The following is a 144,179-nucleotide window of genomic DNA, read 5'->3' as shown; positions in this document are numbered from 1 at the left end:
CCTTTGTTATACAGCAACTTCCCACTGGCTATCTATTTTACAGTTGTTACTGTATATATGTCTATGCTACTCTCTCACTTCATCCCAGCTTCCCCTTCGCCCCCCCCAACCCCATGACCTCCAGTCCATTCTCTGCATCTGCATCCTTATTCTTGTCCTGTCACTGGGTTCATCAAGAGCAGGAGTTTTTAAAGAGGGGAAGAGGTGGGCAGTCACCCCCTAAGGGAACAAAACTTGCTTCTTTGGGGATTGGAAAAATCTTAGTTATTACAAGGGTATGTGACCCTCCAAAGTGCCGCAGTACCTAAAGAGATATACAGTTCATCTGTGGTATTAAAATTCCACGGAGCAGGTGGGAAGGGTTGTGATTGGGGGAAAAATTGTCTCAAATAGCTCCTTAAGGGGGTCATAATGAAAAAAGGTTTGAAAACACACAAATTGTAAAGTATGCATATGTGAGGCCACAGGGGAAATGTTGACGATTTAGTGCATATCTGATGAAGTATTGTTAATTTTTTAGGTACGATACTGGTATTGCAGTTACATTTTTAGAGTCCTTATCTTTCAGAGACAACTACTGATGGAGTGGAAGATAAAATAGAGAGTAGGAGACAGAAAAAGACAGAGATGGAGAACCAGAGATAAACGGAAAGAGAGTTTCGTTGATGTTTCTCAGAGCAGTAGACGTCCTTGCTATTGTGTTTGAGGACCCATCCTTTCTTAGACCGTGTTGCTAACGAGTGGCTGATGGGTCAAACTCAGCCCATGGTTATGTTTTGTTTGACCCTCGAAGTGTTTTAAAACTATTTGAGCCAACATTTTCAAATGAGAGACTTCACTTCCTGTTTCCAGCTTCTTTTGAGAAATCAGAGTCTCTGCACTTGAACCTGTGACCTTAAGTAGAGTCTCTGTTCTTCTGGTCACAACGGCCACCCCGGGGTCCTACTGGAAACACCCACGCTCACACTCTGTTCATATATCCGCCTTTCCTGTTCCTGCCAGCCCTCCGTGTATGGAAATTATATTATTAACAACGGCCACTGACCCTATCCACCAACTGTGAGTCAGGCAGAGTTTGGCCACATGATCTCACTGGACCCTCCAGTCAACCAAGAGGTAGGTGCTGCAATCATCTCTATTTTACAGATGACAACACTGAGGCTCAGAGAGGTGCAGTGACTTACTTAAGGCCACACAGCTATTGGAATCTGCTCCTTTGATTCCAAAGCCTGTGTTTTCACCTGTCATACCAGCAGCTGCCTCCTTCATGTGACCACAACACACAGGCCCAATCTCCCAGACCCTTGGGCGGTCCTGCTCTGAGGGGGGAAGGTGGGAGCCACTCCAGCTCCCACAGGGACCTGGCCTCAGTCTTGTTGGTTCCCTGGCAGGGGCGCACCTACATATGTGACACCCCAAGCGGATCATTTTTTAGCATCCCTTCCTCTATATGAAAGGGATATTCAATTAAAATAATCTGAAATAAAATAATATTCTAAAGTGAAATTGACATATTTCATGTATCAATTAAAATTTGCACTATCAAACAAAAATATTACACCTCACAATTGGTACTTTGTTCCATTGTTTTAAATTTTTAAATACAAATACAAGTTCTAAGAAGCCACGTGGAATGACGGAACTGAAGAAACTCAGGTTTAGTTTCCTCATCTTTGCAGATACTGTGCTTTCACTTATTTCAAATCTCTTGTCCAAACATGGGAATATACAGCACCATTAACCTCTCCAAAGTGAACTTGAACAATCCCAAGTCGTTATGAACTTGCTCTCAAAACAAGAGCTTATAGCTGAGGCTGAGTGTATTATGGTCAACTGTACAATCAGGAGTTCTCAGAATTAATTTCCATGTAAAATGATATATTTTTAAAGAATATGTATTAATAAAAATCTGCTAATAGGAAGCCAATATATATTATTAAACTCTCAACAAGGACCAAAGAGAGTGTTTAGAACTTACATCAAAAATATGTTTTCAGGGACTTCCTAGGTGGCGCAGTGGGTAAGAATCCGCCTGCCAATGCAGGGGACACAGGTTCGATCCCTGCCCCAGGAAGGTACCACATGCCGTGAAGCAACTAAGCCTGTGCGCCGCAACTATTGAGCCTGCACTCTAGAGCCTGTGAGCCACAACTATTGAGCCCATGTGCTGCAACTACTGAAACCCACGTGCCTAGAGCACGTGCTCTGCAACAAGAGAGGCCACCGCAATGAGAAGCCTGCGCACCACAATGAAGAGTAGCCCCCACTCGCTGCAACTAGAGAAAGCCCGTGTACAGCAACGAAGACCCAACACAGCCAATAAAATAAATAAATAAATTAATTAATTAATTAAAAAATAAATAAAAAAATAAAAAGCTAAAAAAATATATGTTTTCAGGGAGGAAAATTTTATCCCTAACATTATTTAGAATTGCAGGCACATGGTGACAATAAGCAAACTGACCTTTTGTTCATTTTGTCATTGTTCAATTCTCAGACAATGTAACTCTTATTGGCTTCTTGGTCACCCCGTGTGCTCAGTCCCTCCAGGACATCCTTCCCTGAGTCCAGCAGGGACCCACTGTAGGCTGCCCACTGAAGCAACTGAATGGAGGAAAGTCCAAAATTTGTGGTCAAATTTGGTACCCTAGGCAAAAGCTCCTTATAAACCACGAGGCAGTGTGCAAAACCCATCAGTATTCTCAAGCATTCCAGAAGATTCTAGCATGCTTTGAAGGTGCTTAGCTGCTCTTTATTAAGTATTCACTAGGCACCTGTGAACTATTTTTTTTCAATGCCAACAGTTTGGTCTGATACAGACTCTCCAGGCTGCAACTGGCTGTCCTAAAATTCAATTCAATTCAATTCTGACACTGCCCGGAGACAGTGCAGACCCCTCAGGTTGAAGGCTCAGTCCCACAGACTGCCCCACTTAGGACAGCTGTCACAAGTCCCAGGTTGCCAGGTGTACTTCTGACCAACCCGCTCTAAATTCAGAGGATTCGCACAACCTCCTCCTCAGGTTTAATACTTTGCCAGAACGACTCACAGAATTCAGGAAGGTGCTTTACTTCCTGGTTCTAGTTCACTATAAAAAAGATATAACTCAGGAACAGTCAGATGGAGGAGGTACATATGACAAGGTGTGGGGGAGCGGAGGGGGCTTCCATGCCCTCTCATGGACGCATCACCCTCCCAGTACCTCAATGTGTTCACCAACTCAGAAGCCCACTAAAATCCATAGTTTAGGGGTTTTTAATGGAGGTTTCATTCCATAGGCATAAATCATTGGCCTTTAGTGAGTAACTCAATCTCCAGTCCCTCAGCCTTCCCCAGAGGTTAAGGGAGAGGCTGAAAGTTCAAACTCGCTACTGCTGCCTTGGTGTTTTAGCAACCAGCCCCCATCCTGAAGCTATTTAGGGGCCCCAAGCCACCAGTCATCTCATTAGTATATAAAACACATTCTTCTTTTTATTGAGGTAGAGTTGACTTACAACACTGTGTTAGTTTCATGGGACTTCCCCAGTGGCGCAGTGGTTAAGAATCTGCCTGCCAATGCAGGGGACACGGGTGCGATCCCTGGTCCGGGAAGATCCCACATACCAAGGAGCCCATGTGCCACAACTACTGAGCCTGCGCTCTAGAATCCAGAAGCACAGCAACGAAGACCCGACGTAACCTAAAAATAAATAAATAAATAACTCATTGTGTTAGTTTCAGATGTACAGTATAGTGATCAGTGTTTTGCTTTTTCTTTTTTTGCACATTATATTCCAGCATAGGTTATTACAAGATATTGGGTATAATTCCCTGTGCTATAGAGTAAATCCTTGTTGCTTATCTACTTTATGTATGTAGTGTGTATCTGTTAATCCCATATTCCTAATGTATCCCTCCTCTGCCTTCCTGTCCCCTTTGGTAACCCTAAGTTTGTTTTCTCTCTGAGGCTGTTTCTGTCTTTGTATATAGACTCACCTGTATTATCAAAAACATTCTTGTCATTCCCGAATACTCCAAGGGTTTTAAGAGCTCTGTGTCAGGAACCAGGGACAAAGAGAAAATATATCGTTGTCACAATCTGCCACTCAGTATATACTATTCCATTTAATGTCTTCCTTATCATAATTCTGGGAGGTCGATGCTGTCATCATCATTTAAGTGATTAAGAAAGTGAGGCTCAGAGAGATTAGTGGGCTTGCCCGCGGCATCACTGTCAAACCAGGATTCAAATCCAGGCCTTGGACATTCCCAGGTCTTCCAGATCCAAAGAAGGGATGGCTTTACTTGGCTTGGCACGGGGTAAAAAGGAGACAGGTCCTCTCCGGACATCACTCTGAAGCCAGGGACATGAGAATCCAGCCCCGTTGACAAACTGGGGCTGCTGACCGTGGGAAAGAAGTTACCAGGAAGCTGACTTGAGTGGCAAGGAGGGAAGATGGATGTGCTTCCCTGTTCTTGCCAGCGTTTTAGCAACTGAGTGAAAGAGGGATCCAAGGGACCTTGTGCTTTGGGCCAGGCAGTCAGACAGCTTACAGATCAAGTAAGAGCACCTTGCCAGCTGGCAAACGACCAGGGAGCTAGTCCAAGCGCTCAGCTCTGGAGGAGACGGAGCGGCAGGGGGACAGATCCGCATCTCTATTTTAGCTTTTGGAAACTAAAGCTGAAAGAGGCAAAATGACTTGGCCAAGGCCACGCAGCCCCCGCGTGCCAGAGTCAGGCACTGAACCCCAGTCCACATGAAGTGTCAGTGACGTGTCCACAGTGTGGGGCCACCCCAGGAGGGGCGTCAGGCTGCAGGCTCCGGATTTCTTCCTCGGAAGCCACAAACCCTTATCTCTCACAGCAAGAAGTTCCCGCATCAGTGAAGACTCAGCAGCCCTGCCTACGACTTTTTCTATTCTGGGTGCACGGTATGCAATTAGCATAAATCTGAATACATATCTCATTTTTAACAGGAAACAGAAATACGTGAGGAAAGAGATTACAAAGGTCATGGTAACTAGTGATCTTATGTGTCATCCTTCTTTAGGTTCTACCTCACTTTCTTCCTTCACTGTCGCCATGAAACAAACTCCGCTTTGTCCTCAAGGCCCAGCTGAAAGCTCACGTCTTCCGCAGAGCCTTTCTGGAGCCTCCAGGGCAGAGTTGATGGCGTTTCCCCTCACGCCTCCCTGGACTGCGTATCTCCTCTTCACACCCCATCACCCGGTATTCACCCCCTGGGGTTTGTCCTGCCTCAAGTCCATATGCCCCTGGGGAATGGTTTGGCCAAAAGGCTCTAGAAAGTTCTCTCACTGCTGCAGGTGCCTTGACACTCTGTCTGCAAAGCCCAGTTTCAAACAGAGGAACCCATAGCCCCAAAGCTGTCAGGCTGACTTCAGACATGCGTGCAGAGCTTCCTTCCGACTTTGCGGTGTGCTCTGAGAGTCTGCCCAGCCGGAGCTGTTCTCCCCACGGCAGTGAGGATAACCATTCTGTCTCAGCACTCGGTCGGTGGTCAGCCCAAGCAGCAACAGGTCCCCCGCAGAGTCTAAAATTATCCCCACTAGGCCTCAAATGTAAATTAGATGGCAGCCCCCTGGAGATCCCCGGGTCTCTGCACTCCTGGGCTCAGCCTGCTCTCAGATATTTAAATAAAAATCGCCATTTTATAGCTAAATTTCTCCTAGGCAGCCTTTGCTCTTATCTCCTACTTCCTCTGCGTTCTCACCCTCCACTGGATCTTTGCCTCCCGCCCCATCCCACGCTGGACGCAAGCCTGATTACTTCGCTCCCCCAAATTACCACGGACCCAAGGTTCTGTGCATAACAGATTTTCACTCAATGTTTAGGAGGATGGAGAGTGGATATTGCACACTACTCAGCGTAGGTAGCAGCTTAACTTGAATATTACCTTAAAATCCCACCAAGAGGAATCTCTCACTGGCCACACAGACCCTTCGATGCGAGATGCTTGTTTGTTGACATTTTCCAGGTCTTTCCCTCCCAGCACAGCCTGGCAGCTGCTCTCGGTTCCCCGTCTTTCCATTTTAAATCTCCTCTCAACTAGGAGACTTCAGCTCTCTGGTTCCTACCCTGTTAGAATCTCGGGGCACACTCACAGCCTGTCTAAGCCCCCTCCATGCCTGGTCACCATCCCTGAGCTGCAGGGAGAGTCTGCAAGGCATTGATTTAACCATTTCGCTTCCTGTGACCAAATTCTAGGTCAGAGAGTCATCCTTAGAAACAAAGGAAGTCCCAGGGCTTGTGTGTTGCTACTTTTCTTTCTGATTCATCTCACCCGTTCCATCTCTCTCCAGACCCAGGGAAGAATGTTGGAAGAGAGAAGAGATGAATGGATGGATGACAACACAGCACACAAACCAAGAGAAAGGCAGGAGGGAGCAAGGGGGTACTTTGGAGTTGGAGTTGGCCATGAATTTACCGATTATCACACACTCCTGGAGGGGCCAGTCATGTAGAAAAGCACCCATCTATCTCTTTGGTGTGGATTAGATCATCTGAACAGTCAGTTTGGTCAATTGTATTCGCTGCTGTCCTGCACCCTGTGAACAGAATATATACCCTTACCCCATGGACTTGGACTTGGCCATGTGACTTGCTCTGGCCAGTGGAACCTGAGTGGTGTTGACAGTGTGGCCATCCTGAGCAGAGAATTTAAGATGCGTTGCCTATTTGTGTTCTTGCCCTCATGCTTGCAATGCTGGCCGCGAGAAGAGCTCCCCCAGGAAGATCATAAATTGGAGGCACACAGGGCAGATTCGAATCCAAGCCCAGTTGAGCCACAGCAGACCCACAGACCAGGGAATGAAAAATAACCATTTATTGTTGCAAGCCACTGAGTGTTGGGGGAGGTTGTTATCCAGTACACACTGACTAATATGGCCATCTAGTCCAACCTCTGCCCAGTGCCTAGAGCCACTTGTCACCAGTTCTGCCAATTTGAAATCAAGCCTCAGCTTTGCACCTCCAGTGATGGGGAACTCACTACCTAACAAGGCTGCTTAATCCTATCTCTGGATAGTTAGATGCCAACAGACTGCTCCCCTGCCCCCCAAACACATACACTTGAGTTCATGCATTAGTCTTGGCTCCCTCTGTTTTTCCTTCCTGGCCTCACAAAGCACAGCCTGCCAGGGACTGAAGCAGTACGGTGTTGCAGCCCCGCTCCGTACCTCCCAGACCCCCAGCTGTTCTTCTACCGCATGCTCCCCCGTGCCTTCACCGCTCCACCTGCTTGCCGTACCTACTATCCTCCACAAATGCAGAGTCTGGAACTGACACGTGCAGCCCATCAGCGTGGCCAGAGGCTAGACCCTCGTCTCTGTTGGTCTAGACAACATACCTGCACGGGAAATGCCTGGTTACAAGCAGACTGTGGAGCTGGACAGAGCTGGGGGCAAATCCCAGACCTGCTGTGTCACCTTAGACACGGCACTTCATTCTTAGAACCTCAATTTTCTCATCTGTAAAATGAGGACAATAATTGACTCTACCTTATACAAGCAATAATATGCAGAGCACCCAACAGGTAGAAAGCACTCAACCTTAGCCGAACAATTACAAGAGTAATCGTTTACTCAGGATGCTTATTGAACTTACTGTGACCTACCTTTCCTGAGTAATGTTTTCCTTCAAAATGGGTTTTTTAAATTATATTAAAATCTCATACAATACCAGAAAGAACAAAGAGAAAATCTGATCACCCAGAGACAACACTGTTAAAATATTAGCTAATGCCAATTGCAGAGATGCTTAATTTTTCATGAAACAAATGCTACCCCTCACCTTCCTTACCCAGTCCTGAAGGAGGTAGCAGAGGCCAAAGAATGAAGCAGCCTTTGGGGGCCTGCAGGCTAGTCTTGGATTCCAGGTTTGTCACACGCTGGTGTGTCACCCTGGGTCAGTAACTTCACCTCTTGGAGTCCAATTGCATCTTTTGAATGTGAAAGGATTTTTTTTAAACTTTATGGAGATAAAATTCACATATCATACAATTCACCCTTAAGGTATACAATTCAATGTCTTTTAGGGTATTTACAGAGTTGGCCATCCAACACCACAATCAATTTTAGAACATCTTCATTACACGGAAAAGAAACCCTGCCCCCCACCCCCTTAGCCATTAAGCTCAATCCCCCTGGGTTGGTCCCCTGGCTACACTAATCTACTTTGTGTCTCTATAGATTTGCCTGTTCTGGAATTATGCTGTCTTTTATGACTGGCTCATTTCCTTAGCTTAATGTTTTCAAGATGCATCTATGTCATGTGAAGGACTTTTTTAATGGGCTTTTTCACATACCACCTTCACTTCCAGGAATCAGGGCTGGCCATATTAACCCTGTCAGCCCCCATGAATAGGAAAGGCCAGGTATCTTCTATCTTTTCACATTCAATCCTCACAACACACGCATGACAGGGCTTGGGACATTTTACTGATGGGAAAACGGAGGCTCCTTAAGAGCGAATGCAGGGAATTCCTAGAAAGGATGCTCCCTGCTTGCCTACTTTGTATTGCTCTGCCCACGTCTGGACCTCAGCAGGCAGCATCCACCAGAGTCCCCAGAAGACGCTCCAGCAGACTCATCTATATGGTTTCCCGGTCCCCAGAGTCTGGGCTCTGGATCTCTGGGTCAGGGTTCCAAACCACACTGAGATCATTTTATATTTTAATGTCTTTCATTGGCCTTAAAATAGCCCAGGACTGTAAAACTCTTAGAATAAAACAGGGAGGGACTTCCCTGTTGGCGCAGTGGTTAAGAATCCACCTGCAAATGCAGGGGACATGGGTTCAAGCCCTGGTCTGGGAAGATCCCACATGCCGCGGAGCAACTAAGCCTCGTGTACCACAACTACTGAGCCTGCACTCTAGAGCGCGCAAGCCGCGACTATTGAGCCCACGTGCTGCAACTACTGAAAAGCCTGTGCACATAGAGCCCTGTGCCCTGCAACAAGAGAAGCCACTGCAATGAGAAGCCCGAGTACCGCAACGAAGAGTAGCCACCACCCACCACTAGAGAAAGCCCGCATGTAGCAATGAAAACCCAACTTAGCCAATAAATAAATAAATAAATAAATTTACATTAAAAAAGAGAAAAAAACAGGGAAAATTCTTATGGCATTGGATTTGGAATGATTTCTCGGGTTATGACACCAAAGGCACAGACAAAAAAGTAAAAATAGATATATAGGACTATATCAAAATTTAAAACTTCTGCACATCAAAGGACACAATCCACAGAGTGAAAAGGCAACCCAACAGGAGAAAACAATTGCAAATCTTGTATTGGATAAGAGCTTAATACCAGAATATACAGAGAACGAATACAACTCAATGACATAAAAAACAAACAGCCCAATTAAAAAATGGGCAAAGGACTTGAACAGACATTCCCTTACAAAAGATAACATAGAATGAAATCTTGCCATTTGCTGCAACATGGAGGTACCTTGAGAATATTATGTTACATGAAATAAGTCAAAGACAAATACCGTATGATCTCTGTTCTATGTGGACTCTAAAAAACAAGACAGACAAACAAAAGAAAACAAAACTCATAGATACAGAAAACAGAATGATGGTTGCCCGGGGGGGAGGAGGATGAAAGGGTGGAGGAAATGAAGAGGGTCAAGAGATATAAACTTCCTCCAGTTATAAAATAAATAAGTCATGGGAATGTGATGTAAAAAAGGGGAAAAAAAGAATTCACAGCAAATGAAAGGTAAAAGAATATATTGAAAAAAAGAGGATATACAAATGGCCAAAAAACACATGAAAAAGTGTTCAACATTCACTAATCATTAGGGAAATGCAAATCAAAACCACAATGAGGTACCACTTCATACCCATTAGGATGGCTATGATCAAAAATAAATAAATAACAAGTATTAGCAAAGATGTGGAGAAACTGAAATTTTATGCACTGTTGGTGGGAGTGTCAAGTGGTACAGCTCCTGGGGAAAACAGTGTGGTGGTTCCTTAAAGCCTTAAAAATAGAATTACCAAAAAAAAAAAAAGAATTACCACATGATCTAGCAATTTCACTTCTGAGTATACAGCCCCAGGAACTGAAAGCAGGGTCTCAAAGAGATATTGGTACAGCCAAGTTCACAGCAACAATATTTACGATAGCCAAAAGGTGGAAGAAACCCAAATGTCCATTGATGGATAGATGGGTAAGCAAAATGTGGTGTATGGATACAATGGAATTCAGCCTTAGAAGGGAAAGACCTTCTGACACATGCTACAACATGGATGAACCTTGAACACATTATGCCAATGGAAATAAGCCAGTTACAAAAAGACAAATACGGCGTGATTCCACTTATATGAGGTAGAGTAGTCAAATTCCTGAAGCAAGAAAATAGAATGGTGGTTTCCAGGGGCTGGAGCAGGGAGAAATGGGGAGTTATTTTTAAATGGGGACAGAGTTTCAGTTTTTCACTACAAAAATTTCTGGGGATGGGTGGTGGTGATGGTGGCACAACAATATGAAGACACTTAATACCATTGAACTGTACACTTTAAAGTGGTTAAGATGTTAAATTTTATGTGATGTGTCTTTTAACCACAATTAAAAGTATAAGTATGTGAATGAACGAATGAAAACAGGCCAGAGTCTTCCATGTTTTTTTTAAAGGCCGCAGTGCTGCAAACTCCAAGAAGACCCAAATGTGTTCCCAAAGGGGGAGGGGTCCCTCCTGCCCCCTGGTGGAGCTGTAAGTTGCTTTTTAGGTCTGCTGTACCTAACAGCCTTTCGGCCCAGGCCTGGGAAAGCAACACAGGGCTAGGGACAAACAGGAAGAGTGTCCCCATGCCCCATCAGCACGCAAAGCACTCACACTCACTCAGCAGATTCATTTTGCAGAATGCTGCTATTTTACAGTTAAAGAAGAGGCTCAGGGAGGTTGAGTCACTTGCCCAAGGTCACACAGCTAGTAACCCAAAGTGCAAGGCCTCAAGCCCACACACCTTTTCCAAAGCCTGTACTCTTTCCTCAACCTCTCGGCAACCTGTGCCAGAATGTGAGTGGTGCTACCAGCTACTTCAAAAAATCTCTCAATGTCACTTCTCCTCCCAGGCCTTTAACATACTCTCATATAAAATGAAAGGTCCAAGGCTAAGATGTCTGTGAATGTCACTCATTCAGTCCTTCAGCAGGTATCAGTGAGAACACTCTCAGCTTCAGGAATTGCTCTGGCCCCAAGGATGCAGCAGGGACCCGATGGACAAGACCCCTGGCCTCACAGAGCTCACAGACAATAAACATGTAAACAAATAGGAGACTCCCAGAGTAAAAGTGCCCCAAAAGAGAAGGCCAAGGGTATCTGGGGAAGGCTGCTTTTAAGGGCACCCAGAGAAAGCAGGCCTCCCAGAAAAAGTGATATTCCAGCTGAGAATTAGAAGATGAAAAGGAGCCAGCCATTAAAGGAGCAGCAAAGAACACTCTGGGCAGAAATAACAGCAAAAGTGGTGAGAATAAACTTGGAAAACAGGAAAACAGCCAAAGGCCAGCATGGCTGGAGGTGGTGAGAGAGGGGCGGGCAGGTAGGAGTCTGGTTGGGAGGCAGGTAGGAGGCAGGTGCTGAGGGCAGGAAGCCAGGGAGCAGGATTTGGATTTTGTTTCAGCTGAGGAGGAGGAGAGCATCTTGGAGGAAGCGACAAGAAGGAAGTGCCCTGCCCCAAATGTGCTGTGTAAACTGTAGAGAGCTGTGCACCTGTGAGATGTGATGCCTTTGCTCTTCAGGGGCCCCCTTTTGTGTCAGGTGAAGAATTCATCTCCCAGGGGTTCTATTTTCTCCTTTCAGGTCTGTCTTGATACACTGGGCAAACAGACAGACTTAGGAGTTAAGTAAGCAATAATTTGCTCTTCTCATTTCCTTCCCTGTTTACCTTTCCCAGCTTGATAGGCTCTGGTCCTGGATTCTGGACCTTTCCCAGAAACTCCATATCTGAGCCTTCAACAGGCAGGCAAGAGTAACCTTCACCACTAGGAAAGTGGAGCCAGGAGTGAGCACCACCCTGGGTGGGCCCTGAAGGAAAAAAGGCTTAGAGGCAAGAGAGCCATGAGAAAGCTCCAGAAAAGGGGAAAATTAATGCTGGGTGGCACCTTGCAGAGAAGCTGGGGAAACTGAGGCCTGGAGAGAAAAAGTGACCGATCTAAGGTTGTCTAACAAACTGACCCTGTGTGAGGCTCTTTCATCACCACGCCCAGTAATCCGAGTGGTCCTGCTGTATGATCATAATAATAAAAACAGCAACAACTACAACATAGCTAACAATCATTAAGCTTTCACTCTGTGCCAGACACTGTCCTAAGGCATTTACATGTTTAACTTTTTGCTTCTCACAGCAAGCCTACGAGGTGGGAGCTACTAGAGCCCTGATTTCTAGAGGAGGACAGAGGCAAAGAGATTTAGCTACTGGATAGGCTTCACACTCACATCTGTTGCCTCCAGAACCCCACTCTTTTTTTTTGAATGGAAATATAGTTGATTTACAGTGTTGTGTTAGTTTCAGGTGTACAGCAAAGGGATTCATATATATATATGAATATATTCTTCTTCAGATTCTTTTCCTTTCTAGGTTGTTCTAAGATATTGAATGCAATTCCCTGTGCTATGCAATCGCTCCCTGTTGTTTATCCATTTTAGATATCCATTGTATCTGTTAATCCCAAACCCCCTTCTCTTTCCCTTTAACCGTAAGTTTGTTTTCTATGCCTGTGAGTCTACTTCTGTTTTGTAAGTAAGTTCATTTGCATCATTTTTTTTAGATTCCACATGAAAGTGATATCATATGATAATTGTCTTTCTTTGTCTGACTTACCTCACTTAGTATGATCATCTCTAGGTCCATCCATGTTGCTGCAAATGGCAAAATTTCATTTTTTTTTTTATGGCTAATATTCCACTACACACACACACACACACACACACACACACACATATATATCACATCTTCTTTATCCATTCATCTCTTGATAGATACTTTGGTTGCTTCCATATCTTGGCAGTTGTAATAGTGCTGCTATGAACACTGGGGTGCATGTATCTTTCAAATTAGAGATTTTGTCTTTTCTGGATATATGCCCAGGAGTGGGATTGCTGGATCACATGGTAACTCTATTTTTAGTTCTTTAAGGAACCTCCATACCATTCTCCAATGCATCAATTTACATTTCCACCAACACTGTAGGAGCAGGGTCCCACTACACTACCAAAGGGAGGCTCAGAGCAGGGGAATCCCTAACCCAGGGTCACTCCAGCTCACTCACACTCACACTGTCATCACTGCCAGACACTATCCCCCAAAGAACATGTCATGTGCATCTTTATATTGATGGCACCACCTGCACAGCAAAGGCTTGGCACAGAATACACTGGTCCAATTGGAACTAATTGCAGTAACAAGTGTTGCTTAAATTCTGCAGATTCATTTGGTACATGCAGGGGGAAGAGAAGGAAATTGCAGGAAGGAAGCTGATGGAACACTCCAGCTGGTGGCGGTAGTAGTAGAAAGCACATGGGCTTTCTGTGAAGTTACTGACTGCTCATTGGAAGTCTGTGGGATCTTTAGCAAGTCATTTAGACACACTTAGCCTCAGTTTCCTTATCTAGAAAAATTAGGATAAAATTCCCATCCTCACAAGGCATGGATTAACTCAACTTATGGACATAAAGCAGGAGTTGGCCAATTTTTTTCTGCAAAGGGCCAGGTAATAGATGTTCTCAGCTTTGTGGACCATACAGTTTCTATCACAGCTTCTCAACTGCTTTTGTAGCATATGAGTAGCCATAGGCAATGTGTATTTATAAAACCAGGCAGCAGGCTGATTGGCCCACAGGCCATGGTTTGTTGATACAAAGTGCCTAGCCAAGGTCAAGCACACACAGAGCTGTGTATGACTTTCATGGGCTCCAGGAATTTTGCCTTTGTGGGTCTCTTCCACCATAATAGAAATTTCTTTCTTTTTTCTTTTTTTTGAAAATTTTTTTCTTATGATTTTAAAATAAATTAAAGTATTTTTATAGGACACTAAAATCATTGTGGGCCCTAGGCATTGTGCCCGTGTGCCCAGTGGGTCAACACTTGGCAGACAGAAGGCACTCAATCAATGGGACTTCCCTTCCCATCCCCTTTTCTTTGCTGAGTGGGACTGTGTCTTTGTAGTCTTGAGGTGCAATAAGAAAATATCAGAGGATTTCCCTGGTGGCGCAGTGGTTAAGAATCCACCTGCCAATGTAGGGGACACGGGTTTGAGCCCTGGTCCAGGAAGATCCCACATGCTGCAGAGCAACTAAGCCCATGAGCCACAACTACTGACCCTGTGCTCTAGAGCCCACAAGCCACAACTATTGAGTCCATGCACTGCAACTACTGAAGCCCACACACCTAGAGCCCATGCTCCACAGCAAGAGAAGCCCCTGCACTAAGAAGCCTATGCACCACAATGAAGAGTAGCCCCCTCGCTCCACAACTAGAGAAAACCCATACGCAGCAATGAAGACCCAACGCAGCCAAAATAAACAAACAAATAAATAAATAAATATAATAATAAATAAATCTTTAAAAAAAAAAAAGAAAAAGAAAATATCAGAGACTGGGTGGCTAAACCACACAAATTTATTTTCTCATGGTTCTGGAGGCTGGACAGCCAAGATCAAGGAAACAGCATGGTCAGGTTCTGGTGAGGCCTTTCTTTCTGGCTGGCAGACTGCCACTACCTCACTGAGTGCTCACATGAACTTTTTGTGTGAAAGAGAAGGGGTGGGTTAGAGAGAGAGAAGAAACTCTCTGGTGTCTCTTCTTATAAGGAAACTAAGTTTATCAGGTCAGGGCCCCACCCTTATGACCTCATTTAACCTTAATTACTTCCTTAGAGGCCCCATCTGCAAATACAGCCACAGTGGGGGTTAAGGCTTCAACATATGAATTTGGTTGGAGGCAGGGCACAAACATTTAGTTGATTACAGCCTGGAATTAGACAAGGAGGCAGGACAGCTTCTACACAGGGGTACCTCTAAGCTCAGACTTTGCAGTGAGGCCAAGTGAGCATCAGATCCTGGTGGACCCGCCCTTGCATTTGTCAGAGAAATCATTTCACTTTTCCTGCCCCCAAGTTCATCTTCTATAAAATGGGGATAATTATAATTTCTATGTCATTAGGCTGTCATGGGACATGTGGCAAGTGTTCAGCAGAGACTCGTGCATGGTGAACACACAATCAGTGTTAGTTATTTCAAGCCAAGTGCTGACCCATCCATCAGGCACAGGGGCACAGCACATAGGGCCCACAATACTTCTCGTGTCCCACGAAAATAGTTTATTTTAAAATCATAAGACAAAAAATAAAATTTTTTTCATGTTAAAAAAAAGACATCTCCAAAGAAGACATACAGATGGCCAAGAGGCACGTGAAAAGCTGCGCAACATCACTAATTATTAGAGAAATGCAAATCAAAACTACAATGAGGGATCACCTCACACCACTTAGAATGGGTATCATCAGAACATCTACAAACAGTAAATGCTGGAGAGGGTGTGGAGAAAAGGGAACCCTCTTGCACTGTTGGTGGGAATGTAAATTGATACAGCCACTATGGAGAACAGTATGGAGGTTCCTTGAAAAACTAAAAACAGAACTACCATATGACCCAGCAATCTCACTACTGGGCATATACCCAGAGAACACCATCATTCAAAAAGACACATGCACTCCAATGTTCATGGCTGCACTATTTACAATAGCCAGGACATGAAAGCAACCTAAATGTCCATCAACAGATGAATGGATAAAGAAGATGTGGTACATATATACAATGGACTATTACTCAGCCGTAAAAAGGAACAAAATTGGGACATTTGTAGAGACATGGATGGACCTAGAGACTGTCATACAGAGTGAAGTAAATCAGAAAGAGGAAAACAAATATCGTATATTAACACATATGCGGAATCTAGAAAAATTGTACAGATCAACTGGTTTGTAAGGCAGAAACAGAGACACAGATGTAGAGAACAAACATATGGACACCAAGGGGGAAAAGTAGGGGTGGTATGAATTGGGAGATTGGGATTGCCGTATATACATTACTAACAAGAAAAAAATATCAATTTGTACACTTAAAAAAAAGGTATTTCTATGACCCACAAAATTCTATTAAGGTGGAAGAGACCTACAAAGGCACAAGTTCCTAGGGCGCATGAAAGTCATACACAGCTCTGTGTGTGCCTGGCCCTATCTAGGCACTTTTTATCAGAGGTCAGCAAACCATGGTCCATAGGCCAAACCAGCCTGTTGCCTGTTTTTGTAAATAAATATTCTCTTTGGCTACTTGTACACTACAAAAGCAGTTGAGAAGCTGTGACAGAGACTCCATGGCTCACAAAGCTAAAAAAGTTTATTACCTGGCCCTTTGCCAAAAAAATTGGCCAAATGCCATTTTATGTCCATCAGTTGAGCTAATCCATGCCCTGTTGTGGGGATGATGTTGTTGATGATGATGGTGAGGATCATTCTGATTAAAAAACAAACAAACAGAGAGTGATAGATGGCCCCGGTGGCTGGGGATTTTCAGCTGAGTATAAATCCTTTCCATCAACAATGCAAGGAAGACCCACCAAAAGAAGTGGATCCTAGCATTTCTGGGTGGGTACTCTGACACACTGAATCCCTTTTTCTGGGCTCCTTGCAGACAGCCTTCCTGTTCAAACTCTTCCTCCCGTTGAACCAATATTTGTGGCCCCATTTATGCCCTGACACCAATTCTCTGAGACCAGCTGGATGTCCTGGTGCTAGCATCATATCCCATAGGTCTAAGAGCTCCTGAACAAGACTGCCTCCACTTGAGATGCCAGCCACCAGTTTCTGGAGCCACCCACACTTCTGACTAGCTGACTATAAATTTCCAGGTTCCCATGGCTCCCACAGGCTTGATAATTCTTTAGAATGACTCACAGAACTCACTGAAAGTGCTATACTTATGAGTATAGTTTCATTTTAAAGGATAGAGAGCAGCACCAGCCAAGTGAAGAGCTACAGAGGATGAGGTCTGAAGAGAGGGACGCAGAGCCTCTTTGCCCTCTGTCTGTGGAATCCAGATACATCACCCTCCTGGCACATCAATGTGTTCACCAACCAGGAAGCTCCACATGCCATGATGTCAGAGTTTTTATTGGGGTTTCATCAGGTAGGCATGATTGAGTACATCACTGGCCACATAATTGAACTCAATCTCCAACTCACCGCTTCCTCCTAGAAGTCAGGCTGGCCCAAAGTTCCAACCTTCTAATCGCAGGGCTGGTCTTTCTGATGACGAGCCCCCATCCTGAAGCTATCTAGGGTCCCAGCACAGGTCTCCTCATTAGCACAGCAAAGACACTCCTACCATTCAGGAAATTCTGAAGGCTTTTAGAGCTCCATGCCAGGATGAAAACCAGATATATTCTTTATTATACCATACCTCCCTTGGGAAGCCCCCCTTCTCTCCCTCCCCAAAGCTTTGATTAAATTTCCAGGCTCTGAATTTATTGTTCTCAACCTGGGAGACATCTTGCCCCTGGAAACGACCTCTGCAGGGGCTGAGCTCATCTTTCACCCATATGTGGACTCCTTCTGCTCACCTTTAGGTACCCACAGACCCTCCCTAGATCTCCTTCTGAGCTGGATCCTGAGTTTCAGGCCTGAACCCCACTTCCTCAGCTGGGGCCCCTAACTTGCTTATATCATTTCTTGGATCTGCCCAGATTTCCCATCTCACCTGGCCACTGCCCAAGAACTCTTGCTCTGTTCTCGTAGCTCATCCCTACTTCAGACCCTAAGCTTGCCTAGCCTTCAAGAGAAGCCTAGAATTCTGGCCTGAAATGAGTCCTAAAAAGTCTTAAGGCCAGGAACTTCCCTGGTGGTGCAGTGGTTAAGAATCTGCCTGCCAATGCAGGGGACATGGGTTCGATCTCTGGTCTGGGAAGATCCCACATGCTGCAGAGCAAGTAAGCCCATGTACCACAACTACTGAGCCCATGTGCCACAATACTGAAGCTTGCATGCCTAGAGGCTGTGGTCTGCAACAAGACAAGACACTGTAATGAGAAGCCTGCACACCACAATGAAGAGTAGCCCCCTGCTTGCTGCAACTAGAGAAAGCCCATGGACAGCAACAAAGACCCAAGGCAGCCAAAAATAAATAAATTAATTAATTAATTAATTTAAAAAATTGCTAGCAGCACATTCCCAGCTTTGCCATTTCTTAGTTAGATGACCTTGAGCAAGTCACTTCAAGTCCAGAAGGTTATATTTGCTCATCTGGAAAAGAGAAAAATAATCTTCCATTAGTCAGGATTCAGCTAGGATTTGCTGCAGTAACAAATGAATCTTCACATAACAGAGGTTCTTTATCACTCACATCCTCACTCACAGTACTGCTCTGTCCTATAACTACATCATTTAGAGCATGTGGTCTCCAGGGCCAACAGGGCAGAGGGAAAAGAAGGGGTGGAGGAGGTACACTGGCTCTCAGTTTTCTTGGCCCAGAGTGATCCAAATCACTTGCACTCACAAGCTACTGGCTACGTGGCTCCCACATACCTGCATGGATTGCTGGAGGATGTCTATGTGCTATTTGACAAGTGCCAACAATCTCTCCACAAGCTCTTTGACTCACTGGAAGGTGAGGAAAATCAAGAAAGCTCATGTATGTGAAAACTCCAACCACGGAGCAGGTGATCGCTAATCAGTTTCCTGACTCCTCAAAGGGCTTCTGTTTGGCTTGCTGAGCCCTTTGGTCTTAATAAGAGAGGTGAGTCTCGTTTATGCTGTTTCACAGTGCAGCTTCCTTGCTTACTGGCTGCCAGGATAGGACAGGTCCTAGTGGTCTGGCTGTTGGGGCTATTCATTCTGGGCTGAGGTAAGCCCTGCAGAGAGGACCACGTCATTTCTCCCAACTCCCCGCCCCCAACCCAGGATAGGAGATCCTGATTTCCCAGCCCTCAAATCAACGACAGAGACAGAGCTTATCTCAAATGTCACCGACCTTTACCTTGGCAATCAAAGGTCAAAAACAGTCTGACAGCGCTGTCACTTCCTGTTTTCTGGCAAAGTTTAGTCCGGGTAGCTGTATCCAAGTTGGTTAGCGGAATGGAGCGCAAGACGCGGAGTCAAGAAAACGACAGCAAAAATAGCAGCAGACATTCATCACACACTTATCGTATGCCAGGCTTTCAGCCACGTGTTTTATGAGAATTGTTTCAGTGAACTCTCTCAGCATCCCTGTGAGGGAGATTCTATTCTTATCCCCATTTTACAAATGGAAAGATGGAGACCTGTCCCTGTATCACAATAGGTACGTGGCAGGGCCAAGATTTACACCCAGGTCTGCCGGATTCTATGGCGTAAGAGAGGGACCACCCAGCTCCATGCCTAGGATCAGACAGAGACTTTACTGCTGACCAGCAGTAAGCACATTTTCCAAACACAAACAATCCCCAACTCTTGGGGTGTGTGAGGATTAAATTAATTCATCTTTCAGTAAGCATTTACTAAGTGTATCCCATGTCCGAGAACCCGGCTAAGTTCTGGGGTTCAGGAGATCAATCAGACATGACATTCTTAAGGAGCTCATGGTCCAGGGTATCATTAATTCCCAAACAGTACCAAAGAGGCCATGGGAGAATGAGAGGGAGGAAGCTGGAAGTTGGAGACAGGGCCAAGAAAAGGTCAAGAAGGGGCTGAGCTCTGATAGATGGACTGGACTCAGGAAGCTAAACAAGGAAGGCATTGCAGGCAGAAAATGGTATGTGCAATGGCGTAGAGGCATGAAAGGAAATTGTCCGGGCTTAGCTTCCTGAGTCCTGTCCATCCATCAGGGCTCTGTATTGTTGGAACATCTTGATAAGCATCAAAGCTCCAGCTTTGACCGCTGCAAGAGGAGACAGGCTGAGTCCCTTGCACTCCACTGCTGATGACTCAGCTGGATTTCCCCAGGGCCTCATCCATCCCCTGAATGTTACTGTCTGTTCTAGGCGGGCTGCTCCCCCACTCTGTGCCTTTGTTTCCTTCTTGGCAAAACAGGGACAATAATCCAGCCTCCTCCCTCACAGGGGTATGATGGGAGCAAGAGAGGAACCATTTGCTCCTCATCCAGCAGGTCCTTTTTTTTTTTTTTTTTGGGGGCTGCATTGGGTCTTTGCTGCTGCCCATGGGCTTTCTCTAGTTGTAGCGAGTGGGGGCTTCTCACTTGTTATGGTGCGTGGGCTTTTCAGCGCGGTGGCTTCTCCTGTTGCAAAGCATAGGCTCTAGGCACGTGGGATTCAGTAGTTGCAGCATGCAGACTCAGTAGTTGTGGTGCACGGGTTTAGCTGCTCCTTGGCATGGGGGATCTTCCCGGACCAGGGATCGAACCCGTGACCCCTGCATTGGCAGGCGGATTCTTAACCACTGTGCCACCAGGGAAGTCCAACCAGCAGGTTCTTACTGAGCACCTCCTGGGGGCTCTCCATGTCAGACGGGAGGGGAACGATGGCGCAGCCAGCAGAACAAGAGAAGTAAGTCCCTCATATTTATCAAGAATGGCCTGGGACCTTGGCTCTGCTCTAATAATATTACATGGGTTTGCTTCATTTAATTTTCATAGCAACCCAACAAGGTGGGTCCACTCCTCACTCCCTTTTTCAGGCTAGGAAAATAAGGCAGAAAAAAGCTGCAAAATTTACCCATGGGACAGATCCATAAGGAGCAGAAAACTAGGATACGAACTTGGTCTGAGTCCAGCGCCCGTCCTCCTATCCACTAGCCCACGCTGCCCCACATGGAGCTCACAACCTAGGTGAGGTGTGAAAATACTCAGAAATCAAATGTAGAGTCACACACGGACAAGTTCTCTGGTATAAAGTTACGGGACAGGAGACAGAGACAGGAGGAGTCGGCAGAAGTGAGACCTGAAGGAGGCGGGTGCCTGGGGAAGGGGTTCTGGGCAGGGCAGCAGGGGCAAGGCTTTGATTTGGGGGGGAGGGGGAGTCTGCAGGGCTCAGCAAGGGGCTGCAGGCCTGGCAGGCCTTGTGGGGAGTTTGCACTTTCCACCAGGAGTGATGAGAGTCACTGGAGGGGTATAAGCTGATTGGGTTTTGAAAAGAATCCCCTGGACTTAAGAGACCACAAGAGGACATGGGAAGACCATTCATAGGACACTGCAGTGACCCCAGTGATGGAGGGGTGGACATGTGGTGGCCTTCGGGGAGGGGAGAAGGCAGCTTTGGGAGATTACAGCTGAGTAGACTGAACAGGAGTGGAGAGTTGAGAGAGGGTGAAGCTGGGAAGCATGAATCGTGGAGAAGCTACAGGTGCCAGAGAGCATCTAGACAGGCTGGTTCTCTAGGGAAACAAAGGCTTAGTGAGAGTCATTATGAAACACCCAACAAGAGAAGGCTCAGACAGACTCGGTCAGACCTGGAAACCCTGGCTCTGCCCCGACCAGTCATATGACCTATGGCAAATCACATCACCTTCCTAACCCTCATTTTCTGTCTCAAAAACAAAAATGTAAATACCCACCTCACAGAACTGTGGGAATAATAAAGGTGATAGCTCCTGCCACTTGGGTTTAAAATCACTGCATATCCTTAGCTACAATTTACTGAACATGGACTATGTGCCAGTTTCCATGTCGTATGTTAGATACATGATCTCGCTAATCCTCCTAACATCTCAGTGACATAGGCAGAGTTATTTCCTTCATTTCTCAGGAAGGAAACAGAGGCTCAGAGAGGTCAAGTGGTTTGCCCAAGGTCACAAAGAGGCTAAAAGAAGAGGTAGACTTTAAGCAGAGAAAGATCTTGTTTCAAAGCCTGTGCATTTCATCACTGCACTAGCCAGGAAGGGATGAGTTCAGGGACAAGAAACAGAAACTGCAGGCAAAGGTGCTTGTAATGTGGGGGTTTATTACTTTCACATATCAAGAAATCTGATCAAAAATGATTCCAAGGTAGAGGCAGTAGCTCAACCATGTCATCAAAGACCCACATGCTTCCCAACTTTCCAATCTATCCCTATCATTCTATCAGCAGTATCTTCCCTCATGCTTACAATATGACTGCCACAGCTCCAAGCATCACAAATGTATCCCATGAAGGAAGGAAGGGAGATGGCATAAAGAGAGTATCCTTTCTTATTATGCAGGAAAAAAACTTCCCCAGAAACTTCCAGTAGACTTTCCTGTATGTCTCATTGGCCAGAAATAGATCGCATAAACAACCCTAAACAAATCAGTGGCAAAAGAGAGCAGAGATGACATGATGTGGCAGTTTCCAAGGATATCTGCATATTTTTGTCACTCTTCTCATCAAGAGGTGGGCGTCCCCTTAAATTCTATAGGTCAAGCCAACTTTAGGAACTTGACCAATAGAATATAGCATAAATGACACCACATGGCTTCGGAGGCTAGATCATAAAAGGAGATTTTTCTACCCAGTTCACTAGTGCTGGAATCCTTAGCTGTCATACCCGTCCTACCTTGAGGCTGCCATATTGCGAGGAGGCCCAACTAGCTATCACAGAGATTCCACATGGAGAGGTCCTACGTGAAGAGAGTGAGATGCCTGGCCAGCCCCAAGTGCTCCAGCCCATCTGACTGCAACTGCCAGAACAAGCCGGACAAGGCTTTCCTAGATTCCTGAACCCACAGAAACCCTGTGAGTATAAGATGACTTGTTGTTTCAAGCTGCTAAGGTTTGGGGTAACTTGTTACGCAGCAGTAGATTACCAGATCACATGATCAGCTTAAATGAACCATGCTTCATCCTCTGGAGTTAGACGTGTCAGTTGCATAAAACTGGGGTGTCGTTAGCAAGGAAGAGGTGCAGTGACTGTGGGAGAGGGAATCCCCAATGTCTGTCGAGGTTTCTGAGATGGGCATTTGACAACCCAACTCTGAGAAAGCATAGTGATGCTAGGAGCTTTCTCATCAGCTGCACATAGCCTGATGCTCTGGTTCCTCGTGTGGTATGAGATTCACATTAGAGCTGGAAACATTAGTGCTTCTTGATACAGGTTCCTACGTTATTAACATGCTCTGCCCTGCTGTGGCAGCTGATTCAATCAGCTGGCCACTCTTGAGAACTTTCCCATGCCAAGCTGTCTCTGGGCCCTGAGACACAGAGATGAAAATATAGACCTTATTATGCCCTCTGAGGGCTCTCAGAGTCAAACAAGCCCAGAAATAACTTACAGATCAGAAAGCATGTGATGTTCCTGAGAGAGTGTAACTCAGATACAGAAGGAACGTGGAGCCAAGCAGTCTGTTCTGAATTTGAGGAGGTGGGAGATTGGGTGAGGAGGGGCTTTGCGGTAGTGGCAGCAGTGCAAAGCCTGGCAGCTCTCCTGCCCACCTATCCTCCTGTTCTCTCCCTCACCCACTGCTTTCCCACTACATGGCCATCTTTCTGCTCCTGGAACTCCTCAAGCTCATTCCTGCCCTGGGGCCTTTGCACTTGCTCTTCATGTTTGGGGAACGTGAAGTCCACACCTAAGGAATATAGAAATAAGGGAGAGAAGGGAGTGGACGCTTGAGTTGCCCTCCCAGTGGGCAACAGGCTTCCTGTCCACCCTAAAGTGCTTCAGTTCAGGCCTGTGGCCGGGGCTCCTACACAAGGTGGCAGATCTACCTGTGGCCCACAACCGCCATGTGGCTGGGCTGCCATGGGTCTCGCCCAGCACTGTGCGAGAGGTTTTACAGACCTCCACTTGCTCCATCCTCACAATCGCCCTGAGGTGGGTGTCAACATCCCATTGTACAGATGAGAAAATGGAGGCCCAGGGACATCGATTAAGAGTTTGCCCACTGTCACACGGCTTCCAAGGAGAGGCGGGCAAACTCCAGGGCCCACATTCTTCCTTCTGCAGGGCTTTTCCTCTGCAGAGGATCCTAGAACTACAGACCCCAGAGTCGCAAAGAGAAACCCCAGCAATCTCAGCTTGAATATTCACAATGACAGGAAACTCAGCCCATGACATCGCAGAAAGTCCCCACCTGGCAGGTTTGGGGAAGAGCAGAAGGGTGCCAGCCCAGGAAGGAGATCCTAGCAAAAGGCTGAAAGACCTTGGAGTGGCTCTAATGGGAGACAGAACAGATTTGATTTGAGCTTTGGAAACCTCTCCAGGGATGAGAGGAAAGGCTAAAGCGACGTGGGCCTGCAGGCCGGGAAGAGCACTGCAGACGTGCTGTTATCACAGACACGGGATATAGGGTGTCGCTGGGAGATGATGGGCCATTTGCTCATGAAGGACAGGACAGACAGGGACTAGACTTGGGGGGAGCATCTTCCGGCTGTACTGGGCCCCCTAAGACTGCATTTTGCATGTGTCCCAGAGGGAATGCCTTTGTGTGGCTGGTGCCCTGCTGCTGCAGATAAGATCAGCAGGTAAGGTCACAGGGAAGTCTGTTGCCTGTTAGTCTGGGGCCCTGGTAACCACGTCAATCATTAGCTGGTGATTAGAGGCCTCCAGAAGCTGTGCCCTTCTGCAGGACAACCTGGGCCCAGCGGTTTCCCACCAGGAGCCCAAACACCCCCCAACCTCCCCTGCAGGAATCTTGGCTCTGCTAGGCTCCCGACTGAGGGCTTCAACAACTTTCTCCCCACACACACTGGAGGAGGGCAGACTGTTCGAGCTTGATGTCACTGAATCAGAGGGGTTGCATCCTTACCCCTCAGGTAGCCTGATGCATCAACAGTGTCTGGCTTTGGCCTCCCTGGACCTGGGTTCAAATCCTGCTTTAAGCTTTAGTGGTTCCCTCTATCAGTCAGAGAAAGCGTCGTTGTGAGGGTATGAAGGTAAGAACGCAAGAGATGATCACCTTCCCACGTCATCCTTCTGTTGACTCTGACTGTCCAAAAGAAAGGTAGTAAGTGTTTTGAAAGAGGCAAAACCCCACCCTGGCTGTAAGTCCTTCTAATCTAAGGTTGCAGAGGGAGATTTCACAGGCAGAGCGATGCTTGTGTGTCCATGCGTAGGATGTGCGTGGGAATGGGAATCTGGATTCTGTATCCTTCAGCAAACCGTTGCTGAGTATCCATTCCATGTGCTGAGAGCTGGGCACATGAGATGAAAATTTATGACCCCTGCCCACAGAAGGGCGTCCATGTGAATATACAATTCCAGTCGACCCGATAATTGCTGCCACCGACGTGTGGACCATTTTCAGTGGAAGCCCTGGACAGGGAGTCCTGCCTGATGTTGCCTGTGGACAAAAGTTGAAAACTCATGTTTCCTTAATTCCAAGGAGTTTAAAGTTTAGAACAGAAGCAAACACATTAATAAAAATATCAATACAACCAGATGATGGCATTCAGAGCTGTGTGGGCCATTTTCAGTGGGAGCACTAGAGAAGGAGCAGCTAATCCTGCCCCAGGGAGATAAGCCAGACTCCCCAGAACACACAGGAACTGAAATTTGGGAGAGCACAGGGACTCTATGCCTTCTGGACATCCACAGCCTCCCTCCACACCTCCCTGGGTGTCCTGCCCCTGGGAACTCCTGAAGCCAGCGCCCCACCTCACTCAGCAAGTCATCTCTGCTCACACTTGGGATCTTCCCCACTTCTGCTCCTGGGGGACCAAGTACTAGGCCCTCCCACCATTCCCCATGGTGTCCCCTGGCATGAAGCCAGCCTCAGGCTTCCAGAAAGGTGGGGCCAAGTCCGGTTCTTTGCCCATGGAGCTTTTAAAAAATGTACTTTTTTGGCTTTCTCTCTGTCTGCTTCTCGAAGCTGCTAGCATGTTCTCCACCCCCTCCAGATTACACAAACACTCCAAAAATTGACTTGCCCTCCCCCTAAAAGTGAGTTCATAGCCTATATGGTTAAATCATTACACATCTTTCAGAGAGGAGAAAACAGAGCCTCAAAGCATTCAGATAAAAAATGGCAGAGATGGGAGTGAACTCCAAGTTTAGGGCTTCATCCAGCACAGCACAGTTGCCACGCCTCCCACCACAGATCAATCAGGGTCAGGTAGCTGTGAACTGGTCTCCACTGAAAGGCTGAAAGTAGTCACCATTTATTCAACAAATGGTTATGAAACTCCTACTGTGTACCAGTTCTGCACACTGGCAATTTGCTAATGAACAAGCCAGACAAACATGGACTTGGATTCCACTGAAAAGATGATAAGTAATAAATGAGCAAAACAATGAGTAAATAGAACCATTTCAGAGAGTGGCATACACTGTAAAGAAAATAGAACAGGGTAATGGGATAGAAGGTGCTGGGAGGGGAGAGGGAATGCTCATTTAGATAGAGTGGTCAGGGAGAGCCTGAATGATGAGAAGGGTCCAGTCATATGAAGTGATCAGGCCAAGAAGGCAGCAAGTGCAAAGGCCCTGAGGTAGAATGAGCACAGTGTGTTTATGGAACAGCCAGTGTGCCTGGAGCAGAGTGAGAAAGAGGCCAAGCGCTATGAGATGAAGTCAGAGAGGTAGGTGAAGTCCAGTCGTGTAGGGCTTTCTCATTGGGAAAGAGGCCGGGACTGACCACACCAGGAAAAAGTCAGCTGAGCACTTGTCACAGAACTTAGGCGGACTGTCCACTTGCTGGGGCAGGAGAACAGGCTGCAAGGCCTGATGTCCTAGCTAGCCACATAGTGACCTTCTGGGGTCTGCTTATTGGAGGTTGCCTGGCCTTCCAATGCATCCTTTTCTACTGTTATGCCTGGTACTACTTGCCAGCTTAAAGCCTCTCTCTTTTATTTTTCCACTATGCACATGAACACCAGCTTGAACTTAGAGGCCTTCCCTCACTCTTTGAGCTGTCCAAGAACTCTGAAGTCTTTCTTAGTCCATAGGTGGAGTGCAGTCCTGCTTCTAAACATCATGGAGAGAAGAGGGAGTGTTAAATCATCCACCAGTGCTGCTGCTTCTGTTTTGCCATAAGGTGTCACTGTTGAACACCAGTCTTTCACAGTCCTGTGGACACTTTTCTACTGTAGCAGCTCACCCTGGCTCATCTGAACCTCCATATTGATGCTGCAGAAGTGCCCCTGCTTGGCACCAAATTTCAGCTCCCTTGGGGAACATCCTACACTCAGCTCTTCTTTCTGAAGCACCATCCCCAGCCAGGGTAGTTGGGTCCACAGGGGCTTTCAGCCAGATGAACTCAGCTCCTCCCATAAACCCAGACTTTCCTTTCCTTACTGATAAATTCTCTGGAGATGACTAGCAGATACAGGTGAGGAGCATCCTAATGAAATTTCCTGATTTTAAACATCATAGACCAGGGCTTGGAAGTTCCAGTACCTTCCTTTTCAAAATACCCTGGTATAACTTGTTTTAGAAAAGAAATTTGTTTAAGCTCATTGTTGCAAATCTTCCCATTTTCATTCAGTAGAAGCCAGAATTTCTTATTTTTATGTGAAATTTCCAGACCTTAAAAATACCACAAAGTCCTGTCAACTACAAAAAAAAGCACTATTAATAAATCACTTATTTAATTTCTGTCATACAAACATATCATACTTACATACATATACGTGTATGTGTGTCCTTTTCTAAATTTAGAAATGTTTTTTCCTTTCATCAATGTGAAAGTAAAAAATGGCTCTGCTGTCAGCCAGACCCTGATGTTCCCATCTGAATATAAACGATATTCAATGCTCACAGAATACGAACTGAGTCCCAGTGGTGCGGGGCTCAGACTGGGCCATACTGCATCTGTGTTTTGAACACAGCAGAGAAAAAGCCATTCAGAGCCACAAAAATAACTGAACAGCCCCTCCTTTGAGTAATGTGAATGATTCCTGCTTTTTTACTGCCTCCTCCAAGATAAAGTGCTCTAAGACACCCAGGGACCAAACTGCCCTGGCTCCCTGACAATGTCCAATCCAGAACCTGCTGCCTTAATTCCACTTTAGAATCATCCAAGGCCAAAGTCTCTAAGAAACCTTCTCAACCCACCCCCGCCTTGTGGTTCCTCGGGGAGATACTCCCTTGCTGTTGTAAGACAAACAAACCTGCTTTTTCACTGTGTGCTCCTAATGGTCTTTGGATGGGGGCCTTTGATAACAGCCTACCTTCAGCAGCTTTCCATACCAGTCACTAGGGCTCTTAACACCCTCTTTAATGGCTGCATTGCAGCACACTTCTTGGATGGCAATATCTGTGTTACTTTTTTTCAATACTCCCCATTACATATTCCCTTTTCATGGTATCTCATCGCACACTGTAACTATTTTGCTTTACTGTATTTATTGGCTGTGTGGTAACTCTTTGCTTATTTTCTGTCTCCCCCACAGGACCCTAAGCTCTGTGAGGTCAGAGAACTCAGCCCACCCCCAACCAAAAGTCTGAGAAGAGCTCAGTGAATGGTGAACGGAATCAGATGAGGACTAGAAGACTGGTCATCACCAAAGGAAAGACAGCAAGAGAAACAGTGCAAGTTGCAATCTGGAATGCTGACCCTGAAAGAAAGTTGCAGTCTGTGCAGGAAGGGAGTGAGCCTTGCAGGCCTTGGCTGGCTGCCTGCAAGTGGAGACCTCTCGGGGTCTATGACCAGCCTTCACACAGGGGACCTCAGCAGTGCTTGATGTTCTGGGAACAGAATCAGTGCTCTACTAATAAGGACAGCAATGTGGTTGGGCTGGGGGGTGACTGGGCTGAGCTTTTCCTAGTCAGCAACTTTGAAAGACTAAAATAGATATTGTTCTGTTTTTTTAGATCAGGGAATTGCAAAATGTCAATGATCCCCACCATCCTTTCTTGCCCAGCTATGTTATTAAAAGTTCTGGAAATCCAGAGAAACTCCCTGACTCTGCTAGGAAATAGAACTTATGAGGAATGTAACTAGCAGGTTAGTAGGTACTGATCCCCATGTCGAGTTGAATCTGAGGACCCCCTGGGGAAGAAGTGTCCTCTGTGCTGGGTTTGGAAGGGAAGAGCCCATTCTTTGGAACTGGGATGGGGAAGAATTAGACAGGGGAGCTCATACTTCTGCTATGGGCAAGACATGAGCCAGAATTTGATTGTGGAAAAAGAGACTGTGAGCCCTAAATTAGAAGTTAGAAGACCAATTGTCGGCCCTTGAGACAGCTTCTGCTCCCCTCACCAGCCATCCTAGAAAACAGGAGAGTGGGACTGCGTGGTCACCAAGGGCTCCTTCTGCTCTCCGAATGGTCTGTGTTAAGTGCTCTGGGACAAGTCACATGTCCTTCCTGAGCCTGTTTTTCTGCCTGTAGGGAGAAGAGGGAAAGAGAAACAGAAGGGAATAAATGCTGATTAGAGTTGTGTCGCCTCTGGGCCAGATATCATGTTGGGCCCTGGGGATGTGGAGATCAAAGCCATTCTGTAGGTCCTCAGGAAGCCCGTCATCCGGAGAGGGGACAAGTGAATAGCTCATCTAGCTCATCGTAATGCTTTAGGGGCAATCAGAGGTGCTGATGGAAGGAGGCTTCATCAAGGTGTGACAGCCAACCTCAAAGAATGAGTAGGAGTTTCTCTCAGAGGAGAAAGGGAGAAGGACATGTGGGGGAGGAAGCAAAGGCAGGGAGGCGTGTTTTGTTTGGTGAGTACCTAGCAGGCAAGGACTCGTGTATGTGTGTTGGATATTTGCCTCAAAAGTCACACAGTCCTGTGCCTGCGGGGGTTGGGGAGGTGATGTACATGAGTGAGTTGGGCAGGTGTCTGAGACCAAAGGATGTGTGGGAACTTCAATGAAGGAAAGAACTCATGCCCTGAGAGACATTACTCAGTTCCCTCAAACGCCCCCTTGTAAGAATTAGCCTAATGTCTGACATTTTAGGAGAAGATAAAAAAAAAAAATCTGGGTTTTTATGTGAAGTCTTCTAATTTGTAAATATCATCTCCAATGTGCTAGACAGATGAAGCAAGCTGGACACGACTCTCAGCTCCCCAGTTTGCAACCTCTGGGCAAAGTAGTCTCTGAGTTCCCTCTCAGTACTTCTTTTCCAAAAAGGCACATGGCATAGTGATTGAGAGCATGGGCTGGGGAGCCAGTAAGATCTTAGTTCAAATCTTGGCACTGGCTCTTACCAGCTAATTCACACAGTTTATGAATGTCTGGAGTTGTGCAGTGCATGGCCTGAGCAGCTGTTTATGGTTGCCTTGTTTGTAACTATAAGCAAGGCCCTTCTCCTCACCAAGCCCCAATTTCCTCACTCGTAAATCAGGTATGACTACTTATGAGGGTAAAATGAACTTATATAGGTTAAGTTAGCTCAGTGTTGGGCAGTTAGTAAATACTTAAAATAGGACTTTGTTTTTCTTTTTATCCTAGTGTCTTTCTGAGGACTCCAGCTGAAACTACAGGCTCTCTGGGGAGAAGCATTCCTTGGTGCTGGGGAATTCTTGCTGAGCATTGGTAGGGGAGACCACTCTCTTTGGAGCTGGGCTGGAGTCGAATCAGGGGAGCTCATGCTTTTCCTGGCAAGATATGAGCCAGGATTGGAATGTAGGAAAGGAGATTTTTGAAAAACCCAGCCATCAGATTCAGGTTTTAAGAGAATTTTTTAAAGAATTTGTTGGGAGAATCAGTTCGGAGTGCATTTGGAAGTCTTATTTTTTTTTAAGCTTCCTGTGCAGTAAAGAAAAAGGAAACACCCCTCCACACCCTACTCCATCCCTTATTCCCCCAACCCCCTCACCCCCATCAAATGCCTAGCAACCATGAGGCCAGTGACTTGGACAATAAATAGAAATGGATTCATTGAAGGTTTGTTTATAAGAACCATTCTCAGGATCCCCCTGTGCTACCCAACCCCCACCCCCATCCCTGCCCAATTACCCCTCCTCTGTCTCTTCCTTCCATTACCTGTTTATCAGTTTGCCACTCTGGGCTGTGAGCATCTTAACGCCAGGGAACTGGTCCCCATGTCTTTGCCTCGCCAACATCCAGGACACGGTACACAATAGATACTCATTAGAGGTATAGAGGGAGCGAATGAAGGACTGAATAAATGTCTCGGCTCTCAAGGTGGCTGGAATGACAATGTTATTGGCTGAATTGTGTTCCCTCCCCCCAGAGATGCTGTTAACCTCCAGTACCTATGAATGGGACCTTGTTTGGAAATAGGATCTTTGCAGATGATTAAGATGAAGTCACTAGGATGGCACCTAATCCAATATGACTGTTGTCCCTATAAAAGGGGGAAATCTGGGCACAGAAACGCATACAGAGGGAAGCAGACACAGGGAAATCACCATCTACAAGCTAAGGAATGCCTGAGGCCACCAGAGGCAAGGAGAGTGGCGTGAACAGATTCTCCTTTGCAGGGCGCAGGAGGAACCAACCCTGCCAATGCCTTGATCTCCAGCTTCCGGCTCCAGGACTGTGAGAAATAAACATTTGTTATGTCAGCTGTCTTTGGTATTTTGTTATGGAAGCCCAGACCCAGCTGGTAAGTGATGGAGCTGGGACACTCATTTGGGAATCTGGCCACCCATCTGGCCTGGAGGTACAGGACAACTTCACAGCTGAGGGCTTGGGTTCAGGGCTCTCACTGGGACTAGGGAGCTGAAGTGCTGATTGAAACACACACAGGGGCCTGCAGGCCATCAGCTGATGCAGGAAACCTGATTGTTCTTCCCATTTGCTGCCAGCTTGATACCTTGCCGTCGGCTCACCCCTTTGTAAAGCTCTTGAGTGTAATCTTATCTTACTAGGGGTCCTGCCTTCACATCTGGGTCCATCCCAACCCTAGTGCGTTTCACGGTGCAGAGCCATTGGAAGGCAGCTCCCCTAGGGTCCCTGATGTGGGAGCTGGGGGACAGTACAGTGTTGTGTCTGGGCTGGGCTGCCTGGAACCAGGTCCCAGCTCTGCCTCTCAATAGCTGGGTGGCCCCAGGAAAGTCCCTAAAGTCTCTAAGCCTAGTTTCCCTGCGAGAAATGCTGACAATGACAGCACCTACCTCAGAGGACTGTACTGGAGATTAAATACGTGAGTACAAATGAAGTCCTTACCAAGAGCCTGGCACGTGGGCGGTGCTGTGTGTTCGCCATTACTCTCCTGGAGACTGATGTGTGGTCCCCAGCAGCGGCAGCCTACCTCTCCCTGGCTGTCCAGACCCTCTCTCCACCCCAAAGTCCCATGGTTTCAAAGAGCTCCCTTGCCCCCTAGCTTCTCCTTGTGCTCAGCCAATGGGCAGTGCTGCGAAGAGGGCAGGGGAGAGTGAGGTTGGGTCTGTATCCTCCACTTTTCCACTGAGGGGCCCCAAGGGCATGGTTGCTGCCTCCACCCAAGGATGCAGTTCCTTCTAAGCAGTTCTTTCCCCCCACCCCCCTCTCTGTATCCTGGTGCTGGAACCTTCTAGCTCTCTTGTCCCTTCAGCCCTGGAGGTAAAGGTGCTCAGCTGTAGACAGCTGAAGGTGCCGCACCATCTTTCGTGGCTTCCCTGCACCCTGCCTTCTCCTTTGGAAACAGCCCCTCTGCCTCATTCCTCAAATTACCCAATCAGGTGTACCATCTGTTTTCTGCCACGACACGTCCTAGTGCATGTGTCCTGTAGGAGCTATGTTAGGAAACTCACTTGGGGCCCAACAATAAAAGAATATAGTTCTTTACACATGGTGTTGGTAGGAAATAAGCTGTGTCATCAGAAGGACTTGATGCTGAATTTCAGACTGGATGGATGAAAAGGTAGGGGCAAGGGTGGACGTAGGGGTGGGTAGAGGAGGGGAGCGGGTGGTGCTGGTAGCTAAATTCTTCCAACACTGGTGAACTCACTGAGCTTGGGAAATGGTGCCCAGCTGGCAGGAGCTGCCAGTGGGAAGGGTTCGGGTGCAGGGAACAAGCCTCTGGCCTCCCTCCCCACACTCAGACCTACAGGGCCGTAGTTCCCCCTGGGCAGGGACTCTAGCACCAGTAAGCCAATACCTCATGCCCACTGCCTGCGCCCCACCCCCACCCCCACCCCCAGGAGTGGGAAGGAGCCAACTGGCTTCCTGATGGACTCAGGTCTCTGCAGGGCCAGGGGGCCTGAGAGGCCTGCAAGGGACCTGCAGCCTCCGTGGACCAACTGTAGGTAGGAGCAGCTCAGAGGTAGGTCCAGTTGCTCTGTCTGGAGGGTCAAGGGCCCCATGGAAAGACTGGGACAGACGTCTGGGCCAAGGAGGAGGAGGCTCAAAACTTCCTTGCTTGGCTATTATGATATTGTGATTTATAATAAGAAATATATATTTGGTCTTTGTCCCCATTTCTGATACACAGCCCTAAAACCCTTGGAATTTCTTAAGACTTAAAAGCAACAAAAGTGTCTTGATATTTATAACAAACCACTTGCAACCACATCTGAATTTATGTTAATGAGGTGACTTATGGAAAGCCCCTGAGGATGGGGGGTTGGTTGCCAGGGGAACCAACGTGATTAAAAGGTTAGAAATTTCAGTCCCGCCCACCTCCGGGAAGGGAAGCCAGATAGGAGGTTGAATCAATCGTTAACGGCCAAGATTTAATCAATCTTGCCTATGTAATGAGTCCTTCATAAAAACCCCAAATGACTGGATTTGTAGAGCTTCTGGGTTGGTGAATGCTTGGAGATCTGGGGAGAGTGGTGCCCTCCTGGAGGACATGCAAGCTCTGCACCCTTTCCCCATACATTGCCCTGTGCGTCTCTTCCATCTGCCTGTTTCTGAGTTATACCCTTTTGTAATTAACTGGAGATTTAGTAAGTAAAAGGTTTCTCTGAGTTCTGGGAGAATTAATCTAGGAAATTAATCAAATACAAGGAGAGGGTCACGGGAACTTTTAATTTATAGCCGGTCAGTCAGAAGCAGGAGTGACATCTTGGACTTGCAGTTGGGATCTGAAGTGGGGCAGGGGGACAGTCTTGTAGGACTGATGTGGGATCTGATACCACATCCAGGTAGACAGTGTCAGAATTGAGTTGAATCGTAGGACTCCCAGCTGGTGTCAGAGAAGTGCTTGGTGGTACTCCAACAAAGATGTATCAAAACAAACAAAAACAAACAAAAAACCCCACAAAAACAAAAAGCACACGTGGGAGCCATGAAAGTGAGTAGGAGTAGATAGGAAGGGGTGAGATTTTCCTCCCAAATCCCCTTGACATTTAATACTTTTGCTCTGCCCTCCTCTCCTATCCCCTGCCCTCTCTCTCACTCCCCAAAATCTTCCACATATACCCTCCTCATCCCTCCCAAGATTTCCTTTCCCCCAGGTCCAGTCTCCATCTGATCTTAGGCAGACCAGTGTCACTCTTCACAGCATCCCCTTCAAGAATCTGAAAGGTCATTACACTAAGTGCTTGACACATGTGTTTAGTAAACAGAAAGGTCTCCCGGCTACTAAAAAGACAGGGTAAGCAGAGGCATTAGAAATATTGTTTGTATACAGTAACAATAAAACACCGAGCATGATAGTGCATTATTTAGAGTTATAAAGTATTTGTCATTAAAATTACTAAGGAATCCTAATAGCAGATTTTTACTGCATATTTGCACATTACCTAGCAGCATCCTAAAAGCGTTACCTACAAGATCTTACTTAACCTTCACAGTGAGTCTGTGGAGCAGCCTGGAAACTGAGACTCAGGGTGGTGGGTGATTTCTCAAGGTCACACACTTATTAAGTGGATTCTCACTCAGGTCCACTGGACACCAGTACTCTGAACCACAGATGCCAGCAGGAGGGAATCCAACCCGAGATCCTAGGTGCTCATTCACTATAATAGACGAGAGACGGCTTCAAAAGAGCAAGAGAAATGGCAAAACCACCCAGGAAGAAACTTACAGGCAAGCAGGCAAGACCAACACAGCTTAGCAAAGCTCAACAAAGGAGGGCTGGGATGAGAGCGTGTAGATCATGTTCCTGAGGTTGTAAGGTTGATGCTCCTCAAATTATCCCATCAATTTGTTGTAATACTAATAAAAATCCCATTAGCGCTTGGGAGAAGGTCTTGGCAGATTAATTAAAATTAATTTGAAGAAAAACGTGCTCAAGAATGGCCAAGAAAATGTTCCAGAAATGAAAGAAGGAGGGGAGCTCGTACTACTCATTCATTCTTTCAGTGGCTGTTATTGAGCACCTATTCTACAGGTCTGAAGATATAGACACCGTCCCTGTCTTCAAGAAGCTTACAGTCTAGCGGATACTAGAATATGCTATAGAAGTAGGGGAATGTAAATAGTGTGGTTCTGGGGCAGAAGCAGACAGAAACAGTGAGGGCCCAGATATAGGCTCCTGGAAAGTGGGAGGCGGGGACTAAGCAAGTCATAATCCTGAAGATGTTCACTGAGTGCTCTGAGCATGCTGCCTCATCGCATCCCCCGCAGGCCTGTGGGTCAGGAGCCCTGATGATCCCCACTTGACACATCAGGAAACATAAGCTCAGAGACCTTAACCTCCTCGAGCTCACACAGCCCGTGAGTAGCAGAGTGGGGCCCAAGTCTGTCCTACTCCAGTGTCCCTGCTCGGAAACCCTGCACACAATGATGTGATAAGACATCAAGACACCTCAGATCAGTACGAAAGGGTGGCTTCATCAATCGATTGTGTTGGGTTAATTAATTGAGAGATGATTAACTTGATTTTAAAAACCAAGTTTGAAATGGACAGGATAGTTCCATATAAGGCAAAAACCATAAAAGCAATAGAGAAAATAAAGGGAAATGGATCAGATATTTAAATGTAGGACAAAAGCCATGAAAAGAAATAGAGAAAATAAAGAGGGAAAAGGGTTTATAATTTTGAGTTGAGAAAGGTGCTTTCCAGCATGACACGAAGGTCAGTAATGATAAAAGATCAACAGATAAAAATCACATTGTGATTTAAAACTTCTTTATAGTACAAGGCACAGAGATAACAAAATGAGAAGATATATTCACAACAGATGACAGAAAACACAATATTCAAGGAGCTCTTGGAAGTCCATAAGGAAAAGAAAAGCACCTGATAGAAAAATGGGCAAAGGACACACACAGGCAACACTGGAAGAAGAGAGAATCAAAGAGCACTGGGCATATCGCTTGCCCCACACATTTTCCCTTCCATATAATGCGATATCATTTGGGAATTAATAAGAATGAAGTCCAGGGGCTTCCTAGGTGGCGCAGTGGTTAAGAATCCGCCTACCAGAGCAGGGGACACGGGTTCGATCCCTGCTCCAGGAAGATCCCACATGCTGCGGAGCAACTAAGCCCGTGCGCGACAACTATTGAGCCCATGTGCTGCAACTACTGAAGCCCATGCACCTAGAGCCCGTGCTCTGCAACAAGAGAAGCCACTGGCAATGAGGAGCGGCACACCACAAGGAAGTGTAGCCCCCACTCACCGCAACTAAAGGAAGCCCGCGCACAGCAAAAAAGACCTAACACAGCCAATAAAATAGATTAAAAAAAAAAAAGAAAAAAAAAGAATGAAGTTCAATCTACATATACATGAAAAATGCAGGAAACAAACTGTGATATTTTAAACTGTATTTTAAAACTATATTAAAAACATTTTTTTTTTAATTCGTGGTGTGTGTCTGTGTGTGTGTTTGAGATTCAAATTGCCTGTGTTGGAATCCTGGCTCTGACATTATTAGCCGTATGGCCTTGGGCAAATTACTCAACCTCGGTTTCCTCATCTATAACACCAGGAATAACTGTATTGTCTTCAAAAGTTTGTCTTTTGACTATTAAAACCTGATATCTTAGAATAATACTAGGAACATATTAAACACTCAGTAGCTGGGAGCTATCATCATCTTCATTCACAGAGACAAAAAAACAAACAACACTGGAAGGATGCATATCAAATCATGAACGTCTATACGTGTGAGAGAAGGGATTGGGGTGGGGATGACACTATGACATTTGACTTTAGGCACATCTCTATTAATTAAAATTTTCATACCAAGTATGGTTTTTTTGGTTGTGTTTTTGTGGTTTTTTTTTTTTAAACTAAAAGAAAGCAATGAGGAAGCTTTCTCCTCTAAGTGGCGGAGCTTAGTAAGGAAGGTGAGGGAGTGGAGCCAATGGGTGGAGAGAAGCAGAGTGGAGAGAAACAGAGACCCCTCCTGGTCCCCAGAGGGCAAGCAGTGAAGGAAGTGGCGGCAGGGAGTGGGGATGGGTGAAATTCAGCTTCCCATAAGGCAAGGAGGTGATTTGTTTCTGGAGTTGCTCTGCGTTCTTACAAAAAACAGTCTCTTCCTTTTTAAATTTTTTTTTTTTATTTTTTATTCTTTATTTTTTAAACTTAAGGGAGTTCAAATAGCTTTTTGTTCCTGGTAACCAAAAAATCCTGACCAAAACATGTAAATGATAACATAAGAAAATGCACTCAACCTTACTGAGAAACAAAGAATTGCAAACTAGAACACAGAGATATCCATCACATTGAAAAATATTTAACAGATTGTTAAATGGTCAGTGTCAGAGAGAGGGGTGGGAAGAGTCAACATTCACGAATGGCTGCTGCAGAAAGTATGCATTTGGTCAACCTTTGAGAAAGCACTTACCCATGAATCTATTTGCTCTTAGATTTAGAGATTCCACCTTGAAGAATTTTCCAGAGAAAATCTTGGACCAGTTCAGGAAGATGCCAATTCAAGGATGATGACATGGTTTGTACTGGGGAGAAAACTAGAAACAACCTAGATGTTCACCAATAGGAGAATCATTAAATAAGTGGGACAGCATGTCAGACAGTGGCGCTGTGATCTCTGGCTCCTGGTATTCACACCGTTGTTTAATGCCCTCCCCTTGAGTGTGGCCAGGACCCATAACTTGCTTCTAACCAACAGAACACCTCAAAGTTGAGTGGGTATCACTCTGTGATCAGATCACAAAAGATCCTGACTTCCGTCCTGCTAGCAGATTCTCTGCCTCTCTGGCTTCGATGAGACAAGTTGCCATGTCGGGGAGGGCCATAGGACAAAGAACTGAGGATGGCTTCAGGCTAACATTCACTCAGGAACTCAGGCCGTCAACCCAAAAGGAAAGAAATCCTTTTAACAACTCGGTAAGTAAACTTGAAAGCAGATCCTTCCCCACTCAAGCCTTCAGAAGAGAACTGAAACCAGTTGACACCTTGGTTACAATCTACTAAGAGACCCCAAATAGAGGACCCAGCTAAGCTGCACCCAGACTCCTGACTCACAGAAACTGTGAGACAATAAATGTGTGTGTTGTTTTGAGCCACTAGGTTTGTGGTCATTAGTTTTGCAACAATAGATGACAGACAGAGAAACTATGTCACCTTTCAGAAGAGTTACATTAGGTCTATTTGCATAAATATGGGGAAATGTCCATGCTACTCTTATGTTTCAAAAGAGGTAGATGGCAGAATAGTATATGTGATATGATCCCATTTTTACAAATAAATGTCTAAAAATATGTGTATGAATTGTCTGGAATGAGAGATAGATCAGATTACTCATCAGCTTGTGTCTGGGGGAATAAGATTTCAGGAAACTTATTAAAGCCATATGGTTTGAATTTTTACAAGCTTTATTGCTTTGAGAATCAAAAATAATAATAATAATGAAAGTATTTCCATTTAGAAAAACTAATAATAATATACCAAAGAACTTTAAAAAATATATTTTGTCATGCGTGGCAGATGCTGCTTCATGGCCAACCCAGTACTTCCATTCCCAGCCCTCTTCTCCTTTGCGTGCCGTCCACACAGAGGCTGGAAGGGTGACACTGTCACTTTGCAAGTCTCCCTTGTAGCTCAGGATGGTCATGTGATAGGTCTGGGCAAACGAGAGGTGGACGTCCAAAAGGGGGACAGATGTCACTGGCTCCTTCCCCTCTCCCTTTCTTCCTGCCCCCAAGAAGCACCCCCTGCTAGAAAGAGGCCATTGGAAGACCATGTGACAGGTGCTCTGATAGTGAAGGGGCCTCAGGTGAAGGTGGCTTCCAGGAGGGGCATGGGATCCAGCCTGGGCACTTGAAGCTGAACTTGGCAGGGGAGCAGTGGAGAGGGGAAAGGAAGAATGCCCCAACAGAGGAAACTGAGTCACCATTTTCTCAAAAAGCAGCAAATTGATGATGGGATCATATTTTCTGCACATGTGTATATTTCCTCCTGGATGCAAGATGTATTCAGCTGTAAATCATAAAAACCCTGACTCACAGTGGGTGTTTCACTACTTCAAAGGGAGAAAGGTGGTAAGTTGGTGTTTCCAGGGCTGGTGCAGGAGCCCTTCAGGGTGTGGGTTCTGAGTCCATTTCTTCCCTAGCTCTTCCCTCACGGTCACAACGTTTCTCTCAGCTGCACGGTCCAAAGAAAGTAGCAGCAGAACAAGCAGGCAGGGCAGCAGGAGAAGGTGCGCCTTGGGTCCCTCTCTCCTTTTATAGGTGGGAAATGTCCCACCCCGCCCCCAAGGACCTCCCCTTTGTCTCATTGGCCAAACTGGGTCACATGATAGTCTCTATCTATAATGGGGGCTGGCAAAGCTAGTCTTTGACTTTCCAGCCTTTAAGCTGGGTAAAGCAAGGACAAAGGCCGGGGAAGGGGGTGGTGGTTGGAAATGACTGTGGTAAACAACAGCTCTCTGCTCTCTGCCCCTGCCTGGACCAGGGACAAGCTGCCCAAGACTGCTTGAGTTGGCCCCAGCCTCACCTCCAAATTCCTTTCCTCCCAGGACTCTGGTTAATGACCCAGCCAGGCTCCCAGAGGATTAGCCTAGCACAATTCCTGGACCAGGCTTTTCCTTTATTCCAGGAGTCCCCAGTTCCGGGCTGCCTGTGTCCACCAATACATCCCCCAGCTGCTCTGAATATTCTCTCCCATCTTTGCTTTAGGACACAGCTAATAGCTCCTATTCTGTGCATTAGTCAGGGTTCTCCAGAGAACAGAAGCAGTAGAATGTGGAGAAAGAGAGAACGAGGATTATTTTAAGGAGTTGGCTCTTGCCATTAAGGAGGCTGACAAGTACAAAATCCACAGGGTGGGCTGGCTGGCTAGAGACCCAGTATGAATGCATCATCTCCTACTTTGGATTTCCACAGAACAGTCTATTTTCTAGTGGAGTGGGCTGGGAGAGCAGACTAGTAAAAAGCAAGGGCTTTAGAGGTAGTCAAGTGAATCCCCCAGCAGGACCTCAGAGAAAACTCTGACTTTCTGAGCCTCAGTTTCCTCATCTGCAACCTAGGGGAAATAATAGTACTTACCTCACAGGGCTGTGGTGAGAATTATTTGAGATGATGTGTTATACTAAGAACACAGCACAGTATACAGAAGATGGTAGCTGCTCAACAAATTGTGTTCCTTCCTCTCTTGTGAGCCAGAACTGGGGCATCATGCAATCTTAAAGTCACCGGGAAAATAGCCAAATCCGGGCTCCTTGGAGTAGCCCCAATGGGGTGGGAAACTGCCGCACCTGGCTGGGGACTCCAGCCCAGAGAGCTTTCCAACGTCTCTCTCAATATCAGAGCACATGACAGTCAGGAAATGTTGTACCCCACACATTCGGATCACAGTCTCAGATGCCCTACCACAACCCAGAGCTACCTCAGAGCTCTGGACAGAGACAAGAAATAACTGATAACCAAAACCAGTGGGTTTCATTGGAATTTTCTGCAGACCACTTCAGTAAATGTTATCACTATACTGTGTCATTCGTTATCTTAATTGTCGCAGTCTTCTTTTTTTTCAATTTTAAGCTGTCAGACTCGGCAGAGATCACTCATGCAAAGAAAGCACTTTTTTTTTTTTCCTATTTGGGTCAAACAGTGGTTTGGGTTTCCTCAGAATGAGAAGGTTCTTTCAGCTTCCTTTGAAAGATGGTTCTTACATATTCAGAGCAAGGAGAAATTTGAAGCCATCAGATCCTAAAGCCCTCTTGCAAAATGGGGAGCATATCAGAAATAATGATGACTTCTTCTATGAGCACAGTACTTAGTTTCCAAAGGGCTTCAGATCTTTAGTACAGAACCAGAAACTGTCAGAGCTGGAAGGGGTTGCAAATGTCATCCCAATCTGTTGGGGGTCCAGACATGAATTGCCTCACTTTACAGTGTCTGAAGGGTGTCACTTCTCTATTAAAACCCTCCAGTGACTCCATTTCATTTAGGATGAAATTCACATGTCTCACCATGACCTTGCACCAATACCGTCTCCAACCATGGTCCCTCTCCCTCCTATACTCAGCCATGATGAACTTCCCCATGTTCCTTGCCGAGGCCAAGCTTGTCCCTACATTGGGACATTTGCACGTACTGCTCCTTCTACACAGGACACTGCTCTCCCTTAGCTTCATATTCCTGGCTCAGCTCAAATGTCACATGCTCAGAAAAACTTTCTCCAACTGTCTTAAACAAAGTGCCGCCCCCAGTCACGCTCAATTACATTACCCTGCTTTACTTTTCTTGTTGCAATTCTCTTTAGCTAAAATAATCTGGTTTGTTGATTGTCTTTTTATGCCTTCTAACACATCAGATTTTTGTCTATCTTGTACATCACTGTATCCCAGAGTTAATTCAGTGCCTGACACATAGTAGGTCCAGGGTCATATGTTGAAAGAATGAATGAATTTAATATTCATTTCTTTTTTCACATGAGCCTCATCCAAACCCTTCGAGGCAGACCTTACTGTTATGCTTATTTAATTGTGAGTTGACATGATTTAAATAAAGACATCTTCACAGATATCCAAGAAAAGTATAGGTAACCCTTCAGTAAAAGGTCATAAAATTAATGTCCATCCATGTTTACTAAATGATTAGCCTCCGTTTTGTAAACCACAAAAACCATAATTCTCAGACCATTATATTTAGAAGAACAAGAATGTCTCTGAATGCTTGTAATCTGTATTTTGATGTGTGAACTTAACACATGTTAATTAATAAAAACAATGGTTTTTAATGTGTTTTTTCTTTAAAAAAAAAAAAACAAAAACAAAAGCCTATTTCCTAACTGGGCTTAGAGATGTGAACTGATTCCCAAGGCCCCTGATCTAGTTATTCATTGCTTTGTAACAACCCACCCCAGAGCTTACTGGCATAAAACAAGAATGTGTCATTTCCTTCAGTTCTGTGGGTTGGCTGGGTGGGTCTTCTGCTGGGCTTGACTGAGTTCACCCCTATGGCTATAAGAGCTGGGGCATCAGGGCCTCTCCCTCCATGTGGTCCTTCAGATGTCTCCACAGCATGGTGGCCTCAGGGCATTAACCCAAGAGACTAAAAGCCAAAGCATCAAGGCCTCTTAAAGGCCTAGCCTCAGAAATGCCACACATCACTTCCTTTGGGTTTTATCCAGCAAAGGCAGGCCCAGACTAGGGGAAGGCACACGGACTCCACTCTCAATGGGACCTGCTGTCACACTGCAAAGGAGCCAGGGCCGTATTGTGGTCATCTTTGAAAATCTGTCACGGATCATAAGTGCTGGAACCAGCTTGACTGAAGCTCTGACTCAGCAAGGAAGACCAAGGGACCATGATAATCTATGACTCCAGAAATCTAAATGGCCTAAATCAAATTTATCTCTCACTCACATTATGTGTCCACGAGGGGCTGGCTGGGCTTCTGAGACTTTACGCTAGGACCCAAAGTAAGGGAGCAAACTCTCCCTGGTGTATCTCCTGAACAGAGCCAGTCTCATGAAAGACAGGAAAGTGAAATGACAAGGACCCACTGGCCGAGAGCCTCTGCAGAGAAGTGACACAAATCACGTCCACTAATACATCAGTGGCCAGTCAGGTCCCAGACAGTTCCTCCTCCCCCAGGAGCAACACTGAATATGAATGGATGATAATCTCATCTGCATGGAGCTCATTCGCCTTTTCAGATCCTTTAGGATCCTTTAGAAAAACCACCCTTCACAGAGCCAAAATCTGTCTCATTCTGTTTCTACTGTTGGTCCAAGGGCTGCTGTTTCATCTGCTCCTTCTGCCCACAGAGCAGAGAGACAAAGGTCATTCATTGGAGGCTTCTCTTCTCCAGGATACACATCCCAGCTCTTCCAGCCACCTAATGTGAAAAACTGCCACAGCCCCATTGCTCACAGGATCAAGTCCAAAGTCCTACCTGTGTCCTTATAAGCCCCCCCTGCGGTGGAATTCCTGCCAGCCGGCCAGCCTGCACTCCCTGAACGCCCCAGGCTCTCTGTTGCCTTGTGCAGTCTCCATGCTGTTTCCCCTGTGGCCCTTCTGCTGTCCCCCATCTTGTGAAATAGTGCTTTCCCTTTAAGATCTGCCTCGAACACCGCTCCTCTCTGAAGACAATGTTTGTTTCCTTTGGCAGAGGCAACCACCTTTTCCTTTTTCTAAACCTCTTCATTATAGCATCTATTTATTCACTCACTCAACCAACACTTTTTGATCATTTGTTACTGCTCCAGGCTCTGGGGAGACACAGGGAATAAAAAGAACAAGGTTCCTGCACCTTCACTCATTCCATCCTGGTGAGCTAAAGCAGGCAATAAGCACATAAACAAATGAATAAACAAAATAATTTCAGATAGTGATGTGTTTTCACTACAATAAAAAAGGGATAATAGGAAAAAGCTGGTGGCAAGGAGGTGACTGCCTTAGGTAGGATGATCAGGCTTCGTGACCTCTCTGACATTTGGGCAGCCGTGGGAAGATGTAGGGGAAGAGAATTCCTGGAAAAGGGGGCAGCCAGTGCAAACAGCCTGTGGTGTGGTCCAGCTTGGCCTGTTCTGGGCAAAAGGAGGAAGCTGCTGAAGCTGAGGCACCCAGAGGGAAGCAGAGAGTGGTGAGAGCCAAGTTCAGAGCCACATCATATGGATGGTGATAAGGAGCTTGGATGTTTTTCTAACTACAAGAAGTCTTGGAAAGGTTTCCATCAGGGGAGTAGAGAGGCGTGATCTGATTTATAGTTTTTTGAAACAACCTATGTTGCTTTGTGAATTGCTGGTGAGCGAGAGTCTGCAAGACCAGCTTGGAGCCTCTTGCTGTGATTTCAAGATGCTGGTGACTTGGATGCACAGCCTACAATAGCCTCCCCCAGAAGCTGTGACCTCAGAGGTCCAGGGGACTGTCACCTTCGTCTCTACAGCTCAGCACGCACATCGCACAGGGCAGGCCCACAGTGACAAATGACTTAGTGTGGTGTGTCAATCACCAGTAATACGTGCTGGAAACACACTCAGCAGAACCAATTCCCTTTCCCTCTCTTTTGTCAAGCTTCTGCAGAAACTCCCTTCCATGTATCAGACAGGGCAGCCCATCTGACCACCTGTCTCTCTTATGTTGGATTAGCAACCCAGGCCCGGCACAACCCTCGCCATCCTGCCCACCCAGGCTCCGCTTCACCGAGGTCTGCGTGGTTAGCACAGCAGCCTTGACATCCTGATATTTAAGAGAGAGTTTCTCCCATAGAGGCTCCATGTTTTCATCTAGAGGGTGGGTATTATTTTCCCTACCCCAAGAGCCCCTTTTCCCAAGACCCTCCTCCTTACCTCTTCTTCCTCTCCATCTATCCCTTCAAATAGAGCAAATCCACTCTGATGGTTTCCAAAGCTTCACTGATTTTTTTTTTTTAATTAATAACCCCTGAACTGATTTCTCTGTGGCTTAAGCCTCGGGCCCTCTGTCTTTTCAGACGAGATTCAGAATTATCCAGACTTTCCCCTTGAAGCTGGTTCTTTCTCCCTCTTCTAGCTTGATTCCAGGTGGCTAGGAGCTGGGCACCCAGGGGAAGAGATGCCACCTGATCTCACGGGTCTAAGCCCTCCCAGGGCAGCCCCTGAAGCTGTGGGCAGAAGCCAGCGCTGGGCCAGAGCTGGAAGTCCCCTTCCAGTCAGCACAGCTGGAAGCTGGTCTCAGGCCAGGCAGTGGGGGGAGTGGGCGGGCAGGAGGGAGGGGAAAAAAGCAAGAGAAAGAGGAAGCTGCATGACAGAGAGAAAGACGAAAGGGAAAGAGGCAGAGCCAGAGAGAGAGGGAAAGAAGGTGCAGGATAAAGGAAAAGAGAGAGTGTGGGAGAGTGTAGGAGAGAGTGTGGAGAGGGAGGAAAGCTAAGGAAGAGAGAATGTGAGTGTGTGTGCGCCGAGCACGGAGTGGGGGAAAGAGGGGAGAGAAAGAGACTTGCAGAGGGAAGGAAGGGAAGAAGCGGTTGGGAGCCCGGAGGAGCGAGTTGGGGGCGGAGACGAGGAAGTGGGTGCGAGGCGCAGGGCGCGGGCGGGGCGCACCTCCCGCTCCATCCCTGCCCGGAGCGCAGCCGGCGCGGGCGCAGGACGGAGGCGAGCCCGAGCGGAGCCACCTTGGCGGCAGCAGCTCCAGGTAACGCGGCTGCCGCCTCCCCGCGGGGCCTGGGCTCGGGGTGGGGTCCCCCGGCGGGCGCTGGTGGGGGGTGGGGGGCCGCCCCGGGCGGCTGCTCCCGGTTCCCCGCCGCCGTCTTGACCTGACCCCGTGTTTGAACCCCGGCCCTCCGCGCACGGACTGTGCCTGACCTTGGGCAAGTCTCTCTGCCCGCGAGCCTCAGTTTCCTTCTGCGACTCGCGGGGGTGGCGCCCTGGGGGCATGGCGAGCGCGGGATGCAGCCCTGGTCGGTCTGCGGCAGTGCTCTGGGCGCGGGATCGGATGGATGTACCCTCTGCCCCCGTGGGGGTGGATTTGGAAAATCCACTTTCGCCGAAATAGCCCCTATTTTGTCCCCGGTTCTGGGTGCTGGCGTTTTCTCAGGGCGATGTGTCTGTGGACGCCAGGAACGACTTTCTGCTTAAGGAAAGCCGGTGGAGGGCAGGGGGTGAGCGGCGAGGGGGCTCCTAGCTCCTCAGAGAGCCTTCGTCCTCCTAGGCTGCCGCTCCGATGCCCGGGAACGAGGACCTGGCAGCGCTCGGCCGGGCGGGAGCATCTGGAGCGCGAGCTTCCAGGATGAGACAGGCAAGTGGCCTCGGCTTGGAGGCTTGGAAACCAGTTCTGCCGCTTAAGTAGTGCAGCTGACCTTGAACACGGGAGCCTCAGTTTCCTCCCCCGTGAAAAGGACCACGCTAATGCCGCCTTTGAGATGGTTGTGAGGATAAGGAGGGGGGCAGGAACGCACCTGCGTGTTGTGGTGTTCCCCACTGGCAGCTGTCATACTACTAACCCGGGGGCCAGAGTCCTGGCGCTGGTTGCCTCCTGGGAACTCATCTGTATGTGCCAGGTCCCCTGGTTGCCTTTGCCAGGGATGGTTAGTGGTCCAGCTGGGCACAAAGCAGGGCCCGGGGAATGGAGGGAGGGGCGTCAGGGGTCCCACTCCCCAACACAGACATACATCCTGGTGGTTCTTTTAGACATGAAATCATTGAGATGACAGCTTATGTCTCTGGCTGAATCTCTCTGAGACTCAGTTTCCTTATTTGTAATAGAAAGTCATGGACAACTGGCTGAATCTCTCTGAGACTCAGTTTCCTTATTTGTAATAGAAAGTTATGGATTCCTCTCTATTGGCGAGGTTCCTGTTGCTGGAGGTTATGAAAGGCAATCCGTAAACTAGATTTATTGGCGTCTCTGGCTGGAGCTACGCGGAGATTGAATAGAATGAGAAAAGATCATTTCTGCTGCACCTGCCCCGTGCAGGCCTGGTACTCACAGCATTACATGTACGGTATTGGATGTAGTCATCACAATAGTGGTGGAAGCCAGTGTCATTAAACCCCAGTTTCCAGATAAGAAAACCAAGCCTCACAGGGTCTGTGCTTTCCACAGGGTCACGCTCGTGGGATGTGCCTGCACTGGGATTGGCCCCAGTTCTGCCTGACTGTAGAGTGCCTCCCATAGTACCAAACCACCCCCAACATATGACTGTGACTGGTGCTCCTGGCATCTGGTTAGTTGGTTTCTTGTTGGCTGGTTTCTTGTTAAACGTGCCATAGGAAGAGCTGCTACATAATCACTGAAGAAAGTGAGTCTGAAGGCTGGCAGTGGGGTGGGGATGCGTTTGCCAGGTGATTTCTCTTGGGGTCTAGAAGCAAGGAAGGTCACAACTCAACACCACATAGGAAGCAGACACCAGGCTGACTCACTCCAGCCCACCAACTTCTCTTCCCTTCTTCTATCACCTTGTCCTAGTTCGCCTCACCTCCATTAACCTCACCTGAGGCTTCTCTGAGCTGCAAGAACAACTTTCTTTCTGCATCCCTCCCTGATGACTAATGGAACTGACCCTCCCAGCTGATGCATCTGAAGAGAAAACAAGGCCAGCTGTGATCCATCTCCACTAAGTCCTCTGGAGAAGCAGAAACAGGATTACATCCCAATGCCAAGGATTTAGCTAGGCTTAGGGAGAAAGTCTCTGATGATGGGAAAATGGACACCCTGCTATGGGAAAATGGGTGTCCCGGCAAGCTGGAGAGGTTCCTTTGCCAAAAATGTTTTAAGAGAAGAGGAGGACATCCAAAGAAAAGGATGGAAATATGAACAGAGGCTCTTTGAATTGAAAAGATTCCAAAAGTAGGAGATCAATTAAGTAAATTACGGGACAGCCATGTGGCTACTAAAAATGGACAGTTCTTCAGTTCTTTTTTTTTTAATGATAAATTTTAGGTTATGTCTATTTTACCATATATATATATATATTTATATATACCACAATATATTAAAAAAAACTTGAATGGTCACCCATGTCAGACTAAAAGCCTAAATTCTTTTTTTTTAAATTATAGTTGATTTACAAGTGATTCAGTTATACACACATGTACACACACACACGTGTATATATATATATATATATTTTTAAATATTCTTTTCCATTATAGTTTATCATAGGCTATTAAATATAATTCTCTGTGCTCTACAGTAGGACCTTGTTGTTTATCCATTCTATATATAACAGCTTACCTCTACTAACCCCAACCTCCCACCCCATCTCTCCCCCAACCCCCACCCCCTTGGCAAACACCAGTCTGTTCTCTATGAAAAATGGACAGTTCTTAATGGATGGGGACATGCTTATGTGTATGTATATATATGGCATGGTCACAAATTGGTGGCAAGCACTTAGAAAAAAGACTGGAAGGAAATAAATCAAGTGATGTTAACAGTGTTTGCCAGTGGGAGATGTATTCTCTCTTTATATTGTTTTAACTCTCCAGATTTTATGCAGTGAGCATATACTATAATAATTAGTGGACATAGAACTGTCTGACTTCTAATGACAATATACCCCCCACACACACACACACTCCCACCTCCTCCTGGCCAGCACCCAGGACAGGGCTGGCACGTGGATGGTTGTCCAGAATAGGGACACCTCTGTGTTGAGTCCTGGCAGGAAGAAGGAATGCTAAATGTTTAATACCACTAATATCTGGCATTTGTTATGTTCTTACTGTGCGCTCGTGATAACCCTGTGAGGCAGGTACTATCAATACCCCATTTTACAGAGAAGAAACCAAGAGTCAAAGACCTTCAGCCACTTGCCCAGTGTCACGCAGGATTCAAGCCCAGGCCTTCTAAATTCAGAGTCTACACTCCTAGCCAGAGTCAGGAAGGGTCAACAGACTCCATTGGCTGACATTTTTGTACCTATCACAGAAACCCTGGGGGAAGCAATGCATCTCTGCACTTTACAGGTAAAGAAATGCCTCAGGGAATTCCCTGGTGGTCCGGTGGTTAGGATTCGGCACTTTTACTGTGGGGGCCCGGGTTTGGGGAACTAAGATCCTGCCAGCCATATGGCATGGCCAAAAAAAATTTTTTTTTCATTTAATTTCGTTTAAAAAAGAGAAAAGAAATGGCTCAGCAGTGACCTCCAAAGTGCCAGGCCTCGTGCTGGATTCTGGGGACCCAAAGGTACATAAGGTGCCCTCCCTACACAGGTGTGGGGGAGAGTGGTGTGTACACAGTGTCCTCAGGGCTTTCATGGGGGTGGGGTTGTTTAGGAAACTGAGGGACCTCAAAGGACAAAGGGTGAAGGCTCCCGAGACGAGATGATATTTGAAATCATTCTGGATGGATAAGCAGGAATCCACCAGGTGAGCAAGAGAGGTTAGAACAGTGGTTCCCAGCTGGACACGATTTGGTCCCTCAGGGACATTTGTCAATGCCTGGAGACATTTTTGACTGTCACAACGAGGGTGGGTGGTGGTATGCGGACATTCGCAGGGATGCTGCTAAACATCCTACAGTGCCCCTACAGCAAAGAATTAACCTGTCTACAAAGTGCATGATGCTGAGTAGAGAAACTCTGGCTTAGAAGAGAGGGACCTTCCTGAACAGGGAGCAGCCCCTGCAAAGCATCCACAGGTATTCCCTAAGTGCCTCCTTTGAGCCTGTGAGTGTCCTACTGGCCATTTGGCCTCCCTCCCTGCTGCCATTCTACCCCCACCACCAACCAGAGGCCTCTCTTTTTGAAACATAAAAGCTGTATAGAGATACAATTCACATGCCATAGAATTCACCCATTTAAAGTCTACAAGTCAGTTGCTTTGGGTATATTCACAGAGTTGTACAACCATTACCGCTATCTAATTCCAGAATCTCTATCTAATTTCATCACCCCCAAAAGAAACTTTGTAAACATTGGCTGTCACTCCCTATCCACTCCCCTCCCACCCAGCCACGGATCTACTTTCCATCTCTGTAGATGTGCCTGTTCTGGATGTTTCATACCAGCAGAATCATGCAGTGTACGGCCGTTGGTGTCTGGCTTATTTCACTTAGCAGCATGTCCTCAGGGTTCATCCATGTTGTAGTGTGTGTCAGTACTTCATTGCTTTTTTATGGCCCAAATAATATTCCATTGTATGGATATACCACATTTGGTTTATCCATTCATCAGTTGATGGGCATTTGGGTTGCTTCTGCTTTTTTGGCTTTTATGAATAAAATGTTGCTCTGAAGATTGGTGTACGGGTTTTGTCAGGACATCAATTTTCATTTCTTTGGGGTATATACCTAAAAGTAGAATAATTAGGTCATATGATAGCGCTGTGTTTAATCCTCTGAGGAACTGTCAGGGTGTTTTCCAAAGCAGTGATGCCATTTGACATTCCCACCAGCGGTGTCTGAGGTTTCCAGTTTCTCCACATCCTCACTGAAGCTTACGATCTGACTTTTGGATTCTAGCCATCCTATGGGTGTGAAGTGATAGCACTGTGGTTTTGATTTACATCCCCCTGCTGGCTAATGAATTTGAACATCTTCTCAGGTGCTTATTGGCCATTTGTGTGCTTGTTTTCAGCACTGTCTATTCAAGTCAGAGCCATCTTTTAAAACTTGGTCGCGTCCTTCCCTTACTTAGACCGAAACACAAATGCCACTGAGGTGTACAAGCCCTCCGTGACTGGGCCTTGACCCTGCCTTTGACTGCACCTCCCCTCACTCACTCTGCTCTGGCCACACTGGCCTCAAAGCAGCAAGCTGGTCCCCGTGCAAGTCCTTTGCATGGTTGGTCACGCGGGTGGTCGTTTCCTCTGCCCAGATCATCATTTGCATAGCAGCTCTGGGGTCAGCCTCAGGAAGGGCTTCAATGTTCCCTCAGTCTCAAGGGCCTCCCCCTACCCCCAGGCCCTTTCTAGCACATCTCAAGACTTCGTTTGATCGTTCTTTTTACTCTCTGATAAGATCCAGAGGAACTGGCCTCGTGTGACCCTGGGCAAGTGGCTGCCTGTCTCTGGGTCCCAGCTGCCCCATCTGAAAACCGGAGGAGGGCGAACTGGCTGCTCTCATAGGGCCTTTCCAACTCTGCCCTTCTTTGATGCCGGCTTCCCTGTGACAGTGCTGCCAGGAGGGCACCGGCTTGGCGCCGTGGCAGTGAGAGAAAGGTGGCTGGAGCCAAGTTGGTCACGGATGGGAACGGAGCAGGCGGCGTGGCTAATTATCGCCAGCCCTGTGGGGACAGTCTCTAAGAGCATGTGGTAGCCTTGACCGGGTGCCCAGCCTCCAGGAACAGCAGGAAGAATTGTCAACAGCTCCAACAAGGTCTACACCTTGGCCGTTTTCAGCTCTGGCATCACCCACGTTTCCCAGGAGAATAATCTTCTAACCTCCAAACTCTCTCTGAGCATTAAAGCTGTTCTGTCCCAGAAGCCCGCTCGTGCCTAGTCCTGGGCAGTGCGCCGAAAACACAGAGACGGATGGATGTGACACCTGCCGAAAGATCCAGGTGTAGTGGGAAAGGCAGACGTGTAACCAGCAGTGGAACAGATGCAGCCCTGAAGCCATGAGCAAATTGCCCTGGGGGAATCAGGGGAGGATTCTCAGAGCTGGGTGTGGGGGTGAATGGGAGTGCAGCAGGTAGACAGAGAGTGTCTGGGTATTAAAGGTGGAGAAAGGCATGCAGAGACACAGCTGCAAAACCTCCAGGTGTGCTCAGGGCATTCAGAGCAATTAGGTTTCGCCTGAGGCGCCAGGGACAGTGGAAGGAGGTAACAGAGGATTCGATTTGCCAGGGCCCTGATCATGAAAAGCCTGCATTGCCAGGCAGAGAAGTTTGGACTTTGCCCTGCAGGTTGCAGGAGCCACGCAGAGATTTTAGGCTGAGGACAGAGGCGATGAGGTTGCGCTTTTGAGAATGCCCTTTCTCCAGACAGGACAGAGGCAGGTGGGGCTGAGGAGAGAGCGGGAGACCAGGCACTGGTTGGGATGCCCTTGCTCTCGTCCAGGTGAACAGGGATGAAGGCTGGAACGCTGCAGCTGGAGAGAAGGCAACAGATTCAAAAGCTGTTTGGGTGGTAAAAGTACCTGAAGGAGATAGGAGAGTCTAAATGATGAGCGACACAGGAAGAGCTGATTCCAGCCTTCAGGGGTCCTGCCTATGACGGAGAAGGCACGGGAGCTGCGGGAGCTGGCATGTGAGCGTGGCCTTTTCCGGGTGGCTGAGAGACAGAGGAGAGAGGGCGCAGGAGAGGGCGACCCACACCCCGGGATCGGGATGTACAAAGGCATGGAGGTGTGAAAATGTCGAGAGTTTAAGGAAGGGTGAGGCTTTCTGGGTGACTGGAGCACAGAGGCCGTGATAGGAGGGAAGGGGAAACTGAGGCTGGGAAGGGCAGAAGGGGCAGAGACTCTGGCATTGGAAGGCTATTAGACCCCGGAGCAGGAGTCCTGCTCGCCGTCTGACCTGGCTGACCACTGACCTTCCCTTCCAGACGCAGAGCACTCACTACCCCCGACCCCGAGGAAGCCCATTGCTAGGGTTAGGTACCCCTCTCCTGGACTCCTTACCGCACTCCCAGGGCAGAGATGGGCAAATGTCAGCCTGATTTTCAAATAGGAAGAAGGCAGACTCCCTCCGAACAACTGACCAACGGATCTGGTCTAGGGCCAAATTCCCAAAGCCTTAATGAAAGGTGGGAGGTGGTTAGAAAAACACGCAAATCCTGGGGGCTGACCTTGCTCTCCGAGAACACCAGGAATGTACCAATATCCTAGGTGGCCGCTGGTGGAGGACTTGCGCGTGGAACTGTAAGATGTTTAAAAAAAACAAGAGCCAACATTTTAAAATGAGATTTCATTGAAAATTTGGATATTTTATTTTAAAGCTGGAATAATTCACTTAAAAGCCATATTTCCAGCTTTTCTTGAAGAATGTGGTGATTGGGTAGCACTGGGCCTGTGGTGACCACAGTGGCCACCCGTCTAGCCCAGACACGCATCCTCTCTCTGGGTCACCATGCCCGCGCCCCCACAGTCCCACAGAGGGTGCGGACAGTTCACGCACAGCCTCCTGGGTCAGGCGGCCCTCGGACCTAGGAGGTAGGACCAGCCTTCTAGCTTTCTCCGCCCTAGTGCCCTTCCCTTGCCCTGAATTCCCTAAATGGGTCCCAGAAGCATCAGTCTCAGGGACGGCACCAGGAGAAATAGAGGGTGGGGGGTGGGGGCGGGGGGTGGGTTCTGGGGCCGTGTTTGGCTTTCTGGAAGCCCTGGCAATCCATAGCCCCCGTCAGTCACAGTGCACCCTGCTGGGCTCCGTCGAGTCTGCAGTGGGACCCCAGCTGACTTGATTCACCCCAATTTATCCCCAGCACGGATTCCTTTGTTGAAGTAGCACCCTGTCCCCATTTAGGGAAATACCGCCTTTTTCCAAAGGTTTATTAGATAGGGCTTTCTCTTTTCACTTTTTGATTAAATAAAACCTTGATAAGGTTCAGAAGTACAATATACAAAGGCCCCCTCTACCCTGGCCCCGTCTACCCTGCCCAAAAGAGGGGGTCAATTTTCTTCTTTTGTTGGGATGTATCTTTTCAGCTATGCAAAAACATATACACTTCGTATATAAACACATGTCTATGTATATACGTATTCTCACCTTTGACATAAGGGGAACATATTATACACGCTTCTGCATCTTCTTGTTGTTTTTTAGTCCCTGTAAAAATTAATTCTCAGTGTAGGAGATTTTGAATAAGGAGATCTAGAAGAAAACAGTAGCAAGTAATTGTATCACCATCCAGAGAAAACTACTGTTGCCATCCAGCCTGCTCTTCTAGACATAAATTTTGTTTGTTGTGTTTCCCCCCTGCAGGTCCACAGGGTAGGAGTTCATAGTTACAGCCATCCTCTATATACAATCTGAATCCGGCTGTTTTATTACTTAAATATAAGCATTTCCCCTTCTTTCATAGTTTCCGAAGGGTGTTAACAACAGCTCTAGTAATTCCCTTACGGCATAATTTATTCAGCTGTTCTTCCAGCTTTGCACATATAAAAGTCATTTGCAGTATTCGCTTGTCGTAAATGATACAGTGAAACCTACAGTTCTGTATATATTCGGAATTGTGTTGAGTGAGCATCTTTGGAAAGCCAGGCATCTAGGGGAGAAGCCCAGTAGCCGTGAGCTGGCCCCCCAGGGCTGGCAGCTGTGGGGATGCTGGGAGAGCGCAGCTGATGGAGGGGACGTGGGTGGGGTCCTGGAAGGAGAAGGGACCAGGAGGCCAGAGGGCAGCTGGAGGACGGCAGGTTCTGGGCCCAGCCTTGTGCCGAGCGCTTGTGCGTCCGTAGAGCATTCACACCCGCTGAGCACTTAGTAAGCACCAGGGTCTCGAACGCGTTTGCCCAGTTACTCCTCGCAGCAGTCGGATGATGTGAGCATTACTGTTGTTTCCATTGTGCCGGGTGGGAGGTGGAAGAATCCCAGCCATTGCTCCCTGTGGCTGCAGAGAGAAGCAGTGGGGCCAGAAGGTGGCCCAGGCAACTGGTTCTGGAAGCGCCTCGCTCTTCATCCCCACAAGCCCCTCCATACCTTGTATGACTAGGGTTATTATCCCCATTTCCCGGAAAGAAAAGTTGAGGCTCAAGGCAAAGCTGCCCAGCTAACCTTGCCTCCCTGGCAAGTAGCAGAGCTGGGATTTGAACCCGCGACAGCTGCTGGGAAAGACCTGATTTTCATCAGGGGCCTGGAGGCTGAGATGTGGGTGGAGTGAGGGGGTGACTGGGAGGAGAAGCCTTCTGCCCCAAACACGGTCCCAGCCAGCCTTGCAGACTGTGCAGGGCTTCTGGGAGCTGCCCCTGTGCTCAGACTCTTCCAGATGAAGACCTGTTTACTTGGATGCCTTCTCTCTCAGGAAAGGAGGTCAAGAAGACCAGAGAATGGCTGTGGGGTGGGGGGGGGGGGGGGGGGGGAGGGATATTTACCAAGGAGACACCACTCAAGTGCCATCCACTTACCTTCACATTTCATCTTCCCAGCATCACGTGCTGTGGTTTTATGCCCATTTACAGATGGGAAACCTGAGCCTCCAACAGGTTCCTGGTTCCTTTCCACTACATGGTGTTAGCTTTCTGGGATGAGCAGAATAGTCTCTCAAATGTGAGGCAGGCAGCCCTGGCGGTCCTGGGGTGGACTTGGGTGGTCAGCCCATCCAATCACACAGTGAGCAGATTTGCTTTTCTCCTTCACAGCCTCCTCCTGAACAGTTCTCCTTCAGACTCTCCTCTTTCTGTCAAAGAAAGTATCAGTTAGGTGCTACTCTGTCTTTAACACCTTATAGCACAGCCTTTCTAACTAGGAGAGGGTTAGGCTAGCTTGTCAGGCAGCAGTAGCTACACGGAATTTTAAAACATCAGCTGTGTTTTCACTGCGTCTATTTTCAGGGTAACCTATTTGAGGGAAAGTGATCCGTGTGATTATTGTCATGATGAAACAATTCGTTTTGCAATTAATTCCATCACTTCAAAGAAAAATGTTAAGTACAAAATAGAACTGGTATTCTGTGGGTTTGGCAAGAATCACGGAGGAGTTGGTACATGAATGCGTGAGGTTTGGGAAACACAGGAGGCTTGGGACAGGGTACACCCGCTGTTGGCAATTGGAAACTGAGAGTGCTCTTCCCGCCTCTGACCGGCTGTGTGGCCTTGGCCCAGGCATTCGACCTCTCTGTGCCACCTTTGCAAAGTGGAGTGATAGTGACTGCCCTGGTGGCTTCACAGAGTTCTCCTGCAGGGCTCAAGATGAGGTAATGGGCCTGTGGAGGGGCCGTGGAAAGTGGGGGAGGGCAGAGAGGATTACATAAGATAACCAGTATGTGTAAATGTTCCTGGCAAGCGTTAGCTGTTTGCTGTGGATATCTTTAAGGTGACCCAGCCGGCTGCGGGACTTTCGCCTTGTAAGAGCAAGCTGTACCCTGCTGGAAGGGCAACGCCTTTCTGGAGTGAGGTTGGGAGAAAGAAGAACAGAGAGAAAGGAAGACACGATGTTGGCGGGGGCGGTTCTGGTGCCCAGCTCTGCTGCGGCCGCTGATGGTGATGGAGTGATGGTGGTGGTGGCGGTGATAATGGCAGTGATTACGGTGAGGCCAGTACTGGCAGTGACAATGGCCGTGATGTGTCCAGTTGGAGGGCCTGAGGGCTTTTGTATCCATAGAGAAGCGACACCTCAGGAGCTCTGTGGGGCTCCTGAGAAAGGGACTTAGATTTGTTCTCTGGGGTTTTGGAGCTTTTCAGGAGCCTACAAAAGTATCTGCAAACTCTCTCTCTCTCTCTCTCTCTCTCTCTCTCTCTCTCACACACACACACACACACACACACACACACACACCCCTACCAGATCTAAAATACAAAAAGGAAAAAAAGCCACAAAATTGCAAGTAATAATTTTTTAATTGGCACGCTACGACAGCTAGTCAGTGGCAGCTCATTATACTAAACAGCTAAATATAAACCCTATTTTCTATGGAATGTGTTCTATGGACGTTACAATGCATTTATTATGCAGTATGGGGTACGCCTGCAAAAGAAAGCGGGCTCTGTAATGTTTTTTAATGGCCCTGATTGATTGGCAAATAGTTTGTAAGAGAGTAAGCCTCCCATCATTGGAAGTATGCAAGGCAGTCAGGGATGACTGCCTCTCTGGGATGCTATAGAAGGGATTCCTGAACACCAGATGACCACTGAGTTTTGTTTCTACCCAGAGCCCTCCTATTTTATTATTTTGGGGGCTCATGGCTCCTTCCCTCCCACCCCCCACCCCAGACACGTACACACATCAAGTTGCTGGAAGAAACCTGTGAGGTATTCTGAGCCCATCTCCCCACTTTTCTACTGAGGAAACGGGGGGTACAAAACTTGTGGGAGGTAACACAGCAAGTCAGAGTCTCACCAGGGTCTCAAACTCGGGGTCCAAATTCCCAGCCCAGTGCCCTCTCTACTCTGCCCCTGCCCTCCACCCCGGGGAGTTTTGCCCCTGGCTGGTAGAAACTCGGGGCCCCCCTGAGATCCAGGGTATCACCTCCCCCAGAAGAACCAAGGTAGAATGTCCATTTGGCCCAGTCTAACTCCTGCCCTGAAAAGCTCCCCCCTGGTCTTTTCCCACACTTGCTAACCCACTGCTGGCTGTGGGCTTTGGTCAAGTTACAAAACACCACAAGCCTCAATTTCCTCATCTATAAAATGGAGATAAGTAATGGTGTCCATGTGAGAGAGTTGTTGCAGAGAGATTAAATGGGATAAAGTATGTAAAATACCTAGAACATTGCCTACCCTTTCCAAGCACCCCAGAAATGGGATATTATATTGTTATGACGGTTATTTCTGGTATGCGTCAGTCAACCCAATAAATATTAATGGAGCCCCATTAAGCGCCTGTCAGGGAACAAAAAAATTGATCCTGGCCTTCATGATGCCTACGTTTCACTTGGGAGACAGATATAGTGAAGGATTAGGGAAGCAAGAAAAAAGCCAAGAGAAAAAATGTGCTCTGCAGAAAGCCAAACGGCAGGGAAATGATGGGGGGTCAGGGGAGCTACTTTGAGGGGTCAAGGAGGACCCCCTCCACAGAACTGGTATTTGCACCAAGGTGCCAACGTCCACGCTGGAAGCAGATCACAGACAGAGCCCCGAGGAGGAGAGTGCGGCATGTCCAAGGCACTGGGGTAGGGTCAGTGTGGCCAGGTACCCACTGAGGCCTGAGGGTAAAGTAGGAGGTCAGAGATGTGGGGCACACCTCCCGTGGGGCCTTTAGAGCCAAGAGGTGTGTGTAAAGGGATGAGACAGAAGCAGGAGGGTGGTGCTGGAGATTGAAGGGAGTAGCAGGGATGCCCATTGGGAGCAGTCGCAAAAGTCCAGGCAAGAGATGGTACTGGCTTGGGCTAGGACCAGAATAGCAGCAACCAAGGAAAGTAGCCGCATCCAAGATGTAGGTATTTCAGAGGCAGGATCCACCGGGCTTGCTGATGGCTTAGATGCTGGGGATGAAGGAAAGACAGAAGTCCAGGGTGATGCTTAAATATGTAGCCTGAGCCCCTAGGCAGATGAAGGGGAGGCAGAGGCTAGAAAGGAGACTCAGGGATCCTCCCAATATACATGCACTTTGTGCCCACAATGTCCAGAATAGGCAAATCTATGGAGCCAGAAAGCAGGTTGCTGGTTGCCAGGGACCAGGGAGAGGGAGTGATTGTTTAATGGGTTAAAAACCGAACAGAGTTGGTGGTTACACATCATTGTAAATGGACTGAGTGCTACTGAATTGTACACTTTGACTTTCTGTTATATGCCTTTCATCTAAATTGAAAACAGAAATGAAGGCGAGATAAAGACTCTTAAACAAGCGATAGCCAAGGGGATTTGTTGTCGCCAGATGTGGCTTCAGGTTCCCACATCAGCCTCTGGCAGAGGCCAGGCAAATGGCCTGAGGTCTTTCACCGAAAAGGATACCACAGCAAGAACTGGTCGCACAAACAGTCAGTGAATGAACTGGGTTAGAGACATGTCTTGGTGACGGGTGGTTGGCTATGGACACTCAGAGACTATGGCCTAGTTCAAAGCGCTGCCTGCCTCTTTACCAACTGTGTGCCCTTGGACAGGTGACTTAACATCTCTGAACCTGAGTTTCACCATCTGTCAAATGGGAGTAATAATAATATCTGCCTCACCAAGATAGTATCTCTGGTCCAGGTCACCTTTCCCCTTGCTGTGATGCCAGCGGTGACATTCGTTGTAAGATGTCCACTTTGATGCAACCATCCCTTTCTGGGCCGGTAGACACACATCAAAGGGGTGGGTGGGGTCTTCTGCTGTGCCAACAGCTGCAGTTACAGAAACCTGCCTCAAATTCCAGACGATGTTTGGGTCCATTCACCTCTCAGCCTGTGCAGAAGGGCCTCCCGAGGGGGCTGCAGTGCTTGGGACAAGATGGGCTGGAGAACAGAGGTGAAAACAGTCCTGGGCTTCGGGCCCCTGGTGGCTCCGAAGAAATAAAAGCATGAGGCCAAAACTCAGACCATCAGTAGTCCAAGGCCTTTGTCTCTAATGAACAGCCTCAACCAGAAACCTTTTATTACCTTAAGAGGCTTTTACCGAAGGTCCAGCCCACTGTGGAGAAGCAGTTAGAAATCTGCAGCCACAAAGATCAAAGACACCCTGGGATCTGTTGCAAAGGAGGAAGTGTTTTCTGCTGCAAATGCCCGGGTACTCACGCCATCTCTTTGAAAAGCCCAAAGGATAGTTTCTTTCTCTATAGGAAAAGCGAAATAGTAGCAACTGAGAATAGGAATTCTGGAGTCATACAGACTGGAGTTCAAATCCTGACTTTTGTACTTGGTGATGTTGAGACTTTGGGCAACTTAACTTTTCTGAGCCTGGGTTTCTGCATTTGTAAACTAAGGAAAAGCTCTCTTGCCACAGGATGTTGCGGTGCAGCATGAGTGAGAAGATGTTCAGAGAGCAGAGAGCCCCAGGCCTGAAGGAAGCCTGCTCCTTATGCTAAGGAATCAGAGGTGCCTCCCTGACGGCTGGCTGGCGGGGATCCAGAGAGCTGGGGTCCCAGATCTGCTACCAGTTCCCTGGGCAATCTCGGGTCCGTTGGTTGAGGCTTCAGGGCTGCCTTTGCCTTCAAAATTCAATCCAACTCCTTGGCACTCCAGCCACAGCTATGTTTCCACCCCCTCCCCTGAGAATCAGCTGGAGAGGTTGCCAGAGGCCAGTTCATGCAGGGCCAGGGCTTGGCAGGCATTGTCACCTTTGTGCAGACAACAGGGGAAGCATTGGAGGGGCGTGGCCTGACCAGCCCGAGTCCAAATCCTATGCAGTGACGGAGGGGAGAGAGGTCCCTGTGGGCGCCGCGCTTGGCGCGGAGGACTCACTATTAAGGGGCTCCTGACTGAGCAGACCTGGTCCCACCAGGTTCCGCTCCTCAGCATCTCCTGAGCACACAGCTTCTTTTCTTTTGCTGCTGTTCCTTCTGCCCCGTGTGCCCTCCCTCGTCCCTCCTCCCAGCCAAACCGTATGGCCTGGCTGTTAGTTTGGCAATAGGTGACATCTACCCAAGGTAAAAAGATTCAAAATGTCCCAGAGGACGTATGGTGGAAGAAGTCTTCCCCACACCCTTGGCCCAGCCCCCACATCCCTCCCTGGAAGCAGTCTGTCTCTTTTCACATGTGCCCCTGTTGGGCCGGTCTGCGTGTCAATGCAGAAGCACGAGCGCGCGCACACATTCCCCCTTTCACGTGTCGCACTTCACATGTGTGGAATCCATCCCCCATCAGCCCGAAAGCCTGCGACAGTCCTTTTTGTTTTTAATTTTAATTTTTATTTATTTACTTATTGAAGTATAGTTGATGTACCTTAAGATGTAAGTTACAGGTATACAATATAGTAATTCACAATTTTTAAGGTTAAACTCCATTTATAGTTAGTATAAAATATTGGCTGTATTCCCTGTGTTGTACAATATATCCTTGTAGCTTATTTTATACATAACAGTTTGTACCTCTTAATTCCCTACCCCTACATCGCCCCCCCCCTTCCCTCTCCCTGCTGGTAACCACTAGTTTGTTCTGTATATCTGCGAGTCTGCTTCTTTTTGTGGAAAACAGTATGGAGGTTTCTCAAAAAACTAAAAATAGAACTACCGTATGACCCAGCAATTCCACTCTTGGGTATATAGCTGAAAAAAACGAAAATACTATATTTGAATAGATACACGCACCCCAGTGTTCATAGCAGCGTTATTTACAATAGCCAAGATATGGAAGCAACCTAAGTGTCCATCAACAGATGAATGGATAAAGGAGGTGTGGTACACGTGTACGATGGAATAGTACTCAGCTGTAACAAAGAATGAAATATTGCCATTTGCAACAACGTGGATGTTCTTAGAGGGTATTATGCTAAGTGAAATACGTCAGACAAAGAAAGACAAATACTATGTGATATCTCTTATATATGGTATCTAAAAAATACAACAAGCTAATGCAACTGTCCTTTTGATGACTGCATTACGTCCTGTCACGTCACTTTTACACCATTTCCAGGTCACATGATGAATTCCTAGAGGTCCAGTTGCTGGATCAGTAGTCTGTTTTTCACATCATGGTGTTTTCCAGGCCCGATAAAATGTTGCCTTCGGCACACACGTGCACTCATGCACACAGCTGTCACCTGCCACAACCCACTGCGTCAAACCACATTCCTCCAGTTCCCACAGACCCTTGCTGCCCCCACCATGACCCCTGCTACCCATCGCTAGGCTGTGTCTGAACTGCCAGGAGTTGGGACCCACCTCGTCCTTCGGGTTAGTCTCCCAGCCCCTGCTCCGCATCCTGCCTCAGGCTCCTGGGTGAAGGTAGGAAGGAGCCCCAAAGTGCCGCCAGCCTTTCTGAAGTAGAGCTGCAGCCACCATCCAGGCCTCAGTCACGTGCCTCAGCACCCCGTGTGCTGTGGCCACTGCGGGGCTTGTAAGCCTCGTCTTCCCTACTTAACGAAAGTCACCCTGCTGACATAACTCCTGCCTCTCGCGCCCCTTGGGGACTCCTGACAGGGGCAGAGCTCCTGAGGGGCTGATGCTGGGGCCATTCTCTGTTGCCCCAGGTACCCAGAACATTCGAAATGGCCCATGACAGGGGGAACATTCTGAGACATTTACAGCTTATCAAGATGAGGAAGCCTCCCAGGGACCCAGGGACACCAACATCTCATTACCTGGGGTGATAACTAGGAGCGGCCGGCAGGGCCCAGCCAGGGCTACCCCCGCTGCCACTCCCCCAACCTCTGATGTCCCAGCAGGACAGCTGGACGTGGAGCTACCTCCTGCCTTCCAGTCACGTCACCCTCCGCTCACACGCGCCCTCCACCCCCCGGGCGTCCCGTGGTTCTGCAGTTAAAATCCACCATCTCTCTGCCTCCAAGTTTTTGTAGGGGCTTCTCTCTCTCTCTCTGGAACCTGCCTGTTCCCTATTTCCACTGTTACTTTTTCCCTGTCTCTACAGATCTCGACTCAGATATGCCCCAGACCAGGGCAGGTCCCCCCACTACATATTTCTGCAGCTCCCTATACTCCCCTTTTATATAATTGTCGACATGCTGCAGTTAAATCAGCAGCTTTGCCATGAGTTCCTTCGCGTTTGCCCCCTGCCATGCTGTCCTAGAAGCTCCACGATGTGTCTGCTATGCTCACCGCTGTAGCCCAGCACCCAGCAGTGTCTGCCCCTGGAAAGCGCTCTGTAAATATGTGGAACATGCATGAATGCTATTTCCTGGCTGTGTGGCTTTAGATAATAATAAAAAATAACGTTTTTACTATTATGATGTAATAATCTTATACTATTATATATAATGTAACCTGCCCTGCGCCAGGCGCTACGTGTTTTATAGACCTTTACTCTCCGCATTTTCACATCCACCAAGTGAAGAAGGACATATTATTATCCCCATTTTACAAATGAGAAAACTAAGGCTCGGAGAGGTTACAGTCACGTGCCCCAGGTCACAAAGCTATTAAATGACACCACTGGGATTAAAACCCAGATCTGTCCAATGTCAAAGCCCTTGCCTTTCAGCCCTGGCGCTCCCTTCACTTCTCCAAGTGTCCGTTTTTGCTGAATCAGGATCAAACCACCTACTCCGCAGATGTGACCACTGGCTTCCCCGGAATGTGCCTAGCACACAGTGTTTGCCTGCTGAATGTCGTTTTCTTTTCCTGTTGTAAATGGTTGCCTGGAAAATCAGATTCATCCTCCAGGTGGAGTGGGAAACCCAAAGGAGCCTTAACTGATTCCCCCAAATTGCTGACTGCTCCCCAAGAGGCTGTGCCCTGAGGTTTAGGTACTTAAACCACAAAAGGGGAACTTCATTTCGCTTCCCAATGAAAAGGGAAAAGTGTTGGACTTGGTTTGATAAACTTTGACGGGAGGAGGCTCCAGCCCCCAAACTAGTTAATCTTCCAGATGGCCTCATCCCTCTGTTGGCAAACAGAACATACCACCAGTGGCATCTCTTCTGGGATTTTGTGGGTGACGAGCAGTGAGAGGGGAGTTGGGGCATCAGGCAGACCCGGCTGGCCTTTGGGCTGTACCTCTGCTGGTGGGGTGACCTTCAACCCTTCAAGCCCCCATTTTCTTTGCTGCCACAGAGGAAGATTGAGGAGGGTGATGGTATTCCAGATTCCACCCACCACAACTCATTCCTAGGGAGACACAGCCTGATGGAGAATCACCAAGGACCACACTCAGAAGAGAATTTTCCTAGGGTCCTGGAAACTCAGAATTCTACCCCGTGAGGTTAAAGAACCCCTCCTTCCTGTGCACCCCAGAAATCACAAGCCTCTGCCAGAGGTGGGTAGAAGTGAGAGGGGGTGGAGGAAGTACCTCTGGAAGACTTCCTGGAGGAGGTGACAGAGGAAGCCAGGTCTTGAAGAAAGAGTGAGAGCCCCCCAGGCATGGAAGGGAGGGAGGGCATCCCGGGCAGTGAGAATAACATGTGCAAAGGCACAGAGTCAGAATGGGCCTAGGACTTTCAAAACCAGGAGGATTAAATGTCACTAGAGCTGTTTCTCAAAGTGTTGTCCAGCTAAATGGCACTCGGCAGCAGGAGCTAAGGCTAAAAAGAGAAGACAGAACCAGGTCACGAAGAACCTTGAATGTCACGTTAAAGATCTGTCTATACTTAGAGACAACCAAGGCTGGTAATGGAAAGTGATCAAAGCAGACTTCCCCAGGCAGAGCCCAGCACAGTGGGTTTAATACACACCTGTGAGCACATTGAGTGCATTTAACACACTCAGCTGTGGCTGTTCTTCAGGGCTAATTGGCCACTGTGGCTTCCCAGAGGCACTTGATGTGATGAGTCAGACTGAGTGGGGCCCTGCTTTTTGCTATGGCTGCATTTGCTAGGCGATGACTGTAGGTGAAGGTCAGACGGCTCCCCAGGGGGCACTGAGGGACACAGCAACCCATGGGCAACTTCTCCAGAAAGTGCCTTTTCAGAGGCTCTTAATGCAAAGATGAGACGATGTAAGAGGAAGCAGTGTGACATATACAACTGCGACATCTGTGGTCAGCCAGCCAGAATGGGGAGAGGAAGTGGCTAAAGCTGGTTTAATGAATTCCATATCATTTTCACACACGCACGTATACACTCACTCTGTGTACCCTGGAGCTCTCCCTTAGGCAACAAGAAATGTTTGCTGGATGGGTGGATGGATAGGATGGATAGAAGGACAGATGGATAGGTGGATGGAAGGCAGAAAGAGGTGATCCAGCTCCAGGCCCTGCTTGTGACAGACACAGAGCCATGTGAACAACACAAGGTGCCAACAGTGTAACTCAGTACAAAGTGCCAGAGAAGGTACCCCTGCCCACAGGTTTCAGGGAGACGGAGCCACAGGCATCCCCTGCTTTTTGGAAATTTGCTTTACCCCACTTCTCTTTTATGAAAGACCTACATTAGTACCTGTTTTTTGCTAACTGAAAGAAATCCAAGGAGGATTTTCGCTTTTACGAAAAGAAGGTGAAAAGCAAAAGTAGCATTCAGGTTTGTCTTGCGGTGAGCCGGTATAGAGGCAGCTTGCACCCCAACCGTAAGGTGGCCCCACAAAGTTCCTTCCCTGGGAACCACATTCAGCATCTCAACTTCAAGCCGCATAGCTGTGAACTGTGTCTGAGCATCTGTGCTTTATCTCAATTTATTTTGTGCATCCGTTAGCTAGATGTGTCCTAAGATAACTTCCTCGCTTTACACCATTTCAGCTTTCAAAAGGTTTCAAAAGAATGCTCTCCTTTCAGATGTGGAGGAAACCTGTGTTTGAGCCAGGCCTTGAAAAGGGAGTAGTTGACTGAAGACGGGGAAGAACGGGACTCCAGCTGAAGGAGACGGCAAAGGCAGGAGGGAAAAGACGCACTGCATTTGGGCGAAGGCCTGGTTGCCTGAATGGCAGAGTTAGGGGGACAGTCACAGGGCTGATTGGTGAGATCCACTGAGGAGGACAAGTTGAAGTGTGGTGCAAGAACACCGCACTTGACTCTGAATCTAGGCTCTCCGGCCACTCACTAAGGGTGTGACATCACCTGAGCTCTCCAAGCCTCGTTCTCCTCAGCTGTTTAGCAGGGAGAGTGTGATTCCCCTCACTCGGGGTCATTGTGAGGATGAGAAGATATTTCACTTAACATGCACGATGTCACCTTGCCCAGGACCCTCATACGGTACAGACGTGCCACCCTTGGTTGGACCATTCCCCCGCTGATAGACACACAGGTTGCCTTCAGCTGTTTGCCACTTGCAAACCTGCTGACACAGGACGCCTTCTTCACGGCTTTTCTCATGATGGTGGTTGCATTGCCACAGCCTCAGTTCCCCAAAGAATGAGTTAGGTCTAAGTGATCGAAAGGGGTGTCCGTTATATAATAGGAATTATATACAGTGTGTATAGAACAGTGTCCTGCATGTGTCTGGTACACGCAGAGACTCAGAGGAAGAATGGATGGTCCCCGTGGCTCCAAATGGTCAGCAACAGTCACCTCCCTGGCCTGAGGGCTTGGGTATGCAATGGCCAATATAGTTGGCCCTTCCTGTATACCTCAGAACGCTTGGTTTACTGCAATAAGCATGTTATCGCTTTTAAGGTTTAAACAGAAAGTTCAAGAAAGTGTCTTTTGTATTAGCTGTGATGGTGACAATGATGGTGATGCTGATGACAGTAAGCTCGGGGGACCGTGACCCCCTCGGGCTATCATTCTACCTGCAAATCTCCACGCGAAAGCTCCTGCCTTCACAAAGGTCACTGGAAACTTCTGGGACTCTGGCTGTAAAACAGAAACACGACAGGGGTGGTTCTTCTTTGAAACGCCGAGGAAAAAGGAACCACAGCTGTCCTGTTCATCACTGTGCCCCCAACGCTGGGACAGCATTTGGCGCATTGTAGCTTCTGAAAGAAATATTTGCTGAAAAGAATAGGGAGAGGGAGGAGACAGAAGGAAGGAAGGGAAGGAGGGAGGGAGAAGAGAGAAGAAATAATTTTTAATTATTTGAGAGGCTGGTTTATTCAGATTTGAAAACCTCCAAACGTTAACTAAAATGTCAGTTCAAAATACCTAAACCTGGCTATTCAGAGAAAATTTTGATCAGAAATAGGGATTCTCAAAAAAAAAAAAAGAAAGAAAAAAGAAAAGAAAAACCACCAAAACACTCTTGCTGCTACCCCCTCCAAAGTTAATTAAATGTGGCAGTAAGAGCCATACTGTTTGGGCTATTTATGTAATGAAAAGATCTTCTAAAAATAATACCCTGAGGCCCAGCCTGCTAGGCTAGGTGGCTGAGCCAGCTGGAGTGGCAGAAGGTGACCAGGAGCCGTGATCCCTGCACCAACACAGTGGTTATGATTAAATGATGCCTCTCGTATTCAGGTTGCAAAACCGCCTCAGGCAAGAGCCTGGGAGAGGCTTAATTTATGTCAGATGGCAATGAGCTTGTTTCTGAGAGGGGTTCCACTGTCACCTTGATTTTCTGCACACTCCCAGATGCCAGGAGAGTGCCTCCTGGCTGCTCTCTGGAAAACCAGGATCACATTGAGAGCAAGGGTCCAGAAATCAAACAGGGCCTTAGCTTGTTTTGCATCAATTGGAAGCATAGAATATCACCACTAGGAGGGAATTTAACCTGAGATTTAACCAAGAAGCATTGCCTGAGCCGCCATTCTGTTGAAGTGATGTTTGCTGTGAGACAGGAGGTAGGAAGGAAGGAGGGAGGGAGGGTAGGAGAGAGGAAAGAAGGAACTAGAAACCACCGAAATACCTCTGATAGAGTGATGATAAATAAACCACAGCCAGCCACCCCGTGGACTGTTACACAACCAATAGAAAGTCAGCATAGAAAGCGACCTGAAAAGTGAGATTTAGAGAGATGCTTAGAGCGGCTATGGAGTGGGGCTGCAGTTGGCAGGCTACCACAGCAGGCTAGGTCTGGTCCTCTCCCTGCTTTTGTGCAGACCGTGATCTAAGAATAGCATTTGCATTTTTTAGCTTGGAAATTGTTTTAAAGAGTGTGACAAACAAAATCAAAAGAACGAGAATATTCTGCAACGCGTGAAAATGACGTGAACCTCAAGTTTCAGTATCCGTAGTAAAGTCTTCTTAAAGCACAGCCACGATCACTCTTCTGCACATTGTCTGTGGAGGTGCTTTCACATTAAACAGAGTTGAGTAATTGCAGCAGGAACCTTGCAGGATGCAAAGCAGAAAATATTCACTCCCTGGCCCTTTCCTGAAAAAATTTGTTGGCTCCTCGTTTAGAGTATGGTGACATTTTGCAAAACGGGAGTGTGGAACACTGTTCTCAGCACCTTATCAGAGTAAATGTATTACATTTGCTTATTTTTTTCATTCATTTTGTCATTTATTCATCACAGGCTTAATGCCTCCCAGTGGGGCCAGGCACTGGGAACCAGCAGTGAACAAGCAGATACAGCCCCTGTTTTCATGGAGCTTAGAGTCTGTGTCTAGATCTTTCTTTCTCTAGTATGGACAACCCTCGCCCCTCCAACTGTAGCTCACATGATGACTTGGTGGTTCGGCCCGTTGTATCCTGTCTCCCTTCCTCCTCCCACTATGTATCCTGATTGCTCGGGTCCCTTATAAGGAGAGGCGTCGGACTGGCCCCATGCCTCCTGGTGTCTCAAAGGGAGATCAAGGTCTAGGAGGGTTCGTCTTGAATCGGGTCCCACTCACGGTCTGGTTTCAACATGCTCAACGCTCACTCTTTGCATTTCTATCTCCTGCTCTCCAGTGGACCCCAGAGGGAGAGGCAGCCGTGCTTGACCCGTCACGTGGATGGGCGCAGCATCCTGCTACGGAGAAGGCTGCAGCCATGTCTCCCCGTGATGCCTCCCAGATAAAACCAAAGCCACCTCCAGACTCATGCCCCAGTGCCTCAGTCTCTATGCAACACCTGGACAGCGGAGATCTGTTCTGCCCCGGGAGGAAGCCAGCTCTCCAGGGGGCGATTTGAGTACTGGGGTTTGAACGAGGAACCTCGCTTCAAGGACTAGCTTTCCTTCATCCTCCTTCATACTCATGCTTGACACCACCTAGGAGACAGCTTTACTTATTTCTAGAAAAACAGCACTGGGTCAATCATTGCAGCCTCCCCACATTTGGACGCTTCTCTTGGTTCTGTTGCGCAGCCTGGACCCCAGTGGTTGACATAGTTGACCCACTGGGGAGCTGGAAGAGAAGCAACCAGGGGCCGGGGGCAGGGGAAGGAGCCACAGGGTCCCAGGATGGCGTCCAACGGCACCACCTCTTCCTCTTGTCTGGACCCTGTGGCGTTCAAGATCACTGTCAGTGTGGTCCTCACCCTCCTCATCCTCATCACCATCGCCGGCAACGTGGTCGTCTGCCTGGCAGTGGGCTTGAACCGCCGGCTCCGCAGTCTGACCAACTGCTTTATCATGTCCTTGGCCATCACTGACCTGCTCCTTGGCCTCCTGGTGCTGCCCTTCTCAGCCTTCTACCAGCTGTCCTGCAGGTGGAACTTCGGCAAGGTCTTCTGCAATATATACACCAGCCTGGATGTCATGCTGTGCACGGCCTCCATCCTCAACCTCTTCATGATCAGCCTCGACCGGTACTGCGCCGTCACCGACCCCCTGCGCTATCCCGTGCTGGTCACCCCTGCCCGGGTCACCATCTCCCTGGTATTAATTTGGGTCATCTCCATCACCCTATCCTTCCTGTCTATCCACCTGGGATGGAACAGCAGGAATGTGACCAGCAGTGCCGATCACACCATCCCAAAGTGCAAAGTCCAGGTCAACTTGGTGTATGGCCTGGTGGATGGGCTGGTCACCTTCTACCTGCCTCTGCTTGTCATGTGCATCACCTACTACCGCATCTTCAAGATCGCCTGGGGTCAGGCCAAGAGGATCCACAACATTGGCTCGTGGAGGGCAGCCACCATCAGGGAACACAAAGCCACGGTGACGCTGGCCGCCGTGATGGGGGCCTTCATCATCTGCTGGTTCCCCTACTTCACCGTGTTTGTTTACCGTGGGCTGAGAGGGGATGACGCCGTCAATGAGACCTTCGAAGCCGTGGTTCTGTGGCTGGGCTATGCCAACTCCGCCCTGAACCCCATCCTGTACGCCGCACTGAACAGAGACTTCCGCACGGCGTACCAGCAGCTCTTCCGCTGCAGCCCTGCCAGCCACAACATCCACAGAACTTCCCTGAGGTCCAACAGCTCTCAGCTGATGAGGAATCCAAGCCGAGAACCCACGTGGCAGGAAGAGAGGCCCCTGAGGCTCCAGGTGTGGAGTGGGACAGAGGTCACAGCTCCCCAGGGAGCCACAGACAGGTAACTGCCCTGGGAGTTTGTGTGCAGGACAGGGCACGGGGTGGGGGTCCCACTCATGGTAACAGCTGTTCACGAGATGCTGTTTGGGGTGTTATGTGCTGGGAATTCTTCATGAGCACTTTGCAAACCTCACGTTGTTCCATCCTCCCAAGCACCCCGAGGTAGAACTTTTGACCTCTGTCTCAAAAGTAGCAAGTCAAATTTCAGAGAACTTGGCCAGGGCCACACAGCTGGGATCTGGATAGAGCCACCCTGACTCAGAACTGGTGGGCCTTTCTCTGGCTACCTTGTCCTTGCAATCAGGAGTCCTGGGTTTGAGGCCCAACTCTGCCACTTAGTGGTCATGAGTGTTCACCTGAATCCCCCAGGACAGCCCTCAAATGGCCATGTACTAATGCTGCCACCTGGGGGTTAAATTAGAGACCCTACTCAGCCTACCACCCATTGAGCACCTGTTATGCAACAGCTCTTACTTTGGGGGTGCTCAAGTGGGAGGAGAAAGAGGACTGGCCGAATTGGAAAGGCAGAGACTTGAAAACCAGGCTTGGACATTGTACTGTAGGTCTTAGGGAAAGATGGAAGATGGATTAGAACAAGGATGGGGATAACTCAGGCATCTCTGTGCTTTGGAAAGAGGGCTCTGGCTGTCCCCTAAGACATGGACCAGAAGAGTGAGGTGGAGACATCAGTGAAGGGGGATGTGGCACTGGTCCATGAAAGAGAAGAGAATAGAGCGAAATCTAGGAGGCTATTAAAAAATAGTCTTTAAAAAATAGTCTTGGAGACCTTTGGATGTCTGGGATGCAGGAGATACTAGGGAGAGGATGCCCCAGGACTCCACCCCTGAGAGGTACCAGGCTGAAAAGGTAAACAGGATCAGAATGAGACTGAGATCAATTCACTGGTGACAAAGTCCATACAACTTATTAAGGGGACCCTCACCAAAGACTAGAGTGGCCCAAGGAAGCTCCCACTTGGAGAGGTTTACAGGTCTGAGCAAGCTCTATCTAGCTGTTGAGAGGAGTAAATGAAAGGATGCTGGTAGAACACCTGACACATACAAGTGCTCAATAAAAGTCACTCTCGTTTCTCTTCCCACAGACCATGACTTTACCCCCAGAATGCTGGTCTGTGTGACTGATCCATCCATCCATCCATCTAACCATTCATTCATTCATTCACAAACATTCGTCAGCTCCCCATCACATGCCAGAAACTGTGCTGAGTGTCAGGGACGTAGAAATGATATTTTGGCATCTGTTTTGATGGACAGGTATGGAAAGTCAACCGCACAGCCTTGGTCTCAGCTCTGTGGCTTGAGCGAGTCCCTGCCCCTCTTAAGCCTCAGTTTCTTCATCTGGTAGAGTGTGGGTCTGTCCTCAAGCAGCCTGCCCTGCTCACCTCCCAGAGTCACCTGAAGCACACATGAGCTAAGGGGTGCGAACGGGCTCTATGACCCCTGGTGGGATACTTGTCCACTCTCAAGCTTTGAGCAGCAGACTCGAGGAGAGCTTGGATGGACACTGCACACTCACATCCTCTGGGTGCTGGTCCCTGTGGAGCATCGTGGGGGTGAAGCTGCCCAACTGGACCCCTCGGCCTTGAGTCCCTCTGGTCCTTGCAGCAGCCAGGTGTGGAGAGTCCCCCCATAGACTCGGGTCCCAGGCCCTCCACTGGTCCACTGCTATCCTTCTGGAGCTAGCGTCATTGCTCCTGCAGCCAGCCTCCTCCAGGCCTCCCAGCTTCCAGATTCTCCCTCTCAAATCCATCCCCCAAGCCCCCCAAAGGCGTTTCTCCAAAACGCAGATCGGGAGGCTTCCACGTCTGGCCCTGATAGATAAGATGACCTTTCCTTGCACACCGCCTCTTTCAGCAAGCAGCCTCTGGTACAACACTAATTTAGCTCACAAAACAAAGGACAAAGTACAGGGTGTGGACTCTAGAGAAGGCTGTTGACGTGGTTCAGTCTGGTTGTCATCCCGCTTCCTACTGCTCTTACCTGTGGGACCCGGGTTTATAGGCTGCCTTTACCCCTGATCCTTGCAGAGACATCCAACAAGCACCAGCAGTGGCCAGCCCTCACTGAACAGCCACTAGGTGCCAGCTTTATGTTTGAGGCCGTTTCTATGTCTCAAGCTTTCTGTGATGGCATCTTATCCCCCCTGGACCAGGTGCTAGGGTGCAAAGGGAGATAAAGCCAGTCCCCCACCTTATGCCACCATCTTCACCACCTGTCTAGTTGATGAACAGACTGGCCATGGTTGAGTGTAGCACGTGCCAAGGCACAGGGCAGCCAAAGGAGGCGGTACGTGGCCCAGAGAGCCCGTCCCCAGAAGCAGACCTCTGAGCTGAGCCTTAAATGCCGATGGGAAAGCCCTGTTCCTTCCAGGGTGCTGCTGGATCCTTTAGACCCCGGGGCCTCCTTTCATTCTCCACACAACCCTGTGCCATAGATGCTTGTTTAGTTTCCACGTTACAGATGGGGAAACTGAGGCTCAGAGAAGTTAAGTAAAATTGCTCAAGGGACACAAGCTAGTGATGCAGCCAAAGCCAAGGTCTGAGCAAACACAGAAATAGCAGCCCCATTACTGACTGTCTTCTGGGTGCCGGGCACCCTGCGGGCAATGAGTGTCCACCTCCTCTTCTGATCGTCACAGCCACCCTGGCCACCAAGGCCAGTGAGAGGCCGTGCCTGCCTGGGTCACACACAGCAGCCTCGGAGCAAAGGGCTCCGGCAGAGGAGGATGGGGAACCAGTTGGAGGGCCTCATACTATGGTTGGGGGATGGTGGCCCAGGAAGCCAGCAACAGCCAGAGGTTGATTTTCCAACAGAGGCTGCCAGGGCGACTGGGGACTCGTGTGGCCCTCCGTAAGGTTGGCTGCCAGCTTCCCTCACGACCGATAGTGTGTCCTTCCTGCTCCCCATCTGGGGACAAAACCCAGCATGGACCTGACAGAGAGCCCTTATCACTGCCAAGGAGCTAGGTGTCTGACCTTGGTTGGTGGTGGTGGAGGTCGGGGGGCGGGGGGAGGGTGGTGGTGGCAGTGCAGTCAGCCAAGGGGAGACTCCAGGAGAGAGTGGCTGAGCTGGCTGGTCCTCCCTTCCCTGAGGCCAACCAGCAGCCACCTCCCCAGAAGGATGCTCTGTCTTCCCCTTCCTGACCCCAATCGGCCGCCTCCCCCCCCACCCCTCATCACCTCTCCCCATCTCCGATCCCAAGTCCCCACTGCTCCACTGACCCTGCTCAGTGACCTCCACTGCTTCTACTGGATTCAGGCCTGCGTTAGTTTCCTAAGTAGGGCTGCTGCCACAGATGATGGTGAACTTGGGAACTGGAAACAACACAGATTTCTTTTCTTACAGTGTGGGAGATCAAGAGACTGAGATCAAGATGGTGGTAGGGCTGGTTCCTCCTGGAGGCTTCAGAGGAGAATCCGTTCCCTTGCCTTTTCTGGCTTCTGGGGGCCCCCCGCGCTTCTTGGCTTGGGGCCCCTTCCTCACATCACTCTGACCTCTTGCCTGCATGGTCACATCTCCTTCCCCTCTTCTGAAGCCAAGTCCCCCTCTGCCCCCTTCTTTTAACAAGGGCATGCGATTACATGTAGGGCCCACTGGGATAATCCCAGATAACCTCCCCATCCCAAAGTCCTTAACTTAATCTCATCTGCAAAGTCCTTTCCGACATGTAAGGTAACTTTCTCAGGTTCGAGCGATGAGGATGCAGACCTCTGGGGGCTACACGTTCAGCCACCACAAGTCCCAGGTCCCTGGCTTAGCCTCAGAGGTGCTTCGTGACTTCGTCCCTGACCACCTGACCACCTCTTGTCACCATCCCCAGGCCCACACCCACCCTTCAGCCCCTTCTGCACCCACCAGAGCAAACCACTCAGAGTTCATTCATTTATAAGCACTCACCAAGAACTTACTACACACCAGCACTGTTTGGGGTGAGGCAGTGAGCCAAGCAGAGGCCTTCCTCCCAGAGGGATGTTCTTCTAGGGCAGTGGTTGTCAAAATGTGGGCCCCCAGCCAGCAGCAGGCTTCCGGGAGCAAAGTAGCTGACATCGGGCCACGCAGCCTCATCCGTGGCAGAGCTAGGATTCCATCCCAAGCCCATCTGACCCCAAAGCCAGGCTCTTTCCATATGGAAATGCTGAATGGACTCGAATGTCGCCCAGATTCTGTGCTAGTCCCAGGGATGGCAGATGGGGAAATTAAGGCTGAAGGAGCAAGCAACCTGAGGCCCAGAGCAAGCTAGGAAGGGGCTGAGAGTAGGCCCTGTAACTCCGGGCCCCCGCCCAGGGCTCTTGGATCCTTTCCCCTTTTACTCACTTGCCCTGCGTAATCTCCCAAGGCAGGGAGACAGATGCCGGAGCACCCAGAGTGTCGTCAGTCTCTCTCAGGGCAGGGCACTGCCTCCTCTCTGCAGAGCCCCTGTGCCTACAGCTGCCATCCTCCCTGGGGCCTGGAGATCGGACTCAGAGCTCAAGAAGGAGAAGAGGTGCAAAGGGAGGCAAGGAGCCACAGGTGCCCCCCTCCTGCCGGCTCTCTCCCCTCACAGGCCTCTTGTCAGCACTGCCAGGCCCTCCTTCCTTCTGCAGCCAGCGAGAGAGCATTTCCCCTGGATGGGAATGGGCTTGTGCTCTGTCCCTTCTCACGTTCTTGGAGTGTGATGGAGAGTTCTAACCCTGACCAACCCTGCACGACTTTCCTCTGCCCTAACTCTTCCTCTGGGCCCCTCGGTCCTGTCCCCAGGCCATGCCTTGTCCCATCCCGCACCCCCTCTTCTCAGCCCAAGACAGTCTTCTTACCCCTGTTGGTGTGTCCTGCTTGTTCTGTCTGCTCCCCTAGACCATAAGCTCCCTGAGGGCAGGCCCACATCTATGGTATTCCCTGCCTGACACCTAGCCCTGGGCCTGGCACAGGACGCCCGGTAATATTTGTTTAATGAATGAATGGATGAATGCGTGAGTATATCGTCCAGGTCCCCAAGAGCTGTGAAAAGTGACTCATGCTACTCTCACTTTAGAGATCAGGGAACCAAGTCCTGACATGCCAAGTTCCAGGAGCCTAGTGGCAGTTCAGAAATTGCTGGTTCCCCACTCTAACTTTGATGTCGCCAAGGGCCTCCCTCTAAGCAGTGGAGTCAGCATCAGGCCTCACGACAGACGCCACCGGCCGCTCTGAATCATAGAGTCTGGGGGTGGAAAGGGTCACACCCCTGCACCCCATCCCCCAGGAAGGGTGAAAGGATGCCAGAGATGGGGTGGGAATCCAGAGTTGGGACAACCTAGATGCGGTCCACTGCGTGTTCATGCCATGTCCCCATTTGGCCAGAGGTTGGGGGCCCAGGAAGGGGGGAGCTGGCTTTTTCTTCTGCTCCAAGTCCGGTCTGATCTGGCAGAAGAGGCTACAATCCCCTTAGGAGTAAAAAGGTTACGTGAGGGATGTACACACACTTCTTAAGGGATGTACACACACTTCTTGCTCAGAAAGGAAGTTTTGCATAATTTACCTCTTCAAGAGCCCAAACTTGTTTTCTTGTATCATTTGGGTTCTAGCTTTTTGGCACATTGATTCCACTATTTCTTAAGGGGCCTTTCCGAGCACTCTTTGAAGAGATGCCCAGAGCGGCTGGTCTCCCTCCCCTCCCCCACTCCATCCCAACACCCACCCTAACCTTGGCGAAGGGACCTGGCTGCCCCCTTCATATTGGAATCCCACTGGCTGCTGCTTTGTCACCTCTGCCTTCTGTGCCTGGTGGTGACGCCACAAGGCTACTGGTGTGTCTTCCTGCCTTGGTGTGGAAGTTAGGGAGCCAGGTTTGAGCCCTATTCCCCCGCTAGTTAGGGGTTGGGTAGACAAGTCATTGACAATCTGAGCTGCAGTTCCCTTACCTATAAAACTATGATAATTATCAGACCTACTTTGCAGAATTGTGAGAATAAGATGGAGTCAGGGATATAGGCACTTAGCACAGTTCCTGGCATGTGGCAGGTGCTTTAACAGACTTAACAGACATGAGATTTCCTTCTTTGCCATCCATCCCTTTCTCTTTTTCTTTCTTCTCATTTTATCTCTTTCCTGTCATTTTCTGTATCTTTTATATAACAGTTTTATTGAGGTATACGTCACATACTATATGATTCACTCATTTCGAGTGTACAATTCACTGGGTTTTAGTGTATTCACAGAGTTGTGTTGCCATTGCCACAGTCAATTTTAGGACATTTTCATCCCCCCAAAGAAATCCTGTAGCCTTTAGCTATCAACCTCCCAATCCCTGCCTTCCCCAGACAACCACTAATGTACTTTCTATCTCTGGAGATGTGCCTGTTCTGGACATTTCAGATAATCTGTGGTCTTTTGTGCCTGGCTGTTTCACTTAGCGTGATGTTGTCCGGGTTCTTTCTCTATGTTCTGTCTTTTGTTCCTGCCTTTCCTTTTCCCATTCTGTTTTGTGTTCTCTTTCCCTCCCTTCCCCCACCCCCTTCCGTGTCCACGGTCCCATTTCTCCTTCACGGAGGCCCTGGGGGGTGGGGGAGCTGCAGGTGTGAGGCTGCCTCCTGGTCCCCCAGGTGGCCCACGTCCGGACCTCCTGCCTGGGTGAGCTCTGAAAGGCCGTTCCCAGGCCTGTGGGGCCCGCGCTTCTAACAACCACGGGCAGAGCAGACCAGCTGCAGCAAGGAATTAACGCTTTTCATCTTCTGTCTCTTCAGAGAGTTTGGGGAATGAGACCCCCTCCCAGCCCTGGAGAGGAAGTCAGGGGAAGGAGAGCAGAGGGAAAAGAGGTGGGAAGCCTTTTACAGCCTCAAAAGTCAAGGAGACTAAATCGTGGCCCCCCAGGAGTCACTTGAAAGGTAGAGAACCCCGCCTTTACCCCCTGGTGACTGTGCCTTTGAAGCAGGCTGGAGGCCCCAGCTGTGCCCAGCCATCCTTCCTCCCTCCCTCTGGCTTTGCTCCGCCCCCTGCCCCTGCGCTTTCCCCACCTTCCCTTCTGGCTCCTTCTGGCGCAGATCTGACCCGACTGCTACGGAGGCTGCCTTCCCAGGGGCTGCGACGGGGAGGGAGGGGGAACCGTGCCTTCGGCCGCTGCTAGCAGCTTCGTACCTGTGAGGAAAAGCTAAACACTCTAAGTAAGCAAGTTAGGAAAAAGCCCTTCCTCCAAGGGACCCAGCCCCAGGGCCCACGGCTTGGCCAGCAGAAAGAGGTCTGGATTTCAGCCCCGATGCCCTTGTGCAGAGAACAGCCTACACGGCCACAGGGAGGCCCTGCAGACCTTCCGGACCCCTGGGAGATGGCAGGGTGCAGGGCAGGGCTCAGCAAGTCTATCTGCAAAGGGCCAGGTAGTAAATAAGTTAGCTCTGCGGCTCCTGTGTTCTCTGTGACCACTACTCAGTCCTGCTGGGGCGGCGGAAAGCAGCCCCAGACGATACGTAAACGAATAGGGGTGACTGTCTTCCATTATTTCTGGGCACCGACATTGGAGTTCCATATCATTTTCACCAGTCACAAAATGTTATTCTTCTATTCACTGTTTCTTCAATCACGCCAATAAAATAGGTGGTGAGCTGGACTTGGCCCACAGGCTACCATCTGCCAACCCCTGGTGTAGGGGAAAGAAAAGGGTGCCAACTCCAGCCCCAGCACTTGCTGGTCCAATGACTTCAGGCAGATGGCTTGCCCTCCCTGACCCTCAGCTTGATCATCTGCAAAATGGGCATGAAAGTACCTCCCTGTGAGGATCGACACGAGGCTCAGCACCAGTTTATGCAAAGCTCCCGACACAGGGTAGATACTTGTAAGTGGTAGATTTTCTTTCTTCCTTTCTTTTCCCTTTATTTCTCCTTTCCTTCCCCTCTCCCTCAGTCCCTTCCTTCCTTCCTTCCCTCCCTCCCTCCCTCCTATGGCCCCTCTGTAAAGGAGCAGCTGAAAAGTCCAGGGCAGACTCTGGGAACTTGTGTCTCAGCTGTGCCACTGAATCGCTCAGTGTGGACCCTGACCCTGAGCCTCGTGTCCCTCCTCTAAAAACGGGGGGCTTGGATCCATCTCAGGGGACCGTCCCAACACTAATTATATATAAATGCTTAACAAGAGAGAGAAATGATGCCAAACCCCCAACTGTATTTGTGTCAAGAATCTTCTGGCAAGGGCGAGGAGGAGCCTGTTTTTCATACTAATGAATCGCTCTGAGTGTGGAGGCAAATTCAGGAAAACATGTCCTTGTCGCAGCTTGAGCTTTGAGTGCTGGGGTCACAGGCAGTTAGGGGTGCACACAGAGCTCCTAGAGAGCCCCAGCCTGGCGGACAGGAGACCTGGGTTCCTCACTGCCTCTGCCACTGACTGGCTGTGTGGCCTTTAAGAAGATCACATCCCCCTCTGAGCCCCGGTTTCCTCGTATGTCAAAGAGAGCTAAGGCTTCTAGCAGCTGCTCTTAAGGAAACAGCAGTGAGTCACACAGCTCTCTGTTTTAGGGTGATGCTGTGTGTGGCAGTGCCAGGGGACAGGGGTGGGGTGTGACTGAGACCTTGTGGGTATTTTAGAGTGTCCACAGCCCCTGAGGCTCCCCTAGGAAGTGAGAACCATGCCCTCCTTGCCCATCTCTGGGCAGGGAGGTCGGGGGTGGGGGGAGTTTGTCCCAGCTCCGAAAAGTGGCAGGTGGTACTGCTTCTGCAGATCTGATCGTGCAGAAGGCTGCAGCTTGCAGGGAGGGCCACAGGCTTTGGGACTCACAGGTGGGTGGGTGAGACTCAGGTCTTGCTCATTCCCGGACTAAGCCAGGTACCATTGTCCCCCAGAGACAGATGCTCTGGGTGGGCAGCAGGGCATTCCCCAGCACCCAGGGAATTCAGGGAACTTTCCCTTTCCACGCTGACTTGGGAGACACAGAATATTTATAAATTACACACCATCATTGACATGAAACATTAAAATTGAAAGTCAGGGAGAAACTCCACTCCTGTTGCCATCTTACACAAGCCCTGAAGCCACGCTCTGTACTCCCTTCCGTGAGCAGATGTGGTCCTAATATCACGGCAACAAGAGGATCCAGGTTTGAAGTTCCTAAGCAGGTATCCATTGTCGGGGCTGCTGAGTCTTACTGATTCATTCATTCTCTCGTCCTTTAGTGCCCCTTGCACAGGGTGTGGGGGAGGGCTGGTAGGGGGCAACTAACGGAGCTGTCCGGGTACAAACACGTGGCAGAAGTGCTAGGACCGGGCAGGTGTGGGGGCCAAGGGGGCCCCCGGGGTGGCCCGGGAATCGAGCAAAACTTCCTTGAAGGGCTCAGAAGGACAAGCAGGAATTTTCTAAGCTGACAGGCAGAGGTTGGAGGTGCCATTCTAGGCAAAGAAGCCTGGAATTGGGGGAGGAAAGGAAGGACAGGGAGAGGAGAGAGGGACTGAGAGGAGAGAGGGACCAGAGATTCACCGTCGATGGGAAGCCGGCCCATGGGCAGGTACTTCTTTTCTAAAACTTTGTCCACATCTGAAAAGTAGGACTGATCATCCCAGCCCCTCCCTCCCAGGGCTGGGGGAAGGACCAAGGGCGTTAATGCCTGCCCTGGAGGCCCACAGGCCACCACTTCACAGATGGTGGGAAAACGTATGTTTTCCAGCTCAGGGGATCTCAGGCACTCCAACTGTAAATATGGTGACTTTGGAAGTTGAACCCAGTCAATACAAGAGTCTCTCCACTGCCCCTCCTTCCCTCCCGGGTAAGCTAAGTAACAGAGGCTGTCTGGCCCCCCAGCTTCCTTTTCATCCGCGGTGCCCGTGGAGCCAGGGGACACAGCTGGCTGCTCCAGGCCTGCCCTGGGTTGCTGAGGACGGCCACGTCCTCCGGGGACCTCGGCCTCGGCAACAGGCCCCCAGGCCACCGGGAATCTCCCAGCAGGCAGGTCCCAAAGCCCAGCCAGGTGCTGGGACTCACTGTGGGCCTGGGAGATTTTAAAGGCCTCTTGCATCCCCTGTGGGAGCAGAAGAATTGGGGAACAGAGCTCCATGAAGCCTCCTCACTGCCATGTCTGCAGGCTCCCCGTCTTGTCCCAAGAAGTAGGACACAAGCCCCTGTACGTTCACACGCCCACGCTCAAACTCCAGTGACCCCCACGTCACCTCCAATGGGCCTTTTGACCTCAAAGGAAGGAGTGGGGCAGGGCCACTCTAGCAGCTGCCTCTCAGTCTCCTGCCCCAGCTTCCTCTCTGGGTGGCAGGGAAATGCTCTCACAGGTTCCTGAAAGCCAAATGCCCTGGGACTCTCTTACCATTGTTTCTGTTTCTGTTCCAAGTTGCTGCCTAAATGGTGGGGGAACAAGCCAGGGTGAGAGCCCACAGCAAGCCTACTACATCTCAAAATATATCCTCTCCTACCCCACCAGAGACACACCACACGCCTGACACATTGGCCCACATTCAACAACTAACTACCTGGTGATGGTGACTAGTAACCACCACTGCCCTGCGAATGGTTGAGCCTGGTAGAGTCAGATTGCCTGGGAGCTGATTGGCCTTGGGCATGTTACCTCTCCATGCCTCTGTTTCTTCATCTGTAAAATGGGTATGTTGCTAGTACCCACAGCAGTTCCCTGGCAGGGAGGGGTTGCATGAGGAGCCTTGAAATGGTCCCCTGTTGTTGTATTTTGTCCTTGTTTCAACATTATTTTTGCTATTATAAGCAATCCTGTGATGAACATCTCCATGCAGAGAACATTTTGTTTCTTTCAGATTATTTCCCCAGAAACTGAATTTCTAGAACCGGAATTACTGGTGAAAGGGGAGGGATATTTTAGGCCTTTTGTTACTTTGTTTAATTGTTTTCTAGACTGGCTGTAGGGGGGCTGCCAGCCACATCTGAAGGCAGCACTTCCTAGAAGGCATGCAGGGGGAGGGTCCTGGAAGTGCTGTGGCGGGGCAGGGGGGGCAGACTAGGGCAGAGGGTATAGTCGGCAAGGAGAAGGGTCTCTGGCATTTAAGGATGGACAGAGGGGCAGGGAAGAGGGGAGAAGAAGGGGCTGAGGAGGAACCATCAGAAAGGTGAGCCCACGTCCAGGGCCTGAGCCACTCAGAGACTAGAGAGCCTTAAGTCTTAAATCAAAAGAACTGGCATAGCGATGCCAGGAGCTGAGCCCAGGATGCAGTGCCCGAGTGACCTGGATGAACTTGGGCAAATGGCAGCCTCTCTGAGCCTCAATTTCCCATCTATGAAATGGGCATGACCCTTCACCTGCCTCACAGGGGTGGGAAGGAAAGAATGATGGGAAATGACTTTGAGAGTTGCCTAAGTTACTGTGGGTTCTTTTTCTGCGAGCACCCACCGGTGTGAGCGGACAGGGATTTGGGGGTTTCCTTCAGTTTTAAAAAAACATTCCAGAGTTTCAGAGAGAGGATTGGGCAAGCCAGCCGGTCTCAAATGGAGGTTAGCAGGGATTGGAGTAGCCGGGCAGGGTGAACACAAGATCTCCCCCAGGACTGGGGAGATCTGAGCATGGCCCAGAGTCCGCATGCACTGGGCGGAGAGAGGAGGTGGGAATCTCCAGCTTTGCAGGTGGGCCAAGCTGGGCTCTTCCAAGCCTCCACCACTTATTTGCTGTGCAAGCAGCTAAAGTTCTTTGGGCTCAGACTTCCTCATCTGCCGGACGTAAGAATGTCATAATTCTATCATATGTATCACAGGGATATTGTGAAAGTTCAGTGTTAAGTGCGCGACCCGTGATCAGTCTCATCATTTTATGATTCTAGCATCTGGTTCATCAGCAAAAAGTGGGTAATGTGGAGAGAGGAAGGGCTGCGTGGAAGTAGGGCTTGCCACACTTCACTTCTCCTTCAACCAGCAAGCCCAATGTGCTATAATATGCCCACTGCTCCTTACCGGCTGTGTGAACCTGGGCAAGTTTCCTAACCTCTCTGTGTGTTAGTTTCCTCCTCCAACAAATAGGGGGAATAACAGGACCTACCCCCTGAGGCTGATGTGCGAATTAACTGAGCTAATGTTTACAAAATGCCCAGAACCAGGCCTGGCGTGCAGTAGGAGCTCAGTGGAAGGTGGCTGTCATTTGGTAGCTCTTAGGGCTCAGAGCACAGGCTTTGGACTTAGTAGACATGGCACAGAGCCCTGTTCCTCCACCCACGGGTAGTGGGACCTTGGTCAGGCAGGTCACTTAACCCCATGAGGAGCCAGTCCCCTCGTCTGTAAAGATGTGGGCGGTGGGGCCCCCACGGCACCCCAAACACACAGCAAGCGCTTCACATGACTCTTGCCTGAGGGCCTCCAAGAGGAACCCATGGAAACCACCAGACCAATGCCCTGAAGCCTGGGCTCTCCCCGTGGCGGGTGCATGCTTCTCGCCACAGGGGTATATTCCCTGCCCCCCCCCACCTTAGGGCACTCACAGCCATGGGCAGTTATAACGACACTCACACGTGTAGTCACCAACTCTTGGGGAAGGGGCGGGCCAGGCCACAGGCTGAGACGGTCTTTGGTCCGTTCCTGACACTTCCCAGTGCCAAAGCCTTTAGCAGTGCTTCGGTGCCCGCCAGAGCGCCTGCAGACCCCTCCTGCAAGACTGCACTGTTCTGGCCACTGCACCCCTCCCCGCTCTCCTCTCCCGCTGCCCCTCCAGGCTCCTTCTTCTCCAGCTGCACTAGACCACTGCAAGTTCTCATCGTGCAATCCACAGTTCGTGCTGCCCCCTCAGCCTCAAGAAACTTCCCCCAACACCCCTGTTCCATTTCCACGCATTGCCCCAGACCCGACTCCAATGATGCCTGCTCCGCGGAACCTCCCCCCTCCCCGCAATCCCCAGGGCCAGAAATAGCTTCTGTGCCACGGAGTCCTGCCCTTGCACACTCACACTCAGAAGCATGCACACCCATGCACACTCAGGCACTGGCACACACGCTTTTGAGTGCACACACACATACCCACTCACACACCCACTCGCATCCTTGAGCTGCTTGAGACCAGCAACTCTGCCCTGAGCATCTCCGCATCTCTCACATTAGCTCTCCTTCCCACTGTGTCATATTGATTTAGTCTGGTCCTCAGGAAGGGAGTGGGAAGGGAGCGGACTTGGGACTCCACAGCTGTGGGTTCGGAGCCTCTGTTTCCTGGTCTGTGAAATGGGACACCTGTGCTTGCCTTAGAGCACCACTGGCCAGAAAAAGGATGCCAAATACCCCACTCAGGACCTAGCATGTGAGCACTTAGTAAACGCACGCTTGTCAATCACTTACTATTCATTCACCCATACAATTCACGGATGCTGGCTATGTGCCAGGCCCCAGGGGGCTGTTAGACTCACAGCCAACCCCTCCCTCGAGCCCTCAGTCTGGTCCCAGGCTGTGACCCACCAGTGTTCAGGGGGGTGTGTTCTGTGAGGACCCTAATCGAGTTCCCTTTTTGGAGCCTAAAGCATCAACTCTCACCATCTCTTTCGCTTGTGATGGGGAAAAAGTAAAAAGGGATAATATTTTGTGACTGTTACTTATTATCTCAACTAAGTCCCAGGGAGTTCTGCGGGTGCCTTTCTTGGATAAATTTCACCTTATTTGGCATGAAAATGAGCACTGTTTTTGCAAAACTCCTGCAGGAAGCCTTTGCCCAGCTTGTTCTTGATGCTTGAAGGACAGAAAGAAAACTCCATCTATGGTCTTAGCCTTGGGCCCCCATCATCCTGCCCTCGCCCTCCACCCTTCAGAGCAGATGCTGGTGCAAACAAACCCTCTGTGTTTACTTCCAGAAAATTATGAGGAGGCCTTGGGGGAAAAAAATCATTTCTTTTATGAGCGGAGGGCTAAAGTTTGATCATTTCGGTTAAATGCTGGGTAATACTGGTGTGTGGTAGAAAACAAAGTTATATGAAGATAACATTCATATGAGCGGGCTGTGGGTGACTTGGCATCCTGAAATTTCCACCTCGTAGCTTATGTTAAGAGAACCAGAAATTAGGTCTGCTTGGAGAAGAGGGTCACCCCTGATTTTGGCGAAAGCGTGAGGCAAGGGGAAGACACATGGTGGGTTGTGGCTGGCTTCCAGGGAACTAGAGGGCCACTTCCCCTTTTTAAACTCCTCCACTTCCCTTTCCTCAAAAAGGAGAGGGGATTTTATGGTGACGCAGTTCCCAGGATGTAGGTGAAAGTGCCCATCTGGATGTGGCAGTTCCCCCAGGAGCTTAGGTAGGGGATGAGCAAGGGTCTGGATTCAGGGACCAGCCCAGCCTTCAACACACAGTCCCTCAAGTGCCAAATCTTGGTGACCCTCAGGGCATAGCAGCTAAAGGCTGTACCCAACACAGAAAACAAAGGAGGAAGGAGAGAAGGAGAACCTTCTGGAATTTCTAAATATGTCTCTTCTCCCATCACTTCTCCTGGCTTCCACAGCCCTTCCCCTGGGATTTCGCGCATTTTACAGATGAGGAGATGGGCTTCAGCAGGGAGGTGGAGTTGTCTGAGACCCGACAGCAGGGGAGTAAGGAAGCCTCAAGTTGAATGCATGACTCCTGGTTCTAAATCTCACATTTTGTCCCAATCATCCCAAAACAGGGCTGGTGTTCAGTAGGTACTGGCTGAAATTGTAATAACCATCCCTCACTGTCCTGGCTCACCATGCTCTCCTGGGCTGGTAGTAGCGGGAAGGTAAATACAGAAATAAAGCCAGCATGAGATACCACACAGAGGGGTAAGGCTGCCCCACAGCCAGGGGAAGTGCTTCTGCATCTGCTGCTCTGTGAACTTGGGAAGTCAGAAGACGGGAGAATCACTATCTAAACTGAGACTGATCAGGTTTTTCATTCATTAGTTCACATACACACGATTGAACACCTGCTGTAAACTTGGGCAGTAGGATAGATGATGAAAGATCCAACACCTGCCTTTAGTCTGGGAGATAGACAGGTAAACTGATGGTTAACCCAAGGAGGTAAGGGTCTCAGCGGAGGGGCTGTAGGAGCAAGGAGGGAATTGGCAATCCTAGGAGACCTCAGAGACAGCTTCCCAGAGGAGGTGATGCCTGAGCAGAATCTTGAAACACTTCAAAGTGCACAGCAAAGAAGGTAAAGGAATTTCAAGCAATGGGGATGACATGCATAAAGGTGCAAGTACAAGAAATAGCAGAGTGATGTGTGCACACGGTGGTTCTGTGTGGCAATTTACAGTATGAGCAGTAGACGGTAACGGAAAGGGCACTGACAGCCATTATCTGTAGTCCTGACAATACTCCTGTGAGCATGCTATTATTAATATATTTCCCAGAGGAGAAAACCGAGGTTCAGAGTGGGCCTGAGCAAGGCTCCTCACTGAAACTGGGTCCTGACCCCGGTGGCTGAACACATTATAGCCCCCTCATGTGAAAAGAGAGAAGATTCAAAGAACATTTGTTTAAGAATGCCGTTAGCAAGGAAGGGAGGGAATATGGGGATATGTGTATAAAAACAGATGATTGAACTTGGTGTACCCCCAAAAAAATAATAAAAAAAAAAAAAGGAAAAAAAAAAAAGAATGCCGTTAGGACACTGTTAACTTCCAGTAGCAGAAACCCAGTTAAAAGAGGCTGGGATTGGTGGAGGTAGGAAATTGGCTTATAGAACTGAAGAGATCAAGAGTAGCTTCAAGCTGGATTCAGGCGCTCAAATGCCATCCTAAATTTGTCTTTCTCCAGCTTTCAACTCAGTTTCACCCTGTGTTGCCTTCATGTTCAGTTGGAGTCTCCCCATGGTGCCACCAGAAGCTCCAAGCTTGCATCTTCCCATCTTAGTAGCCCGAGTGGAAAATATGCCCCTTTCCTCCTGTTCCAACAGAAAGTTTTAGGCTTAAGTTTCATTGGCTGGATCGGGTCATGTCTCTACCTCTGTACCCAGACCTGGAGCCAATGCAATGAATGAAAGGTAAATCTCACCTCACCCACGTGGACAAAGAGTAGGGAAGTTTGGATCCCAAAGAAGAATTAAGGTGCTATTACCAAGAGAAGGGGAATTGAGGATGGGAAGGTAAAAATAAGAGGTTTACCATAAGTGCTTACTGAATGGCAGACACCTTGTTATGTGCTCTCCTAGAACCCCATTGACATCTTCGAGCTTCAAGTGTCAGGGCTCAGGGCAAAGATGGGCCATGAAGGGAGTGAAGGAATATTAAACCTACCAGGATCTCTAGGCTCGTGTAATGTAACAAAGTCTACACAGTATGGGCATCTAGCTTAGTGTCTCATCCCAACTTACATTTGGTGTGGATGGCAAGCTAAGTAAAGGAGGAAGGGCTCCATAACATGAAACTTTATTGAGTTAAATATGCATGGCAAAAATTTTTTATAAGAGGATAGAAATTCCACATGGTAAGGAGGAAAGAGAAGGGGAAAAAAGGCAGTTTAAGACGAAGCAAAAAAAGACAGGGGAAATTTTAGAAAAGATGGGACAAGTGTAAAACACAAAATCACATTGAAGCAATAAGTCAAAATATATCAGTCATCACAGAACATGTAAATGGAATAAGCTGGGTCGATTTAAAAAACGGAGATTATCATATTTGGTTTTTTAAATCCAAACAAATATTTTTACAAGAGATAGACTTAAGGAAACAAAAAATTTGAAAGTATAAGGAAGGAAAAATAAGATATACTAGGCAAATACTAACCAAAAGAAATCTGGGTAGCTATATTAATATCGGACAAAGTGAACTGTAAGCAAAAAGTATTACTAAAGATAAAGAGGGTCACCATCTTTTAAAAAAAGATTCAATTCACTGGAAGGATAAGAATTCTAAACTTGTATGTACCAAACAAACTAGCTTCAAAAAATAAAATTGACAAAGTAAAATTGACAAAACTACACAGAGAAATTAACCATTAACATCATAAGCAAACAATATTAAGGATGAAAAGGAGATATTATTATAGATTTTGCAGAGATTAAGAAAGATGATAAGAACATTGTGATCAATTTTATGACCAAAATAAGGGGAAATTCAGATGCAGTGCATGAATTCCTAGCAACAGAACTTGCCGAAACTGCCTTGGAAAGAAACAGAAAACCCGAATGGTCCTATAACCATTAAAAATAAAGTGACTGAAACCCCAGTAGTACTTGGTTTTGCCAGGAAGTTCTACCAAACACTCAAGGAACAGACCATTCCAGTCCTGCTCAAACTCTTCAGAGGAGAGAAAAAGGGAAATTCTCCTGTTCATTTGATGAGGCCAGTAGAGAGTAGATTCAAAAACCAGTATGAGAAGGGAGATGATAAAAATGAGAAACAACTCAGATATCCATCAGCAGGTGAAAGGATGAATCAATTGGAGTATCTTCCCATAATGGAATACCTTATGACCATGAGAATGAACTACAGGGTCACACATCAACACAGGTTAATCTCAAAAATGTAATGTTAAACAACAACTAAAAAGAGGAAGCTACAGAAAAAAATCCTAAAACATGATTCCATTTGTATAAAAGTAAAATGCCAACAGAACAACACAGTATGTCGTTTAGGGATATACATGTATTTTCTGAAACAAAGCAGGGACTGGTAAATTCTGTTTCTTAACCTGAGAGGTGGTTACACTGGTATCCGTTTTAATTTTCTTTAATATTTTGAGCCACACATGTGTTTTTTATGTAGCCTCTGTGATGTATTTCATTTAAAAATATTTAATGACAGAATCACCATGTAGCAAAAAGATACGTCTGAGTAGAGGAGTTATCTGAGATGTTTATTTTCTTCCTTTTGTTAGTCTCAATATTCTGAATTTTTTACTACGAACATGTGATACTTCCATAATAATATTAGTTTGAGTAATTTTAAAACCTTTTAGAAGAAGGGAGGTAATTTCCTAGCCAAGAGCTAGCTTGTCTTTTATAATTTCACTACTCTCCGTGAAAGTCACTTTATCACACCTCAGGCTCCGTCTGGAATGTTAATCCAAGGGTAGATACCTGCTGGCTTGGTCAAATATGTACACCGCTGGCATGGAGAAGAACTGGAGCCTCTGAAGTGCCAGGGGTGTGACCTTGAGGTCCAGGTGAGGGCAGGTGTTCTGGGGAGGGTGGGGCTGGCCAAACCCACAAGAGAGCCTGGGCCATGCAAGGCCTCCAGCATTGGCTAAGCCAGAACATACTGTGCATTGAAGGAAGCTTGGGTGTTGGCTGTGGGTGTTAGCTGTGTTGTTGTTCACAAAGCCCTACAAAGGCTGGCATCCAAATCTACAGCTCCCCTCTGCGGGACTCTAAGGGGAAGCCGCACGATGCTCTTCTCTCTCTTCACGTGGAAGGAAGTGAGTTTGATTCCTCTGGTGGCCAGAATACCTTAAGAGAGCATGGCTAGAGCTGAGGCCAGGCACGAGCTTCACGGGACATCCAGAGGACCTGCAGTGGGTCTCAGGACCAAGTGAGGGCTAGCTTCCAGCTTGAAACTGGACAGAGAAAGCTACTGCTGCAGTCTAGGCAGGGAAGCAAGAAACTAGGTGGTGTCCATTGCCTTAGAGGTGAAGCCAGGTTTTGTCCTGCCCTGGAGCTGCAGAGACCCCAGGCAGAGTCTCTAGGGACACCAAGCATTGCTCAACTTCTGCACTGGGGCCATGGGTGAGCCGGGATGGGCCAGGACTTGCAAGGACACTCCCTCAACCACAGTTGCTTGCAAATCCCCTTCCCTGTGCAGCCTGTAGTCCTCCCCAAACCGCATTATAGTCACTTACATCTCTACACCATCTGGCTGTTTTCACTGAAATATATTTGTAAGACTTTATATCATCACCATAAATGGAAATGCAGTATCACTTGTGGAAAATGGAAAGTTCTGGTGGACATAGATACAATGATACAAAACAATGCCAAGTTTGGCCAGATCCCATTGCCTGATTAAAGGGCAGCTCTGAGCCTGCCCCCGCTCTGAGGTTATAAAGAGAGACCTGAGTGCTGGGTGCTGAAAACACAGGCCCTCCACAGCTGAGCCTTTTTCTCCTGACCACAGAAGGCTTGAAAGGAAAACAATGAAGGAATGCTTACTCCCTGAAAGTGATGGAGGGAAAAAGCAGTTCAGCCATCCACATCTTAGCAGGCAACAGGGCACAGGAATTTTGTTGACCCAGATGTGGGGGAAATCTTCATCTTTCTGAAAATGTACGTCAAATACTTTGTTATAAACTTTCCTCCCAAGTATTTGACTGACTTACTTTCAGTGACCTTCAATCAGCTTGACTCAATGGACATAAGTGAGGACCTACTATGTGCCAGCCACTTAGTAGGGATTTGAAAGGCAAGTGCCTTGCCTTCAGGGACCACACATTCTAATGGAGAGACAGACACATTCACAACCGATTTTAATGCAGGGCTGAATAAATCTTTGTGTTTTCTCCCAGCCTCCCCCCAACTCATGCAAAACATGATGTAGGTGTTCAGGAATCATTTTATTCAGACGCAGAAATAGCAAACATTCATTGGCTTCTGCTATGAGCCAGGCAATGTGTGGGATACTTTTAGACATATTTTATAACACTTCATCTTCTCAAGAATTGAAAAGGTAGTTATTTTTACCTCTGCTTAAAGTCAGAGGGGTTAAGTAACTTGACCAAGGGCACACAGCACGTTAGAAGCTGATTTGGGATTTGAAAGCAAGTCTGCTGAATGCTCCCCTTGTGGGCCGAGGGAACAAGTCCCTGTTGCATGTGGGTGTCCCCCGCCCCATCCCACCCCACCCTTTCCAGCACCTGGCTTAGAAGAAGCAAAGGCCAGGGCCAGGTCTGGCCCCACTGGCCTTGCGCGGTGGTCACCTCAGCCCTGACCTATGCTTGTGTCTCCCCAGGAAGCCAGCGCTGTCCTGCACCGTGTGCTCCAGCAATCTTCTCAGCTGCTGCAAGAGGCTGTGGGCACTTAGGTTCCTCCAGAGACACGTAAGAGGCCCCTCGGAGGAGCAGCCGGGAGAGCCACTGTCTGAGGAGTCGCTAAGGACACTGACCCAGGAATCGGTGAGGACGTTGCCCTCTGAGGCTGTTTACACCCAGCCCCAGGATGCTGAAAATCCTGCTCCCGGCCCCCAGGATTAGACTCCTGGAGCCACTAAGGACCCAGCAGCCCCCCAAACCACCGAGGACACACCCTAGCCTGAGTCTGGGGACCCCCAGAGCACACGGCCGGTCCTGGGGTCCTCCGGCCTAGGATGGAGCAGGCTGCTCTGCGCGCGGACTCCCCGGGTCCAGGTCCGCTGAATCCCACGGGTTCAAAGCTCACGTTGGTGCTGGCCCTGAGTCAGGAGCAGAGACGGCGGGACGTGCGGGGATGTGCGCAAGGGCGCGTACACGGATGTGTGTGTGCGTGCAGACACGCCTGTCCTCTGAGCACGGCAGAGGGTGTCGCCATGAAGCGTTCGCCTCTCCCTCCTTCCCGGGTTCCACGGGATGAAGGGAGGGAAGGGAGGGGAAAGGAAGGACATTAGCCTTTAATGAACACCTACTGTGTGTCGGGTACTTCACCCGCATGGGCTCACGTCATCCTTATCACACGCGGCAGGGATCTCCAGCCTCACTTTACCGGAATGGAGACTGACGCTCAGAGAAGTGTGGGGCCACTGTGTCTGACACATGCGAGGCACCTGAGAGTAGCTGCTAAAGGAAGGAACAAACAGATAATAGACAGACGAGAGGATGGGTAGAAGCCCATGCTCTTGACACGACACTACACTGCCTTGCAAGAGAGGCCACGATATTTCCTTGACTCAGCGACCCTCCGGCTAGCGAGCCTCAGGCCCAGAGCCCGGTCCCTTCATGCTGCAGTTCTGACCCTCTCTGGTGCTTTCCATCGCAAGAAGTGGCATGGAGCAGACTTGCTGGGGAAAGTGTGGGGGGCGACAGGGATGGACCGGTGGAGGTGGGGGCTGGGGGGCGCGTGACGGACATTGGGGGGAGTTGGCCCCGCAGCGCCCTCTGCTGGATGCGGACGCCTCGGAGCGGCTCCTTACTCCTCTGGCCCCGGGCTAGGCTCCCCTTTCCCGTTTTCACCGCTGCTGAAGAGGCCCAAGGAGGTGGAGAAAGTGACAGCCACAGAGAGACGAGGGTGTCCATGGGTCCTCCTCGCTGACCGCTGCCCCTCCCTGAGCCCACTCTTCCCTTGGTTCCAAGACCCCTCGAGGTGTCCTTCTCCAAACCCACCCACGCCTTCTCAGTCCTTCTTTCAGCCCACCGTGCTCTCCCCAGCCATCAAATGTGGCCGTTCCCCAAGGCTCGGTCCTGAGCCTTCTCTTCTCAAGGCAATTCCTCGCCCTCTGTGGCCTCATCGACACCCCACTGAAGGTGCCAGGAGACATCTCTAATAAGGAGATTACTCACAGATGAGTACCTGGAGCCCAGGCTCCTTCTAGAAGCTTTCAACTGACTTTCAATCTCACCTTGAACGTGTCCGCAACTGCACCTTGACCTTCTCCCTGCACCTGCTCCGCTCCCTGGGTCCCCCTTCTAGGACAGAAGAGCAGCCATTGGCTTCAAAGGTCAACCTTGGCTTCACCCTTCTCCTGGATCCTCATGGTCCATCCTCTCGGGTCCTAGCTCCCACCTGTATCCACTGTTTACCTGGTTCTCTCCACCTGCCCTGTTATCACTCGGTCTCACTGCCATCTCCTCCATCAGGACAATTGAAACAGCTTCCCATATTCCCCACTGGCCTCGCCCCAGCCCACTCTCCACCCCACAGCCGCCCTGGGTTGTGCAAAATGCAAACCCACAGAGAAAACCATCTTTTCCACAGCCCTCAGGCTGCGCATGGTGGCCCCAACATGCCCTCCAGCCTCCTCCTGCCCCACACTCCCTTCCATCTTTTCACCCCAACCCTACTGGCCTTCTCCTTTGGGTTTCTTTATCTCAGTGCTCCTTCCAGCTATGAGGACACACACGGAGCTGTTTCCATGACTTGAAAAGTTCCTCTTGCCCTTTCAGCCATGGGATCTCAGCTGAAATATCACTTCTTGAGGGAGTCTTCCTTGACCCTTCCTATTGGGTCAGGCCTCACACCCACACCCCCAGAACTGCCCTCAGAAGCCATGGGCATGGTTGTCATTTACAGTCATCTGTGTGGTTCCTTTACCCCTGTCTGTCTCCCTCACTCAGGAGGTCATGAGTCCTGCCTGTTTCTGTTGACCATTGTATGTCTAGCCCTTAGAAGACTGGCCTACATAGTAGGAGTTTTAAGCAGTTTATCTGCCAATATGCCTGAAGGAACGATTTGCCCCAATGGCTTCCAGAGATGCTCAGTCTCTTGGCTGGATTCCTTCTGGAAACCCCAGAATCCCCTCCTTGGAAATTTTCCCAGGAGCCTGAGACAGGTGAGTGTTTAAGTCATGGCCAGGTAGTTGGAGCATAAGACGGGTGTGGCTGATCACAGACTCAGCTGGTCAGGGCTGAGGTCAAGGTGCCCACGTACCACCTGCCACTGCAGATCTGTCTCTGAGCTGCCCCCTCCCTCCAGAGGCCTCCTGGAGCCCCTGCTGCCTGCAGAAGTGGGGCGCATGCTCCGTAGAGAAGTATCTGTGGTGGGTCCCCAAATCCACGTTTTGTGTTACCATCGTGTTCCAATAAAGCTATCAAAACAGATGCTGCCTTGCAGTTTTATTTTTTAACTTCCTGGTGAGGAAATACTCCCCAAACATCATCATACAGTGTTTCTTGATTTAGAAAACGAATTATGATAAAATGCTGGGGTAAAGGCCAACTGGGAAATTGCCTTAAAAGGTAAAAGAGTTCTCAAGAAATTAGGTCTCATCTTGAAACACCCTATTAGAAACGAGGCACGGGCTGGTGAGAAGGATCAGACCTTTGTCCTGCTCACCTGGTGAGCCAGGGACAAGGCAGACACTCAGTAAGTGTTTGTAGAATGGAGTATTTCTGAAATTGTTAGATCCAGAGATGCATTTGTTAGGAGGGAGAAAAAGACATCTTTAAAATGGAAAACTTGTCAATCAGGGAAGTCTTCTACCGTTGAGAGTTAGGTGGATAAGGTACAAGTGAAAAACCAGGTCAAGGAAAGAATTCATGAATTCTGTGCGAGGAATGATACCCAAAGGCACCCATGAAAGGATTTGGAAAATGGAGGGGGTTGACCAGTGTCAAGCTCACCATTTGATAACTGCAGTGTCGGCAGTAAGCAGTGTCCCCTGGGGTGGAAGGAAGAGGCTATAGGAGGCTATGGAATCTTGAACTTCGGGCTTCACAGAAGGATGCACCAAGACACACCTTGATGAATTTCTGCAGGAGACAGAGACGAGATGGTGAATCATCACAGTCAAAGCTTACAGGTGCTGATGTGCCCGAAATGGGTTTTTATATATTTCAGGGCAGAGAAGACAAAGAATGTTACGAGGTCCTTGGAGAAGACGAAAGTAGCAGCCAGGTGGAGTCATTAGATGATGTCAAGCAGTTCTATGTAGATGGTTTAAAAAGGATGGGGAAGTGCCCCCTGAATGATAACTGTGCGTGTAGTGAATATTGGGGCACTTTATAGGCACCCAGCCAGGGCTGGAAGCCTGGGAACTGCAATTTCCAGAATCCTGTTCCAACAGGTTTAGATTCCACCTGTGGGAAGCAAAGCAAAAGCAAAACCATTGTTGCTAAGTACGCCAAGCGGGGAGGGACAGGACGAGAGGAAGGAGGCCCCAGAGGCTAGAAAGGGGCGACTGCAAGAGTCTTGGAGCAGAGAAGTGCCAGACGGACCTGCATTAGGGAACGTTGTCTCATTCTGTGAGTAACAGGAAAGGTTGGAAAGGCCTTCATCAAGAGGGGACTAAAATGATGAGGTGTGTACTGTAAAAAGATCTTTCAGAGTCCAGTTTGGGGAAATCCACTGAGAGGGCGAGGGCTAGAGGCAGTGAGCGCAGGCAGCTCCATTGCAGGGGAGGGCTGATAGCTGTGTCTTATTGGGGTCTTCTGCAGACCCCACAGCAGACTTCAGGCTACAGGCTGGGAACCCAAAGAAATCAGACCCTCCTTGCCCTCCAGAGAGTTGGGCTTATACAACATTACCAGGGAATCAAAGAAGGTATGGGACACAGGCCAGTGCTGGGGTCGCCCAGGGAGGAAAGCATGGAGGTCTTGCACACGTGTGTGTGTGTGTGTGTGTGTGTGTGTGTGTGTGTGGTGCGGAAGGATGTGGACCAAGGCAGCCGTGAACTTCTAAGAGGAAACATTCCCGATGCACATTGGGCTGTGTTTACACTCAGGTTAGAAGTGTGGCAGGCGATGGGAACGCTCAGAGCCGGGAGGGAGGGAATGGGCTTGGTATCCCACCTCAGCTAAACCGCTGGCACTTGACATTTGACTGATCAGACTCTGTCTGGAACTTTTGGGGAGTCTCTTGTCTTCTTTGTCCAGTTTAGGGGGCTCTTTCCAGGTCCCTCAACAGGGAATGACAGCCTAGGACACACTTCTCCCACCACAATTCCCAAATCCTGCCAGAATTCCAAGCATTCCAGTGATAACTCAGGAGCCCTCATGGGTCACCAACAACCCACAGGGTGACTGGGAAAAGGCTCTCTTCGCCTTGCCAGCAGCCCTATGGGGCTCATAATTTTGTTATTTTGGAGGTAATTGCACCATGGCCTCAACCTCCCCATTTCAGGGTCACGCAGAACAACATCTTTCTCATGCCCCAAGATGCCAGTGTGTGAGCTGGAGCACAGGCCAGGTTGGACCTCAGCCCTCACTCCCTGGTGCTTTGCCAAGGCTCTCATGTACCCGGAAGGCCTGGTGGGTTTCCCAAGGAAATAGGGCCCCAGAGGAAAGTGCCCTCTGGGCTGTGCTATTCCCAGACCAACCTGTCCCTCACTTTCAACTGACACAAGCCCTGTCATGCATCAAGACATCGGCCCCTCCACAGGCACCGGCCCACTTTTTCCACTGGGTACAGGCAAAGGTTAGGTTCCCCACCACCTGGGGCCTGAACAGGGACAGGGCACACCCCAAGTTAAAAATCCAAGTGACATAGCTGGGTTTCCAACCCAGAGCTGCTTGTCTCCAAAGTCCAGATCCTTTTTTTAATCATTGATACTATGAAATTAATTTGTAAGGATTAAGCAATAATCAGATACAGCAACTTTCCAAAAATGTGACATTACAGAGAAAGCCAGAGTTCCTTGGACCACCCCTCCCCATCCTTTTCCTCCAGCAATTTCCAAGTCAACCACTGCTACCAAGTTTGCTGTTTGGTGTTTGCTTCAGTTTCATTTGATTTTCGACATAAAAGTTATACTGCATCTCAGGAACTGAACTCAATAATCTGTCTTCAAGGTTCAACCACATGAGCACATAAAGGTCTCCTTCCTTATTTTGTTCCATGGTATTAGTACCCACAGTTCATTTAGCTGCTCCCCCTAGCCATGGACATCTGAATCATTTCTAACTTCTAGCTGTTTAAATAATAATATGTTTTTCCATTACAGGTTATTACAGGATATCAAATACAGCTCCCTGCTTTATACAGTGGATCCTTGTTGTGTATCTATTTGATATATGGTAGTTTATATCTGTTAATCCCAAACTCCTAAGTTATCCCTCCCCTGACCTTTTCCCCTTTGGTAACCATAAATTTGTTTTCTATGTCTGTGAGTCTGTTTCTGTTTTGTAAGTAAGTTCATTTGAATCACTTTGCTGTACACCTGAAACTAACACAACATTGTAAATTGACTATACTTCAATTAAAAAAATAATACTATGCTGATCCTCTGAAACAATGTTTCTTTGTGTACACCTGCAGGTGAGTTTCGTTGTCATTGGAAGTGATGTGTGTGTGTGTGTGTACATGTGGTTAGCATATCTACTGGGGTTAAGGAGCGTATATGTTGCTGAATAGCCCTCCAGAGAGGCACAGCTCATTCAAGCTCCCACCAATAACACTAGGCAGGGCCTGGCTCCTCAAAGCCCCACCATCCACTTGTGCCTTTTCTACCATGCACTGTGGCTTCCTTCATACCTGATATATCAGACTATTCCTCCTAGAGATGCCCTGCCTCCAGTCAGGGCAGACAGGTCATTTAGGTACAAGAAATGTTCAGAGACTCCCTTGGGTTTGCCCCAGGTTTCCCACGAGTTCTATCAACCTTGCCTTCCTCTTGGGTTCTCTGTAGCAGAGGGCAGCCTTGCCCAAGCTATACCACTGGAGAGACACTGTATCAGTTCACAAGAGCCACAGTAGTGCTGCATAACAAACACCCACAAATACTCTCAGCATATGACAGTAACATTTATGTAGCTTCTGAAGCTGTAGGCTGGCTAGCAAGGATGGGTTCTGCTGGGGTGGTTCATCTTTGCCCCACAAGTCTCTCATCCTCTCTTGTGACCAGCAGGCCAACCTGGCATGTTCTTCTCACAGAAATGGCAGGGACACAAGAGAGTAAGCCCAGCAGCCCAAGTGCATTTCAGGTTCCTGCACATCTTGCCCGCCAACCTACTTTTAACCAAAGTGAGTACCATAGCCAAGTCAAGGATGAGTGACTATATCTACCCCTCCCGTGGAATTGAGGTGGTGTGAGGGATGACTGTTACTGGATGACCTTCTAATCCACTGCAGTGGCAGAGCCTGGATGGGAACCGAAAGCTGCCTGACTCCAGAGCTCAGCGTCCTTGGGATGGAGGAGATCTGGGTCTCCCAAGTGATTGGAAATTCCCTGGAGCTCCCTAAAACTCCTACTCCTCAATATTACAGTTGCTTCCAGCCTCCTACATACCTTATGCTCATTCTTAACCCTGGCCCACAGCAAGATCTTTAAGACTCAAATCTGGGCCTTGGCATTGCCTGGATGAAAACCCTTCCATGCTCCACCACCACCATTTCTACTGCTCCCTCAAACTATCATCCCTTGAGCAGGGCATTCAGGGCCACACCATGATCTGGCTTTGTCTAATGGTCCAGGCTCATCTCACACCTCTCTCCCTTTGCTCCATCCTCCCCATCCAGCCCAAAGCCCTAGCCTCATATACAGTCTCACTCTATGACTATGTCCCCTGCAGAATTCCCTTCCCAACCTGCAGAATTTCCCTTAGCCATCCTTCAAATTTCAGCTTGGGCATCACCTCCATTTCAAAACTATCCCTGCCTCTTCTTAGCAAAGCTCATCACAGGACACATCTCACCCATCCCAGGGGTTCTCAGACTCAGATGCCCACAGGGGCCACCAAAGTTCACTGGTGTAAGAAAACAGAAAAGGGCATACTGGTGGTCTTTGACTAACATCCCTGAAGTTGGTCTTTGCCCCTGCCATACTAATTATATATATTCTGAGTGTCACCCTGGCTGAAAGGGGCTGCAGGAACTCTGTGCACAGTGATGTTACTTTTTGGGAATGTGGGTCCAGATTCTATTTTTTAAGAGAAGCCATAAATCTGGATTTCTACTAGTAATTTTCAATGAATTAATATTTGTAAAGGTCTTAGAAAAGTGGTAGGCACATAAGAAATGCTGTAGAAGCGTTAGAATAAATGGATAAATAGATAGATGGATAGATAATACATGAGAGAGAGAGATGATAGATAGATCTTTGAAAAGATGGCAAATTTAAAAAAAAAAAAACACTATACAGGCAAAACCAAGCTTTTCACAGGCTATATTTGACAAGGAGGCCCAGTTCTTGGCCTCAGATACAGGAGAAGTGCCCTGTTTCTCTGCAGGAACCCTTGGAGGAGAGAGTGGAGATATGGCATGTGGCTTCCCACTCAGAGCAGATGCCACTGAGGATGCCCCCCACCGCCCACGCTGCCAGCCCTTCCTGCTTTCCTCCTCGCTCTGGGCAAGGTGGAGAGGGTGGCGAGAGAGCGAAGGAGAAAAATCATGGAGACAATGTGAATTGCTCCTGTCTTGAAAAAGGTTTCTCTGCAGTGCTCAGAAGATCCAAAGAGCCTCCTGGTCCTCCAAAAGGGTCTCCGATGTGCCCTCTCCTCCCATCTCCAAGGCCAGTGCCCTGGGTCAGGCCTTGCCATGGCTTTCTTGGGCTCCTAACAAGCTTTCCAGTCTCCATCCTCTCCTCCTCTAATATGTCAGGCCACCTCGTTGCACCCTCAAAGGGTGAGTAGATCATGGTCTCGGTCTGGTTTTGAAACCTGGTTGTGTGAACAAGGTACTTTCCCTAGCGTCCATGTTATTTTTGTGAACATTAATCTGATGCAAACCCTTCTTCACTTCTCTTTCTACAAAAAGATCTCCGGAAGAGTCTACTGTCTTCGTGCATATTTCGTATGAGTGGCTTTTGGAGGGAATCTGGGAAGGGGGTGGAGGTTCACACCTGGGTCTATGTAGAACATAACAGAAGGGACCCTAGAGGAGGTTGGTACCCAGAGGCAGAGGAGACCATGAGAATATGAGAGCCTGAGCCCTTTGGGAATTCGCTAGAGTCTTGGGGAAGGCTGTAGACTTCCCAGAGGGTAGTGAATGAATGGGATCAAACTAACCTTCTCCAGATCTCAACGGATTGTGAGGCCTGCAATGTCATTTTGATTACACAAATTTCATAAAAATCTACTGTGTAGGTTTAAGCCATATGATGATGAAAAGCATCTGATGAATACACAGACACACAATATTTGACGTGGATTTTCCTCGTGGTTACTTACACTCTGCAGGAAAAGGCTGCCTCACGATGCCAGACACAGCAGGATGAAATTTCTAATTTGAAAAGCAGGCCTCACACAGCATAAAATGCTAAAGCACCAGGTGGATCTAAGCAGGTGTTTCAGATGGTCTGAAAAAGTTTAGACTAATATCACATGTGAGAAGAGGAGATGGGAGGGTCTTCTCAGTTCTTGGAGCCTGTCTCCACCGCTCAAGCTGAACTATGGTTTGAGCCAGGTAGGCAGGATAGGGAGTTCTGAAACATCATGGAAAGAAGCCACAAATACGTTCACTCAGATATCCAGACCATTCTTTTCTCTTAGATGGCAAAATGTGCCTTGACCTCTACACTTGCAACAAAGTAAATGTCACCATCTTTCGGAATTAAAAAAAAAAAAATTCTTGTTGTGTGGATCCTTCTCTGGGTTTTTAATTTTTTTTAATTGAGATGTAATTCACATACCCCATAACCCACCTTTTTAGAATATACAATTCAGTACTTTTTAGTATATTCACAAAGTTGTGCAACCACTGTCTAATTCCGGGTCATTTTCATCATCCCAAAGGAAATCCCATGCCTACTGGCAGTCATTCCCCCCACTCTGACAGCCACTAATCTCCTTTCTGTTCTCCGTGGATTTGCCTGTTTTGGACATTTTGCTGTATACACGTGCGGTCAGAGAGTGCTTGGAGTCCACACTGATATCTGCTGAAATTCAGACACTCAGTCACTTCTGCAGCTTGCCATTAAAAATCACACTGCTTTCCAATTTTAAAAATGTCTTACCTAAAATTAAAGCTCTTTGCTAACCCTCCCAGTAAGTTATTCGATTTGGATCCTCCCCAAAGAAGCATCCTAAGGAAGAGCCATGATCACAAAAAAAAAAAAAAAGGAAATGTTTTGCTGAGTATTTTCAGAACTGACTCTGCTGGGACCATGGACATGAAGGAGTAAGTTACTTTCTACTAACAGAAAAAAAAATCAACTTTGCCCTGGCCCATCTGCATAATTGTGGAACAGAGATTGAAAGACATAGATTTGAAGGGATGCCAAACTATTTACCTGCCTGGGTACCCACGCGTTTAGGTCCAGCCCTGACCCTGGCAAAGACGTGCTCAGAAAAACCCTTTTCTACTATTAAGAAAGTTCATTCCAAATTTGGGAACAAAGCTAAAGGGCGACAACATGTCCTCTGAATGTCATATGGGAGTGTACCTAGCAGGCCTGACCAGGATTACCTGATTGTCTGGGGGAATATTTTGATTTACTATTTACTATTGATGAGGGACCAGGCTCTGCAAAGTTGCATGTTAACTTGTATAAGAGTGACAAGTTGCAAATAATTTTCTTTTGGCCCAGGAGAAATGCAAAGGATTTCTGTCCAGTAGAAAAGATAAGGCCAAAGATTATGGTTTATTGTTCTGTGGGACAACAACCAGTTTTGTGTCTAATTTAGCAATCTTATTTTAAGATCCTTCGTTTCTGGCTATGTAGCTGTCTCTCAGATACTTCTCTGAGCTGGTTCTACCTTCCTTCTTGTTCCCTCATTAATGAGTTAAGTTAATGTCACATGTTGACTATACATTTGTACGTCATGTTTTTAATCTTTCAAAAATTATACTTTAACAAAATGTTAGATTTTGTGAGCAATTAACACTGCTGACAGCGTCATTCTACCCATTGGACACTATGAGCATAAGCTTTTCCAAGACGTACAAAGATATTTGGGGCCTGAAAAAAATTCATAGCCTCCAAAATATGAAAAGAAAAATGTAAATTAAAGAAGCAATAAATAGTTAAACATCTACAAAATACGATATTTTAAAAGTCTCTATAAAGTATAGCTTATCAACCATAGATCACCTCAACTCATGATTCTATAGAAATTTTTAGTATGGGATATTCTCTGTGGTCACAACTTCTGATGGTAGGAATCCCTTGAGACAAAAAGGGAAGGCCTATTCTGTGTGTCAATTTCACCAACTGTAAAAGGGAAATAAAAACAGCTCTGTGCTTGGAGACCATCTCTTAGTGGGACAGCTGGTCCCACCTGCCCTACTTCTGAGATGAGATGGATAATAGGCCACAGAAACCCAGGGTCACATGCCAAACCCACCTGGGTTCCCCGGGATCTGATGGGAGAGGCTGGGCACAATTTGTGCCCTCCCCTGACTTCCTACAGCTCCAGGACGCTATGTCGTCTCTCTCTGGTCGGTTGCCCTGCTTCAGGGCCTCTGGGGTAGGCTGCGGTCATGATGCATGTCAGCTGTCTGTTCTGGCAACAAGACCCACCTCCCCTCTGTACAACCCACAAACTTCATGGGAAAGCGTATTAACAGGAGACTCCTTCTACCACCTGATAACAGCAGCCAACCAACCGATTTGGCTTCATGGAGTCTTTGTTGCAGGGTGTGAAGACCTGGCGCTAAGAAATACTAAGAATGTTCTGGTTTTGAGCTGTCCTCTAGGTAATCCATTCACCTTTGGTATCCATGGTAACCCTTAGGGGCAAAGAAGAGGTCTCAACAGGGATTTCATCTCCTCACATCCACAAGGTCATCAACTAATTTTTTAAAATATCCTCATTTCAATTTTTGATAATCTAGAAGTATTAATTTTGGTCCGCCATGGACTGCAAATGAGTTTATAAAATAGCATTACCATCTGTTTCAAGCACAAGAGACTGAACCACACCAAAATCACTGTTACAGCTGTGGGGTGGGGATTAAGGCTCTTGTTCTCACTTCTCTGAAACTGTGGTCAGGCCTGCCATTTCTCTGTTGACAAAGCCAAATTCTATTTTGACCCAAGATAGGAAGAGAAAGCAAACACACAAGCCGTGGGTCTCAAGGTTTTTACTAAGAAAGACCCCATTCCTCTCTCAGCCTCAAAACCCTAAGATCTGAATTTCTGCTCCACTTCAAGTTCTAAGGGAACTTTAGGGCTTGTCATTTATTCATTTGTACCTCAGTTTCCCTATCTGTAAAATGGGAGTGGCCATTAGTGTAAGGATCAGGTCATGATTGAATGAGATAATGTCTACCAGTACCCAGCACCTATTTGGTGCAGGTAAATATTTGCTTTAAAAGTCCCACAATTTTAAAGTAAATAACTATTTCACATGTCGCCAGCTGAAGGTAGTAAAGGTTTCTAGGTTTAAAATAATTCTGTAGTTTGATGAGTGATGAAGTTATACTAACTAGGGAGACATTCTACATATCTTATCAACATATGAAGATGTTTTCAGGCCCCACCTTAAATGACTCTATTAGTGATGAATTCAATTACAGTTCACCAGCTGGCATAATATTACTGCTTGCAGAATATGTTTAAATATAAACATTGATTGGTTTTGATTTTGCAGTCTTATTTTTATGTTCTGGAATAATACGAGGCAGAAGCTAGACGGGGGAGGGTGACGAACCAGTGAGAAGGGCAGGAAGTGCTGAGCTGGAGGTTATAAACTGCAGCAACTACCGTAGGAGCACTTGGTGGAGTTGTTTAAATATTTACCCAACATTTAAATAGAATGTGACTTGCAAAGAGTTGGAAAGGAATGAAATCATTTATTTGGCACGATCAGATCCATCCTTCTTCTTCCAACCAGTGGCCTCCAAAAGCAAAAGTGACATGCTATTAGGAGAAGATGTAAATGCTTCACTTTTGCACATTGCTGAGTTAAGGCTGCTGGGTTTACTCCTGCTAAACTTGTTCTTCCATCTATTTTGTCTATTTCTTGCCTTGGCAAGCAGCTGTCAATCATGGCTTCCCAAACCCATGAACACCCTCTCTCTTTTTTTGTAGTTTCCTCTATTGTGAATCCCTCCTGCCCAATGGAGAAGGCAAACATCTGCCTTTGCCAGCCTCCTTCGCCCCTCAGATGCACACATGTGACTTAGAATTTCCTGATCAAAGGCAGTAAGAGACTTTGATTTAAAAAGCTCTGTGCAGAAAGCGGTGGGCTCAGACAGCAGTGCATCAGGCTGGTGGGCGGGGCACAATCACAGCTCCGGCCAGCCAGTGCTGCCACAAATCTGTTAGCTTTCTAATAACCCCCGTGCTGATAAATCCCTTTCTGCTTCATACCCAGCTCCTGGTATGTAACAGGTACTCAGTGAATTCTCATCGAATGAGGGTCTGTTGAACCAAAACCTCTGCTGGGCACAGCTCTTCAAGAACTCGCATGCATGCTTGGGGAGAAAGACTGGATCTGCTTCGAGGTATGTCTTCCTGGGGTTCACTGAGAAGGCAGGGGCTGTGTCCTTCAAATCCTTGGTTGCCTGGGCCTGGCAAGAGCTTGGCCCAGTGGATCCCAATAAATACTGAATCAGGGAGGAGGGAGCAGATGTGTGGCGTCAGGCTTCACCCTGGGCTGGTATTTTTTCATGCCCTCGATCCCTTCCTGTCTCTCCCTGGGGGTACCTCACCCATCTGAGAAGGTTGGAATGAGTGGCTCTTCCAAGATCACCTATGGACCCAAAGCAAGAGGGCCCCCACTGTGCTTCCCGTGCTTTGGAAAATCCTTCCTTGGCTCTCCAGCTGCACCTCCCGGGGTCAGGAGTCTGTGGGCCCAAGAGGCTGTGCCCACAGGGGCCCACTCCTTCCTCGTAAAGCACACTTGGAGGAATTAGATCCCTGGATTTCCTCAGCCAAATGGTGCTAAAGCCCAATTCTAGGACTTGTGCAGACCTTCCACCAGATCTAACCTTGAGAGGACAGACTATGCACCATAAACATGCCTATTTGCAGGGCGATGAATGGGGTTTTAATCCTTAAGCACGTGTAAGACCTGGAATACAGGGGATGGAGCTGGGGTGGGAAGGGGGGGGGGGCCTCATGTCAAGGTCCAGCTCTCCCCTCCCACCATGTTCTGGTGCAGATCTCCAAGGAGTTTAAAGATTCTAGATTTGAACCTGACCTTCCAGGTAGTTTTTAAAGTATACTTTGTCAAGGTCAAAGGACAGAACATATGTAATTTTAATAGTTTGTCTGTGTACTGGTTACTGGTTGCTGTGTAACAAATTACCCCCAAACTTAGCAGCTTAAAACAGCACACATTTATTATCTCACAGCATCTAGCATCAGGAATTCAGGGACTGCTAGGCTGACTTTGCTGCTTTACAGTCTCAAGAGGCTGCAATTAAGGTGTGTCAGCCTGGGGGCTATGGTCTCATCTGAAGGCCCAACTAGGTTCACTCGGTGGCTGTAGGTAGCATCCTGTTCCTCGCAAGCCTTGGATCAGTTCCTTGTCATGTGGGCCTCCCCAACATGGCAGCTGACTTCATCAAAGTATGCAAGACAGAGACAAGAAAGAGAGTCTGCCAGCAAGCCAGGAAACTATCATGGATAGTTTTGTAAACTGTTATGGAAGTGGCACCCATCACCTTTGTCATAGTCTATTGGTTAGAAGCAAGTCACTAGGTCAGCCCATACTCAAGGGGAGAACACAAAGCGCCCCCCTGCCGAGCCCAAAATATCCCACCCCCAGAGGCTCCAGCAGAACCCAGATGCTTCACTTTGAGCCAAGCCCTGGGCTGAGTGTGTGTGGCTCCCGCCATAGAGCCCCGGGCTCCCAGAGCACCACCCTGCACCCTGGACAGAGAAGCAAAGCCCAAATCAGAGGCAGCTTCCGTGAAGGACAGAAATTACCACCTCCAGTTCCAATTACCAGCTGAGCTAATTGCGAAAGTAATTGCAATTGAACGATCTAATTACCAGGCTGGGCCAGAGAAGCGCCTCCTCCCCGCCTTTGGGGAGACTCCTGCAGCCTCCTGGGGGCTACAGACACGGTGGAAATCCCATTCTTGAGGAAACAGGAGGTCTGGCCTGTGTCCCAGAGACCAAGTGGCCAGAGACAGGTCACCGCCAGATAAGGCTCCCCAGCCAAGAGTGGCCTCTGCCCTTGGGTTTCTGTCCCAGGCCTGGACTCTTCAGCCACTTGACCTACTCCTGTGCTACACACAGCACCACATATGAGCGGAGGGCTGCCTGTGCTGGCAGCGGGCCTGCTCCCTCGCCCTCCCCTCCCCTATGGGTCTGTACACTAGGCACAGACAGCCCTGGGGCTCTGTCTCCCCTGTCCGGCCTGGAGCTTGTCCCTAGCCTGGCTCTTCTCAGATACCCCTCCTGCTTGCGTGCAGCCCCCAGCCTCTGGCTTCCACAACTCACCTGCAGGACCCATTCTTGGCACTTCCCGCCAGCAACACCCAGGCCTGCAGGGCACATCCAACCCAGGAAACCCAGTCTGGCCTGGCCCTGGGTGAGCCCGGCACAGGGCACAGTGCAGGAGCTCCAAAATCACCGGAGAGAGGATGAAGGTCAAAGAAGGGAGGTCATCACCTCCCTTACCTGACAGCAGCTCCAGCTGCCTGCTGGCCTCCATTAAGCCTCCTCCAACTCCCCCACACATGCCCTTAAAATAGCCCCCCTTGGGCCTAGCCATGCACACGCCATCAGTATGGTCTACCCTTGGGAGGCTGGAGCCAGGGCAAGGCCTGCACAGATCCTGGAAGCAGTCCCAGTTCCCCGGGATGTGATCTGCAAGAGGTGCTGGCCGTGCGCTCCAGGTGGGGACATCCTCCAGGGCCCAGGGACTCCTCGACCGTGGGGAGCGGCTCAGCTGGAGTGCCAGGACAGGGTCTTTAAAAGCATGAGGCAGGGAGGGTTGGGGGGGAATGAATTGGGAGATTGGGATTGACATATATACATTACTAATAGAAAAAAAAAAAAACCAAATTGTACACTCTATATGCAGTTTATAGTTAAAAAAAAAAAAAAAAAAAAAGCATGGGAGCCATGGCAGGGGTCCCTCTTGCCTGGGTCTGGAGGTTCTCCTTGTTCTGGAGAAAACTTTCCAACTCAGGAGTGGCCTGACTACTCACCCGTCCCAACCTTTTAATGGGACCCATTGCCCTTAGGACAGAATCCACACTTCCCAACTGGGCCAGCCTGCGGCTCTCTGCTTCTATCCCTTTATCCTCTACCGCTGCCCCACTGCCCCCTTGGCTCCTCCAGGTTTGGTGGAGCCCCTGAAGCTTACCCCATTGGGGGGGGGGGGTCTCCTGAAGGAAAAGAACACAGAACGACGAATCCCTGGAAAGCGAGGACCACTGAAGCTTTGGGTCATTGCATCACAGCTGACTTGCCTCTCCCTTCTGGACCCATCCGACCCCAGCTCCTCTCTGACACTCACCCCACCTGCCAGCCTTTCCCTGGCCCCTCCCTCCACTCCCCATTCCTGCCCAGTTTAGGGCTCCCAGGATGCTCTGGGCGTGAATTCATGGTGCCCACATCTCCATGCATCCTCCATGCATCGTGGGTGTCTCTCTGGGGGTCCTACCCTCCCACAAGCCTGGGGGCTTCCTGAGGGCAAGGGCTGGGCTGAGTAATCAGCATTTTGCCTGGGGAGTACAGGTGTCTCTGGAGACCTGTTGAATGAATTAACGAATGAACACTTTCCCCACAAATAAGTAAATATGTGAACATCTGTTATCTGTTCTGGAAGACTTAAACATTCAGCTGTCCACAAGCAGGGGCTGCTCCCCAAGAAGGCCTCCTGGAACCCCCCCCCCCCACAGCTGCAACCAGCCTGAAATTCCCAACTCCATACTCCCAGACCCCAGAGGCCAGGCGTGGGGAGGCCACCAGGGGGCAGTGTGGGAACACAGATGCTGGTCGGCAGCTCCCGCGCGTGCCCTTCCCTAAGGCTCCTTTCTCCCTGCAGAGAGCATCTCCGCCCAGCCCCGCCATCCTGCAGCTTTGAGTTCCAGCTACTCATCTGCACTGTGTAACAAGCAAATCTGGGCTGCGGAGTCAGGCGGATCCAGCATCAAACCCAAGCTCTACCATTTTCACCCTGGTTGTGTGAATTTAAGTTCCTTCCCTTCTAACCTTCAGGGTTGTTGCTACGCCCCCGGGAGTCTCCAGAAATGGTAAACTGCCAAACGCAGACTGATGCTTGGTTAATTCATCATTCACCAGTAGCCTCAGTCCACTGTCTGATTCCCAAATGATGCCACATTAGCCCGACTTTAGCTTTAGGGGGGAAATGCCAAGCCCATAACAAGGTTATAAAAAGCTCTGATTTAGTCTCTATTAAAGACATCATGAACAGTTTATTGATTTTTTTTAAGGGAAATGAGAGGAAACAGAAGCAAACTCTTCGGGGTGCCAATTGAATTAGCAGTTGGGAGTTTATTACACTGGAGACGGTGGGCACCGCAGAGCACTGACGCTGGTCCCCGTCCTTCCTCTGTCTTCTTCCCCTGCTCACGGACTGTGAGCTCTCTGGGCTAGGAAGGAGAAGGAGAGCCTCAGTGCCCAACACAAGAGCCAGCACACAGTCGGTGCTCAATCGATGTGCAGTGCATTGCTCTGAGGGAGGCTTTGGGAAATACTTTCTCTCCCACTCTCCGCTAGGGTTTCTGTCCGCATCATCAGGAGTGTTTGGCTGCAAGCCCTAAACCCTGACTTAAGGGAGCTGAATCTATTGGAAGGATGTCAGCTTACAAAAATGAAGGGAACACAGGGAAATCAAGTTGAGCAAATGCTGGAGCAGCTCTGGGAGCCCCAGACAGAGAGAACTCTTCTACTGTCTGCCAGGCTGCCACCACCGGGATGAATGACCTCTGGGGGTCTCGCCTGTGATTCAAACCCCCTGGAGTAAGGTCCCCCACAGGCCTGGCCTGGCCTGGAGCACACATGCATCCTTGATGGGCAGCCCTAGAACAACCCCATCCAGAGCTCAGGAGGGGCAGGTCCCCCATTGAGGGGGGCAGAGAGGCTAAAGACAAGCGAAAGCCCATGACATAATCCGATACAGGAATTCTGGGCCCCTGGAACTCCCTCTCCTGTCCCTGGGCCCAGCCCTGCATAGTGGAGCATGGAAAGTTGGGATGTGGGGGAATCAGGCAAGATTCCTTCTTCCAGGTGTCTGAGAGCTGGCTCAGGGGACAAGGCCCACGGAGGACAGGAGAGAGAGAGAGAGAGGCCCTCGGTGCAGACAGTCCTGGGTACAAGTCACAGCTTGCCTGCCGCTTGCTGTGCAACCTCAGGCAGGCCTCTGGCTTCTCTGGGCCTCATTTGTATCATCAGTAAAGATCTTTCTGGGCAAGCAGGACTGCCCACCTTGGCCCCTCTGTCCAGTAGAATCCTGATACATGGGGTCACTAAGGCCTACAGAGATGCAAGGACTTGACTTCTCAGTCATTAAACAGAAAATTTCTAGGGATGGGAAGCTGGCCTTGAGTTAGCCCCCTTGCTCATTAGCTGTCACTAATCCTTAAGATTTTTTTTTTTATTGCAGTATAGTTGATTTACAATGCGTTAGTTTCAGGTGTATAGCAAAGTGATTCAGTTATACACATATATATTCTTTTTCAGATTCTTTTCCATTATAGGTTATTATAAGAGATTGAACACAGTTCCTTGTGCTATACAGTAGGTCCTTGTTGCTTATTTTATATATAGTAGTGTATATCTATTAATCCCAAACTCTGAATTTACCCTTCCCCATTTCCCACTTTGGTAACCATAAGTTTATTTTCTATATCTGAAGAAGCTTCAGTTTCTTCATCTGAAAAATGTGAATAACACCTTACTTAGAGGTTTCGTGGAAGCATCATATGAGATTACAGATGTGGGAGAACTTTGTCAATTGTAGAACTAAGCAAATACAGGATACTTTCCAAAATGTTTATTTCCAAGTTGTTATTTTTGCCTTTCCCTTTGGTGATGTGGGAACTGGTTCTTGTTTTCAATGGCAAAAGTCCAGGGCCTTTTATTTAGGGGGTAAACAGAGCCCTTTTTCCCTCTCTCTGGATTTTGTAACTGGCTTATTGGGAATCCTGCAGCCATCTGAGTCCAGCCTTCTGTTTGCAGATGCATGCTGCAGATTCCTGGGATGCCATCCTGGAAGAAGGAGGCTCCATGTGGCCCATCCTTGCCATGCTGGAGGACTCAGCCAGTGTATGGATGATGGCTGGATGCAAGGATGGATGGATGGATAGATGGATGGATAGATGAATATGTATGTCAAGGGTCCCATTTACGCCCAAAAGTGGTACCCATCAATGCCATGTGTGTAGTTACGGTAATGCTAGCAGCAAAAATAGACCCAAAAGTGTAGGAAGCCTCAAACACAGCAGTTTATTTCTTGTTCACATGATGTCCAAGTGAGAAAAATCCAACCAACCCAGAGAGGCCCTGCATTTTCAAACTCTATTTCCTTTCATTTCAGTTTACAGACTGGACAATTCTCACCTGAGCTCATGTCTTTCTTGTAATACCTTGCTATGGGCAGCAGAAAGAAATGAATGCCCCCAGCTTTAAGGCTCTTTACTCCTTCCCCTGAAACAACCACATCCATGGCCCATTTTAGGCAACGCTTCATTAGATGTTCTCAACTACAGGACACAAATCCCCAGCCTTCCTGCTTGTGGTCTCTACGTAATCCCCACCCACTGCCCAGCCCCGGGCCGTGCCACATACTTTAGGTTTGTTGTTATGGCAACGGCATCACTTCAAAGTACCAATTTATGTATTAATTAGAGTAATACAAGCCACTGCAACATAGATCCAAATAAATAAGGGCTCAACGCATCAGAATTTGATTTCTTCTTTGCATGACTGTCCTGAGCCTATATTCCTAGTCAGTAGGGGTTTCCCCTTCTTCATGATCAGGGAGAAGGCTCTGCCTGTAGCCATGTCCCCTTGAAAACAAGAGCCTTGCCCATCTTCTTCAGCTTTAGGAAGGGGAGAAAATGAGCTGGGATACATCTGCTCCTTAAAAGCCTCAGCTCCAAAAGGGAGCCCATTAATTCTGTCTGCATTTCATGGGCCAGAACTCAGAACTCAGCCCACAGTCACAACTAACAAGGGAGGCAAAGAAGATGAGAAAGTGGATTTGGGGGGAACAGGCAACAGTCAAGTCCAACCCCATCTTTGGGGGGGTTCTCTTTGACCCACCCCACAAACCCAGTGGTGCATCTATTGTCTTTCATTCATTCAACAAATATTTACTTTGCACCTACTTTGTGCAGGTGTGTGAAGGAAATCAGCGATGCATTGATGAAGCAGACATTGTCTATGTCCTCAATGAGCTCAAAGCTTAATGCAGAGACTTTAAAAAATGTGCAGATACAACCAAGTATGATCGAGCTGATGGTGAGTGTGCAAGGAAGGAGGCTGAAAACATGTTGAAGGACTCCACGGAGATGACATTTAAGCTGAGAACTGCCAGATGTGTGACTGTTGTCCTGATGGAGGATGGCAGTCCAAAGCATGGCCCAGCCTGCCAGGTGGGGTGGGGATGGTTGAGAAGAACAGACTGGAATCCTAACTTTCCTTCCATGGTGAGTCCCTGGGAGATGGTTCTATCTTTGGATGAGAGAGGGAAACCGGAGTGGAGTAAGCGATTCAGAAGGTGAGATACCAGGTCCTAAGGGGTGTATTAGTTTCCTATGGCTACTGTAACAAATTACCACAAGCTTAATGACTTCAAACAACACAAATGTATTATTGGACCATTCCGGAGGTCAGAAGTCCAAAATGGGTCTCAAGGAAGCCCCAGGGCAGGATCTGTTTCCCTGCCTTTCCAGCTTCTAGAGGCAGCCTGCATTCCTTGGCTCATGGCCCCCGGGCTACAGCTGCATCCCCCCCATCTCTGCTTCTGCCCTCATAGCCCCCCTCTGCCTCCCCTGCTTCCTTCTTTCACTTATAAACAAACTTACATGATTAGGGATTACGTGAAGGCCAGTCAGATAATCCAGGACCATGTCCTCATTTCAAGATCCTTCACTTAATCATATCTGCCAAGGCCCTTTTGCTATATAAGGTCGCACGTTCCAGGGATTAGGATGTAGACATCTTTGGGGGGTCTTATGGTCACCAAAAGGATGCTCAGAGACGAAAAGGAGCATCTGTGCAGGGGGCCAAAGCACAGTGACAAGGAAGCCCAGTGTATTCAGAAGTCAGAAGGAAAGATGGCAGCTGCCCCAGGGGGAAGCCCATCGGCAGGGCCAGGCCCTGTCTACATCCACTCTCCCTCTTCTGGTAACTGCAGCCCAACTTTCCTTATGGAAATACTTCTGCACATTCTTAACCAGGGTTTGGGCCATGACCCAGCTGAAGACAACCAGAGCCTTCTGTGCCTGGTTCAGGTGTGGGAGTGCTCCGAGCCAGAACAGTGAGAACTTTCTTGTAAGTTATTCTGGAGTGACAGGGGAATAGACAGCTGCTTGGGGCCGTCTTCGGCCAACTCCTCTGAGACAATACATGGAAAAAGAAGACTTGAGTAATGGAAAGAAGCCATAACGTTGTTTGAGAATCTGGATCTAGCTATGCCTGAAGCCAATTTCTCAATTATGTGAACAATAACAAGAACAGCCAAATCCCATTTGAGCTTAATCCTATTTCTAGAAGCGCAACCAAATGGATGGTTGACAAAGCCAGCCTCTGGCACTGGTCTTAGGTCTAGTGGCTACAGGCAATGTCTCTCCCCTTCTCAATCTTCCCCATCCTTCCAGACTGTGTTTCATGCCACCTTTCCAAGGAAGCTGTCTGTGATTCTCCACACTCCCAGCTCGCCGAGTCCTGGTTGAAATGCTTCCCATAGGTTCCTGACCTCTTCCAGGTGGCCACCTCACCCAAGTGCCTTCCCAGAACCCCGTTGACCTTCCCTGTCCTTTCACCCTTAGGTAATGAGCTGCCCATCTGTTCTCTGGCTACTCTCAGCTCCTGGAACATGAATCTGTCAGAACCAGATGCTAAGCTGTGGGAGAGTCAACAGCTGCCATCCTTGAGATCAGGGAAAGGGAAGAGTTATTGGCCCCTCTCCAAGGGTTGCTGTGCCTTGTCCTTGCCAGGGCCCCAAAAGTCAGCTCAAGGCTTCTCACCCTGGGGTCTTCTCTGCAAGGCCAAGGTCACCTAACAGGAGAGCAGTCAGATCATCTGGCATCCCCTAGACAGAGAATCAGGAAGGGTCCTTGAGGTTCCTGGTGCTCTGCCCTTCCACGTCTCTGCCCAACAGTCATGGGTATCTACTTGAATGCCTCCAGAGACAGGGAGCTTACCACTTCTCTGGAAAAGCATCCTCTCCCTGGACAGTGGCTCCAAGTCTGCCCCCTAAACTTACTTTTCCACCAGTCCTGTGGGAAGGCCTGACTGGGCACCTCTCCCCACTGCCCCTCTACTCCCAGTTCTAGTCCCAGCCTCAGTACTCATTGGCTATGCACTGGGAAAATTCCCCACCACTCCTGCCCACCTCTCCCCCCCAAATTTCCATGGTTTCCTCCCTCTTACTCCAAATATCTCTAGCTCTTCCCTGAGGGATCCCTGACATGTCATGTAGCTCTGGGGGCAGGAAACAAGATTCCAAAACAGCCAGAGTTCCCAGCCTCACCCAGCTAAGTGCATGACCTTAGCCAAGCCAGGAAGGAGATTAGCAAAGACTCCCCACCCTCTGCTGTATCTGGTACCTGGCAGGCTCTCAGTAAATGTCTCAGGAAAGAAGGGGAATAGGAGGAAGAAGGAGAAAGCATCTCTGAGCACCTACTGTGTGCTGGGGCCTTTTACTGACACATTCACTTTACCCATAGAGACAGGGTGGTGACTGCTCCCACCTTCAAAGAGGAAATGGGACGAGGCCAAGGTCACACAGCCAGTGAACATCAGAACAGGGATCTGAAGCCACCCCACGCTGCATCTCTCTGCCCTTCCTTCTTTGAGGGGAGCACAGGCTATAAATGCTCTGGCAATGTCAGAGGCTCCTCCTGAAAGAACATGTGTGGCTGCTGCAACTCTTCCTGCAGGAGGATGCAGCTAAGAGGAAGATGCAATGAAAATTTGGGATGGAGGAAAGGGCACAGTGATTTCTCCAGATAAGAACATCAGATTTCATGAGCCCCAAAGCTTCTTGGGGCTGGCTGGGTAAGACCTCTGTTCTGCCCCAAACCACCCTCCTTCCAGAAGCCACCCCAGCCATGCTCTCCTCCCAAGCCAGTCACAGCCCAATAACCTGCCCTGTGTGCATTTGGTGCTTAACAAGGGCCAAGGACCCATGGTGGCAGGGGAGGCGATGTGGAGAGCCTTCATTCAGTTACTCCATGAACATTTATCATTATTATAGATCCCACTTATTGAGTTCCCACCATGCACGTTGTAGGTTCCAGCAGTGCAACTCCGGGCAAATCAGTTCTCCTCTCTCGGTCTGTTTCTTATCTATAAAATATGCATGATTCTAGTGTCTGCCTTAAAAGACTGTTGAAAGAAATAAACAGAATGAGTAAGCCCTCAAATAATGTGTTACTACTGTTATACTACTCCTATTCTGACAACAATACAGCTAAGAAGGTCCTGTTATTCCCATTTTCCAGAAGAGAAAACGGAGGCTTGGCGAGGTTCAAGACTCTGCTCAAGGTCCAGCAGGGAGACCTATGGGTGATACTGGAAGCTCTCTTCTTACCAGCTCCATCTTCACTCCTAGCAGCACAGCAGGGACCAGGGGGTCCCAGGCACATCAGGCCTGATCCCTGGTCCAGTGGGGGAAGACGGACACATAACAGTTAAAACTCCAGGGAGTAAGGGCTGTGATGGAGGGCCTAGGGACCAGGACGGGGTGGGGGGCTGGCGCCGTGGCAGAGAGGGGGGATGAAGGAGAGGTCCTAACCCAGCTGGGGAGCCCTGGGGAAATTGCATGAGAGGTGATCTCTTAGCCAGGTCCTGAGGGTGAGATCTTTATATGGGAAGCAACTAGAACAGTGATAAGGGCATGAGCTCAAAACCTGGCTCTGCCCCTCAGCTGTGTGACCTTAGAGAAGTAAGTTTACCTTTCTGTGCCTCAGTTTCCTCATCTAAATAGCTTAGTAACTGTGAGACCGTATCGATGAAAACACCTGGCACCTGATAGATATCTGTCATTTACAAAGTTCTATCTCCTTTCAGTCTCCAAATTCTTACTGAGCGCCTCCTGCATGCCTGATCCTGGACGTAGGCTTATGATCTCATTCTATAGGCAAAGATGCTTAACACGCTGAAGCAGCTTGCCTAAGGCCACATGGGTTCAGAGTTCACCCTGTGTTCACAGGGTGCTTACAAAGAGCTCATCACCTTGGCAAATCCTCTAAACATCTCTAGGAGAACAAAGTGATTGCTTCTATTTCACAGATGGGGGAACAAAGACCCAGGATGGGGGTCTTGCACGAGATCATCAAGGACCCCCACCTTGACAAGGTTGTGACAACTCCCTGCCCACTCCCATCAGAGCACCTCTGCCACCAGGCCCCAGATAGAGCCCTGGACAGAGGCAGAAGTCAACACGGGCAAGCTGGTTCCAAAAAAAGAGCTTTATAAGCTGGCTATTTGACACCCAGGTCCCATCTTTCGGAGGAAATAAACTTATCAGAGTGGGTTGAGATAGCTGCTCACGAACACAAGATGTTTCTTCACTTATAAAATAGAAATGAAAAGAATCCTACTGCTTGCTGTTCCCCCTGCTTCAGATAGCAGAGCCCTGCCCTGATTTACCCCTGGGACCGACCCCATGCCTCTCACTGCCCATGAGGTTAGGATGGGGCTGAGCTGTGACCCCCCAGCTGCAGGCATGGAACCCAGCAGGTTTGGCCAGCACGTCACGGTCCCCCAGCTGCAGGGTTTGGACCCAAGACCAGAGACTCTTGGTGTCTCTAACGGGAAAGGAAAGCTCTTTCCATGCAGCTGTTGAGAGAAGAGGACGGAAGCAAAATGCTGATCTACCCAAGAGTGAGGGCAACACAATGAGCAGAGCCAAGAAACAGACACTGCGTCCTGGTCCATTGTGTGATTGAATGCAGCCTTGTCTTTGGCTTAAGCAGCCCTCTGGAATATTTAATTACAGAAACCAATGAATATCCCCTTTTCCTTAAGCCACATAGAATCAAGTTTCTCATATGAGCAACAGCAGAAACTTGACAAATACAGTAACCCAAAGAGGAGTGAAAATATCACATTTGCCATGAAAAAATACAAGAGAGCACTAACGTCTTAATGGTAGTAATTAAACAAAGAGGAAAACAATCAAATTAAATAAGAGAGTTTTATTTATCTAGAAGGTGGTACTTAAGGAGAAAATTATTTATTTAGGGACGCATAAGAGGAAAAATGGAGGCTTCTGAAGTTCTGCAGAAGGCAGCAGGGTACTTGGAGGGAGAAACCCTCATGGACTGAGTAATAACTACGGGTTAGGTGCTTCTCCAACTGTGACCGTGTTCCATCTTCAAACACGCAGCACAGTCAGTGGTTATAGACCCACTTTCACAAATGAAGAAATTGCTGCTCAGGGGGAGTAGACACGTGGCCAAGCACAAGTAAAATTTGCACCAAGCTCCATTTCATGCCAAGTCCAAGGCTATTCCCTCATCAAATAAAACATTCAGCAATAACTTATTAAGAATTTAAGGAGCAAAGGACCCTAGGATGGCTCTGTGGTCACAGTCTCTGTTGCCCATCATATGAACATCACAGAAAGTACCCAAAAGTGGAAATCCATGGTGAAAATCCAGGCCAACACCAAAGGGGACAGGGCTCCAGAAGCAGCTTCCATCCCCAACCACTTCTGGGGTCCCCAAAGAACAAGATGAAGGTTCAAGACTGTCTGACTGCAGAGCCTATGCATGTCCTGTAGGACTAGCACACCCTCTGGCCCCAGGACCGGCACAGCTCCTGTCTTTGGAACTGACATACTCTTTGCTCTCAAGAAAAGCACTAATAGTCTTGCCTGAAAACCCTTTGACTCTTCCTTCCAGAAACAGGAAGAAATCCTTTGCAGATTTCTCTACCCATTGGTGCAAATGAAAGGCAAATCTTTTGTAAATCTCTTTAAAAATTCCATCCAGAAACTGCACCAATGGGAGACTCAAAGAACTCATAGCCACGCGGGGTCAAGCTGGACCCAGCTTAGCCAGGACAGGGTATGGGACTACCATCAAATGGGCATCTACTATTGTACCCAGTGTCAGGCTGTGAGTTTTCCTGAGTGCCCTAGTCCTCTGGCAGGGAAGTAGTGCTGGTATCCATTGCACAGGTGAGAAAATGGAAGCCCATAGAGTGGGAAGCACAGTGTGACCCAGAGCAGAGCAGGACTTGAACTCAGATCCCTCTGCCTCCAAAGACTGTCAAACTCTCACCTCACCACCCTTGCCAGCACACTGAGAAATGGTAACCAGGCAGGAGCAGAACTGAGCTCCGAAAGAGACAGTTCTTTTTTGCTGCGAAAAGAAGCTAAAAGCCCCCCTCCCTGGCATCTGCAGAGTACGGTTGCAGGGATGCTAAGGAACAAAGTCACTCACATTCTGCCCTGACATCCTCAGAATATATCGCGGCACTCTGGGAACACATCTCCTTAGCCCCATAAATAATTGAGAACCTGTTCATCCCGTGGCATTTCTGCTGAAATCATCACTCACCCACACTCTCTGTGCTCCCTGTAGAGCCGAAGAAATTCTTTCTGATTTTTTAAAATTGCAGCCTTTTGTTGAAAGTAGTTTTTGAATTCAGCCTCCTCTGAGCACCTACTCAGTGCCATGCCCTGCCTTAAGCAGTGGAGACAAAGAAATGACCTGGGCATAGCCCTAGCCTCAGGGAGCTCAGATCCTGCAGAGAAGAGAGAGACTCAACAGACTATTGGAACTGCCACCATGTAAATTATTTACCAGAATTAGGAGGAGGGGCCCGCGGGGGAAAGGCAGGCGGGTAAGTGCGGAATGGACTGGCAGGGCTGCGCCTTGCAGGGGGACAGGAGAAGTCAAGGCCTGGGTCCAGAGGAGTGCTGCACTGGGGAGAAAGGTGTTCTTGGAAGGGGAGACAGTCTAAAGGCAGAAGACTCTGCTATGAACCAGATGATTCCTCCATAACCCTCAAGTCTTTGGTCAAGCTATTAAACTCATAAAATCACAAGTGTAATGGGTTTTTGGTGGAGATGGAGTGTGTACCAAGGTGTGCACACCAGTAGCTGATCTGAGGGGACATGCACAGATACAGGAGTTGAGGGCCATGTGAGAAGAAAGCCAGGGACACACAGAAATGAAGGAAGATGTGAATTGGCACAGGCTCTGAAACTGGCCAATTAATTAGTATACTCCAGCTCCCATAGTCATTGGCTTAATAATGGACACATGATCTCAATCAGCCAATAAGAGTCAGCCCTGGGACTTTTGGGGGAATGTCTAGAAAACGGACTTTTATTTTCCCCTGGAGCTGCTACTGGCTACTGTGAGGGGAGTGCCTGCCTGTGGGGAGCCAACACAGAGGAAAGTATATTCTTAAAGTATATTTAAGCACCTCTGCATGACTGAAGCTCCCTCCACTATGAGATATTCCATCACACAAACCAGTAATTTTTCCTTTTCTTTTTAAAAGCATTTGAGATGGTTTACCACACTGGTGACCTCCAGGGTTGTGACAGTGGGTGCAAAGACCTGTAAGTGGAAGATGGCCACTGTGTCCAGATGCTCACACTCAGCAGTTTGTGGAAGGAAATGCAGTTGTGTAGGCGGGTGGTGGCCAGGTCACAGAGGGCCATGACGTAAAGCCAAGCATGGGCGGTGGGAACCAGGAAAGGACTTTAAGCAGGAGAGTGGTATAATCAGATATATATTTGTGGACTCACTCTGTTTATTCAAATGTGTTTAAAACCTAGAAAGAATTCCCCAAATAGAATGTGAGCCAGTCATTTTTCTTCTCCAGTTTGTCAGCATGAAGGTGCTATCTAAGGTACTGAGATCCCCAAGAGGACTCTTCCAGGAAAGGGAGCTTACTGAGTCTTGTAGGAGGAGATTGGCATGCTGGCTCATACATTCAAAATGCCAGCTAGTTCTAGTCCCTTGTTTCTGCACAAATTGAATCAGCCCTGTGCTGTTTGTCTCCCTGATCCCATAGACAGGGAAGAAAGTCTATTTGTGTGTGGCCGTTTCCTGAAATCAACCTCAGGACACACACAAATCTTTTGTCCTTGCCTCTTCCTGGGCTGATGGAGCAGGGGACTAATAAAACTTACAGACAAAAGGACTGAGTTCTTTAACACTGTGCAAACAGCCAGAATGATTAACATACTCGTCTAGGGTTGGTGGTAGATTATTAGCCCCAATTCTTCAATTCTCCCTGCATCCAAGCTCTTTTTCATGTGACGGGTCCTTCTCATTAAAAGAACAAGGTGTATTTCCCCTTTCTTTGACTTTGGGCTTGGCCATATGACTTGCTTTGGCCAAAACAGGTGGACAGAAGTGACAACAAGCCTGTTCTAAGTTTAGACAGTAACAGACCCAGGCATTTCCACCAAGCTTCTTACAGTTCGGCCATCACCACAAGGAGAGTGTGCATCAGTGAGGCCACTATTGGGACAATTCTCCATATCTCCACATGTCTGTGAGCAGAGCATGACTGGCTATAGGTCCCATTGTAAAATGAAAATGCAGGGTCTCATTCACAAAGTATTAATAATTTTAAGATCAATGATTTCTATGTGCAATTTCACAAGTCATACACCCAGGAAGCCAGCTGTGGCAGAGACAGGGACAGCTTTTATTTTAGGCCAGGATGAACGAACTATGGTCTTCAGGTCAAATCCTATCCATCACCTATTTTGGTTTGGCCCTAGAGCTAAGAATGTTTTTACATTTTTAAGAGTTGAAAACAATCAGAAGAATACTACTGTGTGGCATGTGAAAGTTATGTAAAATTCAAATGTCAGTGTTCATAAATAAAGCTTTATTGAAACACACTCCTGAATATTCATTTATGTCATTTCTGTGCTGCTTTCACACCATTACAGAGCACTAAGTCATTGCAACAGAGATTGTGTGGTCCACAAAGTCTAACATGTTTACTTTCTGACTTGTTATAGAAGTTTGCCGACCCTATTCCCAACTAGACAGAAAAGTCACCTAATCAATTCCTGCCTGCATTGGCTGAGCACCAGCTAAACCACAGATCTCTAAGAATGAGTGCTATTGGTTCATGCCCCCTGAGATCTTATCATCAAGTGTAATGTGGCAGTCACTAACCCATCAGGCTTCAACCTAAGTTAAGTTTTCTCAAAGAGAGTTATGTGGAATGATTTCCCAAGTATGTAGAGGAGACTTACATGACATTGAATTGCATTATAAGAAAGCACCTCTGCTTTCCATTCTAAGTCATTTCATCAAGGAGGAAGCCTCAACTTGGTGCTGGTTAAGTCATTAACGCTTTCCTCACCCCTGGTCATTCTTCATAACAGAAACAGAGCAGACCTTGAGCTCAGTAGCTCTATCAAATAAAGTATCACTCTAGAATAGATACAAGTGTTATTTTCAATTGTGTTTCTTTTTGTGATTTACCTTCTATTTCTGGCAGGCAATACTAGTTTTCTATTTATGTCGGTATGTTAGTTTCCTTTTAAATGCAGTTGTTGTTGTAAAAATTGTGAGGAATTGTAAAAATACTTGAAGAAAAATTATAAAGGTGGTTTTTTTTTGTATTTTTCTTGTAATGAGTTTATTGAGATATAATTCACATATTGCAAAATTCACCCATTTAAAAATAATTAAAAAAATGAAATAAAATTCTCACCCACTTAAAGTGTACAATTCAATGGTTTTTAGTATATCTGTAGCATTTTACAACCATCACCACTGTCAACTTTAGGACATTTCCATCATCCCACAAAGAAATCCCATACCTTCTGGCAGTCGCTCCCATTGCTCCTATTTCCCCCAGCCCCAGGCAACCACTCATCTACTTTCTTTCTCCATAGACTTGCCTGTTCTAGACATTTCATATAAATAGACTCATATGATATTTGTTCTTTTGAGACTGGCTTCTTTCACTTAATTTAATGTTTTCAGAGTCCATCCATGCTGTAGTCAGTACTTCATTCCTTTTTATTTCAGAATAATATTCCATTGTATACACCAGATTTTATTTATCCATTCATCAGTTGATGGACATCGTAGTTCTTTCCACTTTCCACCTGGCTGCTACGAACATCCGTACAGATTTTTATCTGAACATATGTATTTATTTCCTTGTATATATATTGGCTTGGAAAGGTGGTATTATTTAAATAAAAATATTGAGTAAATCACTGTGCAGGTATAAGTAAATATGAGAAAAACATCACAGAGGTGGTGGACACATGGCTGAAGTTTGGGAAGCACGGATACGGATGACTTCTGAGACCACCACCCCCTGCCACCCCGTTCTCTGGTTGCAGAGCAGTGTACTAAGCATGTTAAATCTGGGACGGCCCTCCCCGATTCAGGCTCTATTTCTGCTCCTCGTCGGCTGTTTGACTTAGAACAAGTTACTTTAGCTCTCTGAACCTCTATCCCATTGCTGCAAAACGGAGATGACAGTACCTGTATCCAAACTGTAGTGAACACTGTTGGCTGCCTACGAGCATGCTTCCTCCTTTGGCCCCCATGAACAGAACCCCGCTTTTGCTAAGGTATCTACTACGGCCCCAAGTAGTCACAAACTTCAGGAAAGCTGATCCCAGCTCCAGGCGTGTTTTAATTGCCCCTTCCCTTTGCCAATGATTTGGCCAGAGGGTTGGACTGACAAAAATAATAATCTAGAAGTCACCATTGCTTGGGTGAGGCATGAGAGAATTTTGAGAACATTTTGTAGCTCCTAAGAGAGAGTCATTGGAAGTGATGTTCTCGTCTTTGCTTGGATATTATTGGGTCTGGGTGTGATTCCTAGAACCGGTGTAGCCAATGGCCTCTGATAAAGCCAACACCAGTACAAGAGAACAGATGGGTGGACAGACCCCAGGTTTAATGATGTTGAGTTGCTGAACCAACCAACCCTGAAGCTAACCCTACCTCTGGAAGCAAAATATGTGGCCTTATAAGTGTCCTTGTTTAAGCCAGTTGGAGATGGGGTTTTTCTCACAACCAAAAAAGAAAAGAAACCCTAACTGATACAAACATAGGTATTTTACGTTCCAGGTTCAAATTGCTATAGCAGTACATCCATCAAATGGTCCACTGGGTCCATGATTATTCAGACAGTCCTTTGCACACAAGCATCTGCAACAGAGACTCCCATTTGTCAGCCAGTGACCATTCCTCTCTTCTTCCTTACAAGCAGAACCCAGATTTTATCCAGGGTAGCAATGTGCCCAGTTAAAAGACTATATTTCCCACCCTCCTCGTGCAGGTAGATATGACCATATGACTAAGTTCTGGCCAATGATGTGAAAATGAAAGTGGATTGTGAGCATTCCAGGAAGGCTGCCCTAAGGGAGCTGATTCAGCCAAAGTACACTCTTCTCTGCCCTTCCTCTCTTCCTCTTCCTTCCGCCTCCAGTGGAGCTGTGATGGATGGAGCTCCAGGAGCCTTCTTGGATCACATGGTGTCCTTGAGGACGGAAGCTTTGTACAACAAAGCACAAAAATGGAAGCAACCTGGTGCTTGGTGAATTTCTGGAGCTTCCATACCAACCGTGCCCTCCAACGTCCTCCAAAGTAAACCCTTGTGTTTTTAAGTCTCTGTTACTTTGGGATTTCTGTTACATACAGCAACACCTAATCCTACCTGATACATATCTCATTGGAAATTCCTTGTTCTTTATCAAGAGGCTGATGTCTGCAAATATATAAAAGCATGTCTGGGATAATTTTCAGATACACAAAATACTTAAGACAATTTGATCTTTATTGACAGCTTCTCCAAAGAAACTTAGAGTTGTTGGGAGAGTGAAAATGGATCATTTATGTCACACACTTAACTCAGAATCTAGTGCGCACAAAGCACCCGAGCAATGATGACTTCTGAGTTATCACTGTTGTCAGTCAATCCAACCTTCTGATCTGACATGCGAGGGAATAGAGATCCACAAAGAGGAAGCACATTGTCCACATAATGTAGCCACTCAGCAGTGCAGGCAAGACTAGAATTCATGTTTCTTCACTCTTGCTTCAGATGTCTTTCCTTTCTCCTGAGCCTTTTGGCGAGGTAATGAGCTCCACCACCAAGGAAGTGTGCAAGGGGCCTTGGATGCTGACATCCGTCCAGGGATCCTCCTTGCACTTATCTTAGTCCATTAAAGTTGCTATAACAAAATACCACAGACTGAGTGGTTTATAAGCAGCAGAAATTTATTTCGCACATTGAGGCTGGAAGTCTGAGATCAGGGTGCCAGGATGGTCAAGGGAGGGCCCTCTTCCAGACTTCTCGTTGTGTGTTCACATGGCAGACAGGGTTAGGGGGCACTCTGGGGCTTCTTTTATAAGACACTGATCCCAACCATGAGGGCTCTACCCTCGTGATATAATCACTTCCTAAATGCACCCCCTCCCAATACTGTCACCTTGGGGATCAGGATTTAAACATATGCACTTGGGGTGGGAACACAAACATTCAAGCCTTCGCATCCTGCTGCTAGGCAGGTGAGGAGTTGAAGAACCTTTTAGTTTTCTTCCAGCCTCAGAATTCCATAACTTGTTCAGGGTCACAATGAAAAAGAAGGATTGAAAGTCCTTTCCTCACTTCTTTGGTGGTCCAGTGGTAAAGAATCCACCTTACAATGCAGGGGACTCAGGTTCGACCCCTGGTCAGGGAACTAAGATCTCACATGCCATGGGACAACTAAGCCTGCGCGCCACAACTACAAAGCTCACGTGCCCTGGAGCCTGCACGCCACAACTAGAAAAGAGAAAACTCACACACCACAACTAGAGAGACCCCTGCGCGCTACAATGAAGAGCCTGCACTCTGCAACTAAGGCTCAGCGCAGCCAGAAATAAATAAATAAATAATAAAATTTACCAAAAAAAAAAAGTCCCTTTCTCTCCCTTCTAAATGCTCCCCTGTCTCTGTTTCCACAATGCCTGTGAGTGACCACAATAATGTGTGATGGAAAATGAGAATAAAAGTAGGAAAAGTAAATAGTCTAAGCCTCAAATTTTACCAAAACATGGAACACGTAGGATAGGTTATGACCTACTTCCTCCTTTCTTTGGGGTCTTTGCTTGCCTTCCTTTTAATTGCCCGCCTCTTGTAGGGAAGGTGCGAGACAAAGGACATCAGGGTGGCTAATACAACCATGGAAGAAGGTCTAGAGGTGTCCGATCTCACTCAAAGACCTAAAGCGAAGACTGGAAGACTCCAGGGACTGTTTTGATGCTGCCTCCCTGCTGGAGGAGTAGCTGCTATTGGCAGAACTTTATCAACTTTTCCTTAGTGCTGTTATTAAGGCAGCCAGCTTGCCCCAAGCTGATGAATTTTAAAAGAAGCATAAAATAATTTTTTTTTAAAAACTTGAAGCTGAAAGAGTAATGAATGTTTAAAAGCTTGGCTCGTTTGAAGCTTCTCTCTGGAGCAGATTAACCCATTCACTGATTAGGGGTTCCAAAAAAAATGGTTATTAGTGGATTCCAAAAACCATGTTAGACATTAAAATATCACTAAGAATTTAATTCTTAGAAAAACCTTATGAGGCAGGAATTGTTGTCACACACACCCAAACCCAGTGGTAACTAAGGGAGTTGGACTCGCACCTGGGCCCATGAGACAGCAGTGCACACTCTGGTCTCCATCCTGGGCCCTGCCGTGTTCTGGTCCTCCACCACGGGGCCACCCTGGGGTTCAGCCAAGACAGATGGCCCATTTAGCCTGCCCAAGGACAACCTCTCATACTTGCCTGCCAGCTCTCAAACCTTCCAGCTTGGCCAACAAGGTCAGAAAGCTTTTAAGGGGGTGGGGGAGGGAAGAGAAGGGGATGCCATGGGGCATCTGCTTGGGGCCATCTCCTCCATTCTGGTTCTCATTGGCTCGGAGGAGCAGGCTGCCAAGCACCGAGAAAGTGGAGGGAAAGCTGGTCTTGGTGGCCCCAAGGGCAGAACTAGAGACCCCAGAGAGGAAGCCCACACCGAGGCAAATTTGAACTCCATAGAAGTTCAGCTTCTAGCAGAACGGTCCAGCTAGACAGGAATGAGTTGCATGTCACTAGAGGTATGCAAGCAGAGGTCATGCTACCACCTTCCAGGAATGCAGTATGAAGAATCCTGGCCTTGGGTGATCTTGGCACTCAAAGGCATCAAAATAACCCTTGTGCTAGGAGAATGTATCCCAATCAGCATCATGTCAGCATGTACTGAGCACCTGCTTTGCCAGGCTCTGCTCCAGGTGCCCATCCAATCCCAACAACTCTGTAGGTAGGGATCATTGGCCCCATTTTACAGAAGCTCAGAGAAGGTAAATGGTTTGTTCAAGGTCACACAGCTTGACCCATGTCCTACTGTCTCCCACAGCTGAGCTTTTGCCACTCTGCATCCTGCTTGAAGTCAATCCCATTGGTGGAAGGCAGCCTTTCCATAGGGAAGAGAGATCTTGTCTTCATGTTAAAAATCACTATTATTTATTGAAAGCTGGCTACATGCCACACACTCGTCCATGCACTTTGCAGATATTATCTAATTTAATCCATTACATCATCTTTCTCCATTGATGTATGAAGGAACTGACTTCCAAAGTTGAAGTCACTCGCCCAAGGCCACAGCTAGCTAGTCAGTGGCAGAGCGAGCCTGACTGTAAACTTGAGCTCTGCTTCATTTTGATACTTACTATCGAGGCAGGGGGCAAACCCAGCCACCAGGCATTTGGAACAAGAGGAGGCCAGTGAGAAGGAGGGGGGAATGGGGATGGTCTGCGGCAGCCATATGAAAGAGCAGGGCTCATAGGGCTGATGGGAGGCTGGGGAGGACCCTTCCACACAAAGCCTGGATGCAGAATGCGAGAGGCTCCCCTGGTGATTTGTATGGTGAGCTGTGTAGCCTTAGTCAAGCTACTGCCCCTCTCTGAGCTTGGGATAGCCCACAGTTTAAAGCAGAGCTCCAAGCCCAGCAGGGATGAGAGGACACTTTGGGAAACTGAGGCAACTGGGCAGAGTTATAAAAAGCTAGGTGTCCCTAAACCCAGACCCTCCCAGGCCCACTCACCAGTTTGCCAGCTGGGAGTGCCAACTTACCCTCCCTGCCCTGGGGTCAACTGGGAATGGAGATCCCACCACTTGCAAAGCACCAGGTCCCAACTATTCAGAGAAGGACCTGGGGTAGCCAGATCCCAGATATTCACACACTTTGCTTTCTTCCAACCAACCCGTTTCCAATCAGCTTTTAGAGAGTTGATCCTCTGGGTCTCTTTCACCCACTTGTTTATTCACTCAACCAACATTTATTGGGCACCATCAATGTACCCATCCCAGAGTTAGGCATGCTCAGATTCACATACCTGTTACTCTGGGATAAGGCTAATCATCCCGCATGGGCCAGGAGAGAGGAAGCAATTCAGCCACGGTCATATGGCTAGGAAGGGGCAGGGTCTGCACTCGAGCCCATGACCTTGCTGCCACATGGGCCAGCCCTGACTCTCTGTGTCTGAGATGAACCCACAGCCCAATGCCTGCTGCTGGAGCCATGTGCGTGCGTGTCTGAAGGTCCTGGATTTCCCACCATCCTGGCACCTGCCACAGTTTAGCAGGTTACCATGGTATCGCTCCCCAGCACCCCGGGCAGCGGGGACCACCATCTGTTTACACGGCTGTCAGAGGAATTGATGTCATACGAAATTGTCAGCTCAGCAGGATGGGAGGAGGAAGAGTGGGCGGCTCTGAAAGCTTCCAAGCCATCAAAACTCATCTCAATCAAAGCCATGAGCAAGTGTCTGCTCCCCTGGGGGGGACGGAGGAGAAAGGGGTAGGCTGAAAAGAAAACTCCCCAGAGGAAGCAGCAGATAGCAATAGCAAGGGTTAGTATTACTCTTTCCATTTTCACACTCATTTACAAATCAGAAGCTCATTTCAGCCTCTCACAGCCCTGGGAGGTGCGTATCACTGCTAGCTCCATTTTACAGGTGTTTTAAAATATACAACTGAGGCTCAGAGATGTGAAACGCCTGCTCAAGGTCATAGCAAACCTGATGGCAGAGCCAATAGGAGACAGCTCTCTGATTCTCAGACTAAGAGGCTGAGAGTTGCTTTTGGCCAAGAAGAGAAGCAGGCCTGCCCCAGGTAGCCCTGCCCAGGGATGCACGGGGCAGGCTGCCTGCTGACCACACCTGCAGCAAGTGGGAGGGAAAGGACATGCAGAGCATGGGCTGAGAGCCGGGAGTCCTGGCCTCTAATTACAGCTCTGCCACAACTGATGCTGCAGTCAAAGACAGAGCAGCTGGCAGTTGCCCAAGGCTCAACTAAGAGACATTTAATATCCTTAGAAGTATAACTGGAGAGTGGAAATCCATTACTTGCCACTCAGCATCCACCCCTCTTCTTCAGTCAACCTACTGATTCTCCTCTGGGAATCAAAACTCTTCTAATCTCACTCCATTGGGGTTTGGGAGAGGCTGACCCACCACCAGATGATCTGGATCTAATCCAACCAGGATATCTCAACTCCAGGCCATGGTGATTGGCTCAGGCATAGGCACGTGACCCAAAATGAGCCAATGAGAGCCAGGGAAGAGAGTCTCTTCCTTCTGCTGGGCTGATGAAAGGACATGATGTAAGCCAGAAGCAGGCCACCATCCTGTATCAGAGGGCAGAGCCTGCCTGAGAAGGGAGCCAACGCCGAAAGCAAGGCCAGAGAGAGGAGGATGACAGATTTCCCCTGGATCCAACCAATCCTGAAGGAGAGAACCTACTGGACTCGTATCGACCAATACATTTCCCCTTTGGCTGAGATAACTGAGTTGGTTTTTCTGTCACTACATCAGAAGTGCATCACCCCTACTCATCTCAGTGAGAAAACCCTGTGGGATTGGGAGGAATCCCTGAAGAAGCTGGGACAAGGATGAGTCCCCAGGGCAAACTGAATAACAGATGATTGCTAAACAGCCTTTAAAGGAAAGTGGGCAGGGTAACTGCAGGATTTTGGTTCTGCTGGGTGGGTTATGCAAGTTGGGGCCAGAATGTAATTGCTAGAGTGAAGGACAGACTGAGGCAGCCATCAGGGTCCCCTTTCTTCACCCCAATCTGTGTGGCACCCAGTCTCACCTCTAAATAAATATTGACAAAGTATTTAGAAAATACTGATTTGAAGAAAGTATTAGCCTGCTTAAATGACCCCTTGTTGCCAGCTAGCCCAAGTACTATAAAATCTGGTAACCTTGGAAAAATCCTGTTCCCTCTCTGGGCCTCAGTTTTCTCATCTATAAAGTAGGGACTCTCATTTGCATCTTGCTGATGAGGGAAAGGAAGCAGTGAGGGGACAGGACTTGATTGACCTGCACAGTGGATGGGTCAGGAAGAGCTTGCAATCTCTCATCCTTCACTGGGGATCATGGTCTTCCATTTTCAAATAAGTAAATGTTTTCAGCTGGGAATTTTTTCTTTCTTTAAAAATATATCCATCCTTGTTGCTTATTTATTTTATACACCTAAAACAAATATAATATTGTAAATCAATTATATATATATACTTACTTCTTAAAGACACACACTGAAATATTTATGGGTGAAATGATACAACATCTGGGGTCTGCTTCAAGATTATATAGAAGAGAGAGTGTGGATAGAGGTATAGATTAAATAAGAATGGCCAGGAGCTGTTGAAAATGGGGTAGTGGATATACACGGGTTATTATACAATTTCTCTACTTCTGTATAAGTTTGAAATGTCCATAATAAAATGTTAAAAAAATAAAAAATAAGCCTTCTGGCTAGCTATCATGTCAGGGCTGCTCTGACATGTTTCAACATGCTGCACCCAGAACCTGGGGCGGCGCCCAGCTCACGGGAGGTGAAAAGAAGTGTTCCAGTATAACTGATGGAGAATATCATTTGAGCTTTTCACTTATTGTGGTTTTTCTCTTCCAGCATCTCAAACAAGTTGGCGACTTTGCGCTGCTTGACACATAGGGAGGCCGAGGCAGCGCAGGAAGGCAAGGCTGCTTATGTCTCCAGTGAAGGGCAGGGAGAATTTTATTGAAGTTGACAGGAGAGAAGTGGGAGAGGCTTCCCCAGCCTGGACAGAGTCCCACCTTGACAAAGCTCCTTGAATCCCATGGACAGCGTAGAAACCACAGAACCACCAGTTCCGCTGGAGCCGGGACCGGGAACATCTCCATGGTGACTGAAGGGCACCGCTGACGCCCAGGGACAGAGGGGACTCCTCGGAAGTTTTGGCAAGGCCTAAGAATGCATGGCCTTTACCTTAAACCTACCAGACAGGCTGTTCCCCTAATGGCTGACACTGACCTTCTGGTCTGTCAAATGGGTTGGGGGGTTGGATTTTAATTTAGGCCAAGTAAAGAAAATGAAGGAATATAGAATGGTGGGCACATGACAGTGATAGTAAAATAAAACAAGAGGCTCTGGAGACAAAAGAGTAGGATTCTGATCTGCTTCTGCTGCTTGAAGGCTATGAGACCCTGGACAAGTCATTTCCCCACCCAAGACTCAGATTCTCCACCTGTAAGACGGGAATGACAGACCAACATGATGGGCTTGCTGGGAGGAGGAAGATGAGGGGATGCCCTGTATAGCTGCAGACACTTGCCACTGCCTTCTCTCTCCCTCACCCCACCCACCCCCACCACCCTGCATTTAGAAGAAGCCATTTAAATGGAACGGTAATTTATATGCAGTCAGCAGAGGCTAATTCAGGATTTATTTTTGCTCCTTGATTAAATAACAGTTTAAAGTCTGGTATGTCATTTTCTTGGTTGGCTACGCAGAGTTCTCTGGAGCCTTCAGCACACAGTGAGGAGGCCCCAGTTAAATCCATACACAAGAATAGGTCATCTATAAGAGCCGACAGCCCAGTTAAGAATCATCTTGCCCTCCAGCATCCACACAGCAAGGAGGACGAAATTCAACTGACAACGCTTGATTTTCCCCAAACTCACTTGTCTCCTGGACTACTCCATCTCAGGAAGTGGAACCCAATCCCCCCGCCCCCAGTCATCCTTGGTTATCTTCATTCCTCACATTTTCCCATCCCATCCATCAGCAAGGCTCTGGCCTCATCCTGTCCCCGCCATCTGCTCACTTTGCTCCATTTCCACGCACCTCCCAATTCAAGCTGCCATCTTCTGTTGTCTAGGGCCTTCTCATTGGTCTCCCTGCTTCCCTTGCCCCCCCGCCGCCTTCCTCCCTCCACATGACAGCCTGAGTTTTTTTCCAAATATAAACCAGAATATTTAAAATATTAATCAAAATCTTCCAAAGGCTTTGTACTGGGCTTAAAATAGAAATCTGCTCCTTATCCTGGCATTCCAGCATCTCCTATCCCTTGTTCTGTCCTCCCACCTCATCTCATTGATCATGGGCCCATCTTTGTTCACTCAGCTCCAGCCCCTCTGGCTTTGTTCTGTCTTTTGAACACACATGCCAAGCTTTTTCCTACTTCCAAGCCTTTGTATCTTCTTACAGCTACTGCCTTCTCATTCCTCAGGTGTCAGCTCAAATGTCCCCTCTTCAGAGAAGCTCCCCCTGATTGCCCCATCTAAAGCAGTCCTCTGACCCCCATAACTCTTTGTTATTTAAGTAAGCCAAAGATGGCTACTGTATATTGGCCCCTATGTTATCTCTTTGAGACCCCTGTTAGCCCGAAAGCCCACCAAACTCAAATTTTTACACATCTACTTACTTTTAAATACCAACAAGCAGATTTTTAGTCATTTAGACCCTGCCTGCTTTGCATACTCTACAAAAATACATCCAACATCTGCTGGCCATTGATAAGAGGGAGCTTGTGTTTATAAGACCTAAGCTGCTGGGACTTCCCTAGTGGTCCAGTGGTTAAGACTCTGTTCTTCCACAGCAGGGGTTGTGGGTTCCATCCCTGGTTGGGGAATGGAGCTCTCACATGCCACAGAGTGTGGCCAAAAACAAAAAACAAACAAACAAAAGAAAACCTAAACTACTATTGGTCTTCAGAGGTCTCTGACATAGGGCTTCCCCGCCATGATGCTGCGAGACACCACCTAAATGTAAAGCCTAATCTCTGGCCCTCCAGGAGTCCCCTTCTGGATGTGGCCTCCTTACCATAAGCCTCTGGACAGACTCCTGCTATGAGAGACTTCCCCCCATAAACAACTCTGTCTAAGCACCATGTTACTCCCTCTCATGGTCACATCTTTTTCCTTGATGAGGCTCAAATTTCCTGATCCCCCATACTCCTCTCCACTGCTCTGTTTTATTTTCTTCATAATACTTCTCACTCTCTGAAATTACCTGATTACTTTGCTTGCTTGCTTTTTTGTCTCTCTCCCTTATTAGAATGTAAAATCCATGTAATCAGTCAATAAGTCTATGAAAAGGATATTAGCCCTCACTAGTAATCAAAGAAATTGCAGAGTAAAGTAATGAGATGTTATTTTTTCCTCCAAGTTGGTAAAATTTCTAAAGTTTGACAATGGTGCATATTGCAAGAGTATGGGGAGGGGGCACCTGCATACCCTGCTAGTGGGAGTGTGAATGAGCACAGAATCTTAAAGGGTAATCCTAAACTTAAAACACACACACACCCTGACCAAGCAACTCCACTTCTCAGTAGCTACCCATAAAAAAATCCTTATGTCTGCATAAAGAGGAATATTAAGAAATAAATCAACCAAAGAGGACCCCCACTCCCAAGAAGATGGAATAGATGTACTTTTCCTATTCCTCCTACTAAATACAACTAAAAACCCTGGCCGTTATATATAAAACAAACATTAAAAGACTCTGAAAGGTGAGAGAAGGCAAATTAGCTAGGGACCTCAGAATCCAAGGAACAACACGGTGGTGAGTTCCCAGGGCTTTTTTGCTTTGTTTTGGTCTGGTTTTGGGATTCTTTTTTTCCTCATACATCCCAGACTTACTGCTGAAGAAGCCAGCAACCAAGAAATGCCAACAGGCATAGACAAAAAAGGCTCAGCAAAAGCCTTTTGGACTAGCCCTTCTCTAGCCTATGGACTGGGAAAGGGGCAACCAAGAAAGACTTTTAGACAGGAAAACCATAGTTCCACCCTCACCCATACCAGCAAAGACCAATCGGGGAGCCTAGAACTATGTCCTCATCAGCATATAAGAATGTGCCTCAATCCCCCACCCTATCGACCCCAGTTGATGTCAAAGTAAACCAAGGAGGGAGCAGAAATGAGCCCACCCTCCACCCATGGTGTCTTGGAGGCCACACAAGGAGCAGTAAAAAGGCACTCCTACCTCTCCCAACCAGGGAGATGTCAGTGGAGGCCACATGGGGAGCTGGAACTCCCACATCCAGCCAGCAGTAATGAGGAGTTCCCACCATTTCTGGTACCAAAGTGGGCCAGATGGGGAATCTGGACTTCCATCCCCATCTGGCAACAACAGAATAGCACCCACCTTCCCTTGCCAGAGAAGTTTCAAAAGAAGCCAGCTGAAATAGAAGGCTTAAATAAGATGCAGATTCTCATAACATAGTACTCAAAAGGTCTAGGTTTCAATCAAATCATTTCTCATACCAAAAACTAAGAAGATCTCAAATTGAACAAGAAAAGGCATCAGTAGATGCCAACACTAACATGACAAAGACGTTAGAGGTATATGACAAGGATCTTAAAGCAGCCACCCTAAAGATGCTTCAATAAGCAATCATAAATATTCTTGAAGCAAATTAAAAAATAGAAAGTCAAGAAGATAAATAGAGAGCCTCAGCAAAGGGTAGATAAGCATAAAGAAAAGAATCAAATGGAAATTTCAAAACTAAAAAAATACAACTGAAATTTTAAATTCTTAGTGAATGGGTACAGCAGTAGAAGTAGAGAAGAAAGAATGGAAGAACCTGAAAACAGAACAACAGAAATTACCCAATCTGAACAACAGAGAGAAAATAGATTGAAAGTATAACTAAAGGAAACTTGGGGACATATGGGACTATAACAAATACCTAACATTTACATCATTGGAGTCCCAGAAAAAGAAGAATTTTTCTAAATTAATCAGGAGTGGTAATAGTAATATCAGATAAAGTGATTTCAGAAGAAAGAAAATTAGCAGAGACAGAGAAGGACATTATATAATGATAAAAAGTCAGTCCACCAAGAAGATAGCAATTTTAAATGCATATGCACCAAAAACCACAGCTGCAAAATATGTGACGCAAAACCTGATAGAACTGAAAAAAAAAAAAAAAAAGATAAATCCAAATACATATTTGGAGATTTTAACACACTCTCTCAATAACTGAGAAAACTATTAGAGATAATAATTAGGCAGAAAATCAGCAAGGATATTAAAGAGCTTAACAATAACAACAAACAGGACCTAATTGACATTTATACAACACTCTACTCAACAGCAGCAGAATACACGTTCTTTTCAAGTGCCCAAAGTACATATACTAAGACAGACCATATTATGGGCCATTAAAACCCAAAAAAAAAAAAAAAAAAAAAAAAGCACCTAAACAAAAAAACCAATCTCAACAGATTTAAAACAATTGAAATCACACAATGTATGTTCTTCAAACCCAATGGAGTAAAACTAGAAATCAGTAACAGAAAGAAAACAGAAAAATCTCTAAACATTTGGAAACTAAATGAAGTTTCCAAATAATTCATGAGTCAAAGTGACAGTCTCAAGGGGTATCAAAAAGCACATTGAGCTGAGTGAAAATGGAAATAGCATATATTAAAATTTGTTGCACAGCTAAGGCAGAAACTTATAGCACTAAATGTGTACATTGGAAAAGAAGAAAAGTTTCAAATCAATAATCAAAGTTCCAACCTCAAGAACTTAGAAAAAGGAGAGCAAAATAAACCCAAAGCAAGCAGAGAAAAGGAAATAATAAAGAGAAGAGAAGAAATAAAAATAATTGAAACAGTAAAACAATGGAGAGAAATCAATGAAAGAAAGAGCTGGTTCCTTGAAAAGATCAATAAAATTGACAAATCTCTGACATGACTAACAAAGGGAAGAAGAGAGAATGTGAAATGAAGCCAGAAATATCACTACAGACCCTGCAGACATCAAAAGGATAAGAGAAAGCTACAACAACTCTACACACATAAATTGACAACTCCAATAAAATGGATCAATTCCTTGAAAAGCACACACTACCCCCAACTTACCAAATGTTAAATAGATCGCTTGAATAGCCCTAAAACTATTAAGGATATTAAATTTATAATTTAATTTCAGAGGTCCAAAAAATGGAATCTCCAGGCCTGGATCATTGGAGAATTCTACCAAAAGTTTAAAGAAGAATTAACATCAATTCTCTACAATCACTTCCAGAAACTAGAAAAGGATAAAAACATTCTTAACTCATTTTATAAATCTACTATTACCCTTACACCAAAATTAAAGATAGTACGAAAAACATTTTAAAATAGAGACACAAAAACTTAATAAAATATTAGCAAATAGAATTTGCAGTATACGAAAAGAGTTATTCACCATGACCAAATATTGGTCAATATTTGAAAAACAAAGAATGAAACCTGTATTAACAGCCTAAAGAAGAAAGATCACAGGATATACCAATTGATGCAAAAAAGGTATTTGACAAAACTCAACACCCATTCATGATGAGAACTCCCGTAAAAATAGGAATGGGGGGGGGAGCTTCCTCAACTTGATAAAAACATCTACAAGTAATCAACATCTAACATTATACTTAAAGGTGAAAGCCCAGTGTATGTTTTTTCCTAAGACTAAAAACAAGGCAAGGATGTCTGATCTCTTCTCTCTTCTTATTCAATACAGTGCTGGAAGTTTTAGCCAGTGCAATAAGGCAAGATAAGGAAATAAAAGACCTACGGTCCAGAAATAATAAATAAAACTGTCAGTATTTGCTGATGACATGATTATAATTTTATATGTAAGAATTTCCAAGGAATCTAAAACAAACAAACAAGAAACCCACAAAGCAAACCTATACCTTATTGAGTATAAGTGAGCTCAGCAAGGTCATGGGATAAGAGAGAAACATACAAAAATCAATTGTATTTTTATATACTAGCAATATACACATGGATACCAAGTTAAAAACACAATACCATTTAGACACACTTGAAAAAAGAGAAATACTTAGGCATAAATCTCACAAAACATTTACGGGACTTGCATGCTGAAAACTATAAAGTGCTGATGAAAGAAATCAAAGATCAAATGGAAAGACATACTCTGTCCATGGATTGGAAGACTTAACATAATAGGTCAATTTTCACCAAAATTAATATATAGGCTTAACAAAATTGCTATCAAAATCCAAGCTATGTTTTTGTGTGTGTGTGTGGATATAGATTAGATTACTTTAAAGTTTATATGGAAAGGCAAAGGAAGTGAAATAGCTAATGCAATTTTTAAAATGAAGAATAAAATGGGAGAAATTTAAAGCCTTCTTATCAGTAATCAGGATTGTATGCTACTGGTGAAGGTATAGACACATAGATCAATGGAGCAGAATAGAGAACCCAGAAATAGACCCACACAAAAACACTCAACTGATTTTTGACAGAGGTGCAAAAGCATTTCATTGAATTTCAACAAATGATACTGAAGCAGTTGGACATCCATGGAGGGAAAACAATCTCAACCTGAATCTCACATCTTATATGAAAATTGACTCAAAATGGACCATGGGTTTAAATATTCAATGTAAAACTATAAAACTTTTTGAAAACAGAAACATAGGAGAAAATCTTCAGGGCCTAGAGCAAGGCAGAGAGTTCTTAGATTTGATGCCAAAAGTCAAATCCATAAAAGGAAAAATTGATTAGTTGGATGGATCTCATTAAAATTAAAAAAAATTTTCTCTGTGAAAGACCCTGTTAATAAGATGAGAAGACAAGCTACACACTAGGAGAAAATATTGCAAACTATGCATCCAACAAGGACTAGTATCTAAGGAGGGAAAAGTATATATATATATATATATATATATATATATATATATATATATAAAATGCTTATGTAAATTATATATAATATCATTATATATACTATACTATACTATAATATAATATAATATAATATAATATAATATAATATAATATATACACATCACCCTATGGTAATGGAATGTTTTCTATCTCAACTGTATCAATGTTAATATCCTGCTTTTGATATTGTGCTATAATTTTGCAAGGTGTTCCCCTGTAGGAAACTGGGTCTTTACATGGGATCTCTCTTTATCATTTCTTACAAGTGTATGTCAATCTACAATTATCTCAAAATAAATAGTTTAATTAAAAAATAGTTGTTTGCAGCATTGCTTGTATTCGGGGGGGTAAACTGGAAGCAGCCTACATGTTCTTAAGAAGGGGAATTGTCTATAACATCAGCTCCATAAAATGGAATATTGTGCAGAACCTAAAGGAAAAAGAAAAAAAGTCTCTCTGACCTGAAAAACTATGTTACAGAACTCTTTATATAGCGTGGTACCATTTATATTAAAATGCACACACACAAAAATAAAATAAAATAAAATGCACACACACAAAGAGTGTGGCTACTGTGTAAATACCCACACCCTGCATTCTCAATGATGGCAATATTAGCACCAAGGGGTAGAAAGTTAATTTGGGAAAGGCTAAGAAGGCTTAGCCTTCTTGTACATAAAGCACAGATATATTACACAGAGTACATAGCAGATAAAATTATATCTATAGTATTAAAATACTTCATGGGGGAGGGGAGATGTGTTTAGTATTTTCTAAAATGTTTAGGGAAAAAAAAAAGAAAGACTCTTTAGGAGGGCAATAATGAAAGAACAAGTTAAGAACTCCTAGCCTAGACCAGCCTTTCTCAACTTCAGCACTACTGACATTTTGTGCTAGACAATTCTTCATTGCGTAAGGCTGCCCTGTCATCATAGGATGTTTAGTGGCCTCCCTGGCCTCTACCCACTCAATGCCAGTAGCACCCATGCCCAGTTGTGACAATCAAAAAATGTCTCCAGACGTTGCCAAATGTCCCCGGAAGGCAAAAGTGCCCCCCCGTTTAGAACTACTAGACAAAGGACTAGAAGTCGCAGACCAAACCGCAGCACGGGGCAGGCAGCGCAGCAGGAGTGATAGATCCCTAGCGCTTTCATTTTTGACAAGGAGAATATATTCAGGGCTTACTTGTGTCATTAAAAATTAATTTTTCAAAAATTGCTCTAGCTGGGAAATGCAGTCCTAGAAGGGGGAAGAGACCTGGGCAGCCCTTGGGATTTGGATCTAATCCCAGCCCTTCCCCTCCCTGCTCTAGGACCACCAGCAAGCACCCACTGTCCCCAGGGAGCCTCTGTTTTCCCCCCCCTCTTGCACATGCACCCCCATGCTGACACTCTCCACCATGCCCTCCATTCTCCATGCTTTGCGCCCAAACCTCCATGCTCAGGCAGCTCTCTGTCAGGAGGCTGTCTGCCTGGAAAACTCTTACATATCCCTAGATTCCAGTGTCCTGTCCTCCAGGAAGCCCTCATCACCTCCCACCAGCATTTAAAGGGCCCTCCGCTGTGATGCCACAGAATTGTCCCTCCATGGAAGATGCACACACCACACCTGGCTATTTACAGAGCTTAGTGGATACTCCACATTGACTGCCTCTCCCCAGCCACCCCTTTCCATCTTGCTCTCAGCTGGGCTCCTTCACCCTCTGAATCTGGTTGGCTCAGCAAAGGATGGAGTGGGGAAGAGAGTGAGGTGGGTGTTGAGTCTCTGGCTTCCTTCCTGCTGGGACCCCCTTTGGCAGTGCCTGAGTTTCTTCTCATAGGTCACAGCTCTGTCAGGGCTCCAGTAACCGCTCCTTCCTCTTGTCCTCTGTCCCCTGAGGGTGGTAACAACTTCCCTGTTTCTACACCATCTCCTGTTAGCTCCTTAACCTGGTCCCCACCCTGTGAACACTTCACTGAGCCCTCTACAGTTGCCCTTCTCAAATTTTTCCTGAACAAGGAAGGCCGTGATCTGACATGCATAACCATTCCTGCCACTCAACTATGAGCTCTGGGGGCACGAGAACTGTGTGTTTTCATTCTGTTTGATTTTGTTTTTAATCTCAGAACCCCAGTGGTCAGCATTGATAAGATCTGGAACATGGGTAGGACTCAGTGAAAGCTCACTGACTAAATGGATGCAAGAATGAAGAGTAGATGGATGGATGGACTTACCGATGGATGGAAGGACAAATGAGCAGACAGACAGATGGACCAGTGTATGGATGGGAGGACATTCAGACTCTACTTTTGCAAACATTAATATCAGCTGAAATTCCCTAAGCGCTCACACCCTGTCAGGCATGACACCAAGCCTTTTATATATGTTCACTCAATCTCCATGACCAGCCTTCAAGGCAAGAGTATCATCATGAGGAAAGAGAAGCTCAGAAGGCTTAGGTCACTCGCTCAAGGTCACAGTTAGGAAGTGACAAGGCTAGGATTCAATCCCACAAGGCTCCAGATCCTGCAACCCTGATAACACAGGGATGTGGCTGGATGACTCCAGGACCCCAAGGTCCACCAGTGTCACAGGGATGCTCTCCTGTCCCATGCCTGCCCCCCTACCTCCAGGCCCTGGGCGGCCCTTGCTCTTTTCACAGTGAGCCTAGCTTCAGCACATTTCCCTCCAAGATCACCCCCTACCCCCATCTACCTTGATTGTCTCTATGTCTGGTTTGCACATGTGGGGCCCAGAGAGACACAGGCCCCTTCTGCTCCAACTGATAAGCCCTTGTTTATCCCTTGAGCAGGCAGGAGCTTTGCAGGTCTTTGGGTTTCTGCTCAAAGGAAAAACCTCCTCCCCGGGGAATTGCTGGGCTTGTGAAGAACAGCCTGGGGCACCTGCTCCCAGTGGGTTTCATCCTGGAGGTAAAAAGCACCGGCTTAGGAGACACGAGGTGTGGCCCATGATCCCAGCTCTGGGGTGTTGCGCTGGACCCTTCTCCTCTGATCCTCAGTAAACCAGGATTCCTGGTGCTTCCTGGCTGGACTAAGGTGAGGAGGAGATGGAATTAGTCATCCAGCTAAACAGTCATCACCATCGCTCGCTCAGCCTGCCTTGTTCACCTGCTCACATTTTGCCTAACGTTTCTGCAGAACTGTTTGATTTGGCCATCTCTGTGAGGATTGACAAGAAGCTTTCCTCCCCATTTGGCAAATTAGGAAATTGAAACACAGAGAACTTAAGAGGCCTGTCAGAGGTGACACAGCAGGACAGAGGCTCAAACCCTGGGAGATCTCTGCAACTTCCCAGTGCCCCACATCCCCTCCGCACCTGGGCCCCAGCTCAGCTCTGTCGTGGAAGCAGCAGGCATTCCTTATTTCCTTCATTATTTATGCATGGCACGTTTGGAACAGGGCCCTTGGTGATTAAAGCGCCTCGGGACAGAAAAGCCGAGATGAAACATGAGTGAAAATATTAAAAGGAAAACAAAACAGCAGTATCAACAGGGATGTCTCCAGGCGGAAGCACAGAAGCGCCGCTGAGGACATGACCTCATCCCAGCGGTACAGGAGGTGACATCTTCACCTTGGGTCCTCCTTCTGAATTCCGGTCACCCCAGAACCAGGTCAGCCGCCATCATCATCTACAATAGCAGCAGCATCCCTAGAGTTTTGGGGTCACACCTGATTTGCGCCCCAGTTTTGGCTGTGTGACCTTGGACAGGTGAACTAGCCTCTCTGAGCCACAGTGTGCTGGGCCTCGCTTTCCAGGGCAGTTGGGGAGTATGTTAAAAGATGCAGGTGAAACCATAAGCAGAAGACGTGCTACATTAGAGCCTTAATAAATAATAGATTTCTATTCTTCTTTTACATTCCAAAAAGCTCTTTTTTTAGGGAAGGGTGAGCATTCAGGCTCTGCAGCAGGCAGTCTGCGATGCAGCCTGGCTCCAACTCTGTGTGATGGGGGAGAAGGTTATATAACATGTCAAAGTCTCATTTTCCACACTCTGTAGATAGGGCTCACAATAGCCTCTGCCCCTAGGTTTGCGTGAAGTTTAAATGTGATAATACACGCAGGGGCTTGTCACAGAACCTGACACAGGACAAGTACACCATAGCTGTTATGAATATTTTCCATCTTCCCAACATGTCCGCTTGGCAGTCAGGATACGTACTATTGTCCCTTTTGGCAGGTGATGGAAGTGAGGCTCAGGGAGACGAAATGGCTTGACCAGGTCACAGACAGGAAATAGCAGGGCTGGGACATCTGCCCTGAGTACCTGACTCTAAGTCAGTGATGTTCTGTGACTAGAGCCCTAAGGTTGTTTATTCCACAGGATCCTGTGTTCTGGGTCAGCTCTGCCCAAGATGGAATGGACTGGAAGATACCATGTTAAAAAAAAAAAAAAAAAAAAAAGCCTAGTACACAGCTTCAGGCTGATCTGGTTTCAAACCCTCTTCATAGCTGTGTGTCTGTGGCTGGTACACTTAGCCTTTCTGGGCTTCAGTTTTTCTTTTTTAACTTGGCAGTATCATTACTGCCTTACTCCTTGGAGTCAACATGAGCAGGAAATGAGAATGGGTGTAAAAGTGCCCAGCACCGTGCCAAGACACAGCAAGGCCTCAGCAAATGCCATCGTCCCCTCCCTCCCCCCATCACTGCATCTGTCATTGCCCCCCACAGGGCTCCTGGCACCAGCTTTGTTCCTAGCCAGAGGGACCTGAGTGACTGACGGAAACTGATATTCTGGCTGACAGAGCATCTTTGTCTCCATCAGCCTGCCCCAGCATCCCAGGCACCTGCCACAGCAGTGTCCTTCCACCTGGTCACCAGCAGCTAATGAGGCCACAAGGTGGGTGGGAGAGGCCAGCCCAGACCCTCCAGGTCCTGCCTCTCTCTTTCTCTCCCTCTGTCCTCATCCCAACTCTGACTCCTCCCTCCTTCCCCTTCTCCCCCTTGAAACTTTCAACAAAGCACCCTAAGGCCTCTGATGGTGATTCAAAAATTATTAACATCAAAGATGTACAAGAGGACCTCCCTGGTGGCGCAGTGGTTAAGAATCTGCCTGCCAATGCAGGGGACACGGGTTCAATCCCACATGCCACAGAGCAACTAAGCCCGTGCACCACAACTATAGAGCCTGCACTCTAGAGCCCGTGAGCCACAACTGTTGAGCTCATGTGTCACAACCACTAAAGCCCACATGCCTAGAGCCCCTGCTCCACAACAAGAGAAGCCACTGCAATGAGGAGCCCACGCACCACAATGAAGAGTAACCCCCGCTCGCTGCAACTAAAAGAAACCCCGCGCACAGCAACAAAGACCCAACACAGTCAACAAATAAATAAATAAATAAATTTTTTAAAAAAGAAAGAGTTAAAAAAAAAAAAGAATACAAAGTTGAATAAGACAGCATCTTGCACTTGGGGAGCTCCAGAGAAAAATGATGTATCAACAGAAAAGTACCAAACAAGAGGATGTCCCATAACAAGTAAGAATTATAACAACTGCCATTCATTTATTCTGCTCTTTATATGTGCTCCTGATGAAGGTCACAGCTCAGGTTCAGAGGAGCTGTAAGTAATGCCCCAGCTCACACAGCCAGGAAGCGATAGAATTGAAATTCAAACCCAAGTCTGTCTGGTCTCAAAACTTGGGCTCCTTCTGCTTCATCAAGTTTATCTCGGGATGTGCAAAACACAAAAGAAATAGTTACCATGCAATGTGGAAAGTGAAACAGAGCACAAATGACAGTGAATGACTTTGCCTGGGGGAGGGCAGGAAACACTTCACAGAGTGTTCTCATGAGCTGGGTATGGAAGAAGGGTGATTGTGTGTGTATCTTCTATACCTGTGTCTATATTTCTACTTTTCTATCTGTATATCTATGATTACCTATTATATGGTCTCCCAACTCCTAAGCTCCGTGCACTGTGTATGGTGATTATAACTGAATTCACACAGTTGGGGCTGGAAGTTGACTGGTTAATCAAAAAAGTCCATTAGAGATACAGAAGATGTGCACATATATACAATGGAATATTACTCAGCCATAAGAAGGAATGAAATTGAGATATTTGTACTGAGGTGAATGGACTTAGAGTCTGTCATACAGAGCGAAGTAAGCCAGAAAGAGAAAAACAAATACCGTATGCTAATTCATATATATGGAATCTAAAAAAGTGGTACAGGTGAACCCAGTGACAGGGCAAGAATAAAGATGCAGATGTAGAGAACAGACTTGAGGACACGGGGTGGGGGACGAAGGGGAAGCCGGGACGAAGCGAGAGAGTAGCACTGACATATACCACTACCAAATGTAAAACAGATAGCTAGTGGGAAGCTGCTGTATAAAACAGGGAGATCAACTCCAGGATGGGTGAGGACTTAGAGGGTGGGGTAGGGATGGTGGGAGGAGGTCGCAGGAGGGAGGGGATATGGGGATATATGTGTAAATACAGCCGATTCACTTTGGTGTACAGCAAAAACTGGCACAATAGTATAAAGCAATTATATTCCAATAAAGAACTTTAAAAAAAAGTCCATTAAAGCAGGAAATAATTTAAATAACAAAATATAAGCTGCCTGTCTTAGTCTGTTCAGGTTGGTATAAAAAAATACCCCAAATTGGATAGCTTGTAAACAACAAAAATTTATGTCTCACAGTTCTAGAGGCTGGGAAATCCAAGATCATGGTGTCAGCATAGTCATGTTCTGGTGAAGGCTCCCTTCCTGGATCATAGCAGCACCTTCTGGCTGTGTCCTTACATGGTAGAAGGGGCTGGGAGTTCTCTGGGGTCTCTTTTGTAAGAAAAACTAATCCCATTCATGAGGGCTCCACCCTCATGACCTAATCAATGTCCAAAGTCCCCACCTTCTAATACCATCACATTTGGCATTAGGATTTCAACATATAAATTTGGGGGGATTCAAATATTCAGACCCATACTCCTGCATAAACATCTTATTCTAACTTAAAGCATGTAAGTGTTCATGTATCTGAACAATATTTAGAGGAAAACCTCTGAGGCCTTTAAGAATGGATCTCTTGGTGGAATTCGGCAACTCTTTTTCCATAAACCATAGCCATAACATGTCTAACATTTACACTTTGGGCACCCTCAAAACGAAACAAGAAAAAGCAACCTGAGTGCCAAATCCTTCTGGATTTTTATGCTAATTTTCCTGATTCTTTGCATGTCTCTCACATAATTGGACAAATTTTTTCTTTAGCAGCTGAACTTTATGGAGTGTTTCCAAAGCATTCAACTTAGGTCTCATAGAAATAGAACTTTCTTCCCTATATTTTACTTGTATTGGACTCCTTAGTGTAATTATGTTTAGTTAAATCTGATGTGAACTGATAAAATATGAGTGTACAAAAGAGAAGGTGGTCGTTCCTATGAAAGCTAAGTTGAGTGCTTTGGAAACACTCTATAAAAATGAGTTATTTCAAGGTAACAAATACAAATGATTCCTGCTACACTGCAGCTCAGCTGGCAAAGCGTAAAGACTTGTGTCAGCTCAACTGGAAAGTAAGCTACTGGCCTCGGTTTTTGCCTGCCACCGATTCTAGGGAAGAGTCACTTATTGAGGCAGATGGTTAAGTGGAAGTCAGATGGAGACTGTTTATACCTCTGAGTCCCTTCCCACAGTGTCCATGTGGGGTGGGGAACTGTCCATGCTCTGGTCTGCTCCTCATTCCCTTGTTCCAAAAGGAAGGAAAGGACTAGCAAGACCCTACGACACTGAAGAGCCTGTTTTTACTAGTAGTCAGGGTCACTGTGCCAGAAAGGGACAGCTCATTGCCACAGCCATCTCTCCTCTCACTTTCATGGCTCTCAGCCCTTGTCTCCTATCTCACCCTGGTGACAGGTAGTCATAAGAGCGTATGCTGTGGAAGGATGGCGAGAGAAGAGGACCTGGTAGAAGATGAGGCTGGGAAGTGAGCAGGCATCAGTCTGTGAAGGTCTTGGACACCAGGCGAAGGAATTTGGATTTTATCTTTCAGGTAATGAGGAGTGATTGAGGTTGAATCTTGAGCAGTTGACATGGAGAATGGAAAAGTGGAAGAGAATGGCAGGGAGACCACGGAGCACGCTCCTACAGTCACCTGGGAGAGAGATGGTGAAGCTTAAACTAACATAGGGAGTAAGGTGGGGATGAGGAGACCACACCAGACGTAACAATGGATTAGACATGAGGAATGAAAAAGAAAAAAGTCTCTGATGATTTCCAGGTTTCCATCTTGACCAGCTGTCCCCACTCTGCCTCCAGTAAGATGGGGAAGACAGAAGAAGGAGCGGGTTTGTGGTCAGAAAGATGAAGGCTTCTATGTTGACCATTTAATAAGCTTGAGAGGGAGCCAGAAGATTTCCAGAGACATTCAGACCTACTGAGGAGATGGCATCTTAGAAACGGAGCTGTTCTATCTGCTTAAATCAAACGAAAGCCGCTCTCTGCCTTGAGGATATTTGATTGCACTTGCTTGATTCAATAATTGGCAGCAGAACAGGTACAGTGGAAAAAGCCACGGTTGTGAGATCATCCTGATCCGGGTAGAAATTCCTAGCTCTGTTGATATGCATTCCATGAGGCTTTGCGTATGCATGATTTCATGTCTCCGAGCTTCTATTTCTTCACCTATCAAGTGGAAACAAATAAAAATATATCTTCACGGACGGTATTGAGAATTAAATGAGATCACGAGTGGAAAGCACCAAGCTAGTACCTAGCACATAGTAGGTGTTCAATAAATGGTGTTAACTAGTAATTAGTAGTGGTGTTTTTTTAATTGTAATCCAGAAAATGTTATCTATTATTTTATTGATTCTACAGAAATCAAAGAATTCTAAGGTGGTGGGTCTAATGACTCCAAGAGCTTTAAGATATTTATTCACCTCTGTTCAACAAGATTTTCCACGGCTCCCTCGGGTGCTGAAAATTTAGGATGAGCTTCCAGAGTCTGCCATGTTTCTCCCCACTACACACACACATCCAAGCAGACAGTCATGATGACCAAGGGGAGCTCCCCCCAGTCGCGTACGCGCTCTCAAGGGCTGAGTTAAACAGACATTGCACACTGGGCACTGGGCACATAGAGGAGTCATGCCAAGCCTGCACCCTGCAGGCTTAGAGCTCAGTGCTGGGCATCAGTGAGTCTTGAATGAGCTTTTTCTCCAGGAACCAGTGTCCACCCCCACCTCAGGCTCCCTGCCCATGTACAAGGCTGCCAGCCCATCTGTGTCCTTGAGAACATGCTGGGCTCCTGACCCAGGCAGCAGCTGGTCCACTACCTGCTGCCCCCGACCAGGCACTTGTCCAACTCCGAGGCAGTGAGCACAGAAAAGTAGAATCTGAGAGCTGGGAAGGAATGTGGACCTTATCCAGGGCATGGAATGTGCATCTCACTGAACCTGGAGCCAGAAGAAGGCTTGATTTTCAGCGAACTCGGCCCTCTACCAGCTTTGAGGGTGGAGGCAGGCACTTTTCACTCTGAGCTTGTTTCCTTATCTGTAAAAGAGATAATACATTTTATTTCATAATAAATTTCATAGGGTTATTGTAAGGACTGTGTAAGAGATACACTATTAGACCTCTTTTGATTGGAAATGACAGACAATTCACTGAATTCCTACTTAAGGGAAAAAATAAGGAGGCATTTATTGGTTTAAAGTGTAACTGAAAAGTTTGAGTACATCTAACTTCAGAAACCAGGTTCTCAAATGACATCATCAGCAATCTCTCTCTGCCTCTGCCTCTCTATCTTGTTTCTCTCTCTCTGTCTCTCAGTCTCTGTCTCTCTCTTTCTTCTACTGTCCTCCAAAATTGCTTTATTTTCAGATAAACTTTCCCTTAAAGTAGTCCTAGACTTATTTTCTACCAGCAGAAAGAGTGTTTCTTTACCAATAGCCTTAAGATTGGCAATTTGGTGCTTTGCTTGGCATATTTTAGGTTAAATGTCTACTTCTCAACCAATCACTGTAGCCAGGGAAATACCATATTCCCATCAGCCAAGTGTGTCCAGGTTTGAAACCCTGGATTCCAGGTTGACTCAACTCCACCCAGTTAACAAGGGCTGATTGTGGAGGAAAAAAGTATCCAAAGAAAAATCAAGATGCCATTATAGACAAAAGGTGGAATGATACTGGACATGTCAAAACAACAGACCAATACACATGTGTAGGGTTTGTTAATTTTCAGTAAATGGGGTTAATTTTCAACCTCCTCTATATCATCACCATTGTCACTGTCATCATTATGATTACGTCGTCACTGCCATCTTCACAGGCATGTGATAAAGCATACCTGAGTGTTCCTGCGAGCCACTGCTTCCCGTGTAACCTCTTCTACAACTATTCTGTCCCTAGCATAAGGCTCTTGGCACTCAGACAGGGTTTCTGAGAGCACAAGTCTCCCCTGCTTGCCTGGCCCCTGAAACTGTCTGGGCTCTGCCTTCATCTTTCGCCATGTTCTGTGATGGATCTGCTCCAGGTGCGGTCTCTGCTCTCACCCAGCATCAGACATCAGCTTCTACTCCCCCCATATCCTCATAGCTGAGGCCCACTGACTACCACTCTACAGACCCAGTCCTGTTCCAATTCTGGACAAATCAGGAAGTTTGAAAAAACTCCAGCTCCATTTTCTAAATCACATCACACACAGCACCACACTTCTTCCTCTGACATTAGGACCTGTTTTCATCACTGGAATTTATCCTTGGCCCTATATCCTGAGCCCCTAACTGACTATTTGCATTGGATGAGTACATCAGCAAACTTTTGGTTGCAAATAACAGAAAACCTCATTCAAATTGATTTTAAAAATAAAAGGAATTTATTGGTTGATGGACATTAAAAAATTCAAAAGTGTTTCAGTCTCCAGGCA

The 144,179-nt window shown here is 47.6% G+C and overlaps 1 protein-coding gene across 2 annotated transcripts; it reads left to right on the top strand.

The window, feature by feature from the left end:
- The first annotated feature begins 44,822 nt into the window (after positions 1-44,822).
- HRH2 (histamine receptor H2) lies at positions 44,823-94,555 on the top strand. Of its 2 annotated transcripts, XM_057728796.1 has the most exons (4): positions 44,823-45,182; positions 67,317-68,885; positions 88,668-88,830; positions 94,284-94,555. In XM_057728796.1, exons 2-4 carry the CDS (start codon positions 67,810-67,812, stop codon positions 94,386-94,388), a joined length of 1,344 nt encoding a protein of 447 aa, XP_057584779.1. In that variant the 5' UTR covers positions 44,823-45,182; positions 67,317-67,809; the 3' UTR covers positions 94,389-94,555. The 2 variants fall into 2 exon arrangements, with proteins under 2 accessions (XP_057584779.1, XP_057584789.1); XM_057728806.1 differs by lacking the exon at positions 94,284-94,555 and having other exon boundaries at positions 88,668-89,694.
- The last annotated feature ends 49,624 nt before the right edge of the window (positions 94,556-144,179 follow it).

Source organism: Hippopotamus amphibius, chromosome 1 (genome assembly GCF_030028045.1).
Source record: "Hippopotamus amphibius kiboko isolate mHipAmp2 chromosome 1, mHipAmp2.hap2, whole genome shotgun sequence".
Classification (NCBI taxonomy): Eukaryota; Metazoa; Chordata; class Mammalia; order Artiodactyla; family Hippopotamidae; genus Hippopotamus; species Hippopotamus amphibius.
Note: the sequence above shows the minus strand (reverse complement) of the source record. Positions and strands in the feature narration are given on the sequence as shown.

What these genes read in the sequence shown, in the direction of transcription:
- HRH2 (XM_057728796.1), top strand. Translation starts at nt 67,810, where the DNA reads ATGGCGTCCAACGGCACCACCTCTTCCTCTTGTCTGGACCCTGTGGCG. An exon ending in CCCCAGGGAGCCACAGACAG is followed by an intron (nt 68,886 to 88,667) that starts GTAACTGCCCTG and finishes GTGTCTCCCCAG; the next exon opens with GAAGCCAGCGCTGTCCTGCA. An exon ending in GGACACTGACCCAGGAATCG is followed by an intron (nt 88,831 to 94,283) that starts GTGAGGACGTTG and finishes TTTCCATTACAG; the next exon opens with GTTATTACAGGATATCAAAT.